This window comes from Tachysurus fulvidraco, chromosome 15 (assembly GCF_022655615.1).
Source record: "Tachysurus fulvidraco isolate hzauxx_2018 chromosome 15, HZAU_PFXX_2.0, whole genome shotgun sequence".
NCBI lineage: Eukaryota > Metazoa > Chordata > Actinopteri > Siluriformes > Bagridae > Tachysurus > Tachysurus fulvidraco.
In genome coordinates, this window is record NC_062532.1 from 14,528,233 (window position 1) to 14,670,587 (window position 142,355).

Here is a 142,355-nt window from a genome sequence, read left to right on the forward strand (position 1 = left end):
GACAATGTCCATTGTTAAAAGCACTATACAAATAAATTTTAATTGAATAGAATTCATCAAAGCCCGACCCAGTCTGCAGGAAACCGGAGAAATCGCTGAGTGTTTTGAGAGCAAGTTCTGTATTCCTCAGGTTAACATCCCGGTGTTCTGGCACCCTGTTCTGGCTTTTTATTGATGGCTACAAGAATTTTCACAACCGTAAAGACTGAACATCTTATGTGCTGCAAGCCATTGTTAATGACGATTATTGGTAATATTTCATTTGCTGATGAACACTTCATTGCACATGAATGTTTATATATGCATATTAGTTAAGACCGGTCACTTTTATTTATATAGCATATTTAAGGAAAGGTGTCAGCCAATGTGCTGTACAACAAAATCAATCACCACAGAAATAGGGGGCTGAAAATCTAGAGGAAATCTCTAAAGCAAGGGAAGAACACAGAAACTCCATACATACACCTGGAGGCGTGAGGTGAAGGTGTTAAACACTTAGCCACTGTGCCACCCCAATGTAATTTCCACTATACCTTTTCACCGTATGTTGCAATAACTTGCTGTGCACTACATAATTTCTGAGAGAGGGAAGAGGGACCATTTGGTCAAGCGTGGATGGAAGAGGCTGCTGTTTTGGGGAGAGACGTGCCACAGCCGCCGACAGAGTCATATACAGAATCTAATTACACTGGTGAAGCTATAAGGCAGGCCCTCACAGAATACGTGACCAGCAATTTTCCTCTTCACATACAAGAACATTGAACAGTATTGTTTTTAAAGGACATTGTGAATATTTATTAAGGAAAACATTTCTGCTGCTTCTAACTGCTGCTTTTTAATAAAGCATTTCTAACTGAGCATGATGTTGTGTCGTTCATATTTTGTATAGCGGATAAAAAGTCTGCTTAAGGAAAATTCCTACTAAAAATACATCTTTCTTTTTAAAACTTTCTAATGCATAAATGATCAAAAAATACAAATATACACATTATATTGATGATAAATATTGATGATAAATTGAAGTAATATGATATTTGTTTAATTTATTGTCAGCTCAGATTTTTGTGTCATTCTATGGATGAACTGTTGTAAATAGTACTAAATAGTAAAATAGTAATTTCTAATTAAGCATCAATTAACTTGTTTTTTCCATTATCATATCCATTAGTCTAGAGGGTAATGTTGCTGCCTCACATCTTAAGGATCTCTGGTTTAATCTTATGCTCAAGTTACTGTCTGTGTAGAGCTTCATTGCTTGTTCTCTATTTATATCTATGTGGTTTCTTCTAGGATGTACAGTTTCTTTACAACTATTATTTTAAATAATATTTTTTAATCACCTTGGTTTCTGGTGCAGTCTGTACTAAACTTTCAAAACAAGGTAAACCTATGTAAATCACTGCAAAGCACTATCCACACAGTTGTATATCAATATTCAAGGGTTTTTAAATTCAGTCTTGATTACTGAATGGTGGACACCCATAGAAGTATGGATTTAATGCATCATTCTTCTGAGATACCATAGAAACCCTACTTTCTGTGGCCTGTGTATTGATGCTACATAAAGCTTGTCATTGGCACAGAACTTCATGCCATCGAGTCTTTTCACTTCAGAAGATGTCCGCCCAGAGCACACAATATCATGAAGGACTCCTTCCACTCTAGTCACAAACTGTTCAACCTCCTTCCATTCAGGAAGAGATACAGGAACATCCGCACCAGAACCAGCAGTTTCAGGGTCAGATCTTTCTCCAAAACCATAAACTTACTGAACTCTATACCACTAGGACTTTGATGTCTCACTAATACTTCACTATCTGCACAACCCTGTACATATCATTACAGCTTTTTCTACCAGGTATAATTCTATATAACTGCATTCAGTGCTCACCCTAGTTTACATCTGTTTATGTATATTGTCTGTACACACACTATATTTCTTGTTTACTCTTGTGCATGCATAATGCACACATTTACACAAAATATATTATATATTATATAATTCTCCAGGAACCCATAATTATCCCATTTTTGTTCATAGTTTATAGGCCAGGAGCCAAAGAGTCTAGCTGGAAGGTCAGTGCATAACTCCAATAATAAACAGTGGCTAGCATGTAATTTGCTCTTTATTCAGACATGTGCACCATTTGTAAATGTGGTCAAAATTGCTAAACTTTGATAGCCTGCTGTGACACTATGGAATGAATTCCAAAGGTTTCTATAATTCTGAACATTCATTTATTCATTCATTCATTCATTCATTCATTCTTTAGTCATTCAATCTTTAGTAACATCTTTATCCTGGTGGGAATGTACCCTGCATGGGATGCCACTGCACACAGATTCACATATTCATTCACACCAAGAGAACATTTTAAGAACTAAAGAGCCCGTGTGGACATTTTAAAAACTAAAGAGCCCATGTGGACTTGGGGTGAAACTCCACACAGACAGTAACCTGAGCTCAGTATCAAACTGTGCACCGTGGACCTGTGAAGTGACACCACAACCTGCCACACATATATGAGTACATCAAAGATATAAAAGAAAATTTAGACGTCATTTCACATTAATTTTATCCAAAAAAAAAAAAAATAACAATGTCACTTTTGTACTCCTGATCCCATTTACCCCATCACTGAGGTCATGGAAGACTCACTGCTTTGTGTTGGACTGATTGACTGTTTCCTGACATTTCTTACCAGTTCAAACAATAGCCTTTCAGGGTAAGGACACACATCACTGGATGTGACCTTTTCTCAGTTACTGGCAAATATGTCTCAGATATAAGTGGTAACAATATATTCCATTTATATCTTAACACTAGGGCAGGTTTTTCCTCAGACTGGGATACAGAGGCACTGATTCTGTTCTGCAACAACGATTAGTTTTTTAATTAGGTTTTTTTTTCTTCAGAATTTGTTTTTGAACGATTCATTTTAACACAATGTCTCCAGCAACCACTTATAGCACCCTCTTCTTACAAAACAAAATTTATTTAAGAATAAATCCATTATCCATAGAAATAGAGGATGTTAATGATTCCTTGACATAATACTTACACATAATTAGCTATGGATATTCAGCTAACATTAAAGGTCACAGACTATTTTATGGTTGGAGATTGTTGGTAATTCACAGTAAAGGTTTTGTCTCAGTAAATTGTAAAATCACATCCGTTTGTCAAATATTGCTATAAATATTTACTTTAATAGATTTAATGGATTTAAGTATATCAGCATTCAGAGTATTTCTCACTATTGTTAATGCTCTAATACTGTACATAGTAATATTGCAAAATTATGAACAATATTATACACGTTATACTGAAATTATAATATGATTGTAATACCTGCTTTATTGTGATATACAGTATGGTAAGAGTTGTTTAACTGTGAAAATTGCTTATGATTATTGGTGTGTGTGTGTGTGTGTGTGTGTGTGTGTGTGTGTGTGTGTGTGTGTGTGTGCTCTGTATGTGTATGTTTAATATAAATTACTTATTCTGTTTCATTCATGCTACATCTAGTATGTCTAAAGTATACTAGACATACTTTACAGTAAAAAAAATGTGGAAGGATTTTTTTTTTTTTAACCAGAGACAAAAGTCTAATGATTGTTTGTTCATGGTCTTTGGCATGTAGGTGCACAAATTCCTTACTTCTCTGATGTAAATAAGATAATCAGCAAATGACAATGACATTACTATGTGAAATTTCCATGGGTACAGAGAAACAGATACATCTGCATGCACTTTACCTTTACAGGAAGTGTTTCAGTGGTTGGGGGATTTCTCGGGGCTAAAAAGTCCATACACTCTGGTTTGCTGCACCTGACACTTGCAACGTTGGATATAATAATGTCTGGATATTTCTGAGAGTTTGCAAAGATACAGAATTTTTGTGGTATGAAAAACAATACACAACACACTGTGCTTACCAGTCACTGCTTTTTTCAAAGACAGCATACTCTAAATCTAATAGTTATAATTTCATTGGTATGCTTGCAAATACGATCTTATTTTTCTTAATGTATAATAGTACCTAACTAAGATGTATATGAGATGTGATTTGGGGTGCAACTTCTACCTAGTTTCCTTACTAGTTCTTCACATACACATGCATGTTTCGTTTGTGATCAGTTGCTTTGTGGTCTGTTAACTTTTTGACTTGAAATGTCTTAAAATAACTTAAAATAAGAAATTATTCAGAAATAAAAAAATAGAATGTCCAAGTGGACCATATTTATCAAAAGGCAAACAACAACAACAACAACAACAACAATTACAAAAGAAAACTGGCCAAGGAGAACTGTTTTAAACAACACTTAAATTATAATTCATTGTCAAGCTGAACTACACTATTTGTGTGTGTGTGTGTGTGTGTGTGTGTGTGTGTGTGTGTGTGTGTGTGTGTGTGTGTGTGTGTGTGTGTGTGTGTGTGTGTGTGATTTTTCGATTATTCCTTTTTTCTTTTGGATTTTTATTAGATACATTCACTTGATCCATTGGAACTACAGACAAATCTCCATATTTGTGCTAGGGAAAATTATCTAAAAAATATATGGATCACCATGTATTTACTTGAAATGAGGCATTTCTATATTTCTATATTTATATTGTTTATATTCATATAAACGTATGTATAAAAAAATAATAAAAAAAACAGACTTAAATGGTTTGAAATGAAACCTAATAATTAAAGATGCACAGTCGATAAGATTTGTAGAAAACAAGCTACATACAGGAATGAATGTTATTTTGTTCATTCATTATTGTTACATGGGATAAAAAAATTGACAAAAGTGTTATATTTTCTGTCCCTCTGTATCTGTTAATTAAATTGAAATATGCGGTAAAATTAAAATGAATCATAATTAATAAGTGAAAATGTACTGTCTTACTACATAAACACAACATTTAGGGAATATTTCTGTGCCCTGTGAAGAGGCTCACGGTCAGTGTGCATTATTCTCCATCCTAATCCCCCTTCACTTTCCCTGAGCCCCTCACACTCTTTCCCTCTGTATCGCGAGAAATTGACTGGGACAGGAGGCAGAGAAATAATCATATGCTTATAACATATTGAGAGAGCAAAATACACGTTATAGATGCCATATGATTCATTTTTTTAGAACGTTGACTATTTATTGATGCATAACGTAAGATACGGTGGCTAGTCAAAGTGGAATGAGAACTATTACTGAAGGCAACAACACTGGCTTCTTGTCTAAACAACCAGCTAGCTATGTAGCCGCCGAGCTAGTTAGCTAGCTAGCTAAATCTGCAACATAGCCAGCTACGTAGTTTAGTTAGCTTTAGCTAGCTAGCTAAAGCTACTTCAGAAAGCATTGGTTAACATTTTCGACTCCGCTTTATTTTTTTTTGTCCCCCGAACTACAAGGTAGGACGTTTTTTTTTAAAGCTGTAACTAAAGTAAACATGGCTAGCTATCTGTCTAGCTAGACAAGTGGCTTTTATTAGCAAAAGTTCCAGGCTAGCTTGTTCAGCATATTGACAGCATTAGCCTGTTATTACGCTAGCCTAATAGCTTTAGATGCTTTTAAAATGCTTTAAATTATCTAATATGTCTTTGTAATCCCAACGTTAGCTATAGGTTCACACATGACATCTGTATATTGTTATAGCAGCGAGGCCTGTGTCTGAGGTTAATTGTTGTTTTCCTCCATATCTAGCTCACATAAGCACAGCGCAGGTCTCCAGTTACACCCTGACCCGAAAATGGTGAGTCCACGCAGGGTTTTTATTTTATTTTATTATGTTTTAGAATCAACTAGTGGCGTGAAATGCTATCATTGTTTGGGTAAAAGCAAGCTTGTTTTTCATCTAGCTAGTAGAGAAAGAAAGAAATTGTAAGCAGTGTAAGAATCAGTTAGAAGTCCGAGCTGTGCACCTTTCATAACAACCAGCTTGTGATTACACAAATTGAAGCAATCGAGTTACATCACACAGGACTATTCCGCTAACGCTAGAAAAGCCATTGCTACACAGATGAACAAGTTTCTGATTTATTGTTGTTGCCAAACATCCTTTCTTAGATCAAAACAGACTGGATTGTCAGAATAAATCAGTGAAGACCCATTACATGACTAATCTTTATAGGTTGTAGGATGGCTGGCTTTATATAAATATTAGTTTCAAATTAAGGACCATGACTTTTTTCAAAGCTATTATTGGCATTTATGTCAAGTGAACTACACTGGGTACAGGAGTCAACAGGTTCTGACCCCATACACGTACATTTTTGATGCACCGCCTCTCATCCATGTATCTCAATACACAACATGTTCTACACTGTATTCTTTATACCGTAATACACTATAAATCTTAACTGTTGCCACAGAGTAGTAAGTGCACAGTTGTCTAGAATATCTTTGTGTGCTGTAGATTTTCCCTTTAGTGCAACTAACCTGATCCAGCATGCCATATAAGATATGGTTGGTCAAAGCAACAAGTTGAACTACCTGTTCAGCCCTTATAAACACCTTTGAGATGAACTGGAGCACAGACACCGGTGCCCGTCCTCGCTAATACCATTGTCTTAATGCATCCAAATCCTTATAGCCACTCTCAAAAATCTTGTGGAAAGCCTTCCCAGAAGAGTGGAGGTTATTATAACAGCAAAGGTGGACAGATCTGCAATGGGTATTTATCGTATACAGTATGCATATATAATTTTTATGTTCAGTTGTCCACAGAGTTATATATTTTTATATATCACAGTGTATATAATTTACATTATTCATATAAAATTCAATATCAACTCACCTTTCCCCATATATGTGTAACTGTAAATTTCTTCTATGTGGTCACTGTACCTTGATGTCTTGTACACACTTTGTTAGCTGTAGGAGCAATAAAGCTTTCATTTATTTGAACAAATTCAAAAATATGTTGCAAGAAATTAGTCACCCTTAACAATTGCAATGGCGACCCCAGTAAAACAATGTTTCATTTGCTTAGCTTTTGTGCATTTACCATTGACTACAGCATTTTATATTTTGTATTTTTTTTATTGCAGGCCATGGATCCACATGTCTGATTTCTTGGAGAGGTCTGCTCAGCTCTGATCCTCACTGAACTCTAGCTCGCCATAATACTTTTGATGTATTCTAAAGTCACTCAGTATGCAGATTCTTACATATGGATTTGAGTTAGCACTCACTTTTTTTATGCAGAGTGCACAACCCTTTCTAAAGCTGCACAGTTGTTTCTTAAATGGGGACAGACTGTCATCACTCTTTTTTCGGTCCATTACTTTTCCACGGCCTGTGTAAAGCTTTACCCCATGAACAGAGCGTGCCTTCTTGACCCCATTAGCTTGTGACAATCGCTTGATCTTCGATCAGAAGGCTTTAGTGATTAGTCTGTAAATCACAGAAAATCAGTCACTTCTATAGTTATGAACGGCTCCTTATTACCCCCGCCCAGCCCACGGGCTGCAACGAACCCATCCACTCTTCCTCCATCCCCTTCTCCCTCGCCTTCTCCTCCATCTCCCTCATTGCTTCCCCTTTCTGTGCGTCCACCACCTTTACCCCCTCCAGCTTCTGGCCAGCCACTGTCTTCTCTGTCTGACACACCAACCCCCTCACCTTCTCCTTGCCTCAGCTGGACAGAGTTCTGTGAGTTTCATGCCCGGGTAGCTGCTGGCGATTTTGCCCGTCACTTCAGGGCCTTTCTCCTGGAGAATCCACATTATTCCCCTGATTCTGCTGCTGCTTTCTGCCGCCGTTTCACTGACCGATTTGTTCAGCATTTTGAGAGCGAACTTGAGGGAAGCGGTGCAGTGAGGGAGGGTACAGGGATTTGGGTCACGCAGTCTGATGGTACATCACTGGAGGAAGATGCGACCTCTCCACCACTTCTGCCACCTGATGCTGTTGCAACCTGCCAGCCCACACACGTCAGGGCTCCGCCCAAGCCACTTTCATCTCGGCAGGAATCAGACACTCGATGTGCAGACAGATTTCAGATTCCCAATGTTTTCCAGGACTCATATGCTCATGCACAAATTTTGCCACCTTCTTCTTCTTCGTCTTGTTCATCTTCAATGGGAGGGAACAACGGTCGAAGGGAAGATAGGGTGTTGACGGTTAAAAAGTATCCTGGCCACTTGCCTGATAACGGAGACCTGGAAGAAGAGGAGGACAGTTGGGTCGGGCCAGTGACAGGAGAGGAGGCAGAGTCAGATGAGCTAGTGGGGAAGGATTGTGAGGCAGAGGGTAACACTCTCACAGACAGACCTGACAGCAGCCTGACGACACCACTAAGCCCTGCTGCTGGTGGACCACTAAACTCTGGGTCAAAGGGCATCATCCCAGGTGCAGGTGGTCACTCCAAAAACAAGCTAAAGAAACGCTTCTCCCTGCGCAATGTTGGCCGCAGTGTGCGGGGTAGTGTGAGAGGTATCCTGCACTGGCGGAGCTCCTCTAGTGAATCCCCTCAAAGTTGTGGCTCGGCTAATGCCACGCCACTGCCCTCCAGTTACAGTTACACTATGGGCCTGCAGGATGCGAAGAGGAATGCCCAAGGTGCTCCATCCTCGCTTCCTGTCTCACTTTCCCTGCCCCTTTCACTCCCTCACTCATCGTCCTCATCCCTGCCGCCGTCATCCTCCAGCAGTGCCACCTCTCTCTCCCTCTCTGAAGCTCGTGATCGGAGGAGGAGTAATGGAGAAGGTGAGAAAGAGAAGTGGACTCACAGGCTGGAGAAGCTGCGACTGTCCCGCTCTCCACCACCAACCCTACAAGCACCTGTGGGACCCACGTCATCCTTGTTGCCCTCTGTCCTACCATCTAGGAAGACAGGTAGACTTGTGCGAGAGGGAGGAGTGAACGTCTGCTCCTCTGCAGATGAATTTGCTGGCTCTCTCGGCTTTCCGGGCTTCTCTTTTGGTTTGTTCCACCATGGCATGGACAGTAACAGTGCAGTCTCTGGCTCCAGTGCAGAGCAAACAGGTGGAATGCCTCCTCCAGTCACAGTGGGGGCGATAACTGGACGGGGCACGCGCTGGCACAAGTGTCGACTGGTTCTGAAAGAGCGAGACAAGGAAGGAGGCGAGAGAGGAGAGGAGTACTTCTTAGAGTTATACATCCCTCCAAAGGTAAATGGAAAATCAGATTCCAGTAAGCTGTGTATGATTTTGTTGTACTTATTATGTTGATTAAAATCATCTTGGTATCACCCTATTGTTGTAAATGTGTCTGCGTGCGTTGCAGTGTATTATACATGATGTCGGAAAAACATTTTTCTGTGATTTCCTCTTCAGGCTTCCAAGCCCAGACTAACTATCCCATGCTGCTGCATCTTAGAGGTCAGGAGCACCACAGCTCTTGAAGTGCCAGACAAAGAAAACACTTTTCTTATGCAGGTTTGTCTTCACAGGTCTCTCAGTTACTGCTACTGTCTTGCTCTAACTTTAAGTGCCTCTTGACAGAGGTTACTCTCTCAAGATTTTAATATGATGATTCTATAACAAATGTTTGTTGCTTTTTTTGTTGTTGTTGTTTTTTCCAAATAATATCTGCCTTCTCGTCCATCTCTTGCTTTCTGTCTCATTATGATTGTCTTTGTTGTTCTGTCAGTTGGAAGGACAGGTCCAGTATGTCATTGAGACCAGAGATGCTGTTCAGATGAGAGCTTGGCTGAGTGACATTAGAAACAGCATCTGTCTCAGGTAAGATACATTTAGTTATGCTGTCGATATTGCGATATAATGATCAAAGGAATTGATCATTAGAGAAGTGAGTGTGGTTGTGCCAAATACTTTGTTTAACTGCAAAATAAAATCACTATTTGTCAATAATTTGACAAATAATAATATATCGAATCTGTATAATATTATATATATTATTATAAATAATAATACAATCTGACAAAATCTGGCTTTACACCCCAGTTATTAATTAATGTTTGTTCAGGTAGCATTGTTGAGGATGTTTTAGTGGTAAGTTCATTTAATGCTTTCCTATTCCATGTTTTCTCTGTTCGGAGAGGGAGCCAAGCTTTTCTTCTTCTTATGTAACCTTTGAGCATAAATGGATGTTGGAAAAAAAATGGCATTTTAATTGTATTAATTGTAATAAGCTGTTTTTATATTGGTTTATATTGGTTTAATTGTACTGTAGTAATACAGTATAAGAGGTAGTATGCTGATACATGACATACTTGAGTAATCTAATGACTGTTATCTGATGCTTGGTGTGCTTGTAGAAGCACTTACTCTTTGCCTTTTGACCTCAGTGAGCAAGAGGATATCGAGGGAGTGTGTGGTGGAACACAGACGGACCTCAGTAGCACACCAGAATTCAGCGACCGTCTGTCTCAAGGTCAGTGTAGTGAGAAGAAGTGAGCTAAAACTATATTAGCCACAGTTCAGTTTTAGGGTTGGCACTATCTATGTTGTAGTAATTTAATAGAGGATTTAATTGAGTTTTTATTTTTTAATATCCTTCATATTTTATGCATGTTTAAGTACATACGCAAAGACAAATTCTGACTCTGAAATTATGTGAATTTACACTGAGCGTATTCCTGAAGTACAGTACAGCTTTTCATTACATAAGGACAAAGAAATATTGTGTGTGTTTTTAATGTACAGTTTGTTATGGTGGGGTGGGTGGTTCTCCACTGCTGGAGCAACTTCCTCCTGAATTGCCACCCCGTGCCCCTCTAGATGAACCTGATGGTCGACTGCTTAGCGGAGGTGGAGCTAGTCTTGGCATGCCATTCCCAGAGACGCCTGATGCCACAGGTATCCCTTAAAGACGCTACAATTAAAAAGCTAACAATTAGTCGGTCAAAGAGTTGTCCACTGTAACGGGTGTTATCACACATCCATACAGTCTCTACCATATGCTTTTTTCATACCACAGATGTCCTTACTGTTCTTTTGCCTTTTCTCAGGGTCCTTCCTGTTCTCAGAGGGCTCAGCGTCAGAGACAGTGGAACACCCATTAAGTGAGTGTCAATGGTTCCACGGTACCTTGTCACGGCTCAAGGCAGCCCAACTGGTGCTGGCAGGTGGCATGGCAAGTCATGGTGTCTTCCTCGTACGCCAGAGTGAGACACGGCGTGGGGAGTACGTACTCACCTTCAACTTCCAGGGCAAAGCGAAAGTGAGTTTGCAGTCCATTCTCTTCCACGTTTTTTGGGGTAATAGTTTAAACGAGAAGCACCCTTAAGATACTATTCTTATTATTTTCCCACTTCTCAATTTATCATCACTTTATTTATCATTCTTTTTCCATTGTGATGTTAATATCTCTCTTTCCTGCTTGTCTCCACAGCACCTGCGCCTTTCTTTAAACGAAGATGGTCAGTGTCGTGTGCAGCATCTCTGGTTTCAGTCTATCTTTGACATGCTGGAGCACTTCCGGGTGCACCCTATTCCCCTGGAGTCTGGGGGAGCTTCAGACGTCACCCTCATCAGCTTTGTTGGTGCCACGGCTGCCCGGCAATCAGGTATTGTTACCCAGGGCCAGGGCTAAAAACTGGAGGAATGGAGGAACGTTTGACTGTGATGGCAGACTGGAGTAGCATTTGGGTTTTGTTAATAGGTTTTGGAAAACGTTCAGTGTATCCACAAATTCCAGAATGCTTTTATCATTGTATGCAAAGGCCTGTTTGATAATGTGAATACACTTCCGCAGGCCACTGCATGAGCTTTGTGACATTGTAGTAGTGCTAAAATAGAATTTTATCCACATATCTAGCCGTCTCCTGTTGCCAGCATGGTATGCGTGAGTGAAGGTTGCCATTTGCTGGCTGTGCATGACTTTGCTTTTGACATTTTTCTAATTTTGTATTTGTATTTGCTTAGTGTGCATGGCCTGATGTATACTTGTCTCTTTCCTGCAGTACCCTTACCATTCTATACTCACATCTACACTTTCATCCTCAAACTATCTATCTTATGATTGTATTTATTCTCTTTCCTCTAACTTTTCAATCTTTTTTGCTTACTTCAATTTCGCTTCTGTCTCTTTCCCAAACTCTTTTTTGGTGCTACATCTGTGTGAGAATTCTCAAACTTCTGTCATAATTAGGCCTAGCTGATTTCAAGAACATAAAACCTTAGATAATAAAAAAATAAATGAAAAAATACATGGCATGGGATAATGACATTGCTGGTAGTGGAGCTGCCTCACAGCTCCAGGGTCCATGGATCAGTTCTGTGCTCAGGATAATGTCCATGTTACATGTGTCCTCCATGTGTCCAAGTTTTCACAGGGTACTCTGTAGTGTCTCCTGTCCAATACTAGTTGTATTCCAACCTAGCTTCCAGTGTTTCTGGGATAGGATCCAGAGCTCTGTGATATTGACCAGGATAAAAGCAGTTGCTGCAGACATGTGAAAATGAATGAAAAAGTGAGGTTTTGGTAACAGGTACTAACAAATGACAGGTTTTTCAAATAAACTTAAGATGCTATAATATACTTACAAGTTACTTCGAATATATTATTATTATTATATTTTCTTATACTACTCATAATGTAATATTCAAACAATAAAATAACATCTTAAGTCTCAAGTGCCAATTAAACAAACAAATAAAGAGTAACTACCTGTCTAAGGTGGCAAATTTGAGGATTCTGGCTGTAACAAAGCTGCCTGCAAGAGTTTAATTGCAGAAAAGTATCACACACAAAAAAAGTCTATTTCCATGAGTGACTTTTAGCTCTCTGCATTATGTTTGGTGGGCAAAGTAGTTTCACTCATAAAAGAGAGTGCTTTTCTGATGCATTTCCACATGCCGAATCTAGCTTTCACCTTCTCTTTATTTTCTCCCATTCATCTGTCCTTTGATTTATACTCCCGGTCATCCATCTTTCATTGTATGTGCACATCGACCTTTTGCCCAAACCCCTGTTCCTCAGGCCTCTCTCCTGCTAGTGCGTACCAAAGCTCTGATTGGCTGTCTTTGTTGTTGTTTGTCGTTGGGTCATCTTCGCAGGCCGGGACAGGGCAGGCAGCCGGCCCACAGTCTGTGATGTCATCACCACGCGCCACCCTGACTCTCCATCAACCCCCATCTCTGACTGTGTGTAAGTGAGACCAGATTTAATAGAGAGCGAGCAAGACAGAGAGAATGTAACAAAAGTATGACATGAGAAAGACAGCATCTGACATTAAAGGGATAGACACCAAAAGGTTACAGGACACAGAAAAGGGAAGATTTATCTTACGCCATTTGAAGCCTGGAAATCTTTAAATATGTGGACAATAGACATAGTAATTTAATCAAGTACTCAATTAAAATAGTATACAGCTAGAAGACTAAACATGACACATCAAAACCTATAGCGTATGAAAGGTGAAGGTGATAGAGATGGATGGGATTGGAGCAGCAGGTCATCCGTTCACCTCAGATGCACATTTTGTCTGCCTAACTTTCCATTCACATTTGAATTTTAGTTGCATTGATCCATTGTAGATTTCTCGTCACATGGAACATTGCTCACTTTAGCTTGTGATTTATCATATCAGCAGTTCAGCTTTCCATTTAGTAATTGATCTCATATCACACATTTGACAGACAACACGCTCTTTCTCCACACCTTCTTTAAATACTGTTGTTTCTATTGTGTATTTTGAGTTATGACTTGAAACAGCTCTATAATGTAGGTTGCATTTATCCCTATTTACTGACACACTGTGGAGACAGGGTATAAGAAGTCTGTGTTCTGTGTGTTGACTGATTCCATTACTGGGACACATGCATGTGTTTGCTTCCTGGATCTCTCATGTAGTTTGCCATTTATTTCTCTCCTTCTCTCTCTGTCTCTCACCTTCTTTTCCCCCCTTTCACCCTTTCCTTCTTCTTTGACTTTCTCACTCTGTGGAACCTACCGCTTTTTATATTTACCTGATTTCCCTTTTGACTTTCTTTCCTGTTTTGCCTACTTTCTTTCTATCTTTCTGTCTTTTTCTCTTGGCTTTTCTGTCCTTGTTCCAGACTTGACCAACAGACCCCGTAGTCCCCCTCAGCCCCCGCCTCCCCCCCTCCCGCCAGGGCGCCCTCCACCACCCACACCACCGCAGGAGCGTGTAACCGATGCGGAGGCCATAGGAGGAGGAGCAGCCAGCGGGCCTGAGGAATGTGAGGAACGTGAAAGGGACACACCTCTAAGACAGCTAGAAGGGGCAGAGGCCGAAGAGAGAGAGGGAGGCCGGGCCAGAGCCATCGACAACCAGTACTCCTTCTTCTGAAAAGCAGAGGAGGAGCGCCAGTCACAATCAGTATTTTTCACTTCATAGGAAGAACTTAAGGGGTTGGGGGAAGCATTACTAACACTATTAAAAAAAGCTTTTAAAGAATGAGAGAGATATGGAGGGAGACACACACACACACACTTCATTGAAAAGTAAACATAAACACTAAGTAACAGTACACTAAGTGGAGACTGGCTGAGGAAACATTTGTTAATGTTACACTACATTTATTTTATTGTATTTCAGTATTAAATTTGTCTCTTGTTCTTTTGCATAGGATGGTACAGTCCTTCCGCTTTGTGCAATCACACTGGATGGTACTCGATCACCACGTGGTGCTATCATTTATACACAGATGTTTCAGATTACATACGCTCAATCATATTTTCCCGGTACATTTATTTCATTTTGTGTTTGTTGTTTTATCGTTGGATCAGCTGCCACTGAAGAACCATGATTGTTGCAGTTTGTTTCAGTGCTAGACTTCACACAAGACTGCTGCTTGCCAAAATAACTCATCTGTGAGTCAGACAAGATATAAAACATCTCAATGGACATTGTTACCTCAGTGCCCTCGGGCTGTATGGGTACAACTGCTGATCTGAGACCTTAGAATAATTAATGAAATATACATTTAAATTGGCTGCTCCCAGATCAGCAGTCTTGCAGTGAGATGCTTGAGGTGTTTGAGCCCTGATGTCTCATCCAATGCTTTGCTGAAATGTACACAGGGTTGGAAGATTATTATGCAACCAAACCACAGTTTCACATCTGCAACATGCTGATGTTCTTACCAGACTCTCACATTGATAGCTGTGTGTGAGTCGTTTAATTTGGTTTGATAGGTTTGGGTAAAAGGCTAAAGACAAATTAATTCAGACACCATCAGACTCGACTGGGAATTAAAGATGTGTGCGCATGTCAGTTTCAATTGACTGCTGGTTAATGTAAAAGGACACGTGTGAAAAGTGATTTGGTTCAAAAATCCTGCACCTGTCTCTTATGTCAGGAGACTTTCTCTCTGTATATTTCTCATTCTTTGTCTATATACAGTAGTTGCATTTTATTCATCTTCGCTATCTGTCTTTATGACGTCCCTTCAGACTATCATCTCTCCTCTCAGTTTCAGCATTCTTATACACACACACACACCTGCACACTGTTTTACTTTTGTTTCTTTCAAAAGTCCAGAGGAGGGAGAACGTTGCTAATTTACACAAGAATTAGTTTCTTATTGAATATGATATGGAAGACCGTGATAATTGATAGTAATAATTGTCTAAATAATAGTATTAATTTTATTTTTTATGTTGTTTTAAAAATGCCTTTGTTGTATGTCGTATATTCTGTGTATGCATAATATTGTTCTCCAGACTGAGTTTCACATTTTTGTGCCTTTTTTTTTTGTATAGATTGTGATCTCCCTCAGCCTGTCCCACACTACTTTCCTCTTTTGCCTTGTTACAGTTTCCTCAAATTTCAAGAGGTTTTAGTTTATGGTTTTGTCTCTTAGCCCTTTCCATTTTACTCCTTCACCCATAGCTCCCACAATCCCAGATTTATCAGATCCTTGTCTTTATGTAGTCAACTTTAAAAAAAAAAGAGTATATTGGCCCCTTTCCTTGACTATTGAACTTCTATTTGTGCCTTCTCGCTTTCTCCTCTCTCTCTCGCTCTTTCTCTTACTCCTCTCTCTCTCTCCTCTTTCTGTGCTGGGACCGTGTGTTGAAGTGGACTGTGTTGTCCACTCTGTGTAATTAGTTTCAGGTACTACATTGAATTTAATAATAATGATAATACATGACAATGGTGATATAAATATACTGAAACATGTTTTGGAGTCCTGTGTCTGTGTGTAACTGCAGTGAAAATCCATATGAAAAAGGCAAATGCAGCTTCTAGAAGAATATTATGTTTGTAATGTCTCTAGTCCTATGATAAACCAGTGGGATTTATACATAAAAAGCCTTTAGGATATCATAAGTATTTGACAAATTGGTTATTTATTTACAAGAAGAGTATTTGACAGTGTGGCTTTATAAAATGGCACAATTCAAGTCATCAGCTATTTCATCAGCTTTTCCATAAACCTGACATAAGCTGACTAAGGTTGTAACTTCGCCCAACATTTGTAGCCCAGAGAAGATGAGTGAGACTGTCAAAACGCTATAATATTAACAGTAAAGCTACAATTTCTGTCTCTTAAATGGTAATTAAATTGATTTTTACTGAGGTCCCTGGTTACAAAAAGGCTTCAAATTTTGATTTTTGAGACCCCTGATGTAACCGATGTGATACTGTTTTACTTCATTTAAGATCCCATGGCTTTTGAGAAAAAACAAAATTGGCAAGTGATGAATATGTGAAATATTAATACAGTTCTAATACCCTAATGTAAGGATAGTGCTTAAAGTATCATCTTAACCTATATTTTCATTTCAGTACAGCTTTGGACTGAAATAACAGCAAAGTGTTTGTGAGGTTGTTTTAATCCTACTCACTCGCTTTCAAATAAATTTTGACCAACCTCACGCAGGCCTGCAGAAGGTTTAATTAATCTCAACCACTAAGATCCAAAAGTGACAATGTCTATTGTAAAAAGGGCTATACAAATAAACTTGAATTAAATTGAATTGAATCTGAAATTGCAGTCGTGCCCTGTGATGAGTGGCAACCCATCCAGGGTGTGTCCTGGGAGAGGCTCCATGTCCCCTATGACTCTGTTCAGGTACAGAAAATTGATGGATTTTTTTTTTTTTTTTTTTTTACAAGAAGAAGAAAACTGAGTGGCCATAGTAAGGGAGTCATGCAAAAACTTCAGTCCAATCGGGATAGGTTGTAATGTTCTGATACTGTGACAAAAATCTGAAGCTATTGTTGGTTTCTGGTGGATGGGCTGTGGGGGTGTTGACTGTGTTTGACATGTCCAGCGTAAAGGGGATATTTAGCTCCTATGAATAAACTCATTTCAAGATGACGGGTCTTCATTTAGGAAGAGATGCTAGAAAAGATATAGTATAGTAACTTCTACGAGTGGGTATTGAGAGAGCAATTTGTGTCAACAGTGTATTGATCTTCTTACAGAACCCAGTGGTGTTAGTATACAAATAAACCCAAAGTAGTACAAGATCTGACTGATAAGGAGCTGCACTGAAAAGATGTATCTATACTAAATGCTATGTGGTAAGATCCTGTTACATGGAGTGGAAATGATATGGAAGATTAAACATTTTAGACATTATAAAGATGACAATTTATGTTTTCGCTTTTCCTGATTGTCATGGCTTATCTTTAGAATTGCATATTAATAATAACCCATTCAAAACATTTTCCCATATTTCTGATAGTGCAGATTGGGGTCACATTAGGATACTGAATTGAATGAATGTGTTAAAAAAAAAACTGCAATGTAAACAAAATGTGTTTAAAAGAACATTGAAGCGATAAGACCAGTAAGGCCCATGTCCTATTTTAACATCTAAATCAATATAACCAGGACTCTCAAGATGGCGCCTCAGATGGCTCCCTCAGTGTGTTGCTGCAGCTCTGTTTTGTTTTGTTCTGTTCTGTCTTTTAAAAAAGTTTTTTTGTGTTGACACTGGGAGCTCATTCACCAGAGAAGAGCTTGTGAATATAAGGGAAACAGTTATTTCACACTTTTATTGGCACATTCGTAAATTTATTGGACATTCTAGTCAAAGGTGCTCTAGTCTGTGTGCACACAGTAAAATATATATTTCTCTCCAACGTGCGTTCAGTGTGCAACAAATTGGACGAATTTCAGCTAATGGTGGGGAAAAATAAATACTTTTCTTCATTGTACATCTTGTGCTTCACGGAAACATGGCAGTGTGGACTAATTCCTGACTCTGTGCTGCAGCTAGCAGGATTCCAGCTCTTCTGTTTACATTCCACCGCAAGCCAACGTGCAGGAGGCACAGCGGGTTCTCGCAGATACTGTGTATGGAGCGCACAATCCCTGACTCATTTGTTAATGTCCTGTTGAGGAAGGCAGTGGAGGATCTTCAGGCATGCTTTGATTGTACTGACTGGGATAGATTCAGGACTACCACCAACAGTCCTGATGAGTACACAGAGACAGTAACATCATATATAAGTTTCTGCGAGGATAGCTGTGTTCCATCATGCACCAGAGTAAGTTACAACAATGACAAACCCTGGTTCACAGCCAGACTCAGACAGCTAAGGCAGGAGAAGGAAGCTGCATTCAAGAGTGAGGACAGAACTAGGTCTAAAGAGTTTAAGTAAAGCAAGGCAGTGAAAGAAGCAAAACATCTGTACTCTGAGAAACTACAACAACTTGCGTCTAGCCAAGGAGATGGTGCATCTAGTAGATGGTGGTAGACTTTAGTTAGAACCCAGCACCTCCCACCCCTGTCACTGTCTCTGCATGACTCACCCGCCACAACTGTGGACTGTGGAATTGTGGCTGACCCTTCTCCTCCTGGACAAAATCTCTTTGAGGCACTTCTCTCTTGCTGAAGGCTGCGGTCTATAAACACTAAAACTCCATGCCACAAAAACAGTTTCTTTACCCAGCATGGTCTGTTATTCGCCACCTTGTACATAATGTTGTGAGACACTGGCATGTACGGGATGCAGTTACTGGAATCTAGAGTCACCAACAAGATATGTTTGGGAGACTAGAAATGGTTGGGGGACGAGATGTCGGCCGTCGAGAAGGCTCAAAGGGGATCAAAACCGACAGCCAAATCCAACTGGCAACAGTAATGATTGATGAAACAGAATGTATAAAAGCCTGCCTTGAATCACATTGTGTGTACATTATAGTGTAGACAGCATCAGTGCATGTTATACACTGGGTGCATCATAGAACAAACGCAAGTTTACACTTGGAGAGTGTTTCTTGTTTTGTTATAATCTTTGCATCTTCATTCATTCATTCATTTTCTACTGCTTATCCGAACTTCTCGGATCTTATTCTAATACTGTTTGATTATTTGAGTTTTTATTTGTAATTTTATTTTTATTTTACATATATTACACGTCGGATAAGCGGTAGAAAATGAGAGGGAGAGAGAGGGAGAGAGTGATATATTACACACATCTATCTGTATTACACTACTTTTAATAAAAACAAGGCCTCCCATTGTGACGATCCTGAAAAGACAAAAAGATCTAAGTCTGCCTCCTTCATTTAAAGATTCGAAAAATAGATTAAGTAGAAGAACTTGAAGAGGATCCTTTGTTAGAAGACTGAGGGGACTTCGAAGGACACCTGAGTTCAAGTAAGACCAACTTTGATAGTTGATCTTGTGTTTTCAACACTAACCCCTGCAAACTAGGACACATAGTGGGAAAGCGGAAGGGTTTCCTACGCAACCCAAAAACGTGTCACTAAGGGACACGTACGTCAGTATAATTACATCAGTTAATAAACTACCCCACCACGGCTCAGACACATTACATTAAACGTTCACAAATCTGACTCTTATAATGCACCTTCTTTTAATACACTGGTCCGCTGTTGTATATCATGCACTAATGTACAGTTCATTTTTTCTTTCAGTTGTAATATATGTAACATTTCTAATTGTATATTTGCACATCCTGCATTAGTGTTCTAATGCACTAATGTACTAATTATAATCATTTATTTGTACAACCTTTGTTAAATGTATGTTTCTTCTCTAAAATTACTACAATGTACCAAAACACCAAGACAAATTCCTGTACATGTTGGCAATAAACCGCATTCTGATTCTGATTCTGATTGGGTTTTTGCTACACTGGGGGCATTTCTTTATGCCAAGACAGTAGTATTTTAGCTATCAGTGGAGTTTATCAGTTTAATGAAATCATACCTATTATTATTATTATTATTATTATTATTATTAAAGAACCTTGTGGAAAGTTACATATAGATTTCGAGGAGGATCAGATGCACCACGCAAACATGGCTCACCTCCACAAGCTCCCTGTACTCAGTACGTAAAGCGTCTTTGCGTCATTAACCCGGTTTGGACCAATCAAAAGAGATTTGCTGAAAAGCGGGTTGCCATTATGTTTAAGGCAAATCTTAAGACGTGGTACCGGCGTTTTTAAACAAAATTAAGAAATACTGTTTGACACTTTTCTTAAGAGTGCTCATGACATGTTTTCAGAATAAATACAGAAGAAGACTCTGGGCACTTGGAAAGGAAGCTATCGACGGGTGCAGGATATTTCTGACGCGTATTCCGAGATTTAGCTAGCTAGCTATCAAGGTTGCTAGCATACGCCAGAGAATACTGAGACGCGCCACAACGTTAGCTGACCAGCCTAGTTAGCGGCTAGCGATGTCTTTCCGTCGCCAGAATGTAAGTATTCACAATTCTCCACTTGATTGTAACTGCATTTTATATTCCTATCATTTAAAAAGGTCGATTCAGGTACATTTATATCCGTTTGCATGCGAGCTAGTTTAGCTAATCGGGCAGTTAGCATGTTGTAGCTAGTTTCCAGTCGCCGGTCAGCCAGCATGGACTTTACGCAAAAGCGAAATTTCACGTGTAAATCGTTGTGGGGGAAAATATCTTTAAAATAATATCTTTTCAGCAACAGTCTGGACCAAGTGGCCGCAAGACGTCTAACGGACCTTCTGGATCGTCAGGCATGTCACCGACAGTTCCTGGGAGTAACACTACCAGGCCAACCCCAGGAAGGTAATCTGAATCCGGCTTACTCTTCAGAGAAAAGCCGAGGATTGGTATTTCATCATGAGGCCTACCGGTTAAAGGGGGCGTGTACTTGATGACTACATGATGTACGGTTCAGAAAAGACCAATTGGACAATATCTTATTGGATTAGCAGATCTGATAGCCAATTACAGATGAGAAGACCTGATTGACGTTCAGTTCGACCAATTAATTGATCCCTGTTGTGATCATGAACGCCCGCCTTTTATTGCACATTTGGACCTATAGAATGGGGAAACTCGCCGATTGACGCTATCACTGACCAATAACTGTTTTGGGGCGGACACAAACGAGAGCTCAGTAGTGTATTGTTGTTGTTTTTGTAATTTATCTGATACCGAACAGTGTTTTTGCTTCTCCGTTCCAGCAATTTTAGACGGACCGATTTACCGGAAACCTGGAATGCACGTGACAAAAACGTATTAATAGATATGATTTTTTTAGATGTCATAGGTGTTGAAAATATGAGGTTTTAGACTATGTCTGATCGCTACGGCATTTTGTTTATCCTTTATTGTTACGATGTTATTTTCTCATCCTGGCTAAAGCTAGCCATGTTATAGCTGACGCATTCGTTTGGCTTTTGTTAAGCGGTTAAACTCGTTAGCGCTAGTTATCGTCGTCGTTTGTGGTTTCAAAGCATAAATTTCAGAATAAAACACGATTGTAAAGGTGTAGCTGATGGTTTGCTAATGTCACTTCCATTACACAGTACCGCTGTTTTGGAGCTGAAGTTCCGAATTAGAGCAGAATAAATGTAAACACTCGGGGTCCCAGTCCGAAAACGAAGAAGAATTAAGAGCAATAAAATGATAAACATTTGTTAAATCATATTATAACGCTTTAGACCCGGATATAATCACCCAGGTCTTTGTTTATAGCTGCACAAAAATCCTTAGAATCCGAATCCGGTTTATTACCAGTTACTTTAGGTCCTACATGTACAGAGGAATTCGTCTTGGTGTGGTGGTGCATTGTAGTAATAATAGAGAAGAACTTACTAACCAATCGTGTTGTGCTTATTTTGTTACCTTACATAAGTTTAAACACATTTATTTGAACTTAATCCTTGTGTTTTATTTTCCCTGCCCCACTGTGGTGTAGTGCAATTTGAAAAGACCATATTTTCACAGTTGTTCTGACCGTTTGATTATCCTTTTATTTTCAGGAACAGAAACTCTGTAAAGCCTCCCTCACAGTCTCCTCCTGTATGTAACCTCAACTCAAATATTCTCTCATTCTTAATATAACTTTGTCTACTTGTCCATTGTTTTGTTTGTCCGCCGAACCAACAAATAATATTGGCGCACTTTTACAGATAATGTCCTGACTTTTACAGATAATGTTCTGTTTTTTAATGATATTATGCCAAGATGCACACATTTAACATTCGGTTTCTGTCCTAATCAGTTGACTTTTAATCTTGTTTTCACTCTTACCTACATCCTGCTTAATTGTATTTAAGTTTGGGTATACAAGAGGCATGCTGCAGTGTCAGTATTTTTATTAAATTTTGTTAGTCAAGTTCTTTTTAATTTAAAAAACAAAGTTTCATGTTTCTTTTTCTTTCACTTCTAGGTGTTTGAGGGAGTTTACAATAACTCCCGAATGCTCCATTTTCTCACAGCTGTAGTGGTGAGTTTCTTCATTTGAATGTTGCCTTTGCTATCAACATGCAACACAGAGCAAGTTTTGAGTATCCAAGCTTCAACTGAGTGAATATAATCAATATTGGTGTTTTGATCTATATAATCTGTTAAAATACACCAGTTTGTTTTTTTTTCTTCTTTTTTTTAAATGATAGTTTATTGTCATTATTTACAGTTTTCTCTTTGTCTAATTTTTTTTTTAAATTCATTTTCTCTGATTCTTCTCTTTCTAGGGTTCTAGGTGTGATGTGCGGGTGAAGAATGGCAGTGTTTACGAGGGGATCTTCAAGACACTAAGTTCAAGAGTAAGCAAAATGCTTCTGTGCATTAAACACGCTTACCAGTGGACATTTATGTAATTTAAAATAGTAAAAAAACAAATACATTTTATTCATTGTAAGCAGAGTATGCCACATCCAGGTCCACTCTCTTCATATGAATTTTTTAATAGTATTGATTCATACCTAATTGAATTGATTTTGCCCAGTGTGAGCTGGCAGTGGATGCTGTGCACAAACTAAGACCCGAGGACGGGGATGGCTGTGGAGGTGGTACGTCCGCACACCCCAGGAGAGAGGAGATCACAGACACCATGATCTTTAGCCCCAGTGACTTGATCACCATGACCTGCAGAGATGTGGATCTCAACTATGCTACACGAGGTGCGTGCGTGTGCATGCGGGCACACTTTTAGACGTCTGTAGTGTTGGTCTCTTCTGATATTGATCTAGCCTGGTCTGGTGTGTTTGTAGACACCTTTACAGACTCTGCAATCAGCTCGTCTAGAGTAAATGGTGATCACAGAGAGAAGGTGCTACAGAGGTGGGATGGTGGAGACAGCAATGGAGAGAACTATGATCTAGATACGGACGCAGTAAGTTGAAACATAATTTACACTGAAATATCACCCTTAAAAGAAAAGCATAGCGATATAATAAGACAGGTTAGGCTTTTGTCAATGAAGGAATTTGTATAGCTTAGATTGACATCTCGGAGCATGTGCTAATTTCTGTTTTACGTTATCACAGATTTAATACTTTCATGTTTCATTAAAAGTTACAACAGCCCATCAGGTCTACATTTGTCTGTTGTACTCGATGTAAATTATAGGTTGCATTATGCTTTCTAACAAAAATATTAGGTTATTCATTGAGAAAAAGGTCATGTTTTTTTTTTATAAAAACTCACTAGACATGTTTTTTCCTGATCTGGGTTGAAAGTGCTCACTCAATTGTTCTCATGTATTAGAAGGTTTTTTACTCTTTGTATCCTGTCTCTTTTTCCATAGTCTAATGGTTGGGATGCCAGTGAGATGTTCCGCTTCAATGAAGAAACATATGGCGTGAAGTCCACCTATGACTCGAGCCTCTCAATGTACACGTGAGTTTCCCTAACATGCACAGATTAACCCTAATAGACAGATGATGGTTTTGACTGAAGGATTGGATTTTGTATTGTTGATCGAATAGGAATATAGAATGTGACTGCTGACATTGTATTTTAAGCGAAAGAGAATCAAAGAGGCAAGCAGTGTCTAAAGTCATGTTTACACAAAGAATCTTTGTACCTGGAAGATCAATCACTCTTTTTTTGATCGCTCTCTTTTTAAGGGTTCCCTTAGAGCGTGGTAGCTCTGAGGGTTTTCGGCAGCGAGAGGCACGAGCTGCCAGACTGGCCAGTGAGATTGAGTCCAGCGCTCAATATCGCCACAGAGTGGCACTGGAAAATGATGAAGGGAGGAGTGAAGAGGACAAATTCAGTGCCGTGGTGCGGGATGGAGGAGAGCGAGAGAGGGGGAGAGACAGTCCCGGCTTCTCCAGCTCTGGGAGCCGGTCAGTATGCCATATTTCTCACTTTCCTTATGGATGTGTGTCATGTTCTGTGTGTCCGTATATATTTTATTAATTTTTTTCTCCATTGTTGATTTTTCTTAGTGAGGGCAAATACATTCCCTTACCTCAAAGAGCAAGAGAACGAGAAATTGGTGCATCCAGAGGTGACAGAGAACGAGGAGGACCCTCCTCCTCTCTTCCTAATCGAACAAACAGACCTGCCCCCTCAAGCTCATCCCCCAGGCCACCTCTTCCCTCTGGAAGCGGTCAACCCACACCACCTTCTGATAGGAACAGTCCTTTGTCGATCAGAGGTGGATATTCCCCTCACCAAGCACAGTGCAGCCCACCTGCTCAGTCTCGGTCTTTAGAGGGAGGCCATGCCAATCCTACTGCCCCACACACGCTACCCCATTCTCTTTCACACCCTCAGTCTCTATCTGAGTCTGCAAGACCTGTTAATGGAGGTAAGTTGTCTGTGATTTATATTGTGACTGTTATAATGCCTGTGATTTATTGTTCTTACAATATACCATTTTAAATTTTTTTGGAATATAGTGTCCTCTAGAACATCTCCCAAATCTCAAAGGCCTGCACAACCCAGAACGTTGCGCACGTCCAACTCTCACTCTTCACCTACAGGTGAATTCTCCTGTTATGCTTTGTGTAAACTAAATGTTTAGTGATTTACAATGTGTGCTAATAAAGCAATTGTCATCATCAACCTCTCCTTTTACCTTCTTTCTCTTTTATTCTCCATTTCAGTCTCGCATTCCCCCAAACCTGATGCACCCAACCAGGATCCCCCTTTGACTGCTTCTACCTACCCAGATACCTCTTCAGTTACCATGGTGACCCCAAAGCCCTCTGGCCTCACCCCACTCTTCCCTGTAGATGGTGAGCAACATTAATCCTCCTTAATTTTGTGTCATTATAATAATTCCTAGCAAAAAGTAATGTTTCCTGATTGTATGTCAAGTTGTCTCTCCCTTTCTGTGTTCTGTTCATTTATTTTCATTTTTTCTTTTCGTTCAACTTTTTGTGTCAGTGAATGAGATTTTATCCAAGGAGAGGACAGAGAGCCCTGTCAGTCCTCAGGAAGGCAAGGGCAGTAAAGGTATTATTTTTTTAATTAGTTATGTAGCAGCATGCAAATTAGATGTTTTTTTTTTTTGCCTAAGTGAATGCCCTCCTGTGTTTTCCAGCTGCCTCTCTTCAGCAAAGGTCACAGATAGAGGAACTTCGCAAGTTTGGGAAGGAATTCCGAGTGAGTGTAATATAATAAATGGTTTACTTTGTCATTGTAAATATTTTTGTGGATTTCTTGAGCACTGAAGTGCAAACACTTGTCTTTCTTTCTCAGCTTCACTCTAGCTCCTCACCTTCCAGCCCTAGCACTTCAGCCACACCTGGAGATCCTGCTCAGCCAAGCCCTACCCAAAGCACGCAAACCGATTCAAACCCCTCCACAGAGCCCAAAACGCTATTGCCTACAACCCCAACACAGGAGCTTCTGTCTGCTGAAGCAGGCAAAGAAACGAGTGCTGAGTGTCCAACTGCAGCCACCCCACCATCTCTCACACCTACCGTCACACCCTCTGCCACACCTGGTGGAGTTTCTCAGTCCTCTGGTACAGATGGACAAACGGTAGTGCAGCCTCAACTGGCGAGGACACCAGGCAGGGAGGACAGCAGACCAGATGCTGTGGACAGAGTGGAGGGTGTAGCTGAGTAAGTTAGGGAAAAGTATGGAGAAGTTGTGAAAGAACATGTTTTATATTTCTATGCTCATTTGTCTGTTGTCAAACTCAAATCCTGTTTCCCTGTCATCTTCAAAGCATGTTTCCAAAACATGACATCAACTGCTTTCTCGGTTGTTTTGGTTGCACTGGGCGGATGGGTGGATGAAGCCTTGTGAAGCTTCTTTCTTAAAATTGTTTTATCTTCAGCAATGTTCTGTAGGGTAGTGAAAACAAGTTTTAATGCCACTGTGTCAGACATTTAATTGTTACAAATAAGTGTAACTACTCCCTCATCTGTTTACTTGGTTTTTGTATACAAATTACATTTTACTTTTAAAGGCTATTGCATCCTTTATTTCCTCAATGTAGCCATAATTTTTTAACATCTTGTTTTTCTTTATTTTTTTTTCCTTTTACCTAAAGTCAAGTGAAGAAGTCTACACTAAATCCCAATGCCAAAGAGTTCAATCCTGCCAAGGCACCTCTCACTATGGTGAGTGTTCTGGTCTTCAGCTTCCTTTCAGATTTTTTCTCATGCTCATACACACACATGCACTCAGGCAGCGTTTTATGCTGTACAACATGTGTTTTATGAGTCTATGTAACATACATGTTTGGTGTTCAGGTGAAGCCTTCTGCAGCCCCGACAAACCCACGGCCCACACCTCCAAGCCCTTCAGTGGTGCTCCAGCCTCCTGCAGGGCAAGGAGCCATCTACAGCCCTCAGTACCTGAGCTATGTCTCAACAATACCCTTACAGGGCCATGCTGTGCAGGTACATAGACACACAATGTTCTTTTCTTTGTTTTCTGTATTTGTAGGTAGTTTTAATCTATTTGTGCAAATTGTTCTTATCAGGCACATTTTTGAGGAGGTTTTGATGTGTGAGTGACTTAGAAGTAATGTTTTTATTTTGATCTGCCTTTGACAGGCCCCTCAGATGTACCAGTATGCCGTGTCTACCGTGAGCCAAGGAAAGTACCCCAGAGCTGCCAAAGGTATGTTTTTGTGATAATTTACCAACCATGAATTAACATCCTTTCCGTGTTAATGGCAAGTATTCCTGGATTAAATACAATTTATTACTTATACACACTGATGTCTGTTAGATTAGTGCCCAGTACTATGTATACAGACCAATGTTTCAGGTCCATCTGACATCTACTTGCATATGCACGCAAAAAGCCCATATTATTGATTGTTCTTTTTCTCAACCAGGCTCTGTGGTTGCCTCTCGTCCAGACCACAACAACTCTGCACCTCCTATGCTGCAGGCAGCAGCATCAGCCGCAGGTCCTCCTCTTGTAGCTTCTCCTTATCCTCAGTCTTACCTGCAGTATGGCCAGGTCATCCCTGCCATGCCACACTATCCTGGACAGGTATACCAACAGTCATCACACACACACAGCATGACAAATACATTGTTGATGTTCCTCAGAATACTGTTTCATGGAATAAAATGACCTAACGGTATAATTTCCTGAAACTGAAAAAACATCTCTCTTGTCTTTGTTAGCCGGTGTATTCCATGCTACAAGGTGGACGCATGCTGAGTTCAGGGGGTCACCCTCAGACTCTTGGACCTCCTGGTCCTCAATACCCTGGCCAGAATGAGGGACCCCCAGGAGCCCAGCAGGGCATGTACGGTACGTCCCACACAAATTCTATGCACCTAGCATGACAGAGTGTAGCAATCTCAGGAACCATTTCTCAAAATATTAATTTCCATTCATTTAATTTTATGCATATCAAATTAACTTTATAAGAAAACGCCCATGACTGATACAACCTGATTTGTCTACATCAACCTTGAAAGCTTTACATTCTGTGGAATTACCGCTAAAATGTGCTATCTTGCTTGTTACTACGAATGCACTGATTTGTGGATTATCTTTTAACTGGATATGTAAAATTGTTGACAAAATATTTTGATGTATTGTTTCCAGCCCCCCAGTCATTCTCTCATCACTCAGGCTCCATGCATCCTCCACAGCCCTCCACCACTCCCACCGGCAGCCAGCCACCCCCTCAACACCCTGCTCCCAGCCCAGGACAGGTATTAACGCACCACTTAGCACAGCATCTCAGAGAAATGGGGTTGCTTTTACTTAAGAATGAATTAGGTTGTTAAATTGGTGTCTCTCTCTCTCTCTCTCTCTCTCTCTCTCTCTCTCTCTCTCTCTCTCTCTCTCTCTAGTCCGGTCAATCAGGTCCACAGCCGCAGACTTTGTATCATTCAGCTCCCCTCTCTGCTCCCACTCCCCCCAACCTGCCTCCAGGCCACAGCTCTCCCCAGGCCTCATACCCTATCCAGGGCTACAGTCTGCCAGGACACCAGCCTTTACCCCACCACTACCAGTCCATTGGCCAGCTCACACAGGTACTGTGTCTCAAGCACTTGGGAACTAAAAAAAATACTAACAGTCTGTCCGAGTCATTTTGCATCATTTCACTGTAAACGAGGAAGTTCACTGGCAGCAAAAAAACAAATTCCAGGAACAATGTGCACTTTTATATGCACAGTATTCTAAGTAAAGGTGACGTCAGCAGCTTTAGGACCGCATCACTGACGGTTAATGCTAAAAATTGGGGAAATATATGTTGCACGATTTTAGCATCAGTTTAACCAGCAAAAATTGTAAGTAAAACTAACATTTTTATTACAGCATCTGCACAGAGATTGTTTATAGTATAGTGTAAATGTTTGTTTATTATTGTTTTTCTATTGAACAACAATTGCATTTGTGCTCTAAATAAATCAAACAATTGGGTCATATTTATGTATATTTTGAAGCAATATATTTATTGCTAGGGACAGACAGTTTAAGCTTTAGAACTTTAAAACAAGTGCAAACCGACTCATGCTAGAATCCAGGAAGCCTAGTCAAAAACAGAAATTGTGAAGTAGATGGGATCAAAATGTTAAAGGACATCAACAGAAACAACCAGCATTTAGCTGCTGGGTTGTCGCCCTTTTACGACCCGGTCCAGCACCCCTCGTGTAACAGCCTGTCTCCCAGTATCACTTTCATTCTCTTGAAACTGAGCTGGGAGACACCCCATCTCCGATGACCTGAACTACCTGTCTACTCGGAGCATGAGGCAGTACCTGCAACCCAATCAAAGTAGTGTCAAGGACCCTTAAAAACACAAATCAGTCAAAGGAGGATAAGTGGCTATCATATGTAAAACCATTCCCTTTTTAGGGTGTTTATTTTACTGTTTCCTCTCCAATGCACCTTTTGTCACTCTTATTTGCATTAAGCAGGGGAATCTGTTTCACAATTACAAATCCAATTTCTAATTGGACAGATTGATATCCGTAAATTTAAATAGCCTTGGTGTTATACTGTGATGATTGTCTTCCCTTATTTTTTGAGTACTGTATTTATCTTTATATTTGCATTTCATACTGGGAAATCTGTCATGAAATAGGTTTGTTCCTGTTCTCATGTACATCAGCATACATGAACATTCTCTCGGTTGAGGTTAATATTATACAAAATACATCTTGTGTTATAAAGGAAGACTTGAAGACAGATGGCATTGCACTCTGTCTTAAGCACTATTCGGACGGGACGAGTTTTACGTGGGGGTAAAGTAATTATTACCAGAGCAAGCAAGCATGGAGGCGCTTGAAACAGGAAGCGAGGTTACTGTGGTGCGTAAAGCAAGTTACCCCTCCCACTTCTGCTAGTTTTACTGAGATGTCTTGTCCCGTGCGAATTGGCCAATTAATATTACAGACGTCCTGAGGTAAAATTGCATTACTCAACGTCCCCACGTAAAACTAGTCCCGTCCGAATAGTGCTTTAGAAACCTCACTGGAATATTCACTTCACATGTATAGGTTTTTAAATTCATGATTGTGGAACATCCTCTATGTACATTCATGTGAAGCAATGAAACTCATTGTATCATATCAGTTTTGTTATGACCCACCCAGAGAAAACCTGTTGTTACTGTGACTGACTGACTGTGTGTGCTGCTTTTTCTCAGGCTCATGTCTCAGGAGCACTCTCGGGTCCTCATCACTCTGGCGGTCATGGGCCTCCTCCGATGATGCTGCTTCATGCTGCTCCTCCTCCTCAGCAGGGCCCCGGTTCTGGGCCTGGCCCCCAGCACCCCACACATGCACCACCACCCCAACAAGGGACTCATCAGCACTACACCTACCTTGGGCACCCATCAGGTGAGGCTTCAGCTTTTGGGCATGATGACTGTTCAGTAGTTGCAATGCAGAGACATGCAGTGTACAGACAGAATAATACAGCAAGATCTTTCACTTCTCTATTGCAGTTTATAGGAAAAGGGGTCTAGTACACATTTGTTATACATAAAGTTTTTGTTTGTTTTCCAGCTGTGCAGGTGCAGCCCCACCCTTCCCAACAGCTGCCCTTCCACCCTCCTGGAAACTGAGTCGAATCAGGCATCAGGCTTCATCTGCCCCTGATACTTGGAGTGAGAGTTCCTCTTACTGATCCTGGACCACACTAACACAAGCGCTCATGCTTATAGACACACACACACACATACACACACACACACCCACACACCATAAACTTCTTTCCCTCTGCTCCAGAAAAAGACTTTTTGTTTTTATTCTTAATCATTGGAAGGACTTTCCTTTTTTGTTTAAGCAGTAAGGACGGGCAACACAACGCGTGTCTAAAATGGAGGGAATGAGTGAACGAGTGAGAATGACCAAGTGAGCATGATGGAATGAGATGTTTTATAAAAAAAAAAAATATTTCTCCCTTCCTCCTCAACCCCTAATTAAATAAATAATAAAATTACTATAAAAAAAAAGGAAAAAAAATAAAATGTACAAAAATAAACAAAATTTCAAACTCTAAACAGTGGTGTTGTCTTGTTGGCTTTATTAGTACAATTATTCTTTTAGTAATCATTATTATGTGAGAATGTTTCATTTATATTGTGGAAAAACAAATAAACTAAAAAATCAGGCACCAAATAAGATGAAAGTCAGTTATGTGCAAAGGGCATTGGGTGTGTTGAGCTGTGGTGGTATTTAAACCATGGTTTGCTATGTGGTGACACAGCTGCATGTATGTGTTACTCCTGTAACTGTAAACAGGGTCAGGCGTACAGAATTGATTTATTTGCCTTTGTTTACAAGCACTTTCTTTAAGGCATATAAATACCACATTTCGTTTAAGAAGCAATTCTATTTATCTTTAAAATTTCTAAGAACAATAGAGAAAAGTTGAAAAACATTTTTATCTTCAGTAATATGATATATTCTCTTGTAAAGTGCCAATAATGCTTTAGCACACTGCTTTTTTTTTTGGTATTAATTTAAATTCTAAAGAGGTATGTGAGATGTCAATGTATTTGCTGAGATAAAAAAAAAATATTTAAAATCATTAGTGTTTCTCCCAACACACCTGATGCTGGAGGTACTCTATGACTAGGGTTGGAAACATCTGCTGTAAACATTTTGGACTTTTTCTTTCCATAAGCATGTAAACGGGTTTGATGGTGCATAATTTATTTCAGTTATCAGACGACAAAGTTACAGAGCATTACATTACTTTACATACAACAGCCAAAAAACAACCAATTTCAGCACAATTCTAATAAGAAAAATAACAAATGGTCATGTATTAAGTCAGAAAATAGAAATGAGTAAAAGATAATATTCTCAGGAACTGTCAGGAAATCCTGTCAACAGGATATAGAAAAAAAGTACAGTGAAATCTAATTTTAATTTCTTACAGAATAATTATTCTGTCCATCTCTTCAACATTTTGTCCACATTTAAATATTTGTCTAGACAAAATGTGATGTTTTCTATGCAATATGATTTTTTTTTAAAGAACTGCAGTAAATTGTCGGTGCTGGAGCTTAAACCCCTGACCTTCTAATCAGTAACCCAGAGCCCAGAACCATAAATCCACCACTGCCCCAATTTATGAATCCAGTGAATCCAGTCTTGGTGTGTTTAATCAGCCCAAGTGGAAGTTAACTAAAGAGAAAAAAGAGGGGGAAAAAATGAAAGAGAGAGAGAGAGAGAGAGATGGAGTTAATAACTTTTAGGTGCTCGGTGTCTATACTTAACAGCATGTGCTATGGAAGTGAATAGTACAGCTTCATAACGGACTAACACCGAATACAGGAAATGTCATTATTAGCAGCAAAGAATCTGAAGCTTACTGTGTTTAGGAGCGTTGACGTAGTCAGAGCTGCCCTGACCATCACTGCTGCAGCTCCCAAGTGATCCAACTGGAAGAAAACACATAATTTCAGAATTGTTCAATTACCTTCTTTTAAATAATCAGTGCACTCCTGATATGATGATTAATTTATTATAAATAGTGAGACAAAACAGAGAAGATTTTGTTGTTGATGATTTAACAATTTCGAATAACAAAGAATTATCCAGTTAAGATACGGACCATACACGTCTGCATATTTTCTGTGGAAGACTCCAGCAAATATCTAACTAATGAAAAAGTTCTGTGCTCTAAAGACAGTGCCAGTTTAGCCAGAGGATTTATTTATATAGACTCAACAATATATCCCTGCCTAACAAGAATGTGTCCTGAACAAGCTGAGACAAGCAGAGAAATTGTGCAGGGCATTCTCAGGATCAAAATTAAATACATGCTTAAGAGCTTGGCAAGAATTTTGAGTATGTGACAAACATGTCAAACATATAAAATGTTAAAAGGGGTTAGGTAAATCATGTGCAGTAATTTCTAGTGGATTGTCTGATGGTTTGTTGTTTTGATGATAATGCAAGGAGATCTACCATTAATGTCCTTCGTCCAGATAGTTACCATGGAGATTGATTTATACGAGTCTTCGAGGACAAAATGAATAAATAAATGAAGCAGAGAAAGTAGAATTTTAAAATGAGAGGATTAGACAATAGTTCAACATATTCATTTATATGATCACAGATGCCTGTTATTGGATTTTGTTGCTGTTATTAGCTAGAGAGAAGGATTTCATCATCCATCCCACCCAAACAAGCACAAATTTTGTTCCCTTCACTCGCTGGTATTTAAACTGCAATCTCCTGAAGATACTGTAAACATTATGCAAATGTTAACTGTCTCAGTGGCTCAGACAATTATTCTCTTTTATTTGTAAAGTGAAAAATTTGTCAAAGACACTTACAGTAGGACAGAAATACAAGCCAAACATACAGCCACTGAGGATGATATGAGCAAATAACCTTCCAGTTATTAAACTTTTAATCATTGCTTTCGAGGCATCCAGACACTGTACCAGCTCCCAACGTCCTCTGTGGGACGAAGCCTTTGGACGTCCACTGAGCCGAGGCCGACTCTAAGAATCCTGAGACATCTCCAGTTAGACTCTGTGGTACTCAGGAGATCAGAAGTCCTTGAACCTCACACCAATACAACATTTAACTGACTGTATATTACAATCACACCCCCAGTGTCACCCATATGAGGATGGGTTCCCCCTTGAGTCCGGTTCCTCTCAAGGTTTCTTCCTTTACCAATTTAAGGGAGTTTTTCCTTGCCACTGCTGCCTGAGTCATCTCAGACTTGCTCATAGGGGAATAAATACATACACACTGTGAACTATATACAACTAATAATAATCTAGAATTTTTATTCTGTTCATTCTTATTTCTTTTATTATTCGTTAATTCCTTTATCATTAATTATGATTACCTTCTGCTCTGTGTTTATGTTCTGTAAAGCTGCTTTGAGACAATGTCTATTGTAAAAAGCGCTATACAAATAAACTTGAATTGAAAACTTGAATTGAATTAACCTTACAATCAGCAGTGAGACTCAAGTGGATCTGAACATCCTGGAAAGCCTGCAGCTAATACTACAAACTCTCTGGAGCACTGATCCAGGACCTCGACCACATAAATAAACAGTGTCAAGTGACATCCTGAAACTTACCAGGAGTTTCAGTTGCAGGTCCTCTGTCCTCATTGACATTTATGTAATGCTGACTGTCTGCGAACACAACCATTAAACCAGATTAGATGAAGTTTGTGTTGTATTGAGTAGAGTGTGATGAGTCAGAAGGACAGGCCTTTTTTTCAGTTCCAGCAGATATCCTACCTGAATCATCATCGTTGTCATCATTTACAATGTTCTGGTAACTCTGCCCTAAAAATCAGCAAAGAAACCACAAAGACCTTTAGAGTTCACCACAGTATGGAGAGCTGTTTTCATTTCTTCAGAAAAGCTCATGCGTTATATTTCCTTGGGTGCTTAAATCGTGACTCGTATCTTTTTTTCTTCACGCTCATCTTCACACATTTTACTGTGTGATCAAAAAACATGAACACGAGCAAAAGGTATGTTGTTATTTCTTTTTTTTTAATTATTTTTAAGAAGTACAAGAGTTTGCATGACTTCTAGATGGAAATGTTTACCTCAAATGGATATAAAACATCCAAAAATCTACGAAAAAAAATTAAATGTTGGTGCCTGCTATAGCATGACCGCAATTCCAAACAACAAGAACACTCTTGTCTCTCTTAACACACACTCTTGTCTCTCTTAACACACTCTTGTCTCTCTTAACACACTCTCTTGTCTCTCTTAACACACACTCTTGTCTCTCTTAACACACAATCTTGTCTCTCTAAACACACTCTCTTGTCTCTCTTAACACACACTCTTGTCTCTCTTAACACACTCTCTTGTCTCTCTTAACACACACTCTTGTCTCTCTTAACACACACTCTTGTCTCTCTAAACACACTCTCTTTTCTCTCTTAACAAACACTCTCTTTTCTCTCTTAACACACACTCTCTTTTCTCTCTTAATACACACTCTTGTCTCTCTTAACACACACTCTCTTTTCTCTCTTAATACACACACTATTTTCTCTCTTAACACACACTCTATTTTCTCTCTTAACACACTCTTGTCTCTCTTCAAATACACTCTCTTTTCTCTCTTAACACACACTCTCTTTTCTCTCTTAACACACACTCTCTTTTCTCTCTTAATACACACTCTTTTCTCTCTTAACACACACTCTCTTGTCTCTCTTAACACACACTCTCTTGTCTCTCTTAACACACACTCTCTTTTCTCTCTTAATACACACACTATTTTCTCTCTTAACACACACTCTATTTTCTCTCTTAACACACTCTTGTCTCTCTTCAAATACACTCTCTTTTCTCTCTTAACACACTCTCTTTTCTCTTAACACACTCTCTTCTCTCTCTTAATAACCCACACACTTTTTCTCTCTTAACACTCTCTTTTCTCTCTTAATAACCCACACTCTTGTCTCTCTTAACACACACACATTCCCTTTTCTCTCTTAACACACTCTCTTTTCTCTCTTAATAACCCACTCTCTTTTCTCTCTTAACACACTCTCTTCTCTCTTAACACACTCTCTTTTCTCTCTTAATAACCCACTCTCTTTTCTCTCTTAACACACTCTCTTTTCTCTCTTAATAACCCACACTCTTGTCTCTCTTAACAAACACACTCTCTTTTCTCTCTTAATAACCCACACTCTTTTCTCTCTTAATAACCCACACTCTTTTCTGTCTTAACACACTCTCTTTTCTCTCTTAATAACCCACACTCTTTTCTGTCTTAACACACTCTCTTTTCTGTCTTAACACACTCTCTTCTCTCCTAACACACTCTTTTTTCTAAACCAAATCTTGAGCAATAGGTACATTTCCTTTTCACCATTTTTTTTGAATTCCTTAATCAAGAAATTGAGGAAAAGGTATATATGTTTTATCAAAGAATGGTGGCTTCTGGTGTAGAAAATGAATCATAACTTTCTGTCTGGATTTGAAAACTCAATATTGATGTGGTATAAAAATATTTAGATATCACATATAGAAAGGATGCACAACTTTTATTGCTCAACTGGTATTGCTTTAATCACTGAAATGTTAACACTATTAAAACAAATCATTTATCCAATACTTCTTATTAAACATACTTTCTTTCTTTCTTTAAAAGGAAAAATACACATTTATCAGCATCCGTAGTTATGATACAAATATGTCAGATTTAGCTATTTTCATTTGCTGTAGGTTTTTAAAACAAAAAGAACAGATAGGAACATTAGAAACAAGTTTGTGCACAACACAAAATGAAAAAAAGAAAAAAAAGAAAAAAGGAAACAACAACTTATACACTCTGGTATTATTCTCTGATATAAAACCATCTGGGTACAAAGAAATTATTCTCTAATACAAAAAAATATATTTTTTTCCATAACTAACCTGAATTCACTGAAGAGGTGAGATTCAGCTGGGACACGTTTTGGTCATCTGGTAACACGTCCCTAAAACGAGTAAAGTGGAGGAGTGTGGAACAAATCCAGTTATGTTTACTTGAGCATTTAAAGAATTCTGATACTGTTAGACAATCGTGATTAAGATATGCTTGTATTTATTTATCTATTCAATCAGAATTTGATGTACAGCATGAATTTGCTTCCAAGTTCCATGATTCTAATTTGGGTTTCGAACTTAAAAAATGTTTGAGCCATTTCAGGACTAAACTGTCAAGTCATGGATGCAATAAATAAACATGTTCTTACAGATAGTCCGGAAAGTCTAGGGCCTTTTCAGGAGGCTGCTCATAGCTTACGGCATCGTTGTCCACTAGAGACACAACATATAATTAGCATACTCAACCCACACACACACACACACACACACACACACACACACACACACACACACACACACACACACACACACACACACACACACACACACACACACACACACACACACACACACACACACACAATCTCTTGCAAATTGATTATTGTCCCCCTCACCATTCTGGTTGATGTAGTCACTCTGGCTTCCACCTTATTAAAACAGAAATAGTTGACTGAGACTTGAACACTCTAACTGACAACAGCTTCATTCACATTGCTGTGTAACTTGTAGATCTATAGATCAAACAGCTTTTCCAAAGAAAATTATGTCTTTTGCAATCTCACCATCAGAGGATTGACAAGCAGAGATCCGTCTCGCATCAGGCATCGATGGTGAACTGAAAAGCAGAGACAACATGAGGCTCATGTTCATGATTTACACGTGTGAATGTGTGTTCACAGATGATGAACAGACTCACGTGATGAGCTGGTGCTGAGAATGCTGAACTGGTGCAACGAAAGAAGGAGGCTCTACATCTAAGATATGAAATGCAGGAAATCACTGGCTCTTATCAATCAAAAACTTGTTAAAAGTTAGACATACAGCGATACATTTACATTTAAAGTATCATCATAGCTAGAAAGCAACGAGCAAATACATGTGCTAATGTTTCCAGCTTAGCTAATTTTGCTTCTTATGTATAACCATGTAAATAAAACTAAGCACTAACAAGCTACGGTTAAGCTAAACTTAACACTGTGCATAAACCTGTATCTAAGGTTGCTATTAAGCTACCTAAGAAAAAAATTCACACATTCATTGTGAAAAACAGAAGTCAAGATATCGGGAATTAGCAATGCCTTAACTTGTGCAAAAGGTAAATATAAATAAATGAACAAATAAATAAATAAAACATTTCTCTCTCTCTCTTTTTTTTTTACCTAAGATTCAAAAAGCTTCTGACTAAATAAATCATATTAATTATGTTAAATAGCTCAGTGATATGCACTTACAGGCTAAGATTGGATAGATAAAACACACTCTACACACCCCTGCTAAAATGACAGGATTTTGTAAGCTAAAAAGATAAATCATATCAGAACTTTTTCCCCATCAATGCGAAATTCTTCTTTACTGTCTTATCATTATCATAAGTTCTTTGTTCATGATGAGGCTGTTCCTCATATTATGCTCATTTCCAAAATGTATTTTCAACATAATCCCTTTTTCCTTGTATAACATGAGTGAGATAATGTGTGAGGTAATAACTAAATTTAATTCATTACAGCTTAATAAAATAAATCTTAATAAACCCTCACTATCTGATATTCAGAAAAGCTTCCCTTATCTATCTATCTATCTATCTATCTATCTATCTATCTATCTATCTATCTATCTATCTATCTATCTATCTATCTATCTATCTATTTATTTATTTATTTATTTAAACTTGTTCCTCTAAAAGTTTCATTCAGGGAGTTTTTCCTTGCCACACTCGTCTCTGTCTCAGTCATTGGAATCGAGATCTAGACCCGGTCTGTCGTTATCAGTGTCACTTTTCAGTTTCTAATTTAAATGTGCCTTGTTTTTATGTGAATACCTATTTTTTTTCTTACTTACAGGAGCGGACAACTGTAAATCCTGGGTTCCTGTTAGAAGGGAGAGTGTTATGAGACCTAGTACACACAAAGAGAATACATTCATTTATTTATTCATTCATTCAAAATGGAATAAGATACATAAAATTTGTAATGGGGGATCTCTGTAGAAGAATGCGTACATATGATTATATATAACTATAAATAGTAGCAATGTTAAAGAAGGGGGTTTGGTTGGTTTAAGGGTTTTAGTTGTCTTTTACTGGAAAAGGAAAACAGCCCTCTATTGTAGGCTCCTGCATAAAACTATTAAATGCTTCTAAAAAAAAGAAAAGAAAAAGAAAAAAGGGAAAAGCAAGTATGAGCAAAGCAGAGTGGAAAAGGTAAAGCTGAACAACGGTGAATAAATGATCTCTTACGATGCACTAGGGCGTGGATTCTGTTCTCGTATGTATACTACGAGAAAACAAAGGGGGGAAAGTATTATTACACAATGCTTTGTTTGAGTTCAAATTTACTATATATATCATGTTTCAAGCTATAGATATGGTTTGTGCACATCCTTTATTTCTTATCTTACTTGGTTGGCTGTTTCCTTTGCAGTTCACACAAAGACCAATCAGGGTGATGAGCAGCACAACAACTGCCACACCTACTACAATTAAAAGAGCAGGGGATTCCATACCTGGGAAAATTAATCAGCATTTTACTATACAATACTAATCAGTCTTACATTCTCAGGAACACTTTGAAACTCGTCCTCAGAGGTACATGATTATTCTTGCCGATGCATGGGGACTGCAGATTGAACCACATTTTACATTGAGCTCGCTCTAAATCTGCTCTCGTGTGTGTTACTGTTTGTATTTAGCTTTAGAGAGCAGGTTTTTGCTGGTAAAAGCAGCATGTCCGACCACTGGTGGCTTTCTGCAGCTTCAGGCGGAGAGATTCTCTCACAACCTCTTCCACATTTCTCACAGTTTATTCAAGCTAAGCGTTAATTTACGGATGTAACACATATGCACGTGGGACAAAAAGTCTCAGAAACATTCTCATTTTCACTGAAGTTATTGAATAAATGCTTTAATATAAATAACTGAATAATAAATAAGTAGAAAGTTCAGAGGTTTAAAAGGAGTATTTAAGCTGCTTGAATCATGTTCACTGTTCATACTGTATAAGTGAAAATCAGGCCTCGTTTCTGCTCAAGTGCAAAACTGATAATACTGTAACTTTGCAAAAAGTTCTTCATTCTGCATGACAAAGTTTCTGTATTTTTCTTTTTATCTATTCATACATTTATTCTTTTTTTTGGAAAAGTGATTTTATTTCCATTTCTTGACGCACTATAAAAATAGTCTCTCACCATTTATATGGTGTTAGCAAAAATATTTGTGGTTTGTGATAATATTAAAGAAGCTTTTTTTTCCTCATTAGATTCCCACAAAGTCTTTTGTAATAAGCTAGATGGCTAGTATTACCAAAAACATTATTCTATTTCAAAAACTAGCATGCTTGTTCATTTTTGAGTATTGATATTAAACTACAAAAATGGCCAGAGAACTTGGCTTATATAAACTATGTGTTTATAAAAATGGGATTATTAACATAAACATTTTTTGCTAGCTAGCTGACTAGTTTGTGTTAATTGTGAGCATTATTGATAACTAGCATGGTTGTTTAATTTAGCAAACTAAATATTGAGATTGTTATACAAATCCTTTGATTGAAATGTAATTACGGTCCTTTTTTTGGTATCTAGATGGTTATTAATGTAAGCCTGCTTTTCAGATCTTTTATCCTGCATTTTAATAATCAAAACATTTTTTCCCCTTTTTTTTCTGACAGCTTGTTGCCACTCGACTTTCTTCTCTCTCCGAGGTAGCGCATCTTCAGAAATCTATTAATTATTCAGAAATATATTGATAATTTGGCATGACTTTCCATTTTTTAAAGTTACATTTTAATGACCTTCTCTTTTTTTAATTATTACTCGTATTTCTTTTAGTGTACTTTTTTTTTTTAGAAAGATTGGGTAACTTCATGTATGTAACACTTGTACTTAAAACAAGTAATCAAGAATCATCAATATCAGGATAATATGATCGCAATTAAACTTTAACACTTTCACAATCTAATTAATCTTGTGGCATCAGTGCTATTGCAGTTCTGTGTACTCGAAGCCTATGTTGGCGTGTCTGTATGTATGCATGTGAGTGCTTTCATTGCCAGGAAACGGATTTCCTGTATTTTGCAGTTAGATGAGAAAAAAAAGCATATCACAAGAAATTGACTCGGTCTAGGCCTTTCTGTTACACCTACATCTGCAGGGCCTCTTTCGCCCAAACCCCAAAAACCGGGGCCACAGCATATCCACCTCCATTTTGTGCCAACCTGAGCTTTTCTAAATGCCAAGGTGAATCTGAATCAATGCCTACTGAACACCCACGCTGTGAACTGTCACTGTAGACATTTTTGTAACATAAATGTGATGAAATAAAAAAAAAATAAAAAAGTAAACACATCATTGCTTGTTAGGAAATCACATGTAGTATTATATTATGTCCTTTAATCAAAGAAATTATGTACAGAACAGTGTAATGCTTTTTTTTTATCCTAGGAGTAACAAAAATGGAGAAGGAAGAGCTGTAAAATGAGGTTTCCTTAGCAGACAATATTGTGGTCTACCATTGCTAGACCATTTGCCCACCAAAGGACCTTTGGTCCCGAAACTGCTAAAGATGTTACAGCTGATTGTGATGTAAAAACAAAAGCAGTCATTTTAATGGTCTATGAGTCTAAAACGTTTTAGAGTTTTAAACTTTTAAAGTTGCTTCTCTGACCCCAAACAGTGCCAGAAGCAAAAGTTGTTAATTTAACAAGGATTACGATATGACCAAAAGTTAAAAAGACTTACCGGCACTGTCGCAGCAGGTGAACAGATCTGCCTGTCAGGGTGCTTCACCGAGCCGGAGGCCAGATCTCACACGTCACACACCAGAACAAATTCACCACCAGTTTAAACTCTGAGTTTCACCATTTTGGTTCTCCTACTTTTTGTCTACGCCTAAGCCTCTTTTACCTTTTGCCTGACTCTCAACTCTCCTCTCATCAGTCCAAACAGCTCATAATCTATTTAAACAAGCACATCAATGGCATTTGAGTGTTGTAGAGAAATAGGCCATCCCTAACCCTTTTCTTTCTTTATCTTTCCTCTGCCCGCTCTCTCACACTCAGTCTCTCCCTCCTCATAGGCTCTTTCTGAATGTCGTCGTAGCCTCCACCTCCAGTTTCTAAGCTAATCTCTCGGAGTCGTTTCTTGCTCATTCATCTGCCTGGCTTCAGTTCTGCCCTTCTAAGAACTGTTTTTTTTTGTTTTGTTTTTTTTGTAAAATTTTTTTCTTGTGCTTTATTTTATTACTTTCCAATTTTTGTACATTCATATCCTTCTTCTAGAGGTGTAGACACTTCAGTTTATAGCAAACAATACACACGACAAAATGAACAATTCAAATATATTCTGTGATCGGGTTTTAAATTGAATAACTTTAGTGACTGAAGCACCACAGTGCTTTTTCCTTTTATCACATAAGCATGGCAGAATCGCACAGAGATCATAACCTCTATAGTACTTTTCTGAAGAAATGTGAGAAATCTTTACATTTATTTATTAGATCAATGAGAGGGAATGTGTTTTTTTCTTAAACAATTCATTACCAACCACCTGTTCCAGAGTGAGATGATTTAAGAAAAAAAAAAAGAACATAAATATCAAAATATGATTCTTTTCATAGTTTCCCTTTTTTTTGGCTCAGCTGAACTCATGACATTTAGCTTCCCTGAAAACACACACCTTAAAGCAGTTGCATAAATCATCGCTATACCACTACAGCTCAGAGCAGTTGAGAACTGTTTTCATGTTGCATTTGCTCGGCTAATTTGCAATGTAGTGAGAAATTTACCGAACCTGTCTTTCCCACCTACAAACAGGAAACCACAGCAACTGAAGACAACATCATGCTCCCCATCAGAGAGAGAAAGAGAGAGAGAGAGAGAGAAAGGGGGGCAGGATGAGTAACACTGCTGGAAAGGTGATTGCTTTGGACAGAGCAGAAAATAACTTGTAATGAGCTAATGGTAAAGACTAAGACGTTATAGACTAGTATAATACACATGCTGTTTTAAGAATATACAGCATTCAGAATATGTGAGTAAAAAAGACCACAAACACATGAGCTGAAGTATAATTTAATGGTTTAAAAAAACAAACATGCTTTGCCAAACTTCGTCATTCCAAAATTACAGCTCCTCCAAAACAATAAAACACTTCTTACATACCCCATAGTGTTCTTAAAAAAATAAATAAATAAAAAAAGAAAAAGGAATGACTTTTTTTGGAGTTCAACCTAACCAAAAACAAAGAAAATGATCTAGATCTGGATTAGTATGTGTGACGTATTGAAATATTACAGTGTGTATAAAGGTAATTGAGGTAACGTAACATTACAGGTCAATGCATAGTCATGTCATTAAGATTATATAGTGTGATTACAGAAAGCACAGGAAAATAATATCTGTCAAGTTACATTAGTCTGTACATCAGATTAATTAAAACAAACGAAAATAAAGTTGGTTAAAAAAAAAAAAAAAAACAACAACAAAAGGTTAAAATCCCCTCCTTTTGGCTTGAGGTTTAAAACACAGTTTGTGCTTTTTAACTTCTTCCTAGATCATGTGTTGTTCCAGACTATTTCCCATAATTCCACAGCATTCAGGTTTCCTCAGTAAGAGACACAGCTCTTCTCTAAATGCTGGGATGCTAAATGCTCCAACAAAACAAGTCCTCCAGAAGTGCCATGTCACAATTTCTGACTGTTAGCCATGTTCCCCAAAACAATAAAGGTGTTAATAATATAACCATAACACATAATATATTATCCTAAAAATCCCTGAAGGGGTGAAATTTCAATCAGTGACTCTATTCAACCCATACTACTCCAGTAGTGGTGCTAAGATCAGGCACATCCATCTACTTCCTTCAGTATGATGAACATCCCTAGATTCTTCCATGTCCTTATTTCGCTCAAATTAAAACACTCGACACTGGCACCTTGGTGGATCTTCCTCTCTTAGGGACAATGATCGGTGAATCATCTAAAGAAAACAGATATGACGTTTCAAACTTAGCTGTAATACTGAGCACATTAGAGGAATAATCTTTATCTTGAACATCTTTGAATTGACACATTTCTCTGAATTAACAACCTATGTGCTTAAAACTCAGTTAGAATACATGTTTAAGGGAGGTTTTTGTAGAACTCCCTTCATTTTTCACTTGCAAATTTCTTCAAAATTATTGGGAGACTTTGCTCAATCATCTTATATTTATCCTTTGACCTCAAACCAAAATTTCTTTATGTGTATATATATATATATATATTATATATATATATAAAAATAATTTTTATCTAAAGATTTTTAAACTGCTGCTTGTGCTGCATCACTGGGCACTGTAACACAGAATAGCACTACATCTGTCCTTAATGCATGCATAAGCCCAGACTAGTGCTGCTTTGACTGACAAGGGAGAGACAGAGAGAGTGCTATCACTTCTCCCCTGAAAACATTGGCAGTTTTGCTCTTTTGGACTCCCAGGCAGGAATGGACAGGCTGTGATGTCATCATTTGTACATGATTTACAAGTGATGGCAGCTGGATAAATACAGATAACAAATGTAGCACAGATCATTTTAGTGATCCTAGCAAGTAATCCACTCACCTGAGGGAACATAGTTCTCTGCAAGGTGTCGGTCTTTTTCAATAAAAATGGCTGTAGTGAGGAAAAAACCTCCGCCCACGACGGCAACAAAAGAACAGAGCAGGAGGGAGATCTGCAAGGAGCGGAACTGCCACATGTAAGAGTCCGCCTGTTTCAGTGAGTCGGACACCTAACACATGGAAATGAAATCAGTGAATTATTAATAGAGCAAAACAACAGATTAAACTGATTATTTCACTGTTTGGGTAACACAGTGACACACACCACTCCTATGAGGTAGGGACTCCCAGCATCTCCCAGCAGGTGAGAGAGGACGATCTGGAATGCCTCTGCGGTAGAGCGCCGCGTGGGGACGACAACATACTTGGGGGGGGACAGAAAAAGATCCATGATAAATCTTTAATGCCACACTTCATTTTATAATAAATATAAGCAAGCAGAGAAGGAAGCTCACCAGAAGGATGTCAGCCACAATGGCCCAGTTCATAGACAGGAACATCTCACCAAAAAAGATGAAGACCTGAGTCAAACAAGAAATATACAAAAAGGTCATCCGAAGACACAGTCAATCTACAAATCAGATACACACATACACACTCAGGATGGATATGACTTTATAATGCTAATTATAAACAAACAAACAAAAAAACCCCACAGCATTTTTTACTTTAGGTTTTGGGTTCTACTTTTCTTCATCACTTCATGAAAAAGTGTTTGTTCTTGGCACCAGACAGGTTGGTTTCCGATTCTGATGGGGATTTTCACACTTAGTGAGTGGCAGTGTTGTGGGCAAAAGCTACACAATGTACTTCTGCATGATTATATGCGGTGCATTCTGCCATATGATTGGCTGATTAGGTAACTGCATGAATGTTCTGGTGTACAGATGTTCCTAATAAACTTGTCCGTGAGTGTCATTTGTCATGTAACTGCCACCAATGCCTGTCAAAAACAAACTAAGTAGATTCAAAATACGGACTACATTCTACAATGAAATGACTGTATAATTTTTATACATTTGCATAATAAAATGCAAATTAATACCTAAGGCACATTTATATCAACCACTTCAGAGACATTTTAGCACAAAACCAGTGCTAGAGACATGGAATAAAAGAAGAGACATAAATACAAAAAAAAAAAAAAAGAGTGATGAAAGATGTGTGAAAAAAAACTGTGAGAAACAACAGTAAGGGTGAGAATGAGGGGAGGAAAAATTGATGTATTGCTAGCAGTGTAAGACAGACTCACATAGGTAGCTATGGTGCTGCTCTGGGCAAAGACGATTGACAGATAAAGGAAGGGAGCAGCGAGGAGGAGGCCAGCAGCACACACGAGTGGATCTGCACGTGGTGTGCTTTTCCTCAGATGCTGACTGACTGCGGCACCCATCCCTACACCCAACACTCCCGTCACACACGTGATGATGCCAAAATACAGACTAGAGACAATAGAGGCAGAGTATTAGAACATTCAGACACTGGGCCACAATTAATAGAAGAGGCATAATTGTGTGTGTGTGTGTGTGTGTGTGTGTTTCTCTGTATATTCAAAATACAAGAACTGGACCGAAGACAAACAAAAGAAAGTTGTTTTCACCAAACTGGAACTGTGCCCATGACAACAGTAAGAGCAGTGTGTCAAGAGTTATGCTGAAGATGAGGTTGAACACACACTGTTACCAGTAAAGTGACAACAATGCACTAACCAATTCTGTAACATCAGTGTACCATATGATATAAGAAATGTCCAGTGTAATGCAACAGGAGCTGCATTAAGGTGTCACTATGTTCCCTGTGTGCGCACGGTGTGTGTGTGTGTGTGTGTGTGTGTACACATATAACCTGTCAGAGGTGTCACAGGGCTCCTGGATGCATGGCTGCTTCTCCCCAGTGAAGACTGCTGCTCTGAAGAGGAAGGCAGGAGCCCAAAGAGCAAGCGATCCTGTGACAAATGCCACTGCCGTGAAACCAAACGTCGACAGAACAAAACTTTTACTGCAAAAAATAAAAAATAAAAAACAACAGACGGGTCACAGTTAAGAGATGTATATAAGGGGCTCCTGAACAGAGCAAAAGAAAAGCATTCATCCTAGTTAGAATCCTGTTAATGACAGAACCACCCATGACCTATAGACTTTGTGTGTGGTAGGAGTGGCATACTCTCCATCCCCTGTCAATCACTTGCAGGCATCTGAGAGTTCATGTATGTGGAAAAGGGCAGATAGATATGTGGTGCAACTTGAGTGGCAGATCAAAAAGATGAGGAGTTAAGTATCACGTGTCCCAGAGGAAGAAGGTGTTTGCTCTACTCTTGCCAGTCATGTCAATTTTCTTGACTGGCAAGTTATAAAAGGTTGTCTATGATATAAAAATTTAAGTGATGAATCAAGGATTACAGAATAACAACAAAAGGCAAGTGTTCTTAAAGAGTTATAAAATGTATAAAATGTCCAAGCTGCAAAATCAGAACACTACTGACTTCTTGAAGAGAGCTTTCATGTCAGCAAGCCAGCTGGTCCTGTGCAGGGTGCGTTCGGGTCGAGATTCTATAGCACCACGCTTGGGCTCCTTCACCACACAAATCAACAACAGCACAGCTAAAAGTCCCAGTGCAGGTGTAACCTAACAGAGAGTGAGAGACAGGCATGGAGGTGTTAGTACAAGTCATTACAAGTGTGAATGTCACATCAGAGTGAAACTGTAAGTTTGCAGATGGAACATGATGTGCTAATAGACTTACCCTCAGAGCCCAGTGCCAGTCTCTCGCCCTTTTATCCACTGCTGATCCCACTATATAGCCCAAGCCACTGGAAAAGAGAGGGAGAGACAATAAACGAACAGCATCATTTGGTAAATTTTGAAAAACAGAAAAATAAATATTTTTTTGCAGACAACCTGAACATTATAGAACAGTAAAAGCAGTAAAAGCATTTTCAAAACTAACAAGCACTAAAAAGTAGCATCGCATGTTTCTGCCAAAACCTTTCACCCTTTCAAGAAATTAAACAGGATGAAAACCATAAGCATTCTGTATGAGGTCCTTTCTATAACTGTGTCATAGAAAGTGAAAACAAGAAATGTGATGCACAATGAGGATGCTGCAGGAGTGCACAAAGTAAATGGAAAACAGGTTTAGAACTTTAAAGTCATAAGAATGTGTTAATTTTACATCATGGATATCTTTTCCTCCAAAATATGTTTAGAAATTCCTTAGGATCAAATGACACTTTTACAGACTTTACGGACAAGCACAAGAACTGTGTATAAAGAACAACAAATCTCAACAATTTCAACCTCGGTCGTGTTACTTCATGCTTGCCACATCACGTTTTTCATTTGATTTTACATTATGGTTACGGTGTCTGATTTACCACGGAAATGAAAAACAGGAAGTCATCCATGAACTGTGAAGTCATCCACCAACTCTTATAGCTGAGGAAACCTTCAGTTCCTCAAAAGATTTCTGACTGACTGTGTATGTATGATTTTTAAGGCTTTATTTAGTGTTTTGAAGGAGATATTCCCACAGGGTTCCAAGAGAGTAGATCTTTTTTTTTTTAAGACAATGATCAATAACTGCTGTACTATTCTCTAACACTCTATGAACACTATACCCCTAAGCATTTATATACAAATTCAAACAATCACAGAAATTCATTAGGCTTGTGCACAGATTTTCATCGGTCATCTGTTGCAGTGTTTAAAAAAAAAAACAATTAGAAATCCTGCAGCTTTATAGTTCCGGGAGGAAACACTTCTCTCACCTGCCCACAGGAATGGCAAAGTAGAAGACAGAGAGCATGGCGGTTCTCTTCTCCTTGATGAAGAGATCTGCAATGATGGTGGGAGCGATGGTGGAGTAACTGGCCTCGCCGACCCCCACAAGCCCCCGCGTCAGCAACAATGCCCAAAAACGCTGCCACACAAAGAGACAGACGACAATTATTCAGGTCACTTTATCATACCCTAAAATTATAAAGACATACTTTGTGGCTGATTTTGTTTAGTATGCAAATGTAAGTAAAACTCATGAGTCACTATAAGGGAAAAAGTTTAGTTATGCTACTAACATCTCTGCCGACATAGGAACTGGCTAATGTCACTAAGGACCAGAAGCTGATGCCCACACACATGATCAACTTCCTGTTGTACCGGTCACCCAGATAACCAAAGACTGGTGCAAGAATCATGTAGCTGCAGATAAAGACTGAGACAATAGGGATACAGTAAGTTTTGGTACTCATGGCAGATACATTCATGACCATCACAATCATCACCACCACCACCACCACCAAGATCATACCAGTCTGGAGCAGCCCAGATTTGCCATCACTGATGTTGAAGAACTTCTCAATATCCGGAAGCACACCTACATGAAAGGAAACCAGATTTACAAATTTGTCAAATTAGAAAGTATTTACTGTTCAGCTTCTTTCATATTTGCACAAACAAACAAATATACAGGGACATCTGAATTTGGGAAGAAAGCTTTTAGTTTGTCCAGAGATCATTTATAGATTAAGATTGAGTTCAATTCATTCATTATATTTGTACAGTGCTTTTATCGGTGGACATATTACATTTACATCTATTTAGATATAAATATATTTAAGATTAAGGTTAAGGCTTTGTTTAATTGTGATTTCTTGATTAAATAAAATGTTAAAGACTGTGGGTCCTAATGTTAGCTCTGTACAGTATATAGAGATCCATGTACCACATTACAGCTCTAGCTGCCTGGGACCCAGCCATTCAGTGATTCAGTGATATTGATCGGCATTACAACACGAGTGGGAGATCATGCGAGCCTCACACATCGCTCAGAGTAATTATGAATGCTGTTAAGAAAAAAAAACACTGCCTAAAATTTCATTTCATGTGAATCTAGTGCTGCCAATTTCTTCTCTATTCCTTCTCACTTTATTCAGAAACTTCTACGGTATTTAAGAACGATAGGAAATAATCTTGAAATGGTATTTCAGAAAGGTGATTTAGAGCAGAAGATTTGGATAACTGCATCATTTAATTTGTATTTTTAGAGCCTAGACTGTTATAATGCCATTATGCCATGTATAATGTGTGTGAACGCTGTTGTATATATTTTAATACCTGCTACAGTGAATCTGTCCATATAGTTCAGCAAGTTGATGTAGCAGAGAACCACCACGGTCATCACTGCTCTCTTATTGGACACTCCACTCGGACACTCTGCCTCCGGCTGATTTGAATGCCCCTCTCCCTTTATATCTGTCCCCTCCTCCTCCTCATCATCAGAGAAGAAGGGTGTGGTGTCTGTGGTCGGCTCGGCAAATGACATCGCTGCTGTACACCCACACAGAGGTGAGAGTGAGAGTGTGTGTGTGAGAGAGAGATAATATACATTAAAAAGAGATTTACTAATGGAACATCAAAAAGAGCCTAAAGCATTTAAAAAAAATTAAATAAAAAAGCTAAACTTCTATGCTCTGATCCTTAGAAATTGAGTCATAAAGCAGAAGTGTACAGGTAAGGTGGTCTGTGACTTCCGATAATCAAACCAAGTACATGTGAAACATAATGCCACAAAGTGTGCATCAGGAATACGTCTGCACCCACTGTTTAAATGAAACCTGAGAAACTTTAGCTTCAAAAGTTTAAACCGAGATTTTAATAGAACAAACCATTGCTGAACTACTTGCACCTTCACAAACTATTTAATCTAGATAAAAATGTGTGCATGAATCTTCAGACCCAGTCACCCAAATGTACAGGAAAAACTCATTTATTTGAAAAACTAAATTGAGAGTTTGTAGAAAGTGCCTCTACATGGTCCTGTACCTTTTCTTTACAAAAATCACCAAATGACTGATTAATGAAACAGTCAACTGCTACAACTGAATGTCGACTTATTTTGTATTTGTTAAGCAACCTATGTGGCCAGGTCTCATGAAATGGTAATAATAAACAAAAACAAATACGTAAATAAAACGAAATCAAGACCAGTTTTAGAATATAGTGTGAAAGACTGTAAACCCTTTGGATCGACTGCAAACAAACATTTTAACAAGCAGGTCATTTAGTGTGTCAGATTTGACAAAAGGAGCCTTTGATTTTTAAGTAAAGACAAACATCTTATTAATGAAGAACTAAATAGCGGATCAGATTATTTCACATCTCCCATTAATTGCACACACACAGTTTTCCTTTACGGTGACAATTACAGTCACGCATCTAGTGGAGACTCGTTGTCGACCCCTGTTTCTTTTTGACATCTGAAATGATGCCGTATATCAAGCATCAGCTTCTTATCATGAGAAAGCCTCATAACAAGTCTATTTATCCTCATGATTTCGCCTGATTTCACACTACAGCCAACTGTTGTTGTTTGTTTTGTTTTTTTTGGTAACTTTGTCACCTATGGAAGAAAATGCAATCTTTTGTGCTGTGTAATCACTGATTTCTCAGACTGCTTATATGGTAAAAAGCTGCATTTATTTCTGCTGACTAGACGTCTCCATATCCTGAATATTGACCAACATCTAGTGAGAAGAAATTAGGTTGTTCCAGCAGCGCGTGCACAGCAGCTGACTCCTTTAAGATAAAAGACGTTATGTCATATTTCACAAGTCTTAATATTATAATTTTACCCACATTTCACACACTTTACTGACAAGGAACAACATTTCGGGGTCATTTTCTACACCTTTAAGACGCGTTTACCTCGTATTACACTATGAAGCAACGTCACTGTCTTAAATAAACAAACAAACAACATTTAGTATATAAAAAATAAAATATGACAAAACGATTCGCAGGACATTACGTGTTAATTAGACGCAAAAGTTAATAAAAAAGGACAGTTGTTGGTGGTATGTTTGTGTCTATCAGAAGCATCAGGAGTCCAGTTGTTTACCTGTAATATAGTGGTGAAGTCAGTCCGTCTACAGCACTTACACACTGTTTCTTCAACGCCTAGCTGAAGCAGAGCTACTGGTTTATTCGTATAAATGTTACATTGACCGACAGAAACCCAAAACAATCCGATAATATAACCGTCTCTTATTTTGTTTATCCCGGTTGTTGCTCTGAAACGGCACTATGGCGCCGCCATATTGAATCAGCTCAGAATTTTCGTTACGTCCTCTTTTGTTTTACATCATTCACTGTGATTGGCCAGAAACGTCGACATCTGTGTAAGCCCCGCCCCTTAACACAACATGCCTCTATTATAATTAGAACCAGAATCAGGTTTATTGCCAGGAACTGTAGTGTGTATATATATATATATATATATATATATATATATATATATATATATATATATATATATATATATATATATAATATAAAAATGTATGTACAATAAACTATAATAAAAATAATGTATGTAAACAAAGATTTGCAAAAAAAAAAAAAAAAAACCCAAACAAACAAGCAATTGGAAATAAACAAGAATAGAGACATGTATATTTGCATGATGTGCAAATATACAATTAGAAATGTTAACTATATTACAACTGAAACAAAAAAATTAACTGTACATTAGTGCAGGATATACAACAGTGGACCAGTGTAATAAAGGAAGGTGCATTATAACAGTCAGATTTGTGAATGTTTAATGTGATGTGTCTGAGAAGTGGTAGGGTAGTTTATTAAGGTACAAAAGGTGAATAACAGACCATGCTGGGTCCTGGATGTTGTTGATTAGGCCAGTTGCAGATGTAAAGAAACAGAAGCAAAAGTTGTTTATAGACCGCAGCCTTCCGCAAAATAGAAGTGCATCAAAGAGATTTTGCCCAGGATGAGAAGGGTCAGCCACAATCTTAACTGCCCTATTCGGGGTCCTGGAAGTGTACAGATCCTGAAGAGGTGGTAGATTGCAGCCGGTTATCTGCTGAGAAGGTAATCGGCTGCAACATACCAAATGGTATAGCAGAGTACCAAATGGTGATGGAAGAGCCGAGTATAGACTCAACAATTGAGGTGTAGACGCAAATACAAATCACATGATTAATTGACGATGACACACAGAAGCATGACAATAACAATTTTTGACAATAACAAGGGGCCTAATTTGTAAAACTAGGTCTCTAATAAATAGTTTAATATTTATATATTCAGATATATGCATAAAATGAATCTAGGCTGTAGATGGCAAAAGATTTGGGATGGCCTGGTGAATATATATATTTGTTTTTAAAGATTTAATCCTAATTTGTAATGTTTTCTCTGATTGAGTTAGAGTAACTTCTAAAACAAAACATTTAATCGGACAAATTAGCATATCAAATCATTCATCAAATAGATAATCAACCCAGTCAGTGATCATTTTAAACTGCACACCTTTTTTGCCCTTCCAAAAGTACTTATACTTTTGCTTAATTTCAGTTAACACAGACCGATTCAACAAGACAATGTATTACAGCAAGTCTTTTATTAGTCACTAAAAAAAACTAAAAAAACTAACTATACACACGATTATAAAATGAATAAATATGTAGATTTTAAATTAGACAGCATTATCTACACAAACATACTCAAATCTAAACCTCAATAATTATATAAAGGCAAATGAGGCAACTGATATGAAACAACACTGTTGTAAAAATTAGGCCCAGACATCAATTACATCACCATCCTCCATATCCAGCTGTGAAGGTGTCTGATGGAGTTTCACCTTTAACCCATCGAAGAGAAATTTGACCCTGTGCTTAGAAACAGCAGACAGACCTTTAGTGTACTGAGACAGGACGGAACCCAGAGGAGCATTCTGAGTGGTAGAGAGAGTACAAAATCAATAAAAACGACATTAAGTCCTCCAAAATAAAACACCAATAAATAAATATATAAATAGAGCTGGAATTTCACTCACCTTATGTAAGGAATATTCCTTTGCAGATCCCTTTTCTTTGCCCTGCAGTCGCACGGTGATGACATCACAGCTGCTTTCATCTTCTTTGTTGTCAGTTATCAAAAGACAGTCTGATAGCACAGGCACAAAAGGCAAGATGTAGAGAAAAGTGTCAGCCATGATAATTAATGACTATTGACTAGTAAATGATCAATCACTCACCTATGATGTCTGCAGTGCCCAGATCTAACTGTGTGATTGTGGAGTGCACAGGAAGCTTAGCAGCATTCCTCAATAGCAGTATTTTAGAGGGTGGGACTTTAAGTTTGACAGATAACTGAGCTACAGCCTTGCTCAGAGGATCTGTCTGCAAATTTAAAACAAATGTAAAATTATAATATTGATATTAAGTAATACTATTAAGGTTAAAGATTACTGTCATTCTGCTGAGGGAAGTAACCTCAAATATAGTTTTGCTTGCTCTTATCAACAATCACATTACACAGTACACTGTCTTATCACTGTAAGAAAACTCTCCATCTTACTGAAAGCACTGAAACTTTGTGCATTTCCTGTTGCCAGCGAAATTTCAGTAAGATTTCTTGGGTGCGTTTTCTGCACTTAGGTTTGGCTGGGTGTCTTTTTTGTTTATCCTCAGAGGAAACGATTATAATGTCATCCTTGCCATCATTGCAGTTGTTTTTTCCAGAGGAACAGACACTGAAGTCTAGAATATCTTCAGGTCTTTTGGGTGATAAACACAGGAGTGAGCTCAGTGCATCCAGTTTCTGGTTGAGATATCTAAAACAATGAAATATTCTACAAATGAATTCTTCAGCTTAAAAAATGTATTTGTATTAAAACCCTAAGTACAGAAAGGCAAACAGTAATTCTAAGTAAAAAACATCAAATGCTTAATATGCTAATTAATGCAATGAATCACTCACTGAGGTTGATCTGGTCTTGGTTCCTCATCAGAGTCACTCAGGTTTATGCTGAATGGCTTGTTTTTACTCCTGGACAGAGATGAAGGCCACTGCCTGACTTCTTCAATGACATCTATCCATCCACAAACATAGCAGCATTGGCTTCTATGGCTTCTATGACATGTTTAGTACTGGGTTTATGTGATCATAAATTGGGATGTGGTAGCCTAGTGGTTAAGATGTTGGACTACTGATCAGAAGGTCATGAGTTCAAGTCCCAAGCCCATTAAGCTACCACTGTTGGGCCCCTGAGCAGGGCCCTTAACCCTCAATTGCTCAGGTGTATAAAATATAAGTCACTCTGGATAAAGGTGTCTGATAAATGCCAGAAATATAAATGTAAATAGCCTAAAATTAGACTGTATCCTGCTACCTGTGCACTTTTTTTTTGCGAAGAAGGTTGGTTTATTTTGACGGCTCCTGGTGACCTGAAATCAAATCAAATGACTGTCACGTTTTCAACAACCTTTATGTCTGATCAAGTTAATGTCTAACGTCTGAGAATGTGACATTTCAGAGGCAAGCAAGTAGTCTGCTTAGTCAAAGCATTCTCAAAGAAAAGTGACAAAAAAAATACATTATGTTGAAATTTATTGTTTCATACCCTGTAGTGAAAAAAAAAGAGAATAAAAACCCTTGCTGAGAAAATATGGCTAGCAAACACATTAAGGCAGTGAATACATGACCATTTATTGGTGTTAGTACTGTACCTTATTGAAGTAAATGGGCGCAGGCGTGATGGCTGAAGGTTCGAGGATACGCCTTCGTTTGGAAGGTGGGATTGTTCGATTCAGTGCAATAATCTCAACATCACTATCACGTCCCTAAATCAGACCAAGGGAAAATAAAGGAACAAAATCATGAGTGTATGGACTCCATTCAGTCGTTATAATCTTATCAAGGATGCTGAGAGTAGACACACTATAAGGTGTTTGTATAAAAATAATATAGTGTTATTATGGTGCTAGCAAGCTAAATACAGATGTATGTAAGAGAGGAATCACAGAAAGACTTCCGCACAACATGGAAAGATTAACAATAAACCGTAACCGTTGCATCATTATAGAGTAGCCCCAGTAAACATTAGCAATCCTACCGCTTCAGCCATGTTTAAATTCCCCGCATCGCCGCCATGGGAAGGTACAAATGAAGTCTCAGCCAATAGCAGGTCAGAACGGACCCGGAAGTGTCGGTTGAAAGTGAAGTTTTAACTCAAATACACTCCTATTACACATAAACAGTAAGCAGAAACTACACAACAATCTTGAAAAACGTTTCTTTATTTTGTTACACTGCATATCTGCAGTCGCTTTCTTTGGCCCCACACTGGCAGGAACGTTGTACAAAAACACTTGATCTATAAACATCCCAAATTATGCTAATTCACCATTTATACCAATGATAATCCAAGAGTCATGAACAAATATAAACACACATTTATCCCATCCCAGGTACATTTTAATCAGCGCTGGTTTTCAAATGTTCTGTCCTGGTATCTCCATTTGGTGAAGTAGTGACTACTGTATATGCAGCAGATGTCTGATTCTACACCAGTCCTCCTAAATCAAGACCACTCAATCAGGTCCAGGTCCAGGTCAAGTGTCTTCTTCCTCACTTTTTCTTGTTCTCCTTACAGGCTACAACATATCTTTGGGCTACGTTGAGAGGCGGTGAGTAGCCATCTGCGTAGGACGTATCTTCAAACAGCACATAGTAATCATCCTGTGGCTGCAATTTAAATGATAAGGTTAAAATAGTAAGATCAACTTACTTATTAGATTCATTTACAGACACCTTTTTGGTCTTTGTTCTTGTCACAAGTTATAGAAACGTATGATATTCTATATATATTCAGCCTTAAACTTTTTTTCCTGGGTTAAAGCATAACTAAAAAATTTAATGACATTATAAGTAGAGGAATTCCTTCTTTCATTTGAAGATACATAGCTATTAAATTGTCCTATACAAAGATAACAGACATTTAGCACTTTGGGCAGGGTGCTAGTTCTAGTGCTGGTGTCTAATTTTGAACTTTTCTATGCTTCTATCACCAAAATCAGGTTCAACAACAAAATGCTGCTGGTGTAGGACCAGTATCTGGTGATGTTACAGGCTTGGGGCAGGCAATATTTTATCATCATTCATTTCCATGACTGGCATTACAATGAGATCTGAGGAGTACGTTTAAAGTTTAAAACATTAAGGTTGACAAATATTTTAACTAATATCAAATCAAAAACCTAATTATATTGTAATATTATTATATAGTGTTACATTATCTCTGTCATGAATACTGATCCTTTTTTTTTTTTGTGAACTGTTCCCCAATTTGCCACAACTCTAACATTTTCACAATTTAAAGCTTGGGTATCACATTTGTTCCCTGACCCCTGTACTGGACAGTGATCCTGTAAATCCTTTCTAAAATCTATTATTCTGAACCCAAACCATTTAAGAGTAATCAGAATAATGGAGCTAAGGTTATATTCCATGAGATTTCTGAAACTTAATGTTGGGAACCTGAGTGATTTAATTTTGTTGATTTAATTTAAATATACCGTATGTTCTAAGAAATACACAATTTTCTACAACTGTCTTTATTTGTATGCTGCGATTCTCCACTTTTCCCAGACGTTCACCCCAGTGCTCACCCGGTGTGGGGGATTATGAATCAAGGCTCTGTAGAAGCAGGTGGTTTGTGGGTAAAGAGCCAGCACCAGCTGATCTTTGCTGAAAAGTGCCTCGGGGTCTGTCTCTGGGTTGGCTTTCCACTGTGGCAGAGGGATGATTCTTCTTCGACTTAGAGTGTGTCTCCTAGTGCAACAGAAGAGTCACGGGAGAGAACACACAGCCATGAAACATAAAAAACTCTTCAAACTATACAATGTTAGTTTTAGATGAATGTAAATTACAGCCAGTACTGTTGTATAAATGTAAATATTAGAGATGCCACTTACTCCTTTCCTTCTTCATCAATGTCATCTACTTCATACCTAGGAAAAGAATGAAGTTACTTTCAGAACCTAAATATAACGAACAGATATGTTTCTTCTTAGCTTTAACCTACAGCTCCAACCTACTATAAATCCCAGTTCGACTTTCACGTGGTAGAATAGTTATTATCACTATTATTATTGTAAATAGTTACTTGTTGGTAGAGTGGTTGTAGCTAACGACTTCTGCCAGGATCCACTGTTCATCGCCATCCACAGCCTTCACCCGAGCTGCCACCTTATCACCCTGCTTTGCCACGTAGTCACTGCTCGCGGGTATCGCTCCACACAGAGGGGGTGGACTAAAGCAGAGAAACAACAGGAACAGAAGAGTTACGCTTCACTTCTCCTCTGTTAGGATAATCAAAGGATGGGAAAGTGGAGAATACGAGCCGTTACCTTTCACCTGGTTTGCCGATCCATAGTGGAAGCGTCATTGCAGATTGCTGTAACAGGGTCATTAGTACACCTCTGCGCATGGTCTTCCTGGGTGGGTCACTGTCGTTGTACACCCCTGCCATCTTTGCAGCTAAGATATGAGAAAGAGGTCGAGGCCATGCATGTCAGTCAGAAACATACTTATTTAAACTACCAAAGGTTCTAATAACAATGACATTTCTAAGGACTTCATATGGTTCCTGCTTTGCTTAAGTCATAATACATATAAAGAACATAAACACCTAAATATTGAGAGCTAAACTCTTACACTGAAACACACTTTGAATAACTCACCGATACGTCTCTCTTCCAGGAGTGATTTAATTTCTGCAATCTTGTCAAGAGCGTGCCGCAATATACTGCAGAATATATGATATATATACACACTTAAAAACGTATTATATATATAACTGTTATATATAAGAAGGTCACCAAAAAAGTAGAACCGTGTTCTATACCACAAGATGGAGCTCTCTGTTTACAATCCCTCAAAATGCAAATAAAATAAAAAAGATTTGTGCTGTAGTGTTTAGTTACTGCGTTCAACTGATTTGTGCATCTAAATATTTGGCTGGTGAATGGTGCATGTGTACTATGTTGTATTTACCTGCATTCAGCCTCTGCATCTGCTTTTGCTGTGGTGTATAGTCCGCGCAGCTTTGTTCGATAGTATGGAGATGCTGGAGAAAGAAAAAGTTCTGATGTTCTTGTGTATTGCTAGTTAATACAGAATAGTGTTTAATTAAGTAAATAAAATGAAAAATGCTGATAATGTATGATTAATGTTGACTCACTTTTGTTTTCAGTCTGCATCCTTTCATGTGTCTTCTGGATATTGAGTAGGTTGTGTTCACTGCGTGAGCGCTCCTCCTGAAAATCAGTGAATAAATGAGAGGGGGGAAAAAAAACACTGAACAACAGGAATTCCATATGTTTGTCTATTTTTATTTTTTATTTGAACACAATAAACAGCCAGAAGAAAAGTGCTGGAAGGGGAAAAGATTTTTTTTTTTTTTTTAGTGTACAAAGTGTAGGAACAGTGTGTAAAAGGTCACATAATCTCATGCAAATATTGACATGAAAGCTGGGTTAAGGTTCATACATATTGTAATAATTAATCACTAATTGTAAATTACAATGTAAAAAACGAATACATAATTAAAATAATAGGAAATGAATCTGTGTAGATCCTGATGATTGCAGTCAACCTACCAAATAAACTGATATTAAATAATTATTGATAACAGTCTGTGGAATTCATTTAAAAAGCATAAATAAAAACAAATCCATTCACTCAGCGCAATTCATTCCAATGCTGATGTGTTTCCTTTACTGATTAATATACAGTCACCCCTGCTTATGTTTCCTGTGTGCTTTTTATTTCATCTGGTGTTCTACCTATCCGTCATTATATTTACATTTATTTGTCCTATTCCGATCATATCTATTCATTCTGATTCAAGAATAACTCATTTCATGTCATCTTTATTTTGTTTTATTTATTTTGCCCTTCTTTTGTCAGAACTTTATTCTTTTGAAAGAACTGTCATTTTTTTCTTGAGTTTCATGATTCATCAGCTAACCATGTAGCACCAGCACAAAGCATAAAAGCAAAAGATGCAACAGATCAGCAGTTTCTGAAATTTTCATATTAGGTAATCTTTGACAGAGATCCTATTTTTCTTCATTAGGATGTTTGATGTGAACATTAACTGAAGCTCTTGATCAGCATCTGCATAATTGTAGTCATGTAATCTGATTGGCTGATTGTGTAACTGCCCAAATGAGCAGGTGTACAGGCGCATTCGATGAATGGTGGATGTTATAACTGGTAGAGATTAAACATTCACCTGAGTTTGTTTGATTAGTTGATGGAGCTCAGTCAGCAGCTCAGCAATTTTGGTATCTTTAGACACTAAAGCCATTGAGTCTGCAAAAAAACAGATCACAAGTTTCATTTATACTATAAGAACTGTGATGAAGTAAATAAATTAAAACAACTTGAGTGTGAATGCGAGACAACAGGCTCTGAATTGAATATTCCCTTTATTCTCATTGCATTACTGTACATTGCAGAAATAAGTGCTTTGCTCTACACCAATGCACATTTAATTTCTTAGGTTTGCATTAACTGAGTGAATGCAATATATGTAGTATATTGAGATATGAATATACAACGCATGTTACAGCACCTGCACTGTGCCTTAGTCAAACACATCAATGACTCTTTCTCAGTCGCTAAATGAGAATAAACGTTAACGCGCAGCCTCACTAAGGCACACAACACTGCTAGCATTAGCATTAGCATTATTCGTACGGGTGCAGTTTAATAAATATTTATAACTCTTCTCATTTTAATGCCTGGTTTAATAACGCAATGTCCAGATTTCTATGCGACTGGCAATGCGCCAGAACTTTAATTAAATATAAACGTCCGTACCTCTGTTTAGAAGGTTTATTTTCGATTTTGATTCGGGTTGGTTAGCTAATGGAGCAGGCCTTTTACGGGAGCCTGGAAGGGACAAGCTGTGCAGGGCTTGTTTTGAAAACGCGTCCCCAAAGCTACAATTAAAATACACACGAGGACAGAAACTATTAACTCTTCCCCTGACTGATTAAAATTGTTTTTTTTTTTTTATAGATGCATCACGTGCCTCCTCCATTACGTCTGTGGCAGGTGGGTTTCATTAAAGGATATTTTTCTATTTCTTTTCAAATTCTTTTTTTTTTTTTTACATTCAAAGATGACATTTTCCTGGAATTCCAGACAGTAGTTTATTTAGTGAAATCAAGTAATTTAATGAATGATCCCCAGAAGAACTTAAAATTTTGACTTGTTTTAAGATATTTGACCCTAACACCAAAACATAATCTTTTATCTATTAAAGATAGTTTTATAGAAATAAAATGAAGTATGCAGTTTTTTGTATGTGTTAGTTTCCTATATATGTTTATGTTTCCTTCCTATATATGTATTCCTTTCCTCCTCATCACCACCACCTTCCTCATTATAATGACTTATAAAGGATGTGATAGGTAAATTTACTCTACAAGATCTCTACTGTACAAGATGAGTGACATAGTAATGTTTACTTTCTGAAATGTTTCAGATCCTTTAACTACATTACTACATACATGGCAGTATATATATATACAGGTCCTTCTCAAAAAATTAGCATATTGTGATAAAAGTTCATTATTTTCCATAATGTAATGATAAAAATTTAACTTTCATATATTTTAGATTCATTGCACACCAACTGAAATATTTCAGGTCTTTTATTGTTTTAATACTGATGATTTTGGCATACAGCTCATGAAAACCCAAAATTCCTATCTCAAAAAATTAGCATATCATGAAAAGGTTCTCTAAATAAGCTATTAACCTAATCATCTTAATCAACTAATTAACTCTATACACCTGTAAAAGATTCCTGAGGCTTTTAAAAACTCCCAGCCTGGTTCATTACTCAAAACCGCAATCATGGGTAAGACTGCCGACCTGACTGCTGTCCAGAAGGCCATCATTGACACACTCAAGCGAGAGGGTAAGACACAAAGAAATTTCTGAATGAACAGGCTGTTCCCAGAGTGCTGTATCAAGGCACCTCAGTGGGAAGTCTGTGGGAAGGAAAAAGTGTGGCAAAAAACGCTGCACAACGAGAAGAGGTGACCGGACCCTGAGGAAGATTCTGGAGAAGGACCGATTCCAGACCTTGGGGGACCTGCGGAAGCAGTGGACTGAGTCTGGAGTAGAAACATCCAGAGCCACCGTGCACAGGCATGTGCAGGAAATGGGCTACAGGTGCCGCATTCCCCAGGTCAAGCCACTTTTGAACCAGAAACAGCGGCAGAAGCGCCTGACCTGGGGAATGCGGCACCTGTAGTCCAATTTTGCATGTCATTCAGAAATCAAGGTGCCCAGAGTCTGGAGGAAGACTGGGGAGAAGAAAATGCCAAAATGCCTGAAGTCCAGTGTCAAGTACCCACAGTCAGTGATGGTCTGGGGTGCCATGTCAGCTGCTGGTGTTGGTCCACTGTGTTTTATCAAGGGCAGGGTCAATGCAGCTAGCTATCAGGAGATTTTGGAGCACTTCAAGCTTCCATCTGCTGAAAAGCTTTATGGAGATGAAGATTTCGTTTTTCAGCACAACCTGGCACCTGCTCACAGTGCCAAAACCACTGGTAAATGGTTTACTGACCATGTTTTTTTTTTCTGTGCTCAATTGGCCTGCCAACTCTCCTGACCTGAACCCCATAGAGAATCTGTGGGATATTGTGAAGAGAAAGTTGAGAGACGCAAAACCCAACACTCTGGATGAGCTTAAGGCCGCTATCGAAGCATCCTGGGCCTCCATAACACCTGAGGAGTGCCACAGGCTAATTGCCTCCATGCCACGCCGCATTGAAGCAGTCATTTCTGCAAAAGGATTCCCGACCAAGTATTGAGTGCATAACTGAACATAATTATTTGAAGGTTGACTTTTTTTTGTATTAAAAACTCTTTTCTTTTATTGGTCGGATGAAATATGCTATTTTTTTTATTTTTTTTTGAGAAATTTGAGAAATTTGGGTTTTCATGAGCTGTATGCCAAAATCATCAGTATTAAAACAATAAAAGACCTGAAATATTTCAGCTGGTGTGCAATGAATCTAAAATATATGAAAGTTTAATTTAATAATGAACTTTTATCACAATATGCTAATTTTTTGAGAAGGACCTGTGTATGTGTGTGTATATATATATATAATCTACATAAATATATGGCATTGTGAGAGTCCAAAGTTTTATGGCATGATAATGAAAAGTTAATTTTAAACAGGGTTGTAATAAAAACAGGGTGGTCCTGACCTCATTCTTACTCAGAAAGAGTGAGAGAGGGATGTATTTAGTGCAAAAAGCTGTTAGCTGAGGACTGCTTAGCTCAGTTAATAATGTAAATATTTACTGTACCAAGTCCTTCACTCTGACATGACATCAGTTAGACTTACATCCAAGAACCTGATCATGAGACCAGGAATGGTAGGAAAGGAAACCAAATGGAAATGAAAAAGATAAAACAAGAGCTCAGAACAATAAGTCAGAGAAAGAAATTTGAGAATAATTTACACAATGATATGGCGGTTTTAGATAAGACTGAGTTTAACTGTACCTAGAAGATCATGCCTAGATGTTTTTCAGAACATCTAGAAATAAAAACAAAAACAAAACAAGACAGAAATAATCTAATAAAATTGATAAGAGTCAGCACTAAATGGTGGTGTGTATGAGAGACGGAGAGCCCGAGGCATGCATGCAGCAGAAGGAGTTGTACAGTTTGTTCTTCTGTTGTTGAGCTGTGCTTTGAACATGAAAAAGGAAATATGCAGAGGAGTGTCTGCTGTGTATATACTCTCTGACTACTCATAAACACATGTTGCAGCTTGGGCTGTGGAATAATCCAGACTTCAGTACAAAACTCACTCAATAGCTATTTTTCAACATCACTGTGGTCAAACCCAAAACACGAGGCATTTACAGGAAGCCACATTCCTCTAAAAATAGACAATAATGAACTGTGCAGTTGAACACAACTCACTGACTGTGAATCAGAAAGCCTTTTGAAACACCACAGAAAGCATGTGTAATATAAATGTGTCACGTTTTCCACACTCTGCACGCATGCAGTGTAAACACACAGGACTGGATGTAGGGCAGACTGACTTGCAGGGTTGTAGAGATAACTTTGAAAACACAGTGTTTTTCCCTCAAGGTTACACAATGAAAATAGAACATGTTTAGTTTAGTTAGTTAAATAAAAAAAAAAAAACCCTGACAATTATATTTAACAAAAACGTATAAAATGTAGTTCCACAATTCATTTACTGGTCAGTTTATCACATGATTATACCGATTGATAAATTAAGGAAAACAATAAAGTGGCCAAAATATTTAATCAGAACAGCTTCTGAAGTTTCTCAGCTCTACTTTTGTAATGTACATAATTATTCTAAAAGATATTTTTTCACTTTGTGTTTTAATGATAATGGAGAGTTCTTTCTAGAAATCCTCTAAAGATATTCAACTGAGTTGACTGGCTATAGTATATGAGTTCCATCATGTTCGTCCTCATCAAAACATTCAGTGACCCCCAGTTGTTCCCTGTGGATAAAGGATCCTAGAAGAGAACACTCCCATCAGGAAATGACATAGGATAAACACTGTAAACCTTTAAGTAAGATTATCATGCAAAGTGCAGGTGAAAGAAAGACACAGTTATGTGTTTATTTTGCCTTGTTAATGGCAAAATTATGACTTGCAGAAGGCAATGCAAGGCAATGAGATAGTCATAGACCAAACATACAAACGTATGGAACATATACAGAAAAAAATAGAATTGCTGCTGTGTTCAGTAAACAGAACTAAAATCTTAACTGTGTACATGCAGTTTCAAATCTCACCTATACTTTCTCAAGTTTTGGTGCAACATTAGTCTCATTTCTTAAGCTATAAAACAGGAAGAAACTAAGAAACTACAATCAGACAAGGTAATAAGTTAGAATATCTTTGAAATGATATGCAGTGATGCACACATTCATGCACATCTATGGAAAAAATCACCAAATATACAATGGGTTTAAGAGATGGTAGGAAATCAAAGAACCCAAAGAAAACCCACAAGACTCTCTATATGCTGCTGTGCACAATTAATCACATCCCCTTTACCTGTGAACCAGCTGAATGGGACCACGGTTACAAATTTTGCATGATAAAAAGTGAGCTGTTATTCATAATTTTACAAATATAAATTTTACTTTATATATCATGATAGTTTGTTGCATTGTTTCTGCAACTGTCACACAATGGTAATGTTGAAGTGTGTCTCTACCCGTGCAATTATTATTATGTGGATAATGAAGGTTTGTGTCTAGTATTTCATCGCTGTTGTGAGATAACACACACAACAAGAATTTGACCAGACATGCATATGACAACAAACACTTGATAAAGTAATAAAAAAATTTATTTGAAATGATCTTTAGAATGTATATACTGGGTAAGCTCGGTAAAGCAAAACAAAACGAAAAAACACCACTGTGTCAACAGAAAGATCATGTGGGAAATGGCTGAACACACACAGGTGTGGTCAAGAGAGACAAACATAACTGTAATCATAACTGCCATGAATAAGGGACAAGGAGGAATTACTATAAGCAGAATAAAACAGAAGGGAACACCCTTTAAATACCTGAATAGAACAGAAACAGTTTTTTTTTTGTTTGTTTTTTTAATACTTTTCATTTTCAAGTTGGCCGCACTTTTCATAAAGTCACTATGAAAACAATAAAGTCCATTAAAATAAAAATAACAAGGCCATCTGATAATGGTATCTTTCTGAATGCGGCTAAGGGCTCTTTAATGAAACATTAACTCGGACCTGATGCAACATTGTGACTCAGGCAGTAAGGGAGAAGAGGCGGAGCAGCTTCTCCTTATATAAAGCCTGGTATACAAAGCCCAATATAAACAACACAGCGTGGAACAAACAGCGCCTGAGGAGTCACATCCCTGCACAGCATCGTCTGTATAAAAATATTTTGGCTAACATTCTGCTTTTTTCTAAATACTTAGGTTTCTTATAAGTGTAACTCAGCAAAATGAGTCACGTCGACGTTAAGAACCTGAAGCCTACGAGCTTTGAGGATTGCTACTACGACGAATATGATTATTACAATCTGACAGACAGATACACGGGTAAGTTAATAAACAAGACTTAAGAAAACTTTTACAAACTACTTTTAATTATTTGTATTCCAGTATGATATTGATTCTCCAACTTTTTTTTAGACTCCTCTTGTGCTCACGCATATAAACACACGTTTACATCTAGACACAAACATTGAATATAAGCAGAGTTTATGCTGTGTACGAATGATGGTAAATAAGAGTTCCCTGAATAATTATCTGAACGTAATTACAAGTAAACATGGGAAATTGTTTTGATCGCAAGATATATATCCTTTACTTTTTAATAACGACACAGTTAATACTTTACTGTTATAACTTTCTAGTTACTGCTATTCCTAGTCTAACTTACAGTTAACTAATAATATACCAAACCATAGACGCTAGCTTGTTTACCTTCTGCTCTATGTTTGTTCTGTAAGCTGCTTTGAGACAATGTCTATTGTAAAAAGCCCTATACAAATGAAGTTGAATTGAATTGAAAGCTTACACCCTATTTTTATTTCAGAATGCTTAAAAAATAGACCGGAATAGAGTAAATGAAACTGACTAAAAGTAACAGTGGACTGAAACACAAACGCTTCCTAACTGCGATTTCGCAACTGATAAACAAAACAGTCCAAGTAGCACTTGAAGGCAGCATATATCTAGAGTTTTTAAACGTTCCTTCGAGGCCACGTAACACAAATCGCACACATTTTCAGCAGTATGCAAGAAATATACTCTACGCAACCGTAGCTTATAAACAGTAAACTATATAAAGATAATTTTGGGTATAGATACATGTGTTTAGGAGGTAGCTTCAGCAGGCTTTTAATCGTATTCTTGTGTGACCGCTAGAGTGCGCGAGCCGCAAAGGCAGGACGAAGAAGGAGGCTAGCTGCAACACCAACCGTCACAACCCCGCCGGGCACGAGCGCAAAATCGTCGAGAAGCTTCAGAACTCCGAGAAGAAGGCCAAACAGTGAAGCAACATGTAAATAAACATGTTGAACATCATTTATTTGGTAAATTAGCAGTAGTCAAATATTTTAAAACAGTTTTAACTCTGTTTTCAGGTTTGATCGGACGGCTTGATCTGGAAACCGACCTTCGGCGCCTTGGCGTCGGATTTCTAAAGGCAGAAGTTGATAGAGGTATCCCTCCGGCTCATGGTGAAGGGTGGCTGTTCTGAAACGAGCCTTGGTGGACGGTTTAACGTTATACGGGATATGGAGGTGCGCGTGCGCCACACCTCCGAGCAGGTGGACGCAGATCGCATTGACGTGCGTGTGCTTGATGAAAAGTGATGCTTTTTGTCTTGGTGTTTTTGAAAAAAAAATAAAAAGATTTTGTATTACTAAAATGACTAACATCTATGAGAAATAAAGACATTTTCCAACATTTTTTTGTGCTTCCCTTTTTCTTGGCATGGATATGAATGGAAAGATCTTGCACTCTTATTTGACAGACTTACTGCATTTTTTTAGATGCACTACATGTATTACACATATTGCGTATAACTATAGTAGTATACAGTAACTATTGTTCTAGTCACAAACACAATCCTGTTATTACACCTGCCTTACATCTTAATCTCTGTGGAATAACTGCTAGTGCCACATTGCCTCTGTAAACTTAAAGGCAGGGTCTCTGATTTTTGAGAAATGCTTCAGAAAACTGAGTTGGGCCGAATAATAAACAAAAATCAAAACAAACGTGTAGCCAATGAGCAGAAAGGGGCGGGGCTTGTCAATATGCGGCGGAGAAAGTGTTCAGTGCGCATGTGTTGTTCTGTCGTTTAATAGGTACAACATAAACCTTTTATAATGAACCACGCGACAGCCGACCATAACTTCTTAAACGAACTTTTATTCTCCTCCCCCAGTCCCGTAGCACCCCAATATAGGTTCCCAAGCATACTGCATGCCTCATAACATTACCGTAAGTAACATAATACTACATGTGTGACATTAGCAGAAAGCGGTTTTAACACTGACATGGAGGATAAAAACAAAGAAAGAAAGCGAAGAAAAGCTTACGATAAGGCAAGAAGTAGGACGTGTTAATATAGGATCAGCTTTCCAGCGGAGGGAAGCATATTCACAGATTGGAGTTTCCCGAGTCAATAACTCCTGAGCTAAACGCTGTTAATCCACAAATAACACCTATTTTCTATCGTAGTAATGTAGAGAGGCAGCTACAACCGCGTTTTGTGTAGTAACAGCGTTTAGCTCAGGAGTTATTGATTCGGGAAACTCCAATCTGTGAATATGCTTCCCTCCGCTGGAAAGCTGATCCTATATTAATACGTCCTACTTCTTGCCTTCTTGCCTTGCCTACGTCCTACTTTTTTCCTTTTCGATAGGTGAGTAACGTTGGTTTTGCTTTGTTTCACAGAACTAATATATGCCGTCCTTTGCATGATTATGCTTGTGTGTCATTTTTCCTTGTTTGTTTATCTGCAATCGTATTGTTCTTCCCTTCAGCTATGATAAAGACACATTTCTTTCCATGTGTAGGCAGAGCTATAAATACATGGGTGGGACCTATTTGGGTTAGGGGCGTGTTTGTTTTGGTGATTTCAAAGTCGACATTGGCTTTCAAAAATCGTAGACCCTGCCTTTAACTGTCATGATACTACCTAACACTGTTGAGCTTCAGTGGGAGCTCTACAGGTAGGTGTTCGGAAACGCTCAAGCAGTATGATGCAGACCGAGACCACTTTGTTTTTACAATGCACAAATCAAATGAACCACAAACAAACCATATTCAGACCAACACTCAATACATTCTGATTGTGGTTCACTTGTGGGTCACTTTAGTGGGTGTGAATTCATTTGTTGTGCTCACACATGCATCATAATTCATCTAACTGAGATACCATTTGTAGCCCTGAAATGAACCAAGTGTCAAAACACCTTTAAAAACCTTCAATAAAACTGGTGTGTGCTTCCTCTAAAAGCTCCTCACAGTTGTAGTCTATGTTCTCCAGTTGGCAGTGACCAATAGATGGCAGTAGGCTAATTTGAGTGAAGTAGTACAAACATGTCAAAGAGGTAAGCTGCGATATGGAAATGAGAGTCTCAAAGGATTATCTAAAGTGCTACTGCATTTCATTTGGAATATTTGGGGAAAAAAAGAGTACATAGCAGGTTGATACAAAATGGGGTCCTGTAGTTTATTTTTTTCTCCAAAGCAATACAAATGTGATTCATATGGATGAGCCATTTAAATTGAACAGTGTAGCCTGGGAAAAATCTGTTTAACCCTAAGCCAGGAAATGTATTCCAACAATCAAACATGAATACAACAAATACAGAAAGAGAATAACAAAATTCACTTTGATAGCTGACAAGTCAACTTTAATAAGAGTCCAAAACTTTGTTTAATTCCTGACATGGCTAATAAGTGGACACATACAATGAAAGTGGGGACAATACCAGAGAAAACTCATCATGTCTGTAGCATAACTATGAGCCATCAGACCAAATCCAGGGCCTTTTTGATTTGTTTATATTCTAGTGCATTCTCTCACTGGGATCTTTCATTGCCCAAGGTGATTACAGTGAGTATAGCATAGATCTAAAGCCACCATCACCTCCTCAGAAAAGATAGGTCATTGTTAGGTTTGATTGTTTTTGATAAACATGTGCTGAACATTATTTCAAAAAATAGCTCAAGTTGAGGAGAATATAAATCAATGATATATCCCTCGTTGACTAAATCTATAGTAATTTATTCCATATTTAAGAATAAAACCCAGCATTGCTGTGCATGTCATAGTTATGTCGAAACGCAACGTTAAAAACCTGGCAAGTTGGCTACAACCATCTGAAGTCTCAAGCCTAACCTAAAAATAATCAAACCTAAATAACATATAAGCCAAAAGATTTTTTGTCCAGCCCTTTCTTATCATTCAGCAGTCACAACTCAGGAGGTTCTTCTAATATGACATGCAAAACCAATCATCTGTTGCTTCAAAATGCTGTTCATGCTGCATTATAGCAAAGCTCAATTTGCCTTCTTTCACATACATGAGCTTGCGGATGCCTGTGATTATCTGACGTCAAGAGAGTTGCATCCCTTTCACACAGATAGCATGTCAAGTTTTACTGCTTTGGCTTCCAGCCGTTGGTGTGTGATCATGTGAACCCTTTTCAATTACACCACTTAGGAACCCCCTAAGGGTTTCAGATTGGATCTGTTTATAATAACCAGTGTTATCCAATGAAAGATGTTTGGAGTAATTAAAATTATTATTAGTGTTGTGTCACATAGTTAGATTATTACATCCTTGAGCTTTGTTTTACTCAAGGGCTTGTATTTAAAACTCTTGTTTTAGCAAATTAGATTATGGAAAAATACAAAAGCAGAAGCATTCCCAGGCATAAGCTACTGGGAAGTCTGAGAATCTGCTGTAGCTGGATTATTTCACTTATTATATAAGACAAATTCTGTAAAATGAAAATGGCTTCAAAAAATTCGAAGATAATGTTTTTAAAGATGTTTTCTATGTATTCATTTACATTCATGGCATTTGGCAGATGTCCTTATCCAGAGCGACTTACATTTTATTTAATTGGTATACAACTGAGAAATTGAGGGTAAGGGACCATGATCAGGGGCCCAGCGGTGGCAGCTACATGGACCTGGGATTCAAGCATGCAACCTTCATATTGGTAGTCCAACACCTTGACAACTAGGCCACCACATCCCCCATATTTGTATTCAAATAATCAAAATATTGAACAACAATACAACTTATAAAAATATCACAATTTGCCCTTGCACTTTAAAGCACAGACATCCTCTGTGTTCATGTATTCTATTGGGTACAATGGTGTGCAGTTTTCTAAGGAAATCGGTTGCCAGCTTGTACAAGGCTTCATGGAGAAATTGCTACAGTTCTTTTATGACTGCAAAAGTAAAATCCCAAACATCCTTGATGATGTTTTTCTTTTAATGATATATGCTCTGTTTCATAATAATGCAATACTGAATGTAAAATAAGGAAATATGATTACTTCTTAGAGCTAAAATGCAACTGAGGCCAACTTGAAATATAACACAAAAGAGCACATTATAATAAAAAATTCCATTTATATGTATTTTTACATGATCTTGTTTTTGTCTTTCATTGTCTTAAATGATCAGCTATGGTTTTGAGTACTTTGGTAATGAGGAAGTGGTAACATAAATGTAAAATTAATTGAAGTTATAAAAGCCTCTTTATATTTACACTTCTAATGAATGATAAATATTTGTAATTACATTTATTATACAATATTTTTAAATTCATGATTGTTCTGCTGTTGATTTCAGGTTCAAAACAAATTTTGAATTGATGGTTTTCATCCAGTATTGGGAAACATACATTACAGACCAAAAGTTTGGACACACCTTCTCATTCAAAGAGTTTTCTTTATTTTCATGACTATGAAAATTGTAGATTCACACTGAAGGCATCAAAACTATGAATTAACACGTGGAATTATATACGTACATAACAAAAAAGTGTGAAACAACTGAAAATATGTCATATTCTAGGTTCTCCAAAGTTTGCTTTGCTTTGATTACTGCTTTGCACACTCTTGGCATTCTCTTGATGAGCTTCAAGAGGTAGTCACCTGAAATGGTCTTCCAACAGTCTTGAAGGAGTTCCCAGAGATGCTTAGCACTTGTAGGCCCTTTTGCCTTCACTCTGCGGTCCTGCTCACCCCAAACCATCTCGATTGGGTTCAGGTCCGGTGACTGTGGAGGCCAGGTCATCTGGTGCAGCACCCCATCACTCTCCTTCATGGTCAAATAGCCCTTACACAGCCTGGAGGTGTGTTTGGGGTCATTGTCCTGTTGAAAAGGTGGTGTGTCCAAACTTTTGGAAGGTGTGTCCCAACTTTTGGTCTGTACTGTAGGTAGATATCTACTAAAATAGAAAAGTCTAATTCATCAGTTGAAATATTAGTTCAATATTAGTTTAATATTATATCATATTAAAACTGAAATACTGAAATGAGCTGAGTCTGGAACATGTATGTGTAAAACTCTAGCATTTTCACCTTTATGTTTTCTAGTCAAAATGTTTTGGATCTGTCCAGTTCTGAATGAAAGTTCTAGTTACAAAAAACAGATGTGTTTATGATACTATGCTAATATCAAAACAAAAACACATTAATCAGTACATTATCAACATGAGTGAGCAGAAAGACTTTCATTTAATTTAATTTTGACAATAATAATGAAACAAAGTAAACAAAAAGTGACTAAAGTTTGATTTATGTCAACTAAATGACACAGAAGCATTTGATGGAAATAGCTAGAATAATACAACCAATTAATTATAGACTGTTAAAAGGATGAGGGTTTAGTTAACAATTTACATGTATGGCATTAAGGGTATTTAGCAGATACGTCTTTTCCAGAGGTTTGACTTTTTTTTTTTGCAGAGGTAAATTGGCCATGCTGGGATCTGAACTCACTACCTTCTGAGGTCTAACTTTGCCACATCTTAAACCATTTTTTAAAAGGAAGGGTGTTGAAAATGTTCTTCACATTATTCGTGTTGAGAAACAACCTCAGTGTCTTAGCAACAGATGGAGTATCTTTAACACAGAGAAATAAGTGTTTAAACATCTAACAGCCTGGAGCTTTTGAGTATAAACTGAAAATGTGAGAGTTTGAAACCCATCCATCTCTATCTTTCATTCTGACCTTGGATTCTCTTTAAACACATGCTGTGAATGTTTCCGGAGTATCTTACATAAAACACCAGAGGAAAAAATTCCATAGAGTACAGAAGACATAAATTTTGACAAGCACTAGTGGATTTGTTTGATTGTAAACCACTGATCAGTGAAAGACAACTGTGAAAATAACTAGCAGCATTTTATTAGCATGTGCAAGCATTCAATCAGCCGCATCTTATTAGCATGTACAGTTTTGCACTCCATAATTTACAAAATGTGAAGACAACATCAAGTTCACAGCAAGTGTTTCTCTGAAAACAATTATGACAGAAAATCATGTGTCAAAATAGGCAAATTTCATTTCCTAAAAGTAACAAATGAATTGAGGAATTAACCAACATGTAAATTTAAACAATAAGTCAGATATTTTATTCTGATATAACTTCTTTAAAAAAATGTGAAACTCACATAATGATTTGCTGATATTAATAATTAAAAAAAAAAAAAAAAAAAAAAAAAAAAAAAAAATATATATATATATATATATATATATATATATATATATATATATATATATATATATATATATATATATATATAACACAATCTTAATGTTTACCACAATACTTCATTCATAACGTTGAACGTTGATATATCATTCATGCTTTAAGCTGTAAAACTTGTTTATTCATGACATAAAAATATTCTTTTATATAAGGTATTTTAATCTGGCTAACTCCTAATACAAAACCATACACATTTAAGCATAAGTACAAGTAGGAATCAAATATATATAAGAACACTGTTGTGTTCTTGTCTGTTGATGAAAGCATGACTATATGCTTCGGATAATGTCTGTGATCCACTTGAAACCTAATTCCATTCAAATTTCATTTTGAGGAATAATGAACAGCTTGGTATTGTATTGTATTTCATTATTACTGAACTATCCAAAGTGCCCCTGTTCCAATTTCACAATAGATCACAGTATGCGAACCTGACTGTGTGAAGGGCTTTTATATGTTAAATTTAGGATTAAAGTTAATGCACTGGCTGAATGGATAACTACATGCACTTAAGTTCAGTCATTAGAGAGCTACAGTAGACAGCATGCAGGAGGAAACCAAAAGCAAGTCCAAAAACAAATGTACCCCAGTACTGTTTGGTTCCCCATTTTCTTGCCCCCTCCCCCTTTTGCCCATCTCTCTTTCTCCTCTTCTCTCCACTGGTAGTTGGAAAAACACCGCCTGTTGCCTAGCAACTGGCCTTTGGAAATTCCAAAAGAGCCCATGGAGAGCACAGACTATTCTTTGTGGTATGCTTGTGGCCAAGGTGAGTCTAAAAATCCACGAGCCTGCTTCCTATGACCAGGTTGTGCAGGTGAGCAGGTGGCTATGTGGAAAAAAACAAAAAAACAAAAAACATTATGTTCATGTGAAATGAAAATGTTAATTATTTTATTTGTTAGAAACATCTGCTAGAGATGCAGCATAATAATAAGTAAACAAAGCTATTAACATCTGGTGTGTGCGTGTGTGTGCCAGAGAGAGAGAGAGAGAGAGAGAGAGAGAGAGAGAGAGAGAGAGAGAGAGAGAGAGAGAGAGAATAACTGACATCATAATAAAAAAAAATGTGGTCCTACAGACTCAGTTCCCAAACCTTTAACGAGTAACTGCTTTCAGTTTAAAAACGAAACCCAAAGAGAATGTTATAATTAATGCTAGAAGCACAATCCTATTTAAATATTTCAAATATTCCAAACAGCACATAAGTATGTAAAATCAAGTTTGTTTGAGATGTGCAGTTTTTTGTTCCGCATTTTTCGCTCAAATAAAGAACCCAAATAATTCCCACTGTAAAAAAACTGTATTAGGCCAACCTTAAAAATATTTTGGTTTGCAGTAACAGTAAAAAAAAAAAAAAAAAGGTCGGTAGGTCTATATTTTTTTTTCAAGTTTCAATGTTACAATTTTGGTGATGGTGATCACGTAGGTATGACTATACACAAATTAGCATATCGTGACGTCACTGACTGGGTCGTCAACCCGTGCCTTCAGGCGTATCATTGCAAACCTTATTTTGATGCTGGGCACAGTTTTTCCAGAACTTCGTGCCAAGCTAAAGCGGTGTCGAGCTGTTATAATTAAATTTTTTATATGTATTATGGTGCCCGAACACGTATGCCTTTGAACGGTGACCTCGAACATTTTGTCAGTCGGGTTACGGCAAACAAGAATATTTTTAAGGATGGCCTTATATTAACAGTTATACTTAAAGATTCATTAACAGTCATTATTTATTTGTGTGTTTAACTTATTAAAGTTTAACTTGGGAAATGTAGAATTTCATACCAGCACCCACTGTCATGCCACCACCACCACCACCAACAACAACAACCGGGGTCATGGCTTTGTGTAGGACACTCAGTTTGTTCTGCACCATACTTGCTAAACCATGTCTTCTTGGCTGTTGGGTTGTGTACAGAGGCACTATCATGCTGCCCTGTTAGCTCCGGTGAAAAGAATACAAAGACATTCAGCTATACAGCTGTGTGCTAACAAATCTTTGCCAACAGTTTGGTTCATAAACTTTTTATCATATAGTGTATTGTATGTCACAGGGGCTCCAGAAGTCTCACCCCATGACCATTATGGACTTAGCTAGCCAACGGGGAAAATGCTGAAGCTCGTCAACCACCCATCAGTGGATTAACAACCATACACAAGCATAGTGTGTCACCTTATGTGCCCTCTGGGGCACAGTGGATTAAGTCGAGTCGTATATCACAGACCTGTAAGAAATCCCTATGTTAATCACTGTGGCTGTGGCTGCCTTCAGAGAAATAAATTGGAATTACAAATAGTCCAAACACTCAAGATTATTACATCATTCCGGCTGCAAGTTCTGACTGATTACTTCAAAAATGTTATCCTGCTTGTACATCAGATGGAGGATTTCAAGGCTCTAACAAAAGGATGGTTTCATATCAGAGTCTTTGAGAAATCGTTTTCCAGTAGGCTTTGACTGAGATAATTGAAAATGAGTAAACTAGGTCTTAGATCTCAATGTTTATGAGATTAAACCTCATAAATCCTGATATTCATTCTGTAGCTGCTAATAAAGTATATAAAAAGTAAGTATGTGCAGTCAGTGTGCTTCTCTGATTAGAGAACTTAATTAGAGCAAATAGAACACACACTCACCATAGGCGGACTGCAGGACTGTAGGATGTTCCTCTTGATGTAGCACTGCCTTCAGTGCTAATGTTTGTCTTCTCATTTTTGTATCTCTCCACCTCCTTTTTCTGGTTCATTATCCTCACCATATAATCCCATTTACTTCCAAATGCTCTTTCACCTGCTCACCTGCTGTTTCTATCCTTCTCCATTTATCTCTTTATTTCCTAAACTCTACCTCCTGCCTATCACTGTTTTCATCCACACACAGTAAATCTCTTTCTTATTGACAGTAATCAGGCTTTCCTCAGCTTGCCAGTGTTGTAATGAGGAGAATCACCCTTATTGGACCTAATGAGGCTTAATTAATTGAGATGATAACAATCCTGGTCAAATTTAATTTAGATTACAATGTTCACTCCTTTAGTTCCCACAGTGTACATTCATGTTTGCACCTTTCTCCTTTTTTCCTCTCTGACAAACAAAGTCACGTTTGGATTTTTCTCTGGGAATGTGTCAGAATGTGCCTGCTCACCTCAACCTGATGAAAGTCATGTTGGAGTCTAGGGGAGTGTAAACTCCTTCTGATATTTCTCTATCCAACTTTCCTTGAACCTTCTCTACATTTCATTTTACTGTTGCAATCCATTCTATATATATATATATATATATATATATATATATATATATATATATATATATATATATATATATATATATATATATATATGAATCAGAATAATATCAAGAATGTTTCAATAGTTATATTTTGGTTTGTATTGTTTTTCTGTTAGATTGAACCCAAATTAAGTGGGGTTGGGTCTATTTGGATGGTTCTTGGCAAAGTAGACTCATCTGAATTTGAATAGATGAGTCACAATACAACTTTATTTTATTCAGCACTACGATTCTGGATTATTTCTGATGCTTGAAACCATTAAGACATAATAGCAAATGATCAAAACAGGTGTGCTTGGCTGAATCCCAGTGCCTCTGGCAGCAATGTGGAAGTCTGGCAAATGGAAATTGCACAATACTGGCTTCAATAATACATAGCATTGCTGGCTTTAATAATAAAACACCGTCTGCTGCAGAGGGCTTCACACATGTAATAGATGCAGCATTAATTCCTGCTTTTGTTTGGCTCCTTTAACCATTCAGACTCATCGGTAATGATCTGAACAGGTGTGCTGAGCTGAAAGTTTGTACGCCTTAAAAAAGTTTGGAAACTGTGTGTACAAAGCTGGCTTTAATAACAGACATAACACATTTAGATAGATCGAAAACTTAAGACCACCTTAGAGCTTACAATCAACCAGATTCAAGGCCAGTTGTAAAATATTTATTGCCTCCGTGGCTTTTGAAATACTTCGAATTTCAAGTGATTTGCTTTTTATTTACTTCTTTTAATTTGCTCAAAGAATGCCTGTGATATTTATCTTTGCAATATCCACAGTGCGCTATGAAGTATTTAAGGTCCAATACAAGCTCAATTCAGCCTGCTCAATAGCAAAGAAGATTGATATACGGAGTAGAGAAATACCCACTCGCATCTCCTCTTCAATCAAATGTCTCTGCATCTCAAGGGTCTGGAGACACGCATGACCTTTTTGACATGCACCCAGAGTGTGCTAAATGAACAAATGCTAATTAATGTGATGCAGTTAACACCCCAGCTGATTGGTAGCACAGCTCTGATCCGTATCATGCTGCTGCTTGATTTGCCAAGCAGTTCAGAGGACACTGGATATGACACCCCGAGCTGGGGTTTATTTAGCCTTCAGGACAGAGGCATATCATTGTACTTTCATTACATCTGTTCAGTGAGCTGATTTGACATGATAAGGTGGTGCATGACTTTTAATAAATAGCCAGTATATTCCACTGGGAGGCCACATGAGATGCAAGAAGACAAGAAGACAAGGAGATGAAAGAGAGAAGGAAATGTTGGACAGGAGCATGTGTGTCTACACAGCGAGTCAAGCATGACTGAGAAATAAGAGATAATCCTTCAGTAGGAAAACTGGCTGAACAGAGAAGTGACATTGCAAAGTGGAGACAAGAGGACAGGGACAGATAAATGAGACGTGTTGCAAACTCCATCCGAGAGAGCGCTTACTGTGGGGGGAGTCAATTACCAACATGTCACTGACCACAGAAAGAGAGAAAGAAAAAGACAGATAGAAAACGAGGAGGAACCATAGAAAGCCAAAACTGAGGAGGGCTTTAGAAACAGATTATCCTGAATCCGTGTCTTCACGCGTGTATCATTAGGCATCATTAGAGCAAATTATATAGAGAGAAAGACAGATGCTGCTGCTGGCATGTGTTTATGTGGCACAGTATAAAGTCTTATATGCTATGCTGCTGCACATTTTCTGGACCAGGGATAAATCTCACAAACACTCACACTCACTCACACGTGCAGTTATAACGCGATCATAAGCAGAGGCAGCGGGAAACTGTAAGGAATCTTAATTTGCACAAAGATATTCACTGAGGTTGACACAACAGATGAATGCACGCACTCCAAAAGAATATTGAAAGATTGCCATTGAATTAAAGTGCCCAGGAAAAGAGCAAGGGAACGTGTGGATGTAGCAGAGGGGAAAATGTAAGGGAGGAAAGCAGAAGGTAAGTGTACAGAGGACTAGGAATTAGTAGCAAAAGCGCAGAAATGAAATTCTCCCTTTCATGAAATACAGACTTGTGCATGTTCTCACTCAGTATTTTGCCACAACTGAACTTCTCAGTCCTTACAGTCGCTCTTTGTTCTTCTCTCATCATCATCCATCATCCTCTTCCACTAATACACATCGTCTCCTTACCTGCTGTTCTACCTCTTCTGACAGTTATATAGATCATTTATTGTCTGATTAAAACTCACGCATCTCCATCTCTGCCTCTTCTGCACTCTCTCCATCGCTCTGTCTCTCCTCTCCTCTCCTCTTCTCTCCCCTCCCCTCCTCTCCACTCCTCCTTCTCGTTTCTCTCTCTCGATGTCCCACAGGCTCTCTTTCTCATTCTCTCACACCACCTGTTAGTGCAGACCTGTAAGATTTGGAATCGACCTGTTTATGAGGGACTCTTTCATACTCACGCAATCAGAGGTAAGAGAAGGAATTCCTCTAATTAGTCCTTTCTCTAAAAACTTCCTGCACTTGTCTTTTCATAAAGTGTACAGTATGTTTTCACTCGCTCCATCATTCTTCCACCATCTCCTCTCTTTGTTTTTCTTTTGTCATGTTCCTCTGTGCATTTACCTCTAATTAGAGATGTCATGAATATTGTTACTCCTTGTCCTTATTTTAATTGACTTTTCCTGTAGACGCTCTCTTTATATGCATAGCTGCCTCCTCCTTGTAGCGTACACATGTTAAGTATTAATGTACAAATGTGTGCATGGTGTTAACCTTCTCCCTCTTCCTGACTCCCTGTTTACCCTTCATGTTACAACCGTATTTCTTTTAAGCCTTTAAACTGAGTATCATTTTCAGTTATTCACACATTGTTTTTCAGTATGCTTCTTGTGAGCTCTTCATATTGAGTAGTTAATGTGTATTTATGATTCTGGTATTCTGCTAATCCAAGCCTGTGCTGCAATCTGTAGCTTCCACTGAAATGAGTTTCTGCTACACTTTAGTGCATCTCACTCCCTCTTGCTCTTTTTTCTCTCCCTGTTGCTGGCTCTCTGCTTTTCATCAGAGCCAAGTGAGCCGTTTGCAATAGATAAAGAGAAGTAAGGCTGACAGGAAGAAAAATGACAATCATAGGGGAATTGTACAGAAATGAGAGTGTTAGAATGAATGAAAAAGAAAAGTGATATTTTAAAGCAGTATGGCATGACATCAAGAAGACACATCAAGAAGAAATGGGGAGGCTGTAAAGATCTGAGCACATATGATCACATATGATCTGGACAATCAATATTATAGGCAAATCATAGAGAAAAGATGACATGAATGGTCTCAGGATAGATAACTTGATCCTGGGTCTCCATTCCTCAGGAATGAATCTTGATCCTGGATCTCACAGGATCACTAATCCATCAGAAATGAACTGGTATATCGATAGAGATGATTACTCCAGAAGTGTCTGAAAAGCTCACACCATGTAATTACCATTAACCATTTCTGCACTACTTATTAACCACTTTGAATGGCACAAATTCCAACAAGTGCTTTATCCAGATTTGAATGTGTTGGACAGCAGGACTGACTTAAAAAGATGTAATCAGTCTTTATCTGAATCACTGGATGAAATGAAAATTATAGATTGAGCCATTAGATCTTCTCTGGATTCCATTGCAGTGTCAGTGCATTTCAGGCTGGTGTATTTGCTAGTGATCAAGGCTAGGATGGATGTGATTCTTAACCTTTTTTTTTTGCAAGTTTTGGCAAGCTTAGGCATGCTTCTCAAACCACACAGGCATTTGGAGAGCTTCCTAATACAGCTAGATTCCCCTGCACTGCCAACCACCATAATGAACACTGCTGACCACCTACTGTCTCTCTCTCTCTCTCTCTCTCTCTCTCTCTCTCTCTCTCTCTCTCTCTCTTACACACACACACACACACACACACACACACACACACACACACACACACACACACACACACACACACACACACACACTTTTTTCTTCCTCCATTTCTCTCACTCTCATGCTCAACAGTAACCCTCCAACGTCCTATTTCACCACTTGCTGTGATCCACTCGCAGCTACACTGACACTCATTCAATTAGCAACCCCCCCCCCCACACACACACACAGACACACACATAGAACACACACAGATGCACACACACTGATGTAGTGGTGCTGTCAGTTCCAAGCTCAAATGGCAGAAGGGTTACTGCAGTCAGTTCACACACTGTAGCACACTTGGCCGCAACGTGTGCGTGTGTGTGTATGCGTAAGTGAGTGTGTGTGTTTGTGAGTGCGTGTGTACAGTATGTGTGCTGTCAGTGATAATAGGTCAGTTGCTGATTATTAAAGTGAAACTATACACTAACATCGCAGCTGCAATGCACCCTTTCTACTGTGTGCTCGCTTAGAAATAGAAGTCCTTCTAAGCTTTTCAGGAGGTTCAAACTGTTGTATTGAGAGAATTTTCTGAAATGTACATCCAATGATATATATGACCTTCTTTTCTAATATTGTCATGTGTATCATGTATTTAGGTAACATCTTTGATTTTGGTACATAAGCAAAGAACACAACAAACAGGGCTTTGAAGGAAAATAATCTAAGGCAGGATTATTTTTCCTAATTAAATATTTTATAAGATGCTCATTTGTGCTCGCAAGACCAAAAAAAACAGCAACAAAAAACACATCTTGTCAAGTATAGTGAACAACTGGAAAGTCCGCTTCCGTCAACAAATACCATGAAGGAAAAGTGTAACATAATGCTAACACGGGAGACTCCTTAAATAAATATTTGATAAACTTGGATATCTCCTAAAACTTGGATTATGTGAACTAGATTATGTGACTCGGATTATGTGAACTATCCACAGTATTGCCCTGCGTAAACGAATGACCAAAAATCCATCAGCATTTTCAGATTTGAGAATGCAGCAGTTCTATACAGTAAAGTTTTGTAATTGAGAGATGCAGTTTGCAATCTTCAGAGTTTTCCATCTAGATCATGACATTATTTAAAGCTACCTCAGAGAAAATGTGAATCACATTATTCCCAATCAATGGATTGTTTTTTCCCCCTCTTCTTCTTTTTTGTTAAATCAGGCTTCTCTTTATATTTTTATGGCCCAGAAATAAAAGAATCTTTACCCCCATGCCCCCAAGAGTTTTGCACTTATTCTATAAAATGTTATACTTGATGTGAACCTAGTTTTTATGAAGGATAGAGGATGAAAAAACAGAGTGTGGTTAATATGAAATGGTTTAATTTTTAACTCGTAAATATGCCAGTTTTAAAAACCCCATATTCATAATAATTGAGTTTATTTTGTTCTCTTGAGAAATCATCATACTGTCAATCAAGATCAACACAGCAGCACAGAAAAACATTACAATAATATGACAGCTACGGTTCCAAAAATGCACTCAGAATTTGTAACAAATGTCTAACTAATAGAATTGACAAGGATTTGCATTTTTGCTCCATTCCATTACAGTCCATTGTCGTAACCCCCCCCCCCCCAAAAAAAAACCAAACAAAAAAACAAAAGAGAAAAAAAACAGCGAAAGTGAAAAAGCTATAGTGTGAAAGATTACATTTAAAAAAATTCACTGCATAGTGATATAGTGCTGAGGAAACCGTTTGAGACCTGACATGTAACAACATAACAATACTGTGCTAATTGTTAATTTTGTTAGCATACATGTGTCATGATCTCATTAGCTGTGTTGGAGCAGATCCGCTACTAACTCTTTTTTCTGTAATGATGAGCTGTGTCACAGCCACCAGATGTGACACCTGTCAAATTGACGGACAAGACAGATTGACAGCGTATGTGTGTGTGTTTGTGTGTGTGTGTGTGTGTGTACCTAGGGCTAGTTGGGTTTAATCTGGCTCACATTGGCTCAACTGTATGTGAGGAAGTGTGCAGTGTTAAACAAGCTTCATTCATTTCTTTTTTCATTCCTTTTCACCTCCCAACTGTTTACAGTTTTCTATTTGCTTGTTAGAAAGCAGTATTTGCTATGCCAGTCATCCTGGTAAGCTGTTATTTTTCCCCACTTTCCCACTTCTCTGTTATCTTGCCTGTAAATCAAACCTTTTATGGATACTGTGACAGAAACAGCTAATAAAATAAAGTCTTCGGTTCTTTTCCCTCCTCCCTAAAGGAAGATTTTAATGGCTGGATAAATCCTCCAGTGAGCCTCACTTTTTTCCCTGTACTTGCCTTGCAAGGAATAATAAGATATATTTGTGGCAATATAAAGTCTGATCCTTCCCTTCTCTTTCTCTCACTTTCTATGTCTATGAATACTTTTCCACTCGATATCCATGCCTTATTCTTCCCATTTCTGGCTTGCTAACTGCCATAAGCAATAACTCAAAATACGTTCAGCGCTGATCCATTTTCTCTGGTTGCACTGAAGGTACAAAACAAAAAAGATTAGCCTGAGCAAATCTTAATTACTGAGCCATTGGCCGTCTGCTTTGGTGTGCAGCTCACGTCCAGGTTTGTAGAACAGGTTGAAGATTTTCAAATGAAATGCGAGTTATGGCAATAAGGTACTGACACATGGTGGCATTTTGGACAAGGCAAGCCATACAACTAATTATTTAGTGATTTCTCATGTTTTGAAGGTGGTACATAATAAATACACAACTTGCCTCCATAATAGCATGGTAAAGGTTCTGTATTTTAAGAAAAATAAAGATTTTTAGACAAGAAAATGGCTTCAGTATGAGGAAGCTGCTACATCGTTATTATTATTTTTATTCTTATAAGCAGCAGCAGTAGTAGTAACAGCAGCAGTAGTAGAAGTATTACTAATAGTAATAGAGTTAGAGGTATTACATTTACATTTCTGGCATTTAGCAGACACCCTTATCCAGAGTGACTTATATTTCTATTTCAATTTATACAACCAAGCAATTGAGGGTTAAGGGGCATCTTGGTGGACCTGCGATGCCACTGCTAATAACAGCTACAGTAGTAGCAGTAGTATTAGTAGGAGAGATACTATTAGTATTAGTATTAAATTAATTGTAGGAGAATATGAGAATATGGGAAGTAAATCTTTTCTCATTTTTCTGTCTGTCTTAACCAATCAGCTCTATGACGGTGCGTAAAGGAAAGAAACTCACCATCTCCATCCAGGAACACATGGCCATTGACGTCTGCCCGGGCCCGATCCGACCAATCAGACAGATCTCTGCCTACTTTCCTCGACTGTCCCCGACTGGAGAGCCGATCTCCCCACATCCTACTGCCTCTCCGGTCAACCTAAGTCCTGGGCTTGGGGCTTCTGGAGCTGGGAGCAGCAGCACATTCCTCTCCCCTCTGCAGGCCGGGGCCAGGGGTGGTGGTGGAACACTGTCATTGTCCAGTAGTGTGGACACATCAGTGGACATCAACACCTCTGACAGTGATGACTGCAGTAAGCTCACATCCTATCAATCCACTCCTAGCTCTAGTTATCTCAGACACTTAACCTCATATATTGCAACGATGAAAAAAGGAATATGTACAAAAATCCAGCATTACTCAGTCAATGTAAGAGTGTTGCTTTTGCTAGAAAGTGTGAAGTGTTGTAATGCAATGAGGTCAAGGAATGACCACATTGGACTGGTTTAGTAGAAAATATCCTCTAAGTGCAGTAAGCTGAGATGTTTAGAGTAAAAGCATACAGGACAACATCAATGTTTTTCACCCACATTGGTTTGACTTTTTATATCCTTTTTTAACGGATATGAGACCTGATACAGTGTGTGTTGCAGTGTGCATTACTGCATTCTGTTATGTCTGTTATGTTTCATGGCTGGTTGCACACTATGAGTCATAATCATAGAAACCAGATCCATACATAACAGGACTGTATGTAGGTGCGTGTGATGCTGTTTGGGTTGCATTGAGTATTTCACACACATTCATCAAAATCCAGCAAAATCATCTTACATAAATACAGTGTGTAACATTGCATTTTAATTAACAATAGATTAATTGCATAAATATTACACACATACTATTTCCACTGTATGTATATAAATATGATAGGTAAAAAAAATGCATTTTAAAATCCCAAATGGGATTCTTATGAAATGTTTCTTATTATATCAGAAATATACTCCCATGTCTAGGAAACATATAAATTGTTTTATTTTTGAAAACAGAATGTTAGCTTTGCCTCTTATGGCCTTGGTATTTATTAGAATAAAAGTGGATGACTGATGAGCATGTTAATTCAGAGGTACATAAAGCTCATTGTTGTAGCTTGGCAAATTGCACTGTGAATAGTTTAATCCATCTGTGTGCATGATAATATGATCATTTTTCCATTACGGTATAGCGGCTCTTGGGACATTAGAGTTTGAACTGTGGTATGAGAGAGCAACCAGCTCCCTTCACTGCACCATCCTCAGAGCCAAGGTCTGTACTTTTCCTATTATTATTATTATTATTATTATTATTATTATTATTATTATTATTATTATTATTATTATTATTATTATTATTATTATTATTTTCATCTTTTTTAAAGATTAAGCTACATCTTAAGAAATGTCCTAATAATCTTGCAGAACTAGTTCAAATCCAATATGTCAGTCTGCATTTAAGATTTTTATGGCTCATCTATGTTTGACACAAGCTTAGATATACTTATTATTAAAAACATTCATAACCATTTTAGTCACTTTTGCTAGAACATGCCAGTGAGAAGCTATAAATCTCATCCTCTCTTCGTCTAGGGTTTGAAGCCTATGGATTTCAATGGTCTAGCAGATCCATATGTTAAAATTCATCTCCTGCCTGGAGCGAGTAAGGTGGGTCAATGGAAAGCACAGAACAGGCACTGAATCGGTCATTCAATCATAGATTCATTATTCATAAGTTTTTATGTAGTTTTTCTCCATACATGCCAGAGTACAAAACATTGTGTGCCCTTTACAGAACACTAAGAAGGAAAAATTCACAGATATTCTTTTTAATAGTGAATATTGTTATTAATATTTTTTTTAATTGGTTTTTCATTTAAACTTTTGCTTAAACTTGTATAGCCACCATTTTGTCTGAACGTTAAGTTTATTATTATTATTATTATTATTATTATTATTATTATTATTATTATTATTATTATTAGTAGTAGTAGTAGTAGTAGTAGTAGTAGTAGTAGTAGTAGTAGTAGTAGTATTTTGGGATTATTGGCCTGAATACATTTAATATTTATTATTTTTTAGTTCTTTGTTCATGTAGAAAACATCCAATTAAGTTTCGTTCTCTTTTTATCCATTCAAATGTATTTTTAGTCATTGTATTTGTATGACTAAATTTGACTTTTCACTGTCTCTCATCAGGCGAATAAGTTGAAAACCAAAACTGTACGGAATTCTCTAAATCCTGTCTGGAATGAGACTCTAACTTACATTGGAATCACTGAAGAAGACATGCACAGAAAGACCCTGAGGTAGTGTTTCTTTGTGTGTGTGTGTGCGTGTGTGTGCGTGTGTGTATGTGTTAGTGCTGCACGATTAATCATATCGCAATCGCAATCGCGATATCAAGCCTGTGCGATTATATGACACAAAATGCTGCGATTTTATGAAATAAGTAATAAATACATGCATGTGTGGACATGACAACCCATTCTCTCTAAAAGCTGTTTGCCTATTGCATACACTACACCGCTATCCGCTAATTAAAAAAAAAGACCAGTGAGTTTCAGTTTAGGCAGTGGCACGTGTGGCGCGTATGGTCATGTCGTGACTTTTTCCGGTGTGCAGCGCGGAACGGGTGAAGATGGATGCCAAGCAGACGGACACTGAACTGGTGGCCAGAAAAAATGCTACCTCTGTTATATGTAGTGTTAATTTCGTCAGCCGAGACGATATATGTTCGTCAACAACCTTTTTTTTTTCATGACTAAGACGAGACGATGACAAGACTGCACCACTGTCCAAAAACGCTGACTAAGACTAAATTAACATGCATTATTGTTGACGAAAAAAGATGAGACGAAAATGTTCATGTTCGTCTACAATTGTCTCTGCTTTTTCATCAGCTGTTACGCCTTTAAAGTATTCACAACGAGTTCGCGGCTTCGCGCTGTTGCTTAAGTTACAGGTCTCATACACCTGTTTGTATACACCTAATTATATTGCTTCCGAACATAGTGCGCTCCGTCTCTACGGTTAGAATCCTGTGTGTCCATGGCAACGCACTGTTTTACATTTCAATGGTGTGTTATAGTTAGCAGCGGTCTGTTATCAAGAAATAAAAAAAGAAAAAAAAGAAAAAAAAAGAAAAAGTCCTGAGCGCAAGTCCACCGTCTAGGCGGCTTTTTGCGTTATAGGATATTTCTTGTCGCTGCGCAGGCGCTTTTATTGTACATGACAGCTTATGTCCCGATGACCGGTCTTACGATTAAAAGCAGTATCAGTAAAGTAAAACATGTGATGTGCAGTCAAGTTCTAGTGTATGTACTGTTTAAATGAGTGTTCTCAACTTCTCACTGATACTTTTGTGATTCGCGGAGTTTTGACAAGTTTTATAGCTTTGATATTGTTTCGATTTCAAAAGTGGTGACAGAAAAAATCTCTTTACCCCCAACCTGAAACCTCTTCCCTGTCACAATCACATCATAATCAAAATGAATAATTAGGCTTAAAAGCAAATGTATATTTAAGGGATTCAATTTAATTAATTGCAATCAATTTAATAATTACATGTAATATTGCTCCAAATATTATCAATAATGGTGTGTGCAATATCATGTACAGTATAACTTGCATTTAAGTTGGAAATTTACTTTGTGTGTGTGTGTGTGTGTGTGTGTGTGTGTGTGTGTGTGTGTGTGTGTGTGTGTGTGTGTGTGTGTGTGTGTGTGTGTGTGTGTGTGTGTGTGTGTGTGTGTGTGTGTGTGTGTGTGTGTGTGTGTGTGTGTGTGTGTGTGCATATGTGGAATGTAGGTGTGTGTGGGTTTATGAATTGAGCAGCTAATAGAAGTCAAAAATCCCAAGTCTAAAAATCCTTCAGGGTCTGTCTTTTCTGCCATGAATACTTGTATGCCAGTCGCCCACACAACTTTCCCTGGGCACATCTCTGTCGCAGCAATATTTTAGTCTTTGTGCACTTCTCAGTGTTTAGGGTAGGTGTCTGTGTTTGTGCATGTGTCTGCCGCTTAAATCTCAGAAGAAACTGTTTTTCTGTAGTCTGCTTGTGACAGTGTAGACATAATTCACTATATATAACAGTACTATTTCATGTGCTTTTAAAGCATCAGAGCACAAGGCAAACAAATTCTCAATCTTATTTTACATATCAGTGTAAACCTGTATGAAGACGGAACTGTGAATGGTTAGAACCAATAACGCAAATAAACCAATATTTGTCATAAATGTCTTGATATGAAAAACAGAAGACTAAAATAAATCTATAATAGCCAAAAATTACACAGCACAGGTGATATATGGAGCACAGGGTATTTTTAAGGAATTTCAATATTTAAGAAGCATTTCAATGTCTGATTCCCTAGGAGTCCTGCACAGTTAGAGAGTAAGGCAGTAAGTGTGCTCTATTACTGACCTGCAGTATGCCTGCTGTGCTCAAGCTTCAATAAAGAAATAGTCTATTGCTTGGCAAGGCCACAGAGTAAACACAGATACTACCTTAAAATACAGGCTTAAATTCTCTGCACCTTGCTCTTGCAGAACTGCACACTGTAATAAGTGATAAGCGTTAGAAGTGATAAGTAATAAATGAGTAATAAATACATTTTGTTGTAATTGTGAAAAGTAACAGGCTCAGGCTCCTGAGTGCTATAACAGTAATACACTGACCCGTGTCTGGGAGATCACAAGTTCAAATAGGGCCAAGAGAGCAAAGTTGGCCATCTTGTATGGGTTGCATTGATGTTAATACTCTCTCTTTCTCTTCTCACAATCTGTCAATCGCAATGACACTATTCGACACAATTCATGAGAACCTGTGAGCTCATGTATGTGTAAGAACCAGATAGTTATTTTTGACACACTGTTACGCTTGGAAGAAAAGGGGGCAGTGGTGAAAACGGGGTAGTGGTGGCTCAAGTGGTTAAGTGGCTCTGGGTTGTTGGTTCAGAAGGTTGGGTTTCAAGTCCCAGTACTGCTAAACTGTTGGTTCCATGATCAAGGCCTTTAACCCTCTCTACTCTAGGGCTGTTGTATCACAGCTGCCTCTGTGCTCTGACCCAGCAAAAAAAAGCTCCTGTGCTCTGACCTCCAAAAAAGCTGGGTTGTGCAAAGAAACAAATTCTGCTGTGCTGTAATGTATGTGTGGCAAAAATTGAAGGCTTGTCCTGTCCTGTTTGCTGCTAATGTAAAATGCTGGCTCTGACAAGTGATAGCGTCACCTAATACTCTTCAGTTTTGAGCTGTGAGTAGCTATGGCAGATAAGAGCTGACCAGAATATCTTGTGACCAAATTGTTAAAGGAACAAAGATATTACACACATTTAGGTCTATTTAGGTTTAGCAGGATTCAATAACCTTAACTGGACAAATATGACTTATTTCTAGAAAATGTAATAGCAGGTAGGTTTAAGTCCTTAAATACAATTGAAATAGCAAATATAAATAAAATATGATTTATACAAAGCAAAGCAGAATGTGATTGCATATATGTTGTTGCTTTCTAACAGCAACTCATTCTCTATTATCAGTAGCACAATTTTCTTACATACACGTTGCCAAAGTTTCTGTTATAGCTGCTATATATAATATTAAAAAATATTCCCCCTTTATTTAACATACACACTCGCCCCTCATTGCTCATCGTAGTTCTCCTCAGCTGAAGGGAAAGCAGCAGGCTCATCATTGTTTCATATGCTGTCTGGCAAAGTGCACTCTGAGTTACATTAGAGTTTGATCTATAAATGACAATGATCTAAAAAATTATCCGTTATAAAAAAACAACATTTCATTAATAGTTCTCACTAGCTCTTTTGTATTTATTGTGTGTAATTTTATCTTAACATCAATTTGCATCTCACACATTTCTTGCCATAATTTTAGCTGATGCATAGTCAGTGTGCCCGCCCTTTTTGTGCACATTTCAGACAGCCCTGCCTTTCAGGTATAACACAATTATTTATGAACTAATAAATGAGATTGCTCAGGATTGTAAATCTTTTGTCATTGCAATATTATTTCCTTAAAAACAGACTTTCAAAATATAGTATAGTAATATACTTCCCAATGGGGATTATAGATACAGTATTTACTGGATTATCCTGTATAATTAAATTGGTTATTTGAATTACCATAGATTTCTTGTCACCTTTCACCAGTCTGGATATTCTCATCTGCCTTCTCTCAATAAACAAGGTGTTTCAACAAGTTTAAAAACAACCACAGGTCACCTGTTAAACCCCTCAATTGGTGAGCTGGAATTGGATTTAAATGTTTATTTGGCTGTTTATAGCTGGGATCTTTGCCAGATCAATTAAAAAAAAACATAGGTGTGTTTTCGATGATTTTTTTCAGGTTCATGTTGCACCTTACTGAAAGTGAGTCAATAAGATGGTCCGTAACCTCTCCCAATTTTAATAAACTTTACTTTACAATAGACCCAGGTTTACTCTCACATCTGTGTCTGGAATCATGGGAAAGTTTTCTATTTTGGCCTTTTTCATGTGCCTGTTTCCTTTTTTAAAAAGGATGGTGTCAAAGCTAGAAAAGAGCAAAAGCAAAGACGTTTATTGCTGTTTATCTCTGAGACTGAAGAGCTGAGCCTGAGCTCCACTCAAAAAAAGCTGCCAATGCTGCAAATCTCATTCTAATCCCAGTCATAAATATACATTTCTGTCAGGAGCAATTCCCCCAGGCCTCATTTTTGACTCTCTCTGTTCTGCTAATCTTTCACTTCTCTACCGTTTGCCAACTTCGTTTACATAAAAATAAGCTCTGCCTACGGCTTCTTTCGTTAAGAGTCATACATGTTCTATCTTTCTTCTCCTGACTTCCTCTGGTATTTTGTCTCTCCCATAATCTTTCTCAGGTTATCAGTATGTGATGAAGACAAGCTGACTCATAACGAATTTATTGGTGAGTCGCGGGTGGCTCTGAGGCGTGTGAAACCAGACCAGACAAAACGCTTCTACACCTGCTTAGAGCATCCACCCCCTGTAAGCACAGCACACACACACACACACAAACACACACACAAACACACACACACACGATCACATACACAGTTCAGGCACTTTGAAACAACTCCTGGAAAAAGTGTGATAAGCATTTCAAGGAGTGTTTCAAAACTCTAACCTCCTTCTACCTTTCTTTCAGCTTCCCTCTCCAACAGCAATGGGAGCAGCATTGCGAGGGATCTCCTGTTATCTCAGAGAGGTACTCAAGCTCTCTCCCTTTTTTCCCATTCTCTCTCTCTCTCTCTCTCTCTCTCTCTCTCTCTCTCTCTCTCTCTCTCTCTCTCTCTCTCTCTCTCTCTCTCTCTCTCTCTCTCTCTCTCTCTCACTATCATTAAATCCATCTGTTTCCAGCATTGACATTTCAGAGCTTGAATACATATCAGGCTTAAATAAACCAATTACTGCCTGCACATTTAATGCATTCATCATCGCTCCACAGTTTGTTCACATTCGGTTCAAAATGAATTAGCACTTAGAATAAGAACTCTGTGTATACTTTAATATGTGATCAGAAGAATAAAATCCATTTCTCATCACCCTATTTCCTAAACTACTTTTTGAATTCAAACGCGTTGCGTCAAATGCGAAATAGCAATTTCAAGACAATTCAGTGAACTGGGTGATTAAAAGCCTCAATATACATAATTCTGTTAAGAGAAATATTAGGAGATGTGAATCTTCCTGTTTCAGACAAAACAACTCGCTAGTACAATAATCTCAAGATGTAATATATGATGTGCTATACAAACTGCACAGACAAACAAGTTATGCAATATACTTCATATATATTATCGATCCAATTCGATTATATTCAGCACCAAAATGATTCGATCCAAAATGATTCAGAACAATTAACTTAAATTACTAACATGGGAAAATCTTCATGACAGAGGAGTTTGTATTTTCTGGTTTCTCAGTAACGTGAAAAACTGTACTGTTTGTCTTATTAACCCTTTTCACTGGCACACTGACATTCATATAGACTTACTATTTTCAATCAGTATAAACAAATGAATTATTTTATCACCACAAGTTTGATATACTGTAAAAATGAGTTAGGAAGATAACTCCTTCAGATTTTCGATTTTTATGAACAAGCACATGGGAATTCCAGAGAGCAAAAATATTGAAGATATCACCATTTGAAGATAGAAACATTTGTGTGAAAACAAAATCATTTTTGATTATTTGGAACTTTTCTATGAATATATGAACCATTTACCAACACTGTGGAGTGTGACATCCTGAACATAGGGCACCCCAAAACAAAACATTCCATTTTTGACCTTCTTTGGCTCTGCACTAGAGATAAATATAGAGGTTGGTGAGGGAAAGACTACTAATAGCTGCTGTAAGGTAAATGAATGCTTACCTTGCAGGACAATGTGTCATTCTTTCATCCCACTGTCTTGTCTCCATAGGAAACATGAACACTTATGAAACAATTTTCTTGGTTGGTCTATTACCTTCCAGCTCTGAAGGAAATTTGAGCTCTCTCTCCCCCACGAGCTTTAATGTGAACCGAGAGAATGCAGTTAAAAAGAATTTTTATCTGCTTCCGTTTTCTTTATTTTAACTACACAGCTTGTAAAACAATGATGTAGGCTGCTTGATGAAAGCAACATAGCATCCACTGCCAGACTAGGATAATGATGATGATGATGATGATGATGATGATGATGATGATGATGATGATGATGATGATGATGATGATAAGGGGATGGCACAAAAATCCAAAAATAAAGGGCAAGTCCCAGTATTGTTCCTTAGAGTACATCAGGATTAGGAACAGAGACACAGCAGAATGAGAGTAAAAGAAGAGGTGATATCTAACATAATTTCCTTGTTTCTGTGTCCCTCATGTAATGAAAAACACTGCTGATAAGAAAAACCCCTCATGCCCTTGCTCATAGATTTGAAATTACAGCAGATGGAAAGAATGACAACAACATCAAAGACCACAGAAGGGATCAGAGGACACAATGAGATAAAAAACCAGGAATGTCTGTCTTCTCAGACTGAGAGTCAGACAGTGGACAGTTTTTATCACAATATTATCACAGTATTTAAGTTCATTTTCTTAAAAGTGGTCAAAAAAACATATAGATTTCCCATCAATTTATGAAAATAATTCCAGTTTTGAAAAGTAAAATATTTTCACTTCCCGCTATTACTCTCTTACCTGAGAGTAAATGTTTTTATAACATTACTGTTTGTGTCATCTTATCTACTGCTGCACAACCCCAGAACAGGAGAGAGAGAGAGAGAGAGAGAGAGAGAGAGAGAGAGAGAGAGAGAGAGAGAGAGAGAGAGAGAGAGAGAGGGGATGAGAGAGAGAGAGAGAGAGAGAGAGAGGTGTGGAGAGAGAGAGAGAGAGGAGTGGTGGGGGGGGGGGGTGATGTGAGAGAGAGAGATGAGAGAGGGAGTGGGTGGGGGAGGGAGAGAGAGAGAGGAGAGGAGAGAGAGAGAGAGATGAGAGAGAGGGAGAGAGAGAGAGAGAGAGAGAGAGAGAGAGAGAGAGAGAGAGAGAGAGAGAGAGAGAGAGAATGGGTGTTGGATGGCAGGCAGAAACAACTCCGATGATAAAGAAAGTGTGAGAGAGTGAGAGTGACACCGAGTGAGAGGTGAAATGAGTTTGTAAAAGAGGAGACAGAGAATGTCAGAGAAAATTGGCAGAGTTAAGTAATTAGAGACAGCAAACTTGTCAGTAAATACAGAAAACGAAGAGGAGAGCAGACTTGGAGGCGAGGCAGCAGTAGGAGGATGTTTCACATGCCCACAGGAGAAGATTATAACTGAGCTGTGTTGGTATTTGTTTAAAAATCTTGATTTGGCTTCTGATACATGCTCTGATAGGGACTGATGACTGATCCTGTGCCATCTGTGTACTAATCACATACATCTGAATATGAAAGATATGTCTCTCTCTCTCTCTCTCTCTCTCTCTCTCTCTCTCTCTCTCTCTCTCTCTCTCTCTCACACACACACACACACACACACACACACACACACACTGCATGTGTGTGTGTGTGTGTGTGTGTGTGTGTTTCCTCACACCTGTTTACCAGCTCGTTACACCTCCTCATTATCATTAGCGAATTGAGGGTCATTAGTCTTGTGCAAAAAGTCAAAATATATCCGGATACATCTAATGAGACACTTTTTGAAACAATTAGTCATAAGCCATAGTAATGACATGAAACAAAAAATGTCAGATTCAAAAAAGAATATGATTCAGTAAAAGTTTAAAGGTTGACTATGTGGCCATATGCAGTTCTTCTTGTTATTCATACTTTATGAACCGTGCTGTGAAATAATGAAAAAATTAGTGTTTGGGATAAAAGATTTCTTGACTTCTCAGATGGTCTCAGATGGTCGCCTCTTTAGTTTTGAATACTATATATAAGGATAATGAAATTATCTTAAAACATTCTCTGTAATTATTTCCTCAAACCACATTCAGTTTTTCAATAATGGCACAAAGATCTGCTGATGTGGATTAAGATTTAACATAATTCAATCTATAAATGTAAAGAAACCATCACCGTGTAGCTCAAAACTTTAGCATTGTGGAGGCAGCCCATCTTGAATACGAGACGAGTGGTAGTTCAGTGGAAAAAGTGCTAAACTATTGAACAGAAGGTGGTGAGTTGGAATCCCAGCACCACCAAGCTGCCACTGCTGGGCATTTGAACAAGGCCATTAACCTTCAGTTGCTCCATTGTGTAAAGTGAGATAACTCTAAGTTGCTCTGTATAAGGGCATCTGCCAAATGTTGTAAATGTAAATTGGATTGAATATTTGGAAACTCAAAGAGCAGGCTAACAAAGGTAGCTTTCCCAACTATTAATCAGTGTGATAAGCCGAAATTTATAAAAGTCCAGAAAAGCAATGTTTTTTTTATACTTAGGATCTCAAGATAACGTAACTTGTTTTATTGAGATCATAAATAATTTTTCTCATGATGACAAAACACACGATTAGGTTTAGATGAGTACATTCGTTCTTACTTCAGTAAAAGATTAACGCTATATTCCCACATACAGTGATTTTATTTGTGTAAGCCATCAATAGTCACCAGTAGGTGTACTTACTACGGGTTGCCACGGTAATAACGTTTATCAGTGGGTGGTGTTCCAAATCAGATTTCTTGCTGCTAAAAAAAGGGAGATTTGAGTTTGTGTATAAAATGTAGTGTATATCTGCATCATATCATAAGAGATGAAGGAGAAGCAGTGTGTGCTGTCTGTCATAGATCATATGCGCACTACTGTTACACTCCCAATGGTAGTTGCTGAAGCAAAGTAACTTTGTTGTGTCACTGGATGCACATTTTGTCACCAACTGTCGTTCATGTTGCTGATGGCTGCCAGCTTTCATTGATAATAAAATGGTCTCCAGTTGCTAGGTCACTGTGTGTGTGATTGTAGCACAAACCTAAATACTCAGTGGTAATATTACCAACTCACAGCTTCTGGGTTCACTCATGATTTGGGTGACTGTGTGGAGATGAATTCATTTTGAGCTTGAGTTCAGGTCACTGTCTGTTGCCATGTTTTCACAGGTTGCCTTTCACCTCTGGAAAACATGCCAGTAGGTTGATGTGTACATGAGTGTGTCAGTGTGTGTGTGTGTGCATTGTGCCTTGTGTGCAATGGAATCCTGCTCCTAGACCAGGTGACATGTGCAGGATAAAGATGATACTGAAGAAGAATGAATGAATTTGATTATGTAGCTTATTAATAATGCTCTGTTAGCTGTATTAATTGAGCAGCTTCATTGCTGAGCCAATTGTCAGAAATCAAACATAACCAACAATCCTTTAATTGTGTGTAGAGGTCTGTAAAAAATTTACTTAATTTGCCCCAATGTTACGTCAACTATAAATGCCAAAATTTTATATTATACATTAAAAATCATTTTATTCTACCATTCATCATCAGAATATTTTGAACTGTCTCTCTGCTGTGTGTATGTGTGATATTTGTTTTTTATTTATATAAAAGGTGTGCATGATATGGTGTCTCTGTCTCTCATTATTTGCTTGGCTATTTGTGTCTGTCCCCAGTCTGTAACATTAACGAAGCTTCTAGACAGGTCTGGCAGAGACCATTTCCCACACACACACACACACACACACACACACACACACACACACACACACACACACACACACACACACACACACACACACACACACACACACACACACACACACACACTGAAAGGTCTATCAGGGATGTTAGACTGCAGTGGATGTTATGAGTGACTGATCGGTGAAGCCAACATCAACTATGTCGTCTGTGAAGACCTGCTGTCTATAATTAAACAAATCATTGTGTGACAAAATGACTAAAATCTTGAAATAATGAGATTCAACAAGTCAGAGAGAACCAGTGAGTGTTGTGGGGGATGTTAGAATTATTCATTCTCCAGCTCTCTCTCTCTCTCTCTCTCTCTCTCTCTCTCTCTCTCTCTCTCTCTCCCTCCCTCCCTCCCTCCCTCCCTCCCTCTCCCCCTCTCCCGCTCTGTCTCTGTGTCTTTCCCTCTCTCTCTGTCTCACTCTCTTTCTGTCTCTCTGCCTGCCTGATGCTCTCTACCTGCATGTCTGTCTACCACTCTCTCTGTTTATATCTGTTTGTCCCTCTCCATGGACCTTGTGTGCACAGAGCCGATGACAGATTTTTAAAGCAATGCCAAAAAAACTAGACAGGAACAGGGTGAAAAAGACAGCCTCAAGATAAACCTTGCCAAGCCGTGTCTTTTACTCCCAGTTTTCTCTATCGACAGCTGTGCCACTGACTTCCTTCAAAAGAAAGCTCTATTGTTAAAATCAGTGCAAAAAGAAATGGCAGGGCTGGAAATGTGTGTTAGAAATCCCCTTACTATGCTATGCTAATCTACTTCCTCCCCTCCCCTCCCCCTTTCATTTGTTGGATCAGTCCCTCTCAAACGCAGGGCTAATTAAGGAGAACACAAAGGTTTTAAACTCTATGTACAGATGGGCTTCTGAATAGAGCTTGGTCAAGGTTTAGTAACTGTGTGTGTGTGTGTGTGTGTGTGTGTGTGTGTGTGTGTGTGTGTGTGCTATTTGTATAAAAGCATTAGAGTGTTCTAAATTACAGGAACCAATGGTCACATCCATGTTCAAATCAACAAACTATTAAATTCAATTTAACTGATGTGACAGTGTTAAATGGTGAATTTAGATGTAGCCTCAATGAAATTGTTAACAGCGAAGAGGAAAACATTTAAGGCTGGTATTTAATTTCAGGGAAAGTGCCAATATTCCAGACACCCTTCAGATCTTGTAAAGCATGTAAACGGAATCATATGTAGAATTACGCAGCTGCTATCCGATATAATTATACATAATGCGGCATACATAAAACCCCCCATTAATAGGAGATGCCAACTCCATGTGGTCTTTGATTAGAACAACCTCCTCATCAACATTTGTCGGATCGTATATTTATAATCACACCCTCCAGTGTCACCCAAATGAGGATGAGGTTCCCTTTAGATTATACTCTTTATTATTAGGGATAAATGCAAACTCATTTAAATATATCTAACATTAATCTTGGATTTTTGTATTATATTAATCTTTACATTAACTTCTTGTTTTATTTTTATGTTCTGTAAAGCTGCTTTGATACAATGAATAGTTTAATAGGTTAAAAGCGCTACACAAATAAATTTGAATTTGAATTTAATATCAGAGCACATGGAGAAGAACTAATGCACTATTCATAATCTTATAACCATAATTTAATGTGAGCAACTCATCTTCATCTTAAACCGGCGGAAATCTCTATATTTATAGCTATAATATGTGTATATATCCAGCTTGGGAGGTTGGGGTCAGAATGATACAGTGTCCCTGGAACAGAGAGGGTTTAAGGCCTTGCTCAGGGGCCCAGCAGTGGAAGCTTAAACCCCAGACCTTCTGATCAACAAGCCAGAACCTTAGGCACTTGAGCAACCACTGCACATTGTCATATTGAATAGTCACATTATAGTTCACTAGAAAAAGCACACTGTTGTTCGATTTAACATTTTATTTTTTATTTGTTGTTTATATTCTGAAAATGACAGATTTTCCTGAAGTGAAATAGGTGTCATTTTTAATATATCTCAACCAGAAGTAAAGTTGCAGCACAGTATATTTAAAGTCCATTTTGCAATAGTGTGTAGCGATCCAACTCTGTACTGTAGCTATCAAGAAATTAGTTCTTATTTTATATACAGTAAGCATTAAGTACTGCATTTATTAACCAGGCTCTTTACCCTACAGTACATGGTCTTTGCAGCTAGGCAGACAAGGCACTGCAATTTAGCGACATAATACAGATCGTTTAAAAAAAATTGTCTTGATTTTTCACAAAATATATTTTCCAAAGTGTAATATAGATTGAAAGCATTCTGAATAAATAGCCCAGATTAAAGCCACAGTAACATCTACGGGCTTTTCATTAATTTCTCTTCCCTCGAATCCTGACTTTAGGGTATCTCAGACTGGTGATCTGTAGATTTTGTTATGTTAAGAATATTAATGTTCTGAAGCTTGTTTTAGTGCTGTGCTGAATGTAGGAGTCGTATCCAATAAATCTGTGGCTGCTGGTCAGCTTATTGAAGATAATACCTTCAATTTCCTATTTCTCACACAGTCTTGGTTTGATGCTTTTAGTAAAATAGATTATTTAGATATATGACAGGGCTGGTGTGTGTGGAAAGAGTTGTGTAAAATCAGTGTGTATTAGGCATTAATGCTGCTTAATTCCTTTTAACTTCAGCCCTTCATATATGAGATTTAGTCATGGGAACCTAACATCTTATGTAACATCTTATAACATTTGACAGCTTTTGTACCCTTCTTTGCTATCATCTCTTCTTACCAAGCCTGTAAGAAGGACAAGCATCTGCCGCTATCTCAAGGCTGACTGCTGTGTTCTTTATGAATACTGTTTACGCACATTCTCTTCTGATAATGCCAATGAATTTATCAGACTGCATCGCACTGATGCAGAACTGAAAACTAAAACTGTATCACAAATGCAAGGTTGACTGGAGAAACACTACTGTCATTGTATCTAATCAGAAAAGATTTAGAGACATACAGAACTAACTGTGGCCTAAAAGAGTGACAATTAAATTAAGATTAAAAAAAGAAATCATATTTCTCAAGGATCCTAATCAAGGACCACAGTATCAACTGCCATCTTTATCAGACAGAGTAAATATACCTTCAGTCTGAAAAATGATTGAACAGTATTACACGGTATTGAATATCTCTCACCGCACCAGTGTAATAGGGTTGCAACATCTTAAATCTATCTGCATTTATAATAAAGACTGAGATCTCTTTTCTGAAATGAGGTGCAGCTTCCACAACAGGTTCTAATGATTAAGTCTAACTTTGCAGTAGTTTAACATGAAGTATGCAAACTTTAACTTGAATAAGGCATTTATTCCCACTACATTTATTAGGCTCTTCTAGAGAAAATGAATCCGAACTCCACTGTACCTGTATCCAGTTTGTGTGGAAAACAAAAACATTGTGATGGAAATAATCAGAATTAAATATTGCTGTTAACTTTCTGGGCTCTTTACAGCTCTTGTTAGTGTACTTTGCTACTATAACTGTTATTTCTGGGGTATTTATACTTTACTGGACCATTATTGAAATGCAGTGCTTGAAATCTTACTTAATTTAATTTCAAACCTTAAGTAATTTAATTGCTTTTTTTATTTAGATCTTGAAAGAGCTCGATCCAAATCCCAAATCTCTTCTTCTCGCATTCAGCCACTGACTGTACACTATACAGTATGTCCATATAAGAAAAAAACTAATAAGAATTACACCAATTCATCACCTGCTGACTTCTCATATTACACGTGGTAGACAGATAGGTGGATAAGGTTACAGCTATCAGTGTGTGTCTGAAGATGGATAAGCCATTCGACTGCTGTGTTGAACAGGAAGATGAGCAATAGTTCGGTCAAATACTTCAATATCCTGCAATACTTGTACAAAGACTTGTATAAAATGAGATGCCATCTTTATTTCTCTAGATGATGTTTATGGCATCTCATTCGCAACAGCATATTGTCATTTAAAATTAGAATCAGTCTGCTTTCTGTACTAAAAAACATGGTAAACCGTTTTATTAATTTATAGTTGAACTCTTTGCTTGTTTATAATTTATATTATTCTCTTTCTTCTTCCGGTTTCTGATTTTTATTACATTTGACATTTTTGTGATCCTTTTTACATCGTATTAGCTGGTTTATTCATCTTCTTCTTCCTCATCTTCTTCATCATCCTCTTTTTATTATTATCAGATCATATTGGTCCTAATGGTGTAATATACAAATGACACTATATATGAACAGATCTGATATGGAGATATCTCACGATTGAGCTGTAATTCAATAAATGCACTTAGGACTGCAGGTCTATTGCATCAATCCATCCATACTGCTTATTTTACTATACTGCTTATCCTACACAGTGTCAAAGGGAACCTGGATCCTATCCCTTGGGACATGGGGCAGAAGACGAGGGTCACACTGTATGGGTTGCCAACAGGCACAATATCGCACACACACTTGCACAATTTATATATGTCTAAAACAAATGTCTTACTGGAGGAAGCCCATGAAGCACAGGAAGACTCATGTAGACAAGGCAAAGGGGATTGTTCTCCCAACCCTGGAGGTGTGAGGCAAAAGTGCTAACCAATTAGCTACCATGGGTCTATTACACCAAATTATGTAATTGCTTATAGAGCTCATTATCAGTCACCTCTGGTTTTCGAAGGCTATATAGCAAGAAAAGTTGCATGAATTTTGAAAATAATATTAATGCATGATTAATTTCATATATTAATTTGCTCCATGGGAGGGTGTCCTTGCTGGGTCAGGATTCTATTTCATAGCTAATTATTCTAAGGTACCTGCTGCGTCGCTATTGGCACCGGTGATTAACCGGTGCCCTTTTGTTTTTTTCACTGTCTTTCAACACTCATCTTTCCTACCTCTGAAATGGATCCTTTCTACTTTCCTTCTCCTTTGACTTTTTCTGCAGTGGGAGCACGAGCAGCTGCACAGTCTGGAGGAAAGAGGCCGTCTGCTACTGTCGCTCCAGTTCCTGCCTCCGTCTGTAGAGGGAGATGGAGAGGCCCGAAGAGGAGGTCTGTATGTCGGTGTACAGCGCTGTGCTCACCTCGCCGCCATGGATGTCAATGGCTTCTCCGATCCCTACGTCAAAACGTGAGAGGACAGTGTGTTGGTGCAAGACATGTCCGGTGTGGGTAGATGATTCAATATTATCTGTAATCCATTTTACTGAGCAGAAAGAAAACATCTCTGCTCAGGTACTTTCAATCAGGTCAAAAGATTATAAAGCACAATTAAAAGCAGTCTTTAGAGAAAATAGAATCTTAATTGCTTGTGTTGCTCATCTAGGCATGTTTTCTTTATATATTTTTAATCGTTCTATTGCTCTCCCACATCATGTTTTAAAATAAATATACCATCCTCGGGCAAAATAGCAAGAGAATCAACAAACCTCCCACCCACACATGTCCATGTCATTTTATCTCTGTCTTTCTTCCAACACACATGTACACACACACACAACAACACACACACACATACACAAGAAACTTGCCTTTGATCGTAACAGGGATGGTAAGAATGTGTGTATGTGCCTGTGTTGTTTGGGGGGAAGGGAGTGAGAGTTAACAGCAGTGAATAAAGCAAATCAAATTTTTATGGAAGCCAGTGGGACACAGCCGGAAAAGCAGAAAAACAAATAGCTATGTGTGCTTCAATCGATATTTGTGTGCCTATGTGTGTGTGTTAGTGATGTGTGTGTTAGTGATGTCCTTCTATTTCTCTCTGACTTGGTTTGTACCTGTGTTTATCTTTGTCATCCTCTTTTTTACTGCTACAGATACCTGAAGCCTGATGTTCAAAAGAAATCAAAACATAAAACAGCGGTGATTAAAAAGACCCTTAACCCAGAATTTAATGAGGTACCGACCTTATGCTATCCGTTGTAGATTGTTTATGTGTACGCGTGTGCATGTGGGCATGTATCTCCTTTACAAGAATAAAAGTTTTAATGTGTTAATGACAATCTAGACTCGTCTGCCATTTCTCTGCCTGGTGTGTGTGTGTATGTATGTGTGTGGGTGGGTGCTGAGGATCATCAGGCAGACTGAGTGGCACTTTTCTATTCTTGCAGTAGACCCAACCACTAGACTTCTTCATTGTGTAATGTGGAGCTAGTACTCTCAGCTTCCATTTGTGATCTTGTCAAGTGAGCAAAGGCTGCAGGCCTATACGAGGGAGCTCAGTGATACCAAAGGCTACTGGAAAACACAGACTCCACAGCATGCTGCCACCAACCTCTAACCGTATTGTTTACGCTAGTATTTCATCTTTTTTCCTTTTTTCCTTTTTCCCTGCAGGAGTTCTTTTATGAGATCTCTCTCACAGAACTGGTCAGTAAGACGTTGGAGGTCACTGTATGGGACTATGACCTGGGTCGGTCCAATGATTTTATAGGTGAGAACAAAGACAGTCTGGTGAATATGGTATTGATCGGCTAATACACTCTGGTGTGCTGGTTATTCAGATGTTAATCCTGAATCCATGCCGTTTCCTGCTGTGTTTTTCCTCCCCATGTGATTATAACACAGCAAGCTTTCATTACTGCAAATAAGAACATCCATTTCAAATGAGGAATTGCCTTGATATCTGTCGTGACTAAAGGCACATGGCGACAAACCGTGCGCATACAACACTAATAAAAATCACTCTATGCGCTGGCAGGTGGAGTGTGTCTGAGCTGTCACTCGCAGGGAGATGCTCTACGCCATTGGATGGACTGTCTGAGGAATAAAGGACAGAGGGTGGAGCGATGGCACGTCCTGACCAATGAACTTCCTCAGAGCTCTTGCCATGAGTGAGGATCTCACAGGAAACGTCAGTGATAACCTAATGCTGCATGATGAAGATGAACACAGAGTGCATTCGAGCACTTCAGACTTTGTGCACTATATGCTGTATGTGTTCATCATATACATAGTCAATGCATGATTGATATTCATGACCGGCACAAATACTGTATTACTTGAACACACCTTGCTAGTTATCAGGAGAGTTTGAGGGATGGACTGTCAAGTCAGTTGCCTTTTGATTCCATGTTACTTGCTGGACCTTACCTATCAGTCTCTCCTTATCCTTGCTGCATGTTTTATACACATTTTTATAGCAACAAAAAAGCAAATATCTAACCCTCTCTGAATCCCATGTAGCATATCCTTCTAATTGGTTATAGGAAAAAAATATTTTACAGTCAACACTTAGATAACATGTGCCCAGGACAGACATGCACTACATTAACAGCATGTAGGGATACAAACAAGGTGCCTGTAGTAAAATTAATATCTTCTCAATTTACACTGAGAAGGATAACATTTCTCACTAACAATGAATGTATCAAATTGACATCAGGACTGTTACTCACAGACCATCTCACAAAAAAAAAATCCCCAAAAACCTGGAGTGGTATCTAGTCCTAAATTAGCCTTCCTTCTTTCAGATCCCTTGTAAATATTGGCACCCTCATATAAACACAACCAACCATCTGTTTTGTAGCATGAGGAAATGTTTACAGCATTATAAAGCATGCCCCAATGATGTTTTTCCAGGGCTGTAATTCTTGTAATATTGAAGTCCCATTTGCTAATGTAATTTATATGGATTTTTTTCCAGACATGCTCTGATATTCACATCGAATCATTTCTAAAGATTTGGATTGATTTGTTTATGTGTGGTGTGCATTGTTCTGGTTTGCATGCCCAAAGGTGTGAGTGTGAGTTTATATTACTGTGCAATTTGGGTATTTATTGAATGTTGTACTTTTGAGGATTTGTGATTACTACATTTGTATGAAGTGTTTATGTACAATTTGAAAATACAAATGAATGCATTGCTAAAAGGCTGTGCTTCATTTCTCTGCATCTCTAAAGAATATCAAGTTGTACTGATTCAGTAACAAAAATTCAGTGGAATTCAAGTGAAGTTTATTGTGCGTATTTCCGTCAGTGTTTCTATTTAGCTATTTTAAGCTAAGCTGTTCTTTCAAAACGCTTCAAAACTTCATACAGTATTTTTATTAAACATTGCAGAAATCAACGAGATTATGATAGATGATTAAAAATCATTCATGCTTCTTCTGCACATCAGATGCTTCTTTTTAAAATGAAGAGGTTGTTGCCACAACATTAGTCCACTATCGTACTGTGTATAATGGGTCATAAAATCCAGCACAGGAGAAACTGAGTCATTGCACAGTTTGGAAATTTCCTGCATCAACCACCTTCCAAACCTGATAATGAACTTGTTAATTGAATCAATGCAGGGAATCATAAAACCATGCTGGACTCCATGTGGGTACCTGCAGTACAGCAGCATGCCATAAACTGGATCTGGCTTAATCTAACCAAGTAAGGAAAAAGGCAACGCAAATAATATGGTCTGATTTAACTTCTGTTCTGATTGAACTAAAAAAAAAAAAAAAAAAAAGCCTGCACAACTCATTGTCTACGTGATTTTAATATACCTGCGATGTGCTAGGTTGAGGTTACCTTTCTCTTTTATCTCTGAATATATTCTACAGCACTGCCACCTAGTGCTTATAACGTTCAAATTCATACAAGCAATCTAAAAATGCTTGTCAGAATGCAAGTAAAAATAAATGCATGTTATGGGTTGTTCCTAAAATAGTTCTAGGACCTTTCCAATGGAGAAACATTCAGGTTTTACATATACATTTTAAAAGGGACCTGCAAAACACCCTTAAGAGTTCTAGCCTGTTGTCCATCTGGCATTTCACTTGACCCACCCTTCATCTTGCAGGTATTTTGAGTTACTTGAGTGACCTGGTTACCAGCTGTTTGAATGTGGACGGCTCCCAAGCTTGAATAAAGCATGGAACACATAGGGGCTTTCACACCGGTAGTGTAGTCTGAAACACAGCACGGTTTGCATAAAAGATTTGTATTGCAAAAGCTGTCATCTGGACCCAGAAATGCACCATGCTAACAAAACCTCAGTCTTTCTAAAGGAGGTTGTTTGAATTTCGTTACACTGGAACTGTGCCACAACTGCCGGGAATGTGATGATAATTATTCGACTGGGTTTTCTGAGATCTGTTCATCAACTCAAGGATGGATCTACTGGGAAATGGATCTACAGGTGGTGATATAGCCTAGAGGTTCACTGAAGTACACAAAGGCCTGATTATGTTTGTTTTCTACCTTGCTAAAAGGTATATCTGGATATATATATGTTTAAAAAATGTTTAATGAAATGTTCTTTAACACTAGATAATATGACCTGATCTAAAGAGGAAATAAACTTGAGAATACATGTTTATTAGCCACACCACATCTTTACCAATTATCAGTGATGCTTTGCCAGATAGTGAAGGAGTCCTAACCAAACCAGAGAGACCTGTTACTGCTGCCAACATGTCTGACACTAAATCACTGTATTGAAGCAGTGGGTTCCAGATGGTGCCACAACAGTAGCTCTGTATTTAAGTATTTTCAGTGGGCTCAATTAGATATTAGTTATCATTCACATCATATCAATAGGTCAATGCTTACCATCTGTGCTGGTGTACTGGTGAAGCAGGAGGCAGCAGAAGGTCCAAACACACTTTCCAACTAAACATGAAGAATGAAAAAGTTAGCAGAGTTTATGTTAGCAAACCTAAATTAGTAACTAAGCATTAACTATGTAATGTGGTGTTGGAATTAATTCTGTTCAACTTAGTTCAGTGTTTAAAGGTGGATTTTTATCTCATATAATACAATAATATAAAGCACTTCCTGAACTCTTAGCCAAACGTATAATGGATAAGGATCTCAAGTAGGCAGAGAAACTCCATGGGAACATAAACAACACATGCTGATATAATTTTTGCTTTGTTACTGTGCTAATCCATCTTGCGTAGAGCTTCGCTAGTGCGAGGAACACAGACGTGATTATTGATTATATTACTTCTATTTTGTGCTTGCTTTGATTTTCTCCATTATATTCTCCATTATACAGCTTTTCCTGTTTCTGGATTTGAGCATTATGAGAAGAATTCTGATCAGGAAAAGAAATCAGCATTTTACTCAATGTCTGAATGAAGAGAGCAGGCCTAGACAGTTTAAGATTAAAATATATTAAAAAAGATTTAAAAAATAATACAGCTGATGTTTTTTCTCACTTTTAGCTGTGCCACTATAGCCTCGGATTCCCTCAGAGGAAACCTGCTTTTTTCTACTCACTACGGTGGTAGAGAGTGCTTATTTTTGTATGTTACCTTAGCTGTCCTGTCAGTTTAAATCAATCTGGACTCTCTTATCAACACTGGAAGTTTTTCACACCATTTTGTGTAAACTCTAGAGTTATGTGTAAAAATCCCAAATCAGCATTTTTTTTTGGGGTATGCAAACCGGCTTATATGCCATTAACAACCATGCCACAGTCAACAATGAGATTATTATTTTGATCTTTTTATTTAACTGTTAACAACAAAACAATTTTGTTCTCAAATGACTCAAGTTGAGTTCAAATCAACTGCATTTATTCATTTACTTATTAGCTTGTTTTTCAATTAACCTGCAAATTGTTTTTAAAAATAATTTTTTATTTTTATTTCAATTATTCTGAATCATTGTTAGTTTAATGGCAGTATTATTTAATTTTTTTTAATTTTTAAAATTCAGATAAAAAATGCTCAGGATTTTCATTATTATTATTATTATTATTATTATTATTATTATTATTATAATTATTATTATTAGTATTTAAAAATGATTCTGAATCAGTGTAAGTGATATTTATTAGTGTTCAGTGATAATCATTATACAAGTCATGTTTTATACAATGTCCCTATTTTTTATTTGCTTTGAGCTGTATAATAAATCATAATGCAGTAATATAAATTATGAGAAAATAATTCGAGTAATAAAAAAATACTAAAATAAAAATTAAGAAAAAAATTACAACAAAATGTAAATCAACAAAGGATAATAGTAATACAATACTAATTCTTTATATATTACTATATACTACAGTATGTGTTTAATTTAATTTGTTATTATTATGTGTATGTTTGGTGTAGAATATTTGCATGTACCATTCCACTTCCCTGCCTATACACTTATGTGGAAACTTATGTGTATGGTCTCAGTTTCTTCTTCAGAGAATTTAAGTGAATTTTAGTGTTTTTCTTTCCTGTCACATTGGCTTGTTTAAACTGCATGTCAGATTGGTGGCAATTTTGTCTTCTTTCTTTGCTTTTGCCTGTATTGTCAAAGTAATGACTGATGCCAGGTTGCTGCAAATGATCCTCTCTGCTGACCGGATGGTGGCTGTAGATTCATCTTCTCTTTTGTTGTGTGTGAATAAAACCAGACAGCTAATGAGGCCACCGGGACGGATGTCAACACTTGTACTAAAGTTCAAAAATGTTTAGCTGTTGCAGTAAGTCACCCTTTACTGAACTCGTTATAGGTACCATAATGTAGTGTAATAATGATCTGTTTAAGAACATTTCTTTTCTGAAGTCAACTTGTTACCACTGCAGCAGACTTATTGACTTGCAGTCTTGTTCCTGTATTAATATAGTGCAAACAGCAGAGACCATACATCCATAATGAGCTCCACAGCTGTGACATAAGTGAAATGATATATCTACATTACACATCTTCCTACTATCATTCAGCAGAGGACCTCATGTACAGGTAGAACAGGATGGAGAAGCAACCACCTCTAATGTTTTCATAACTACCAACACCAGACATGTAGGGATTCCTGCCTATTGGAGCTAGTATAATATTGCCTTTTGAAGCAAACAAGAAGAAAGTAAAGGGTCGGAGCAGACATTTTTGAAAATGGCTGCTCTGGGACCTTCCAAGAAACTACTGAAAAAAGACATGTGGTGAGGTTCTAGTGCTGGGATTACCAGCCTATCTTGTTACAATGGCACCTGTTCAGGTGTATAGTATATTAAGCAGCAAGTAAACAGTTCTTAAAGATGATGTACTGGAAGAAGAAACAACTGGCACAAGACACAAAGCACAGATATTGACATGTCACAGACGCTGACAAGGGTCAAACTGTGATGGCTACTTGTCTGGGTCAGGTATCTTTAAAATAGCAGATCTTGTATGGTGCTTCCAATTTGCAGTGGTTAGTACCTCCAAAGACAGGACAAGGAGGGACAACCTGTGAACTGCTGATAGGTTTATATTATATTAATGTTATAGGGGGATACCAAAAAAACTCAGAGGAAGCCCATGTGAAGATAGAAGATGATGTGACCCGAGCTTGGGATCAAACCTGGAAACCCTAAAGCTGTAAGATGACACCATTACTTTTTCTTAAAATAATGGATTTGTACAGATAGATGTTAGACATGTTGTGTAAAAGTTTGCTTCCCTCCTTTGCAAGTACAAAGCATGTTCAAATTATACCATGAAAACAAAACACATTTCAGATCCACCAGAGGTCAAGGTTCAATCATTATCACTTTCTGAGCTTTATAATCATCTGCTCTTAAACAAACAAAATACAGTAAAGTTGTTATCTTAACATTTTTATGAATATGTTTGGATATGAATAAGTTGTATCAGTAACAATGCTGACCCAGAATAATCGCTCTGATCCAAGTAATAATATGGACTAAGGTAGGTGACAAAGCCAACTGATTATAGATAGCTGTGTAATACTTTATAACCATCACCTCAGAAACCCAAGGTGAATCTATAACTGTTCCCAGAAGGCACTTTGGCACAGATTCTGCATGTCATTAAAACATTACTGGCGGGGTGGATAAACACTACTCCATCAAAAATAACCCCATAACAGTCAAGGCTGACTCTTTTTTCCTTTGTCACCCCTCTGTGTATCACCAATGATGCAAGAAACTCAAAACTTGTGCATATTTACACTGCTCTTGTCTGTTTTACCATAAAAGTAAAAATGCAAATATTCATCAGTATTAAGTAAATTATGGAGAATCCCCACTCACATGGCACAATCAGATCATATCGCATATATCCCTGAAAGCCTGTCTCGTACATATCTTTATGTCCCACGTATCATTTTCTTTATAACCCAGGCTACATACAGCGGTAACACAGTAAATCTTGTTTACTTTAAATCAGTCTTTTATGTTTAGATCCAGAAGCATTCATGGCATTTTTACATGTTCATGTCTATAACTAATCGAAAGGATATTTTTAAATACACGAGTTGTATCTCAGTAAAACCACATGGAGGTATTGTACCAGCATCAGCTGCGTCATCAATCAGAATCAATGCTAAGTAAATGAACTACATTTGTTTAGTGTAGATTTACTACATTAGAGACATTGGTATTATTCATAACTGTAAATAATGACCTATTTGTTTCTTTGTAATGGTAAATTACTGATTCATGAGTACAAAAGTACAAAAAAAGAATAGAGATTAACATTTGCCATGTTTCATACGGAGGTGTTTTAACAGTGCTGATGTTGTGTACTCTTTAACTCCACGAGATATTACCGCCTTGCACATCAGACACACCGCCTTACTACAATCGCCCTCTTTCAGTGAGAAATACTGCCACACTGGGCTTGATTTAGACGTTGTCCTTTTCTGAAGTTCACAGTATCTGCTGGTACAGTGTAGCCTGTTATTGCATATGGTCCGGTTTGTGTAGCTGAATGCCGCTTGGAACTCCACAGGATGGCTTTGAATTGTGGTTTCTGTGGAACGAGAACCATCGGTGGTGTACGGATGCAGACCGACTCCTTGTTGTACTCTGTTCTGATAACTCCTTTCTGAAAACATATCCCAGTTCTGTGGAGACCAGCTCTGGTTGCTGGCATCCAAATTGTCTGTGGCATCACCCGAGTGTGACTCTATATTCATTGACTCAACTTTGACTTTTATGGGGAACTCAAAGTCTATCACGTCCTGATCTACAGTGTTAGAGTTAAACAGAGGGGTGCATTGGGGAGGTTCCGCTGTGTCGTCTGTGGGTCGGGTTTCAGGCTCGGAGTCAGCATTCGCTGAGTACCGAGGGGTGGGATGCTCTGATTTTATGCTTGTATTTTCTTTCTTTGCTTCTCGTTGTTGGCTCAAACTCTCCAGGGGCTCTGCTTCCTGCTGTAAGTTTGCAGCACTGTCTTGTTTTCCAAACAACACAGAAGGGATGCCACCTGTAAATGACAGAAAAGCCCACATCAGAGGAGCCCACCTGTGCTAATGAAACAGTGCTAGAGATTCACTATGATAGAACTAACATCAAAAACTCACTTTGGTTGTTTGTCTCTTTGGGGGAAAAACTCTGATGAGAAGCAATATTAGCAAATGAATAAATGAATAATTAATTAATAAATAAATATGCTTCTAAATGTAATTGGGCACAAAATAAAAAGCAACAGTAATCAGAGAAATTGGATGATTAATTAAAATGTTCCATGCTGAGCTTCAGACTTGCTTCATTAACGGATTACCAAAGTGTGCAAACTACCTACACTAGTTGTGTACGCTTACAGGAAGCAAAACGCTCTACTTCTTCTGCCAAGCTTTAGAAATAAACATTCAAAATGTACGAGACAAGATTACAATTGTGCATCACACAGTATATGGGAATTAATTGCAGCTTTTGTAAGTCTTGGGAAACAAAAGAAAAGCCAGACTGTAAAAGTCACACGATGAGTCAGTGGAATCAGTCAAGCCAGTGGTTTGGATTTGTCTCTCATCACTGATGTTGTGGACTTGTGTCATGCACATGTACAGGCAGTAAACGAATGCTTGTCTAACACTCTGTTGCTTGCTCAGAAAGAGTAACTTTCAGGTTTTTCCAGCTTCTAACACAAACACCAGCTGCTCAGTTTGTTCGAAAATAAACTTTTAAAAGATGAATCATGTGCACTGGAGACACATACTAACCTATTGTAAAGGTAAAACACCACAGGCATCAATTCTTTTTGGTCGCATCAGATTTTTAGATCAAAAACTTCTACTCTAAAAGCATGAAAATAAAAATGTAGCACAAAGTAAAGATGTATATTTAATATATATATGTTTATAGCGAAGCTCCACCCACATGTCACAATCAGTTAATGCTGTAGATCCCTGAAAAACCTGTTTGGTACTTTGTACCACACTTTCCTTGTTGAACCAGACTGCATATAACACGTCTTATGTTCAGAACCAGAAGCATTCATTACATTGTATATGTTCCTGCCTGTTATTAACTGAGAAAGCCATCACTAGAGTGTTCTGGAGCTCACAGCACCAGAGATAAACCCTGTGACAATAACAAACAGGACATTTACAGTTACTCTTCTCACAGGAGCCACATCTGGTCGTCCTACAGATTCAATTCTATTCTTCTCAAAGCCTTGTGTTAGAATTCTCATCCTACCCGGATTTGTTTCTGTAAAACTGCATCCTGTAACCTTTAACATTTCCTTCAGATAATCGTTCTCTTTCATTATCCGCGCCGTTTCCTCCTCGTACTCCTTCATCATCCTGCTCACTGTGTCGAGAATCTCCTTCACCGCCGCCGACAGTCTCTCACTCAGGAACACGTTTAACTGCTCTAATTTGGTCATTTTACTCTTCTTTTTCTCCCCCCAACACGTTTTATTTAAATATCAGCGACAGTATACGTCCTCCACAGCACTCTGGCTTGCTATGACACCGAAGACGACGATCCACACTAAGGCTGTGTCTCAAAAACAGATCGCTATTAGACTGTAAGGACACTACATCGGCTACAGGGTAATGGTTTGTGAACCCTATGTAGCTCGCCAACATAGGGATAGGAAGTCGTTTGGGATCAACCTAGATAGAGCCGAAATAAAGCAACAAAGAAAACATACTCTACAGCCCCCTACAGGACAGGAGATATAAGGTTAGCTGTTGCTACAGCGGCAACGGACGCTTGGTTATTTTCAACTGTATGCAAATTAGGAACAAAGCGATAACGCGATGTAGCGCAATGCGATTGGTCGAGGAATCACTCAAGCGTTGATTCCTCGACCAATCGCATTGCGCTCGCCTCTCTCACACATATTTAGTTGCTACCTGCAATGGTTCCTAAGTTAGATGTTTCCCAAACGCCCACAAATTATTATTTTAATATATTTGGGCAAAAGGATTACTTTTGTGACCAAGTCTTGACCTATTTCCGCCACATCTGGTTACAATTTTTAGATTTGATTTATTATTTAGTTAAATTATTATGACTTAGTATCCAATAATAATAATAATAATAATAATAATAATAATAATAATAATAATAATAATAATCTAACTAATAGCAATCTAAAGGTTGTGGGTTCTAGTCTCAGGCGGGCCACGACTAAGGTGCCCTTGAGCAAAATCATTTTACAATTCAATTAAAAACAGCAGCTAGAAACAGGAGATATAAAATGAAACCTCTGAATGATTTTAGGGATTTTTGACTTGGTGTTTGTATTGTACATCACAGTTTTTGCTTTCAGATGATTCTTTCAGATGACATAGTGATGGTGAGGACGAGATAGCTGATGCCTCACATTTAGCCTTTGTCTCCATCTTCAGGTCATTTGCCAGATTACACATCTTACATCGTATCTCTGTTTGCTATTGTCAACAACCAACAAACTACACTGTTGAAGAAGGTATATTTGAATTAATTACACCTCTTCACTCATATTTAGCAAAACAAAGCATGATAAATATGTCGATTTGCATCAGACAATAGTAGATGTATTTACTGACTTACTGAATTTGCAATCATTTTGACCCACAGAGTCTTTGTGTGTGACATGGAAACCTTCAGAAAAGTCTGCCGTATTTATACAAAAGAAACACATTCACAATATATGGATACACTTTTATTTTAAAGTGTTTCAAACTTTACATTTTACTTTACAGCAGTCTGTGCGACAGTGACAGTGAAGTAAAGAAATTGACCGACATGACATTTCTGCCATCATCCAAAAATGGCTCCATCAGATTCATGACCACGCTCTCTGCCAGCTTCTCTCCCTTCTTACAACTGGGGTCCTTTCCCAAGTAAGGAGATGCATTGCAGACAAATTTGGTCTCCAAATCTGTGGCCATCCAGAACTTGATTCCAAATTTGTCTGGCTTGGTTGCAATATACTGTGTGAATGGACAACAGACCTTGGTAGGGAACAGCTGTTCATCTATGGTCATGTGTTCTCCTGGAGTGAAACTCTCAGCACAGTTCTTGTTGAAGTGTGTCCAGATGTCGGAGACTGCAGCAAATTTGTCTCTTAGAAGGTGTTGCATAATTGAAATTAATCTATCTCGGGGCATTGTCTCTTTGAAAGCCAGGAGATTGTTTTGAAAACATTTTGAACATTTTTAATGTCAGTAAATAATAAAACCTGATTTTTTCCGGGTCAAATTGACTAGAATGCTTGTAAATCAAAAATTCTACAATGATCACCATTCTTTGTGATCAGCTTACATTTGTGAACATTTTACACTTATGTCTATTTTGCCTACCAGATGCCATCTGATCACCCAAAAATGGGCTCCACACACACGCACGCGCACACACGCGCGCGCGCACACACGCGCGCGCGCACACACCACTTAAAAACATGGCATTTTGGATAACCACTGGCTGGTGTATGTCAAACATCCCCAGGTCAAAGCTGACTGAAGCAACTAAATTTATAAATAAGAGAGAGAAAACAAATGATTTGAATATGAAAACAATAAATAAAACAAACTATTTTGTATAGATACGGCAGAAATTTCTGAAGGTTTCCATGTCACACACAGAGGTTTGGATCTGAGCTACTCTGAATGAACAAATGCAAATGAGCCAGGCCTCACAGGTGATGGGGGTGTTTGCACAGCAAAAGCAGGGCTGAAGAACTGTGAAAATCTCAACAGCAGGGAATCACACCTCGGGACCCGCACCAGAAAATAAAAAAGTCAGTAAATCTAGTGATAATTTGGCCTGTTCCTAATAAATTGGCCTGTTCCTAATAAGCCGTGGACTACGTATGAAATCCATGGGTCGACATAACCGGTTTAAGCAGCAAAAGACAGTCAAATAAAATCAAACCTCTCGATCAGATTTACTGTTAGCCATACAAGCACACGTCAGATTAATTCATTATTACAAGAAAGTTTTCATTATTATGAGATACTAAGTCACAATAACGGCATCACTTATGACTGAAAATCTAAAGATTTTAAGCAAATGTAGCAGAAATAGGCTTCCATAATGACCATCCTAAATGATGAGTTCTAAAATAAGACTATTGTAGCATTTGAACATTGCATAATGTTATTAACATACTGCATGCACATGTTACACATGTGATGCACAGACTTACTGTACTCTTACTTACTTACTGACTTACTCTAGTGGGAAGTGTTGTATTGTTCTAGAAATATGATCTACTCCAGGGTGTTATGATATGGACCAACACAGAGCGGAGAGGTCGACGTGTTTTGTACCCAGGATATTGTTTGTACTTGACACATTTCTTTGCATGCATGTACAATACTGAATCTATTTGACAGAGCTGTGTGATGCCTGGATGAACATTTTTCTTACATTTTTAAGACTGATAATTTAGACTGGCTTTAGGGTGACTAGGGTACAGCCTTTCAGCAAAAATGTGTTTTGTAAACTGACTTTTGAACCATATCCCTTGAGAGTGTCTGCCTGCCAACCTCCAGCATCAACTCAGACATTCAGCTTCCCAAAACAGAAAAAAATGGCAATTTAAAGCATCCGGATCCCCAGCAAGGTAAAGCGATCACTGAAGAAAAGACCATGTTAAATGTATGTCACAACCCACTGTCAACGCATTTTAAGCCCATAAATAAACAAACAGGGATATTATTTAATTGGCCCTGACCAGCTACTGCTGCTTGCATGAAATCCAACTTCAAAATGGGTTACCACTGCAGGTACATAATCCAGCAGGTCAATCTTCACTCCTTAAAAATGAGTAGCATAGAGTAGCACTGGTCACACACACACACACACAAAGACTGCTACACTTGAAATATCAGTACATTTTTATTTTCAACTTGCACAATAATACCCATTCGGATGATATAAAAAAGCAAATGTACTGTTAAAGTTCACTGTTAAAAATATTAGATTAAACACTATATAAAACCCAATAAAAGATAAACATGTAGCTAAAAGGTAATATGTATTAGTACAAGTTCTGAATCAAACACCATTCACTGGGTTCTCCGTCTTCTTTGCAGTCAGTAATTTTTTCATTGTGAAATGTCCTTAAGTGTCCTGTATTTGGGAAAAAAGGCATTATCATCATATATATATATGAGAACTACAGAAAGCCTGATATTAAATACTGATTTGATATATATGTACAACTCCTTACTCTAAAGCAGAGTCAGCCTTTTCTCAGCATGGATAGTTTAAATCAATAAACAATAAAAATGCCTAATACTAATAATAATACTGTATTTTAGTAGTCCACACTATACAAATTTACAGCATTCTATTCCCAGTGCTTTAACATTCAGAGTGACACTTTTATTCATGAACAATTTTACACACTGACAGCAGTTTTTCCCTTCAACATTAAACAGTAAAACATTTTTAATTGCTAACTTCCCCTTAATTTGGTTATCAGTTGTTCATTATATCTTTCCTGAAACCATTATTGTTGGACACAATACATTCCTTGCACTAACAGTCAATTCTGAGGGCACCAGAATCAGCAAGCTAAACTATATTATTTAGAGAACTGTGAATTTACATGAATAAACATACACAACAGATTGATTTTAAAAACAACAAGCTGTGGCTTCTCTGAAATGGGTCTAAAAATGTATTTACAAACATATTTTGAAATACTGAATAAAACTACCACTTAAATAATTTAGGAACAATCTCCAGAGAAGCATGAGGTGTGTCCCAAATCGACTCTGCAAATTCCAATTATAGGAAGTGCACTTCAGAAATTCATACACTAGAGAACATAGTGCATGTACGTAGTGTATAGTATGTCATTTGGGATGCAGCTACTGTTCTAAAAATCCCCAAGTCCTCTCTATAAATGCATGATGGTAGTGCTTCATGTGCAATCAAATCTTAATAGCTACATACATTAATAGCTAATAGACCAGTGCTGTTTCTTTACCTCTGTGCTGTTTGTTGAGTCAAAATCTTTCGTCGGTAAAATGAAGAAAGGCTCGGGTGTACCTGCATTGCTCTCAGCCAACTGCTGCATAGAAAAATAAATAAAATGGTACATTTTCAAAGTTACCTAATCACATCACATTACGATAACTTCAAAAAGAAGCGGCTTCTACGACAACCTGCTGATGAAGCTCGCTCTCTGCTGGCCTCTCTCCACTGCAAGATCGTTTTTTACGCCTTCTTGATTGATCCTTATTACCACTTATATGTTGCTCTTATGAAGAATAATTAAAAAACAACATTGTAAAACACTTTACACCTATTGTCTGAAGGTATTTGGAACATATTACTCTTATACTCACCATGATGGATCATTCTGTGGTTTCTATAGCGGTATTTCTGAATGAAGCCCACATTACACTCACTACACCAGAAAGGCCTTTCACCTAAAAACCAGACACACACACAAAAAAATCTGGAACTCCTTGAAGTAAACATTTATTAAAATTCATGTTTTTTTTTTTTAGGTGTGGTGAAATTTCATTGCTCATATTGACCTGTATGAGTGTACTCATGTCTGCGTAGGTGGTAGGGACTGCAAAAGGTTGCGCTGCAGTGCTGACAGACGTGTAGTTGTGTGTTTAATCCCGCACTCTCTTCCTCGTCTGAAGGGGCGTCCATCACTTTTGACTGTGTATGGAAACAGACACAGATTCTAGGGAAACTGTATGCAATAGGTGAATTTAATCCCTCGCAAATTAGGTTTTAAACATCTTTAATATCAGCTGTTAATAAACCACTGTAATAAAGTAGATTTCACAAGGAAAATTTTCCAGTATAAAGTAAAAAGCAGACATTTTTCAGATGTTGTAGTTTACACCATTGAGGTGTGACTACACATGATTAAATAGTGAAACGTATTTCAGTTTTATTATTGTCACATGAGTTTTGACATTGGTACGTACCATGTCATTGTTATTTATACCCTGATAAGTAAAACTGAAGGAGGGTGTACTTTCTTTTTCTGTGAAATTATATAACCGAAGGTGAAATCCCTCATTGATGAAAAAAGATAATACTCAATATCTTACTTGAGAATGAAAGCTTCTCCTGTTCTCTAGCGTGTGTCCATTCCGGCTGTTTAGATCACTATCGGTTTCCTTGTCCTCGCTCTTGCTAGTTTCATACTGATCATCACCTGGAGAGCTGCAGGTTGTGTTTTTGTTCATATTGTCTTTTCTGGTGTTTGGAGTAAAATCATGCGATTCAAGTTCAGCAAATAGTTGCTCATTGACTAACTCGAAGTCTTCACAGGGAGAAGCTGCAGATTCTGTGTCAGCGTAAAGCTGTGCTACACTGTGTTGAGTGTCTGAATCATGGCTGCTAAGACATTCAGGATTAGGCTTTTCCTGTTTGGCTTTACATGACCCATGTGAGTTAGTTAAACTCTCTTGATTAACTGTTAGTTGTCTGTTACTTAAAGAAGCACCTGGCTGAAAAGCAGTGTTACTGGCTAGGGGACTCACAGTGCCAGCTTCAGCTCTGTATGGATATTCATGCTTGCATCTCTTTACATGATTAATGATGACCTTCCTGCTATATAATCCAAGACAATAGATGCATTGTACACCATCCCTATTAGATCCAGCTTTGGCATGCCGATTAGAGGACATTAAAGTTTTACTCCCCACATCTTTGTGTAAGAGGCTTCCTTTGCTCTGCAGAAGATCCAGCAACTGTTTCCTTTCTTTTGACTTCTTGTCATAACTAAGGGCCTTTGCCACCTCTGGTTCATTAGCATGAGCTGATAGCAGATGCTGTGCCATTCGGATGGAAGGTTTCTTACAATATAAGCAGTAATGTTTTTTCTTCAGCTTTATTTTAGCTTTTCCTTTGCGTTTTTCCGAACTGTTCCAGACATCAGATATTGATGAACCTGTCTCCACAACAGGAAGTGGCTGTAGGGGAAAGTTAAACTAGTTACTGACTATAAGCTTTAAGTTGAAAAAAGATTAAAACTTTCAATAATCAATTTAGACCGAGTCTGTAATATACATGCACATGCAGTGTGAAGTCGCTCTTTAAACTGCCATGGACAAGAGCGTCTGCAAAATGCTTAACATGGAAATGAAGAAAAGGAGGAAATGCAATCTTCAAATACATTCCACAGCATTTAGGTCTCCAATGTATGAAAAAGGTTATGGACTACATGCTAGTTATAAAAAAGCTTGGACTACATACACATCTATGTGTATGCTCTGAGTCTGGATGTGCAGGGAATAGTGGGTCAGGCTGCTCTATTTTAATGCTTGTGCTTTCTTCCTTCATCTCCAGGCTTTGACACCAACCCTCCCTGGTCTCTGCTTCGTGCTGCAGGTTTGACATACCGTCCTGTTTTCCAAAAGACACACCTGTGAGGGAGTGAAAAGCCTAAATCAGGGGAGCTACACTGCAGACCCGAAGGGCACCAGAGTACAGCACAACCGTTTGGTGATTTCCGTGCTGAAACAAAAAAACAAAAATCATCAACTCCAATCATGTTACAGAACATCACTGTTCTGGTCACTTTCTTGTGATTCCTCACTTCCAATGCACCATATCCAGGTGGATCATGTGCACTAGGAAGCCAGAGATCAGAACCCCGGATTGTATGCACCTAATAAACTGGGTGATTTGTTGGATCAGGTTTGTTGGAACAGGGAAATCACCAAAGTGTCCTGGACTCCATATTTACAAGACCAGATATGCACACCTGTATTGAGGAGAAAGTAAACAGGTCAATAATTAGATTACAGTAACAAACGTGACTTCAAATAACATTAACCCTTATTATAACCTTAATCCAAATTCAAGCAGTTTTATATACACCTTTGAGCTGTTGATGTTAGACAACTGATAACATTACAAAGATAGCATAGAGCATAAGAGCATCATTTCTACATCTCCCTGTCAGTGGGACAAAACTGAGTGGGTGTCTGATGCTGTTCCTCACCATCACGTCAAAAACACACGTGTATAAACAACTGTACATTTATGGACCAGCTTAAACGACGTCATTACGTATTAATATGCAAGCTGACAGCTTCTGTAAGCTTCCAAGACCAGTCTATGCTACCATTAGACCTATTAAACACAGGGTCTGTAAAAATATGGGTACACGTTACATTGCAGCCATAAGAAAGAACACCATCTTGGTGTAGGCCCAGTAACATTAAAGTCATGGCTGATAACATTAGGTTGTTTACCTCAGACATTAAACACGTTTTAAAACCGTTTTTTCCCTGCATTTCGGTCGGTTTAACAGCAAACCGCTGTGTTTCAGATGAACAAATAAACCAAGACCTCAAGCGAAGCTAAAGCTAAAATGGCGAATTTTAGCCACTTGCACCATTTTCTCTGGCATTTTTGGACCTTTTGTTAGATTTCGCGTCGTCCTCGGAGGATTTAATAAGGGCGTGTGTGTTTAATGTGTGTTGATTTTATTCTCACCCGTGTTTAATTCTGTAAAACTCCACCCTGTGAGCGTTAACATTTCCTTCAGATAATCGTTCTCTTTCATTATCCGCGCCGTTTCCTCCTCGTACTCCTTCATCATCCTGCTCACTGTGTCGAGAATCTCCTTCACCGCCGCCGACAGTCTCTCACTCAGGAACACGTTTAACTGCTCTAATTTGGTCATTTTACGATAAATATTTGTAACTATGTCTCGCCTAATGCACTGGCTTTGCTGTGACGTTAATCCAGACTCGGGCTAAACCCCAAACCGCTCAGTGTTAGTATTTTAGGCCACTACATAGTGTGCACAATGCAATAAATCATGCCCTTGGTAGTGCGTCTATGTAGGACCTATGAAACGATTTGGTTATTTGATATTCCTCTCTCTACTTCCACCTCCTGGACAGAATCTTCTAATAAATGTAAAAATTAGACCAAATTTAAAGGTTTAGTCTCTGATTATAATGTAGAATGACCAGAAGTGCCTCTAAGGGGTGGCCTGGAGTGGCCCTGACAACAAGACACCCACAGAAATGATATCCAGATCAAGTCATTTGGCTGTTTACATCTAAATCCCAAATACTGGCAAGATTTTTAAACCTCCTCCGTATCATCTCTGAACCGTTTGTCCACATCCAGAGCCACAGCATTGGATTTCATAGATATAACAGTAGCTGAAAAAGGATATAATGGTTGAGGTATGAAACAGAATGCTGTAATTAAGGACATCTATGCTGCTTTATGTGTCTGCTAATGCTTCATGTGTCTGCTAATGCTTCCTGAGTCCTTCCAGGTGCTTCATAGATCACATGGAGGCAAGGTGTATCTTCTCACCTGAGCATGAGAAGGTCCTGTTGGGGACCTACAGTCCGGGACACCGTTTTGCTGCATGTTAACACATTCTATTGGATTAGTGACTCTTCATGTATATCTCTCTGAGAACCCTCAGTATGGTCATTCCAACTCCCTGTTTTTGCCCACTTACCTCCTCTTCTTTCTCTGGTGCCTCGCAGCATTCAATCACTGTGTTGAAACAGTGCACAAGCTACAAAATCAGATGTGGCAAGAAACCCCCCCATGCTTACAGTGGATATAGAGTGCAAACTGTGAGCAGCTTCATTAATACATGAGGTTTTCAAAATCCTGTAAACGGAATATATACATGTTGCTCCATAATTTTGGATTTATAAGCAAAATGTCAGAAAAGTAATGATTCCGGCAATATATAAATTGAGAAGCTAAAATTTCCAGACTGACGAGCAGTAAACACAATGCAAACTAGTCATGCTTGCCCTATAAAAACAATCAAATTTTAAAAAGAAGGAAACCATACATTCATGCTCTCTATTTGCAGCTATTTCTACTCTATTTTGTGCTACACTGCTGTAAAACTCAGGATTGTGGTCCAACCTGTAGATTTAATTGTGTAGAAATGGCTGTTTAATTACTGTGCCGCTCTTCCTGTTTGCCAAACGCATAAGAACAGAAAGGAAAGGAACAAATCTGCTACTACAAAACACTGTCATTTTTTTATTTTTGGGATGCAGTACAGTTATACTGTAATACAGTAAAATGAACATACTTTTACTTAGTGTTTTGGAGTGATTCTCTCATCAGTATATTAGATGAAAACAAAATCCGATGTAAACAAACAAACATTTTTTAAAAAAAATTATAAAAATGACTTTTACAATTTTCATTTATTCATTCATTCATTTTGTACCGCTTATCCGAACTACCTCGGGTCACGGGCATCAAAGCAGGATACACCCTGGACGGCGTGCTAACCCATCGCAGGGCATACACACACTCTTACTTTTATAATATGCTATAAACTAATGATCCTAATTTCATACCATTCTATGATGCAAACACTTCTTGAGGCATCGATTCTGAGATATACTGTAAACCGTCCTTTCTGCAGTCAGGTAATTATCCATCATGGAACATCTTCAAAATACCTGTTTCTGAAATAGAAGAATACATTTTAATGCAAAAATAACAAATATAATCAAAACATTAGCACACCTGGTGAATGACCGAGACAATTTTATATGATATTATCACTTTAACACTATATAACCTGGATAATAATTTCATTCAGTATTGAATGATTATTATTATTATTTATACCACCTATATTTAACTGTTTTATTCAGTGAAATCAGCTTCCAGCTGTCCAGTTGTACTTTTCTTGTTAGTCTTTTTTATATTTTTTAGTGAACACTTCTTAAACTGGTGAATTCTTTCAATTCCTTTATCTTTCAACTCATTAATTTCTGTGAATGCATGTAAATTAAAGAGGGCTTTGGTTGAATATGTGTTGTGATGAAGCTACAAAAAGAAAGGTCTCGAGCCAAATCTTTAGAAAATCTGTGATTATTTTGAAAAATTGCAAGTGCCTCAGAATATTATGGAGCTTGCTTGGTTTTGCGTTAAGTTCTGTGAAAATCCTGGTGGGACTGATTTGGGACCATACATGTGCTTAGAAGTCTATCATTTTATGTTTTGTGGGTCACAAAGGTACATGTTTTTTTGTTTTGTTTTGTTGTTTTACCTCTTTCTGTCAAGTTAAGTCTTTCCTCAGCGCTGCTCCGAGGCTCAGATGTAGCTGCAATGCTGTCGTTCAAATGCTGCAAAAATCAATGAAATTTTCCCAGCACAGTCATGTCAAGATCACATATATATATATATATATATATATATATATATATATATATATATATATATATATATATATATATATATATATGAATATTTATTGGGTGGCATCTACTACACCTGCTGATGGAGCTCATTGTCTACCGGCTTCTGGCCACTGCGAGATCGTTTTTTGCACCCTCTTGATGGATCCATACTGCGTGGCTGTGTGTCTCCTGAAGAACAACACAAACACAGTAAAACCCCATACATCTTTTATCTGACGGCATCAGGAACATAATTCTCATATACTCACCATGGTGGATCATCCTGTGGTTTCGATATCGATATTTCTGAATGAAGCCCATATGACACTCAATACACCAGAAAGGCCTTTCACCTACAAACACAAAAGAAAACTGGTACACATGAAATTAACAAGTGTGTTTAATAGGTTTCAGTATTTCAGTTCTCTTGTGACCTGTGTGAGTGTATTCATGTCTGCGGAGGTTGAAGGGTCTACAGAAGCCGGCGCCGCAGTGCTGACAAACGTGCGCTTTTGAGCTGCTCTCCGCTTCATGTAAAGGGCTGTACTTTAATCTTGTTGGCTTTGTAAGAAGACACAGAAATTACAGCTTAGTTTGTAGCCCTAACTTAAAACAAAACTTTCTTTGGAATAATTGAAAAACCAACCTAAAAAAACAGTAGTCTAATAATCAGCAATATACTCACTTTATCTATTGCCAGGATTAAGCTGTTATATTAAAACTAATTGTTTACATTAAACAAAATACTAATGACACAACACAAACAGAATAAATCAATATTGGTTTGTAGCTCAGTGTAATTTGATTTAAGGAACATTGCATAAAACAAAGCCTAAAACACAGCGAAGCAAAATCTGAGAGAAGGAACATATATCATATATAAACAAATATTTCATTGATTAAAATATTACTAAAAAAATGGATGACATGGATGAATGGGATGAGACGGTCATGTCATGGCTGCTGTGTCTGGCTATTTATTTAACCAGCTGTTCATACCACTGGCTTCCTTTACCTTTGTGCACATACAGTGCCCTTATTTACACACTAATATGATTTTATATTCAATTCAGTTTTATTTGTATAGAAATAATTATAAACAGAAACCTTGATTCTGGGTCTAAATGTTATCTTAATAAATATATCAATATATCAACCAAGCCTGAGGTGATGGTGGTGAGGAGAAACTCCCTGAGATGATATGAGGACAGTAACAGTGGGGAGAGAGATTTAAGCTATTGCAGTAGAAAAACAGATGTGTCATTGATTGCAAACATCCATCTGCAATAGGCAGCATAGTAAGAGTCTAATTACTAGAATATGTTTACCCGAGCTTGAATACGAGAGCTCCTCCTCCTGTTCTCTAGCGTGTGTCCATTCCGGCTGTTTAGATCATTATCGGTTTCCTTGTCCTCGCTCTTGCTAGTTTCATACTGATCATCACCTGGAGAGCTGCAGGTTGTGTTTTTGTTCATATTGTCTTTTCTGGTGTCTGGAGTAAAATCATGCGATTCAAGTTCAGCAAATAGTTGCTCACTGACTAACTCGAAGTCTTCACAGGGAGAAGCTGCAGATTCTGTGTCAGCGTAAAGCTGTGCTACACTGTGTTGAGTGTCTGAATCATGGCTGCTAAGACATTCAGGATTAGGCTTTTCCTGTTTGGCTTTACATGACCCATGTGAGTTAGTTAAACTCTCTTGATTAGCTGTCAGTAGCTCTTCACTTAAAGTTCTGCTCATCCCAGTTTCATCTTTGTGTAAGAGGCTTCCTTTGCTCTGCAGAAGATCCAGCAACTGTTTCCTTTCTTTTGACTTCTTGTCATAACTAAGGGCCTTTGCCACCTCTGGTTCATTAGCATGAGCTGATAGCAGATGCTGTGCCATTCGGATGGAAGGTTTCTTACAATATAAGCAGTAATGTTTTTTCTTCAGCTTTATTTTAGCTTTTCTTCTGGTGTTTTTTAAACTGTTCCAGACATCAGATATTTGTAAACCACACTTCATCTCAGGAGTTTTGGAATTGACTGGTGATGCTTTTCTCTCTTCTGTTGATGTCTGCTATGGGGAAAATATATAGCATAAAGCTGAGATAGTGGGAAGGGATCATTAGAGAGGATCTATGTGCATCCTGTGAGTTTGTGGCATATTCACGTATTTCAGTGTTTTTATTTGTCTTTTCAGCTATACTCAGACTGAATTTAAAGCCTATAAATAAATTTCATTTATTAAATGCAGCATTTATTGTATCAAAAAAATCGATGGACCTTTTCAGTGCTATCAGCTTCAGACAGTTATATTATTACAAACTAGGGGTGTAACATTAAACTCCAGTCATGATTCTATTCGATTTGCTGACTTCATGATTCGATTCAATTCGATACTTAAATCTATGACTGAAAGGTTTGTTGAAACAATGAAAATCAATTAATTTTAGTATAAAATGAATAAATAAACAAAATGCTCCAAACAGAGATGTAAAACTATATACAAAATGTACTAAAGATTTACCATATCAATAATCAATTCGCCAAAAATATTTGATTGTATAAACAAATATCACTGAAACATGATTAGTAACTGAGGAATCATTTTCACTGGATAGGGAGCTCCAAAGTCAGGCATGGTGTGGTTTGAAAGCTACACTGTATAATAAAGTTTTAAGGACAAGCCTTTCCCAGTTATGGCATTCTATAAAAGAATGCGATCATGTGACCATCGTGCTCGCTATGTATTTTAGATTTGTAGGTTGTGCAGATTGGGGCCTTGGGGGTTCAGACAGTGTAATTGCATTATATGCATAATTAATAGATGGCTGATTTCCGGGATTTGAATTGCACAATTATACGATGCAAATAATAACATTTTTTTGCATTGAGATCCATCGTGTCATTAGGCTTAAGGTTCTTTTTGTATCACTATGAACAAATACTAATTGTGCATTAACACTGAACACACAATATCTAACAGCCATTCTCTAGAAAAACTAAAAATAATTCTCATTTATTAGTTTAAATTTTATTTCCATATACTTTGTCATTACACTCTTATGTTATCAAATATCTTTAGTTTATCCTGTAAACCCTGGCACAGTGCAATCCATACCCTGAAACCCTTAAAGTAAAAACAACAGAGTACATGATCCAACCTTATTTATTCAAGATACATAATAAACAATGAACACAGTACGTGTACCTGTAAGGGGTCACTTTGTCGTCTTCTCTTTGTTTCCCTGCTCCCACTGTCCCATCGCCTCTTTACAGTTGCGGTGAAATTTAAGCCAAGCGGTTTTAAATCACTGTCTTGGACTGAACACGCATCACCCTCTTCTGTGCCATCTCTGTTTTGACCTTCTGTTTTGACCTTTTTTGCTGCACTGTACATTTCTGAATTGGCTGCATGTTGTTTTTCTCTAGGAATATGACTCGGAATTAGACAACAGTGTGATTCTACTTCAGAGGATCTATGTTCATCATTTCCAAAAACTTGTATTGAACTGTTCCCTGTTTCTGGATCGGCAATTTCCTGTGCCTCGCTGCTAAAAATGTTTGCAATTAGACAATTTGTTGATTCTGAATGAGGATTACTTTGGTCACTCCTCTCTGATCTAACTTCTAGCATCATTATGGTGGTTCTCTCTGGTTCTGTATTAGAGGCAAGGTTTTGCTCCAAGTCCACATGTACAGTCGATACGGCAGTCCAGTCTGATTTTAGATTAGTGGTTGGGGGTAAGTCATTGCTGCCAGTATGTATGTGGCTAACCGTTTCTTGAGGAGTAGCAGGTTTTCCACTGCAATCTAATGCTAATGTAGAGGAACTCTGGCCATCCTGCTCAGGGTTTTGCTGTAGTTTGCTGTTCCTAGTGTTTAAGAGGTAAGAAACAGGAGTATGTGTTTGTAGAATGTTATTGAGCCTGTTTTCAGGTTCCAAAACGGACTGGCATTCTTCTTCTGAAATGCTATTTGTTCTTGGTGTTAATATTTGATTCTTGACAAGAGCTTCTTGTCCATTGTGGGGGCAAAACTCCTGAACTGGAATATCAGTAAACTCAAGCGCACTGCAAAGTGAGTCTAGAATAAGTGGTCCAGAAGATTTTGCATCAAGATTCATCATTGTTGAGCTGTTACCTGTGTATATAACGGACAGGCTCTCTGATCCGTGATCAGGGATCGGGTTTACGTAAGTCCTGCCACTTTCTGAAACGGAATATAAATAGTGTGTAGTGTGGTGTTCTGCTTTAGCTGAAGAACGCTTCACTGACTCTGGAATAGTCTGTTGTACAGAACTGCAGAAGATATCTTTGATGAGATTCCCAGATTCTGGATGAAAGGTTTTCTGTGCTAAGCTTGATCTTAGGTTAGTGTTGGGAAGATCAGTTCCTCTGCCAGGTTCTGTATGAATGAACAGATCTTTTGATTGTTTCTGCTGACATACTAAACCATGTTTCCAAAAGTGATTTTGTTGATAATACCCCTGACAAATGATACAACGAACAAGGTCTTCATCCTTGTTGTTTGTAGTAGGTTTCAGTTTTTTGTGACTGCAAAGAACACTCAATAACCTCTTCCTTTCTTCTAAGGTGTTGCTACAATGCAAAGCTTCTATCACCTTAGGTTCCTTTGGGTGATCATGCAGGAGATGCAGTTCTATTTTTTCGTAAGCTTTCCCACAATAACAACAGTGCAGAGTTCCTTTCTCTTTCTTTAATTTCCTGTCAACAGTCTTTGAGTCCGCTCTGGAACTTCGACTGGTTGCACCAAAGTCTGGGCAACTTCCAGGTAACTTATTATTAAAATTTATGAGTGTTGAGTCGCTTTTTCCTGAGATTTCAGAGTTGTCTCTTGAATCAGCACTACCTACTTCTGATGTCTTCAGAAGAGGGAAGGTTTAAGAGAATACAGAAAATGTACGGATCAATATTCTTACTGGTTAAATATATACATGGCTCAAGATATAATACTTAAAATGGCTATGAATGACACATTAACCCCAGGTCATTACTACACTTGTCAGTTTATACGACCATATATTGAAAAATGACAGCTACTTTAAAATTTTGCTAGTTTTTGTAGCACTCTTTCCTTTGATGGAGTCGCATACCTGAACTTGGACAACTTCTTGTTTAAGCTTTGTTTCATTGTTCTTGACCCTCTTCTTGAGTGTCTTGAAGGCGTTTGACTTCTGGTAGGATTCCGTCGACACAGAGTGCACCTTCATGTGCTGTGTCAATGAGGCCTCACCAGCAAATGATAAACCACATGCCAAACATGTAAACCACCTCTTTTGCCCTGTGGAACTTGGCTCCTCTGTTTGTTGGACAGAAGTGGCTGCCAGCTCATCTCTGTAAGTAAGCGGACCATTGAGGACATTTTGGTCACCAGTCTTTTCTAACATAAACGTTACAGTAGATTTAGAGTCACTAGTTTTATGAGAGGAGCTAGGGACGGATCCTGCATCAGCTGACCCCTCAGACAGTGGCGTATATATTTTCAAGGTTTTTCTCCCTTCCTCATCATGGTTATTGAACACGTTTGCCCACTCATCGTCATCACTAACATCTGAGAGGATCATGTAGCCTGACTCGGTATGAGACACTTGCTCTAGTGCACTGGAACTTGATTTAACTTCTGGATCGGTTGTCAAATCTATGTCAGTAAACTTTTTATCAGAAAAACAAGCTCCATCAATGGCATATTTTTGATATCCAGAGTGGGGTGTAATATTTTTAGCTTTTACACCACCAAGACACCTTGACGTCCTATGGGTATGCATTTGGCTTCCAGACTGTTGTGATTCTACATCCATTTCCAAATGTTCTGTGTCACAGAACCCCTTGTGCTGCTTCACATCAAGCAAAGAGTACTCTCTGCTTTCTACCTGACCCTTCTTTAGACACATATCAGACTTTCGGTACTCTGAAGACTCTGAGCTCTGTTGGTCCCCTAAACTAAAAAGCAGCTTTTTAGAGAAGGAATTTTCTTCATATGTATGAGGAAAACCTACTTTTACACAAACAACATCTGGATGATCTGTCTCAGCCAGTGTGTTTTGGCAAGTATAAGGGTTTGAGTTTTCAAGTGTAGTTTGAGCATGAGGACTCTTCACCTGCTCACCTGTAGCAGCATAATTGGTTTCTAAGTCAGGCATTTGATGCATATGAATGTCACTCGTTTCCACAATTACAGGTTTAAAGTCACCCCCCTCAGATGATGTCGAGTGGCCGGCTTCAGCTACAACTGGATCTAAAACAATTCTAGGCTGCAAACTGAAACTACTGTCTGCTTTGGTCTCGGTTCTTGTAAGAGCTGTGCTGTGGATGGTAGCAGCAACAGATGACTGCAAAGGAAGGAGGCTGAATTTTCTGCCAGTGCAAACTGATTGAGGTTGAATGGTTTCCACAGGCTCTGTAGTGCTTGCATGGTCTTGCGACACTGCAGAAGTCTGACTCCTAGTCACCTCGTTTCCTCCATCCTTCCCCTTTTCATCATTGCCTTCTACTGTAGGCTGCAGGGAGGAAAGTTGGCAATTAGTAATTCTCAATGAAAGAAGACTCTTAGACACATACCACTTTAGTCATATTCTAACGTGGTATTTAGTTTATTGTGTTGTTTTATAGAAAATGTAGTAAGAAATGAAAAAAAGAAAGAACAAAGTTTCATTTCAAGGTACTCAAGTGGCAGGTAAAAACAGTTTATTGAGAACGTATGTTTGTTATATGACCCACAGTCCAAGAGTGTGATGGCAATTTTGTATTAGCCCGTGTCGACTCTCTTCCTTTAAAACTAAATTCTAGCAGGAGATTTCCTGATATTCTAACCACAATTTAAATTTTTTTTTTTTCATATTCAATGTTGTATTGAATGTTTCTATGTTCTGGAACAAATAAACTTTTCACACAGAGCCAGGACACATGTCCTGAACACAGATAGTAATAAATAATTGTGAAACAACCGAAGGCATTTGTTGTTTTTTTTTTTTTTTTACTTCAATAACAACATATTTTTGCTGCATTTTGTACTGAAAGAAGAAAAAGAATTAAAAAGTGAGCTTTTTAAAAGAGTAGCTTACATCAAAAACTACATGATACAGCATTGCTGCTTGGAGACATTTTTTCTAGAGACACTCTGTCTCTTACGGAGTCCTGTTAGTATTCATTGCTCCCTGAATACTAACTGAATACTAAAAGAACTGTCCTAAAACTCTCATTAAAATATTTCCCCAGTAACACTGCAATAAAATCAACAATCCCCAGCCCATTTGGGCCTGCACACATTTAACAAGAGAACAATTGATTTATTTACAAAGGAGAAAAAGAAGTTAAAAAAAAAACCATAGTAGGAGAAAACATATTTGTGAATCAGGTCAGTCTGACATGCAGTCTTGTGTTGTCATCATGGGTTGCAGCATATATTTTCCTACCTCCTGTTTGTCTGTATCTGGTACTCTGGGTCTTGTTGGCTCACTGTAAAACTGTTCTTTGCGCTGTCGATAGGAGTACGGTTTCTCGCCTGAGTGGATCTGCATGTGCACCATCAGCCGCATTGCCCGGGGAAAGACTTTATCACAAAACGGACAAGGAAACGTTGCTTTATTACCGTCTTTTCCCTTTTGACCTTTAGAATCTTCTGTGGCTGATCCTTCTTCTGTCGTCTGTGATGAGGAAAGACAGTTATGTTTGAACGTTGGAAAATGAAACAAAAATCATAAGATGAAAACACTGAAGAACAAAATACCTGGCTGTCACTTTTCGGGGCCTTGTCATTTGCTTTTTGGGGCAAGGCCATCAGTGCTTTTCTGTGGCCGAGCATGTGCAAGCTCAGCCAGTTTTTTCTAGCGTACACTTTGCCGCAGTCTTTGCAGACGCACTGGCCACGAGTTTCACCACCAGTTTCTTTGCTTTTGTCTGCGGCTGTCTGGACAACTGAAGAGTTATCCATAGTCTCCAGCAGCTTAGAAGTAGAAAAGAAAATATACACATAACTATGAACACAAACTACACAGTTACACTTCAAGGATCAAACTCTTACTAAATCCTTACAAATTTAGAGAGTTGATATGCTAAATGTAATCTAGCATGAAGCTAGTTAAAATCATTTTATTGCTAATACATACATGTCCATGGACAAATATATAGTCCCAACCATCATACCATGGCATTTGTAAGCTGGTTCTTTTTCTTCTTTTTGTCATCAAGACTTTCCTGAAGTCCCAAAGTCTTCTTTTTCTTCTTTTGCTTCTTTTCAACAACATCTGTTTCCACGAGGCTCTGTCCCTCTTCTTTCTTGACATTTTGCCCAAACTCTTTCATCATCAACCGTCTTCTGTTCTCCTCCAGAAGTCTCTCTTTTTTATGCATCTTCTTGTGGGTCTTTAACCAACCGGCTAGCAAATAAACTTTGCCACATTCTCGGCACGGAAATCGTTTTTTAGATTTCTTGACTCCTTCTTTTTGTCCTGAAGTTTCCTCAGGCACTGGCGTCGGTTCCTCAGGGACCGGCGTCGATTCTTCTGCTATTGTGTTTGTGAGTTTTTCGATTTCAGATTTGTTGCTGCCATCTTCCGAGTTATTAGTGATCATTGTTTCAGATTTTGGGTTGGTTATTAAGTCCACAGTGATATGTTTAGACACAGAAGTCTTGTTTTTTGGTTGTTCGTTAACCATTTCCAAATCTTCACTTTCTCCTAATGACTGTTCAGTGATTTTCTTTTGGCCGATGCCACCTTCTTTTGATGCCTAAACAGGTTTAAAGAAAATGGGGAGAGAAATATCATTTTAAAACATACAAAACACTTGTGTAATAGTGGGTGAATAAGTATTCGTACACTATTAGCTGTTATACAGCTGTTTAATATACTCAAATTGCATATAACTATTTCATATTTCATATTATATATTCATACATATGTATGTATGTATATGTATATATATATATACACATATATATATATATATACACACACACACACACACACACACACACACACACACACACACACACACACACACACACATATATATATATATATATATATATATATATATATAAACTGATCAACCATAACATTAAAACCACTAAAATGTGATGTGAAGAACATCTCGATCTCATTACAATGACACCTGTCAAGGAGTGGGATATATTAGGCAAATGAACAGTCAATTCTCAAAGCTGATGTGCTGACTTAGATGGCTAGACAATAGGGTCAGCGCAGCTCCAAAACAGCAGGTCTTGTGGCATGTCCCCGGTCTGCAGTGTTAGTATCTGAGCACATTCTGCCCTGGCTCTGCCCTGACTGTTCGATACCGTTTGTTTATGACCTCATCTCATGACTGTAATATCATTTGATTTGGCCTGGACATTATTTTTTTTTTCTTCTGATAAACATCCACAAAGCGCAGGCACTTCGTACTGAACTGGTCATATCATCTGAATGGAGCTGAATAAACTGCCACATGTGTTTCTGCTGACTCTGAATATTACACCTTTCTTCTATTTAAATATTCCCGGTTAATGTCAGTAAATTTCAGAGTTCTGCTATTCAGTCACTGTCTCTGTATGGTTCTTGGACAATCTTTCCCTGAATTCAGTTCAGAGGTAGCGGCAGCAGCTCGGAAATCTGGGAATCTGAGTCCTGAGCTTCATTTGGATGTTACACTGACATGTACTACCTACCTAAACATTGTTGCAGATCAAGTACAACCCTTCATGTCACCGGTATAATCCTAATATCAGTGTCCTCATTCAGCAGGTTTATGAAGCCTGCTAGACTGTAATAACTGCTCAGGAAAGGTTTAAGGAATATGACAAAAAGTTCAAGGTGTCTCAAAATTCCCCAGATCTCTATGTGATGGAGTATCTGTAACACCACTGCACACCTTCAGAGGTCTTGTAAAGTCCATGCAATGACGGGCTGCTTTAGTGGGAAAAAGGCACCTACGCAATATTAGGCAGATGGTTTTAATGTTATGGCCGATGTCTGATGTTAACGTTATGATTTAACGTTATTGTAAAATCTAAAATGGCGAATACGATTATGATAGTCAGGTGGTCTCAGACATTTGGCCATATAGTGTGTGTGTTTTAGATATTTCTTACAGGTTTTAATGCTGGTCCCTGAATGTATAAAGCAAATAATATAAACACAAACAAAAACCAACCTTGTTAACAACACGTCGAGTCCTTCTCTTAGTAGAATTAGGCATGATGGCATCAGAAATTACGTCATTATTCTGATTCTTAAGTGTATGACTGCGAATGTGTGGTCCAAGCCACCCTTCTCGAGCAAAAACCTTATCACAGTACGGGCAAGCAAAGATTTTCTTTAGTACATGAACTTTGCTGCTGTCAGTAGCTACGTCTTTCTTCAGCTATGGGGAGCAAAAACAGAGAAAAAAATAAAATAAAATCAAGAAACCAGAAAGTTCTCGGTAAAGGAGAAAAGTGCTATAAACAAACTTGACATAAACAATAAAAGATGAACAGCATGTTAACTACATTTATAGAAGGATGCAATATAAGATTTGGATATTTAATATACAGCTGTTTATATCCAACATTTTATTATTCTGTGGGAGAAAGACTGAGTAATTTATGTATGACCTTTTCCGAGACCTGGGGCACGTCCTTCAGCTTGTTATTTTGAAGCTGCTTCTTTTTCTGCCTCTTACGTTCTCGTTCGTGTGACTTCAAGTGGAAGGTGAGCCAACAAGAGCGAGCAAAGATCTTCTTGCACTCGGGGCACTGAAACAGCCTCTGACCTATTGCTTTTGCCTTTTCCACCTCGGTTTCGTTGTTTCTTATTACCTGCAAGAAAAGAACTTAGTCTAAGTTCAAGACGACAACTTTACTGTGAGGTCATACAGAATATTTGTTTACAGTATAACAGCAGAAATACAGAAAGACGTCTGAACAAAATGACGGTCAGTACACATTAACAGTTTAATATATTTAATAGTATAGTAAACTTATTGTTCTTCTTATTATTCTCCCTTGATTATCAGTTTATTTTTATATACAGTAGAACTGTATGCCTGTAACTGGATTCTTTTTTTTAACAAGTTTTCCCTCCTGCACTAATACTGCACTCATTTGTTTGTATTTACGTTTAATACAGATGCTTCCATTCCTGTACCTTTGGTAGGTGTTGTGATCCGCTTTCAGTGTCTCCCTGTAGATTCTGTTCATCTGGACTGGGCAGTGGCTTGCTGTGCGTCTTCATGTGAACCGCCAGCCGTGATACATTAGTAAAGGCTCTGTTACACTGCAGACACTGAGCTGTCTTGGGCTTTTCTCTTCCTTGCTTAGATTTAAGGCCTACAGATCTGGCTGCACTGGTCTCTGAGAGCTTGCTGCTGCTGGTGGTGTGTTCACTGGCTTCATCTGATGCCTCGCTTGGCTCTACTTCTGGAGCAGACGGGCCAGCACTTGCAGAGATACCGACGTTAGCTGATCCATTACTCTGCTCTGTTTGCTCCGAAGTGTCAGACAGGTCCTCTATAAACTCTCTGGATGTCTGGATGGGAAAATTTCGGGAAATTTTTAAGATTTTGTTCATGTATAAAATTGCATGGACATAAACAGGGCATTTTTCTGATATCTAAGCTTGACAAGTTCTGCTGAAATTTATCTAGTTATTTGCCAAGACTTCTTCATCATAGCTATAGATTAACACAAAAAAAGTGCTTTATGTCAATTTGATGATGAAATCTACTACATTTCATCCTACTCCTAACACATAAGCATTAAAGACTGAAAACTTAAACCTTGCATGTACCTTGGAAAGGCCACGTAACTTCTTCTTCCGTTTCTTGTCCCCATAAAAGCAAGTTTTACGCCTCCGGTATGTATATGGCCTCTCGGTAGAGTGGATCCGCATGTGGAACATCAGTCTCTGCTCCCTCCCAAAGACTTTACCACAGTCTGGACAGGCAAAGGACCTCCTCTGGCTCCTGTTCCTTGCCATGGTAGACAGAGTGGGGTCAAAGTCTAACGGAGCCATATAGCTTTGTGCAGAGTCCCATACAATACTGTCAGGAATGCCAGCTTCAGCAGCAGCACTTGTACCAGGATAAACCACTTCTATATTGGCAGTGCATACTGATGCTGTGAGACTTGTGTCAGGTCCATATAACTGGAAATCATGGGAGTCAATGGGCTCCGTTTTGATAATTAGGGACTCTAGGGCTAGTGTGTCTGTCAGGCTGGAATCACCAGGGACAGAAAAAGCGGGATCTGTGGGATGCAAGAAAGCATCTAATTAAATTTTTAATTCAGATACTTCCATTTCTTTTAACACAAAACTCAGAATTCAAGAACCTGCATGTAAAATGAGGATGTACTTAAGGGGGCAGTGTTTCATTATCTAAACCAGAATGTACAAAAACATGCCATAAAGCAGCCTCTGAGCCAGATACAGAGACTAGTGTTTCACTCATGTAATAATAAATAGAAGGCAAGATGGGATTGACTTTGTTTTGAAAAGTGCTGATTGGGAAAAAGAAACCTTATAAACCGAATCCATACCTGTATAAACCACAGTATGATAGATGATGTTTTGCTTTAACATTTAAGCTGCTATGCGACATGCTACATCTTCACTGGCAGAATTTTACAAGGAAAAACAGAAAGTGTGTAATACTGCAAGTTTATCAAATTAATTGTCATATTTACATTCACATATACCACAAATTACCAATCGCCTCTTCTCTTTTTAAAAGCTGCACCTCTTTGATTTCTTTTCTTGCTTCTCAGCAATAGTACAAATTTTATTGGCTGCATCTCTGTGCACAATACAGATATTTATCCTACATATATAGAAAAATAAAACTTATTTATTTCAAATTCCACTTTTTATTCTGAATCCATAATAACATTCATTATGAGCTTTACTGGTGATGTCCTTTACTAAACTCAAAATGGTTGTGATTAACATGGGGATGCATCGATATAAAGACTGAGCATCAATATCGGCAAATAACTCGAGTGTTATTAGATTTTAATATTTAACCTGCCACAATTATGTCTCTCATGTTTCACATCACTTGGCAAGAGAGGCTTGGATAGCTTCACTCACATGGCCTGACAATTCGGAGCTAAAACGTTATTGTCCTACGTATGTCTGGAACAACTCGACAAGATCGAAAAATAAATAAATAAATAAATAATGATAATTATAGAAATAGTTCTAGATGAATTTGATTATTGATCATTAGGGCTGTATTATGAAGCAAACTGCAGAGTCACTAAAACACATTATCAAATGGCAGAGAATGTTTGTACAAGGAAAAGCTCTTCTAAACCATACAACCTCTCTACATCACACACATCACATACGAGTAATATTTCGTTGTGTATTCATTGTCTTGCTTGAATCGTGCTTGTTCATTACAGTGTAATTGTACTATAATGTCCACTCTCCTATTCGAGTTAATTAGCCTGCAAATAGTTAACTTATTCTTGGAAAACTAACTCATCATAGACCACATTCATGTTTAATATATATTATGTGGTAAGTCATCAAGTCGCCATCCTGCTTTACTTTGCTTTGGGGATCCCAAAGAGAGTCGATTCATTGATTCCAGACTCTGAAAAAGAAGAGTCATTTCCAAAGCTCTGGAGTCGATTCCAAACACCAACAAATAAAACAAAGGTGCTTTAAGTTTCAAGCAGCGGATATTTCTTTAGCGTTTATTTTCAATTTCATTGTTTGAAATGCATATGATACAACGTGTAAGGAAACAATAACAATGTGCAGAATAACTCTAACCCTTGTTAGTTAGAGTACATCATCAGACTCATATAAGCACTTGATTGTATTGCTGTGGTGTAAAAGGTTATTATGATAAATATCAGTAATACTGTATTCGACTTGGTCACGTGTTTTTAATTAAGAGCACTACTAATTAAAACTCTTTGTTTAATACGTTTTAAAACTGATCTAATCAACTCATTATCATTTTCCACATATTAACCTATTATCAAAATCCTTAGTTGCTAAACCCTTTTTTATTAAGAGTAAAAATGTATGAATTGATGAATGCATTTGAACGATTAATAAGAACGTGAAAAAAATAATAAATAAATACTCGTGAGCCGAGTCACATGATTCATCGAAAAGAACCGATTCGAACGAACGATTCGAATCGCAGACCGTTATTTCGGAGCTTAAAACGACTGTGACAACGATAGACAACGATAAGCGGCTTTAGATTGCTTCTGTAGCAAGCTGTTAAAACATTTTCTTATCGTATGTTGGAACGGTGTAACAGGTTACAGGTTATGTATAAGATGAAGCCCCGCGTGCACCATGCAAGAGTCGGCACATTGACGCTCGTGCAGAAAACGGGCTAATTATGACAGAGAATAAGCTAGTTTACGGTGTCAGTATGCTAGCTAGTGATATGATATTGTGTGTGTATTTCGTGTCTCAGCATGACTCGGGACTTGCTCAGTACCTGGCCAGTCGGTCGGATTTTCGCCCTCCATCCACCGGAGCCTCCGTCTGAGGATCTCGTTCTCTTTGCGCGCTCTCACCGTCTCCTCTTCATACTCCAGCACTGTGCCGCCCACCATCTCCATGATCTGCTCCACCGCCGCCATCAGCCGCTCGTTTAGAGCTCGGTGCAACAGCTGCAACTTGGTCATCTTCTCAGTTTTTCGCTGTCGAATTCCCAGTGCTTGATTTTGGAGCAGGATTTAAAAAAAAAAAAAAAAAAGCTAATAATAATAAAAAAAAATCCTAGCTAGCTACCGTCGCGTTAGCGCAGCTCTTCTTCCTACGGCGGTGCTGCGCTTCGCTACTGTGTACGGCGTCAGGCTTTTTACTGCCCCCTTGCGCACGGAGCGCAGTAACCTTTCAGTACAATAACACCTCATAACTCCATTTTACATTCACGGCATTTAGCAGACATCCTTATCCAGTGTGACTTACAACTGAGCATTTAGGGCCTTGCTCAGGGGCCCAGCAGTGGCAGCTTGGTGGACCTGGGGTTCGAACCCCTGACCTTCTAATCAGTAGTAGTTAACCACTGAGCTACCACATCCCTAATGTTAACGTCTTAACATTAGCATGGTCTTATCCATGCCAACATTCCATAAACAATCACGCTCTTGTGTCTCAAACAAGTTTAACAATTCACTCAAAGCCAGATACATGACAGAGATGGGAGTAAGTCACACATGTGCAAGTCACAAGTAAGTCTCAAGTCAATAATGTCAAGACAGTCAAGTCTTTTTTTAATATCTGTCAAGCAAGTCTCAAGTCTAAAATTTGTGACTTAAGTCTGACTCTAGTCAGGTTGAGTCCCCCAACTCGGAGTTATTTAACTCAAGTCCGAGTCAAGTCTCAAGTCATGAATGTCAAGTCAAAGTCAAGTCGAGTCTTTTTTAATATTTGTCAAGCAGGTCTCAAGTCTCAAATTTCGACATAAGTCTGACTCGAGTCAAGTCATATGACTCGAGTCCCCTATCTCTGATACATGAAAAACCCATGAATAAGTCCATTTGTTATTTTCTAGCCAAATATCCTGGTTTACATAAAGAAACCACGTTATAGAAGCAGAGTTTATTATCTGAAAGCAGCTTGGTCAGAACCACTGCGTTTTATGTCACATCCTGTTAATGCAGACAGTTAGAGATCACAAGTTAGGCATGCAAATGAAAAGCACTTAAAGGTGCAGTCTGTATTATGTAACAGTTTTTAAAGGCTATTAACAATCATTTAATATCAAAGATGCCTGAAAACAAAGTGATTTCTAAGTATAAAGCTTAGAGTCATCTGCTGCTTATAAAGCAATCTGTACTAAAAAGAAATGGCAAGCACATGACACTATCCCTAATTAATGTTCTAGCAGCACTGTTAAAATATTACACATTGCACCTTTAATTATGTTCCCGAAGATGAAGCAGAACTCCTCAGATCTGTCCATTGTTTTATACTAAACTTTACCTCAAAACATGGCATTTATTGCTTATTTATTGCAAATGTCTGTTGATTGATGCGGTGCAGATCTGAACCCTGTGATACACAGAGCCGACAACCTGCTTTCATGCGAGTGTGTATTACTGCCCCACCACTTTGTTCCTATTAGCTACATATCTACCAGCAAAGCTGAATCCTTGCTGCTGAAAAAGAATGGCAGATCTGTTCTGAATTCTTTGCAGCTTCAGCAGAAAACCCTAAGCAGCATTTCTTGCAACACCTCCACTGATTTGACATGACATGCTAAATAAACAGAGGAGGGGAAACAAGAAAACAAAGCAAACACCACAACACTGCCAAAATCCTTGTGCACAGTGAGGTAAAAAAAACAAAAAAAAACAAGCATACTTCATGAAAGTATAGAGATATTTTATCTTTTGTAAATTCGAGATTCACATAAAGTGAAGAAAAAAAAATCCATGGGGCAGAAACATTTATCATACTTGTAATTAAATCATAGTGCTAAGGATCAGATGGACATATCACAGTATCATACAAAGCACATAGTTTTACACCAGACAGTCTTTCCTATGTACATGACTGCACAGCCAAAACTGTGAGCTTTTGGCAAACGGATAATAATACTGAAAAAATGATCAGACAGTTCAATACTTCAGCACAACAGGTTGCTAAAAAAAGGAGTACAGTCTACGTTTGATCCCGAAAGCTCACTTGCTGTTGGTTTTGACAGTCTTTGTCGATGAAGTGCTGCTTTACCAGGTGAAGCTGCAGCGACCTGGCCACAGTGAATCTCTGGTCGCAAAGAGAGCAATTGTAGCGATCGTCACTATGCTTGCGTTGGTGTTTCTTCAGCGTGTGGCTGTCGTTAAAGCTGCGCTCGCAGTGGGCGCACTGATATGGCCTCTCTCCAGTGTGAATGCGCACGTGTCGCCGCAGGTTGCTCCTCTGACTAAAGCTCTTAGAGCACCAGGTGCATAAGTAGGGCCTCTCTCCAGTGTGTGTGCGCAAGTGGCGCCGAAGGTCGGCAGATTGGTAGAAGCCCTTGCCGCACCAGTTGCACCCGAAGGCCCGTTCGTGGGTTTGCTGGTGCATTTGCAGCTTTTTCAGTTCTGTGAATGCCTTTCGGCAATGTGAACATTTATACAGTATTTTGTTGTGCATTTCTTTACTCAAATTCTCCATGCTTGTTGTCTGATCCGACTGAGCTGTGTTGTGGAGCTCTTGTCTCTCTGGCACCTCTGCAATCAAGGCATTATGGCTGCCTGTGCTGGGACTGAGCACGCTCTGAGAGGATTCAGGGCTGTACGAATGAGAGTCTGAAGGAAGGTCAATGTCTGGTAATGATACTGGAATTTGCTTCTCTTCTTCTTCAAGCTTCACCCTGTGCAGTTTTACGACAGGCAACAACACTTCTTGACAGGTGTTCCTGTTCTCATTCTCAGCGTTTGCAGAAGTTGGATTCTTCTTGCACAAGTCCTCATCTCGGGTTTTTACCTCAGGATCTGGGTCTATTTTGCAAACTAGCTCCACGTCTAGTGTCTTCTTCCCAACTGAACCATTACTTAGCACCTGGTTCTGGGTCACTTCTAGAGATTCTGCTTTTTCTTCCCGGCTCGAGCCCCACTCCTGCTGCCCACATGGAGAGATTTCTTCTGAGCCAGATTTGGAGGACCTGTCGACTGGGTCTGGAGAGTGAGAAAAAAAATTTCTATTTTTTAAATAAGAATAATTTGTGAATATTCATTATAACATGCTAACAAGCCACAGACACTGTGATATTAAGAGGTTACCTTTGACTCATATAAACATCTTTTACACATATAAAAGCACATTTACTGAAAATGACCAAAAGTGAATATAGAAATAGAACAAAACATAAGGGATATATATTTTTACTTGTTTTTTTTTTTTTAATTATGGCACTAGTTGTGACTTAAAGATTTTGAATTTGTTTTACCTTTTATTTATAACCCAGGAAAAGAGCAAAATGCTGAATACAGGAAACTCCTTTACACTCCTGAACACTAAGAGCAAATAAATTCAAAGATGACAGATAATTTTTGTGTGGATTTGGAGAAGGCATTCTTAATGTTAATTCAAAACCACTTAAGGTGGGTGCTGGACTGTGGGTGATGGACAGAATATCAATGTTGGAGAAGAGTCCAGTATGTCAGGTCTGGCCAGAAAGCAATAGCCCTTTTTTTCTTTTCAGAAGGAGACCTTTTGGCTCCATGATTACTGGCTTTTAAACACACATGTGAATGTTTCTATGTTGAATGTGAAGCAGCTGTGATGAAAATCAGCACTTTCAAATCTAAACCTACGGTTCTCTCACAGAAAAGAGTGGGATGCGCCATTCAGGTGAAAGGAGAGACACTTCCCTTAGTAGAGGAGTTAATTTGGGATTCAAAAAAAAAAAAAAAGGATGTGAGATTGATAAACTGAGTGAGTCTGCAGCAGTGCTGTTGGAGTTGTACCAGAATGTGGTGGTGAATCAGGAGCTCAGTTGGTAGACAAAGCTTTGTGTTTAATGGTTAATTTACATCCCTATGCCCATGAGCTGTGGGAAGTGAATAAACTAATCAAGTGAATACAGGTGATGGAAATGAGGTTATTCCCCAGGGGTTGAATGGGCTTTTTCTCAGTGAGTGGCTGATAAACTTGATAACCCAGGAGAGCCTCAGAGAACAGCTGATGTTCCTCCCAAATGAGAGGACGCAGCTGTGATAACACTGAGTCATTCAAAACCCTAGATTCTAAATCCTGGTTAATTTCACAATGCTCATATTTTCGTAATCCGACGTTTCACACAATACATTCCGATAACTTGCGTTAATCTTCTTTGTATGTTTGCAGCATCGACAACCATGACTGAATAAATAAGACGTGTGCCACTTTAAATATCATCTTATCTCATGCTTTTTCATCAATTAGGAAAAAGTGTGGGCATGTAAATCCTCCTTGAGGGTCACAAAGGTGAGTAACCAAAGATCAAAATACAAAAGGAAGAAAACACCTTTTTTTTAGTTTCTTTTAAGCATGGAGAGACTTGTTTTTACTTCTATGGTAGTGACATTTCATCATCTGAGACATTTATGGGTTGCTGACTAAATCATGACTGATGGTGTTTCATTGCTAACGCATATTTACCGACAGTGACTGGATTTGCCAGTTTTGAATGACACAAGCAAATTTCAAGTTCTTAGTAAACGCTTTTGGAGACTGTGTTAAGAGAGTCGACACTCATGCATCAGCTGCTGTTGATGTGGAACAGAGTATAGCAATTTCAGCTTGACTAAAATGTCAACCCTGCTTTGGAGCAGGGCTTGATAAAGCGTTTTTAAATTACAAGTGTAAAACGTTACTCTACAAGGGGTTTAGAACGATATTAACAAAGGGTTAAAAGAGTGTGAAACACCCTCGCCCCTTGGACAGTTCCTTTTACATGCATGAACAACTGGATAAAGACCGAGAACACACCCCCTTCTCATCTCAGCCTGTTATTCTTTTCAAGGTGCCAAAACATCTGGAATGAACTGCATGTGTAACCTATACGAATAAATTCACTAATAGGCTTCTGCTTTTTTACAGCGTTTTGGTCCAAGTGTTTTGGTCACACAGACACTTTATATATTGAGCCTGAAGCTAGGTGTAGGTCTTCGACAATGTCTTCGGTAATTATAAAAAACAAATTTACAGTTATGTCTGTGGAACGATGAAATCAAGGCAGCCATATTCAACATTCTGTATAATCATAATTGGACACGAATAACAGACTGTTCTGAAGAAGAATGCATATAAAATGTATGTTATATGCTACAGGAAACCACCATCCACCAAATAAGCTGTGATCCTATGAATTAGCAGAAATAATTTAGTAGTAGAACAAAGTGGTTAAATGAGTTCTGGTACTTCAGGAAATCATTCAGCACTAAAGCATTAAGGGTTATGAATGTCAAGAGCAAGCTTTCATGTCCTTAAGAAGCCAATGTAAATTGAATAAGGGTGGGGAAATATCCTTTCTTTTTCCTGGTAAGGAGATTTGATGGAGGTGAGCCCAGCCTGAAGACACAGCAGGAACCCTGAGCAAGCACAGTTGCCAGGTCAATCTAACAATCCCTGTTTCCTAATATACAAGATGTTCCAGATGATAGTCATAAAACACACCAGTAAACATATAAAATGAGGTAATCTCATGCATTGTTAGCAAGAGACTTATTCTGATGGCCTTACCAGAAGATTTTCTCTTGCACAACAAAACAAATTTACCAAAATGTTAGAAACCTAAATTCTGGGCAGAAATCCAAAACAAATCCCAGAGTAACACCAGGTCCTGCAAAAAGGTTTATCTTAGGATCATAAACATGATCTTACCTGTAACCTCACCACAAAAGTCAACATGTGACTTACACAAAACAATCAGACGTACACATCTAGATAAACCGGAGGGTTTTTGGAAACCAGTGCTGTGGTGATGAAGTAAATAAACAACATTTATGGAAGGACTCTCCAGTGTCATTTGGTTTGGATTGGCCAGTAAGTTTTCTGCGATGAATGTTTATAGCTGCTATGATGTAAGTGATTTCAGGAACGATGGACATTCAGAAATATCAGATATAAAGTGGTGTTTCAAAACATTAAAGTAACCGGAGACCTTTTGTTTATCATTGAGAGCTGGTGATCTCCAGCCAGAGTTTGGGATTGGAAGTGGGCGTGTCCAAATGACGTCACATCTGTTTAGTAAAGTTTAATGCAAATATGGAGAAACTTGACGCAGCAACTACCAATGAGAATAGGGACAGTATCTGGTCTGTATCAAAGAACACACACTGCATCTCCTTCATTCAAATGCTCGACTGTTTAATTGTTCAATAGTAACTATGTTACTAATGTTTGTTTAGCGCCAATAAAACTGAGCTAGAACCGTTACTACGGAAACCTCACACTTGAACAGTCTCGAGTGTGCTAACAGCATTAGCCGTTAAAGAAAAAGCACAACGTGTCTTTCATTTCACAAATTTAACTGTTGGCATGTTATATAGAGTAGTTCACTGACACGGAGGGTTCCCCGGGAATTGCGAATTGTGCAACTTTACTAATTCCTTCCCAGTTCTGTTCATCGAGGGACTTTTGTTTTAAAAAGTCGTGTTGTTTTGACTGCCGCTGTGAAGTCACGTTACATCA

The 142,355-nt window shown here is 38.1% G+C and overlaps 11 protein-coding genes across 24 annotated transcripts in view; 4 read left to right on the top strand and 7 right to left on the bottom strand.

Moving 5' to 3' along the window:
* The first annotated feature begins 4,981 nt into the window (after nt 1-4,981).
* Nucleotides 4,982-16,069, top strand: sh2b1 (SH2B adaptor protein 1). 4 transcript variants are annotated; one of them, XM_027139100.2, is made up of 11 exons: nt 4,985-5,402; nt 5,695-5,743; nt 7,041-9,125; nt 9,291-9,392; nt 9,607-9,698; nt 10,265-10,350; nt 10,623-10,775; nt 10,928-11,139; nt 11,311-11,485; nt 12,978-13,068; nt 13,980-16,069. In XM_027139100.2, exons 3-11 carry the CDS (start codon nt 7,422-7,424, stop codon nt 13,999-14,001), a joined length of 2,637 nt encoding a protein of 878 aa, XP_026994901.1. In that variant the 5' UTR covers nt 4,985-5,402; nt 5,695-5,743; nt 7,041-7,421; the 3' UTR covers nt 14,002-16,069. The 4 variants fall into 4 exon arrangements, with proteins under 4 accessions (XP_047656719.1, XP_026994898.1, XP_026994901.1 ...); XM_047800763.1 differs by lacking the exon at nt 12,978-13,068 and having other exon boundaries at nt 4,982-5,402; nt 10,698-10,775; XM_027139097.2 differs by lacking the exon at nt 12,978-13,068 and having other exon boundaries at nt 4,983-5,402.
* A 3,993-nt stretch (nt 16,070-20,062) lies between these two features.
* On the top strand, nt 20,063-30,979 carry atxn2l (ataxin 2-like). Of its 5 annotated transcripts, XM_047800565.1 has the most exons (25): nt 20,063-20,205; nt 20,383-20,577; nt 20,816-20,922; nt 22,125-22,164; nt 22,535-22,591; nt 22,839-22,910; nt 23,093-23,267; nt 23,358-23,479; nt 23,894-23,985; nt 24,216-24,437; nt 24,540-24,904; nt 24,996-25,079; nt 25,203-25,334; nt 25,417-25,554; nt 25,643-25,704; nt 25,801-26,168; nt 26,603-26,672; nt 26,805-26,954; nt 27,111-27,177; nt 27,398-27,558; nt 27,696-27,825; nt 28,126-28,235; nt 28,377-28,559; nt 30,179-30,371; nt 30,540-30,979. In XM_047800565.1, exons 2-25 carry the CDS (start codon nt 20,557-20,559, stop codon nt 30,596-30,598), a joined length of 3,180 nt encoding a protein of 1,059 aa, XP_047656521.1. In that variant the 5' UTR covers nt 20,063-20,205; nt 20,383-20,556; the 3' UTR covers nt 30,599-30,979. The 5 variants fall into 5 exon arrangements, with proteins under 5 accessions (XP_047656521.1, XP_047656522.1, XP_026994858.1 ...); XM_047800566.1 differs by lacking the exon at nt 20,063-20,205 and having other exon boundaries at nt 20,248-20,577; nt 20,822-20,922; XM_027139057.2 differs by lacking the exon at nt 20,063-20,205 and having other exon boundaries at nt 20,249-20,577; nt 25,486-25,554.
* A 695-nt stretch (nt 30,980-31,674) lies between these two features.
* lat (linker for activation of T cells) lies at nt 31,675-41,671 on the bottom strand. 2 transcript variants are annotated; one of them, XM_027139064.2, is made up of 13 exons: nt 41,317-41,671; nt 38,980-39,084; nt 38,819-38,855; nt 38,422-38,450; nt 37,280-37,337; nt 37,146-37,198; nt 36,978-37,010; nt 36,732-36,795; nt 36,412-36,473; nt 34,258-34,305; nt 34,093-34,149; nt 32,357-32,425; nt 31,675-32,168 (listed from the first exon to the last, which is right to left on the bottom strand). In XM_027139064.2, the coding sequence occupies exons 2-13, from the start codon at nt 39,080-39,082 to the stop codon at nt 32,149-32,151; spliced, it is 633 nt and encodes a 210-aa protein (XP_026994865.1). In that variant the 5' UTR covers nt 39,083-39,084; nt 41,317-41,671; the 3' UTR covers nt 31,675-32,148. The 2 variants fall into 2 exon arrangements, with proteins under 2 accessions (XP_026994865.1, XP_026994864.1); XM_027139063.2 differs by having other exon boundaries at nt 38,422-38,477; nt 41,317-41,670.
* A 960-nt stretch (nt 41,672-42,631) lies between these two features.
* spns1 (spinster homolog 1 (Drosophila)) lies at nt 42,632-51,296 on the bottom strand. 2 transcript variants are annotated; one of them, XM_027139169.2, is made up of 13 exons: nt 51,073-51,296; nt 49,290-49,499; nt 48,484-48,549; nt 48,251-48,387; nt 47,945-48,096; nt 46,921-46,987; nt 46,660-46,802; nt 46,023-46,175; nt 45,430-45,619; nt 44,633-44,698; nt 44,443-44,541; nt 44,179-44,347; nt 42,632-43,553 (listed from the first exon to the last, which is right to left on the bottom strand). In XM_027139169.2, exons 2-13 carry the CDS (start codon nt 49,495-49,497, stop codon nt 43,483-43,485), a joined length of 1,521 nt encoding a protein of 506 aa, XP_026994970.2. In that variant the 5' UTR covers nt 49,498-49,499; nt 51,073-51,296; the 3' UTR covers nt 42,632-43,482. The 2 variants fall into 2 exon arrangements, with proteins under 2 accessions (XP_026994970.2, XP_047656525.1); XM_047800569.1 differs by having other exon boundaries at nt 49,290-49,502.
* Nucleotides 51,297-51,758: 462 nt separating this feature from the next.
* LOC113638003 (nuclear factor of activated T cells 2 interacting protein) lies at nt 51,759-55,242 on the bottom strand. The gene is made up of 8 exons (XM_027138949.2): nt 55,093-55,242; nt 54,707-54,820; nt 54,370-54,424; nt 53,958-54,069; nt 53,556-53,811; nt 53,233-53,377; nt 53,032-53,141; nt 51,759-52,929 (listed from the first exon to the last, which is right to left on the bottom strand). The coding sequence occupies exons 1-8, from the start codon at nt 55,102-55,104 to the stop codon at nt 52,768-52,770; spliced, it is 966 nt and encodes a 321-aa protein (XP_026994750.2). The 5' UTR covers nt 55,105-55,242; the 3' UTR covers nt 51,759-52,767.
* A 16-nt stretch (nt 55,243-55,258) lies between these two features.
* On the bottom strand, nt 55,259-60,019 carry sgf29 (SAGA complex associated factor 29). Of its 2 annotated transcripts, none has more exons than XM_027138950.2 (10): nt 59,868-60,019; nt 59,278-59,357; nt 58,222-58,297; nt 58,035-58,107; nt 57,722-57,786; nt 57,389-57,518; nt 57,145-57,291; nt 56,954-56,989; nt 56,648-56,810; nt 55,259-55,724 (listed from the first exon to the last, which is right to left on the bottom strand). In XM_027138950.2, exons 2-10 carry the CDS (start codon nt 59,350-59,352, stop codon nt 55,608-55,610), a joined length of 882 nt encoding a protein of 293 aa, XP_026994751.1. In that variant the 5' UTR covers nt 59,353-59,357; nt 59,868-60,019; the 3' UTR covers nt 55,259-55,607. The 2 variants fall into 2 exon arrangements, with proteins under 2 accessions (XP_026994751.1, XP_047657218.1); XM_047801262.1 differs by lacking the exon at nt 59,868-60,019 and adding an exon at nt 59,620-59,760.
* A 4,896-nt stretch (nt 60,020-64,915) lies between these two features.
* On the top strand, nt 64,916-66,536 carry nupr1b (nuclear protein 1b). The gene is made up of 3 exons (XM_027138969.2): nt 64,916-65,162; nt 65,994-66,129; nt 66,212-66,536. Exons 1-2 carry the CDS (start codon nt 65,066-65,068, stop codon nt 66,119-66,121), a joined length of 225 nt encoding a protein of 74 aa, XP_026994770.1. The 5' UTR covers nt 64,916-65,065; the 3' UTR covers nt 66,122-66,129; nt 66,212-66,536.
* An 11,423-nt stretch (nt 66,537-77,959) lies between these two features.
* On the top strand, nt 77,960-102,798 carry doc2a (double C2-like domains, alpha). Its single transcript, XM_027139027.2, has 11 exons — nt 77,960-78,104; nt 82,751-83,076; nt 83,986-84,065; nt 84,386-84,460; nt 84,992-85,101; nt 89,670-89,796; nt 89,957-90,016; nt 99,908-100,092; nt 100,778-100,859; nt 101,298-101,394; nt 101,662-102,798. Exons 2-11 carry the CDS (start codon nt 82,755-82,757, stop codon nt 101,796-101,798), a joined length of 1,275 nt encoding a protein of 424 aa, XP_026994828.1. The 5' UTR covers nt 77,960-78,104; nt 82,751-82,754; the 3' UTR covers nt 101,799-102,798.
* Nucleotides 102,799-105,715: 2,917 nt separating this feature from the next.
* On the bottom strand, nt 105,716-110,837 carry si:dkey-93n13.2. The gene is made up of 2 exons (XM_027139016.2): nt 110,318-110,837; nt 105,716-109,103 (listed from the first exon to the last, which is right to left on the bottom strand). Exons 1-2 carry the CDS (start codon nt 110,505-110,507, stop codon nt 108,367-108,369), a joined length of 927 nt encoding a protein of 308 aa, XP_026994817.1. The 5' UTR covers nt 110,508-110,837; the 3' UTR covers nt 105,716-108,366.
* Nucleotides 110,838-113,937: 3,100 nt separating this feature from the next.
* Nucleotides 113,938-136,037, bottom strand: LOC113638042. Of its 4 annotated transcripts, none has more exons than XM_047800578.1 (17): nt 135,685-136,032; nt 133,005-133,462; nt 132,363-132,743; nt 131,831-132,034; nt 131,389-131,598; nt 129,382-129,966; nt 128,966-129,181; nt 128,652-128,882; nt 126,333-127,736; nt 124,428-126,101; nt 122,987-123,290; nt 116,146-116,747; nt 115,612-115,744; nt 115,417-115,500; nt 115,234-115,328; nt 115,056-115,139; nt 113,938-114,190 (listed from the first exon to the last, which is right to left on the bottom strand). In XM_047800578.1, the coding sequence occupies exons 1-17, from the start codon at nt 135,872-135,874 to the stop codon at nt 114,182-114,184; spliced, it is 6,864 nt and encodes a 2,287-aa protein (XP_047656534.1). In that variant the 5' UTR covers nt 135,875-136,032; the 3' UTR covers nt 113,938-114,181. The 4 variants fall into 4 exon arrangements, with proteins under 4 accessions (XP_047656534.1, XP_047656533.1, XP_047656532.1 ...); XM_047800577.1 differs by having other exon boundaries at nt 115,056-115,136; nt 122,987-123,293; XM_047800576.1 differs by having other exon boundaries at nt 122,987-123,293.
* A 1,525-nt stretch (nt 136,038-137,562) lies between these two features.
* Nucleotides 137,563-142,355, bottom strand: part of zgc:66443 (uncharacterized protein LOC406856 homolog) — a 5,321-nt gene continuing 528 nt past the window's right edge. Inside the window, exon 2 of the mRNA XM_027138951.2 lies at nt 137,563-138,856. Within this exon, the coding sequence (XP_026994752.2) occupies nt 137,859-138,856 (998 nt within the window). The 3' untranslated portion in view covers nt 137,563-137,858. The remainder of the gene's footprint in view (nt 138,857-142,355) is intronic.

What these genes read in the sequence shown, in the direction of transcription:
- sh2b1 (XM_027139097.2), top strand. Translation starts at nt 7,422, where the DNA reads ATGAACGGCTCCTTATTACCCCCGCCCAGCCCACGGGCTGCAACGAAC. An exon ending in AGAAACAGCATCTGTCTCAG is followed by an intron (nt 9,699 to 10,264) that starts GTAAGATACATT and finishes TTTTGACCTCAG; the next exon opens with TGAGCAAGAGGATATCGAGG. An exon ending in ACTTCCAGGGCAAAGCGAAA is followed by an intron (nt 11,140 to 11,310) that starts GTGAGTTTGCAG and finishes TTGTCTCCACAG; the next exon opens with CACCTGCGCCTTTCTTTAAA.
- atxn2l (XM_047800565.1), top strand. Translation starts at nt 20,557, where the DNA reads ATGTCTTTCCGTCGCCAGAAT. An exon ending in TGTCTTTCCGTCGCCAGAAT is followed by an intron (nt 20,578 to 20,815) that starts GTAAGTATTCAC and finishes ATATCTTTTCAG; the next exon opens with CAACAGTCTGGACCAAGTGG. An exon ending in GTACCCCAGAGCTGCCAAAG is followed by an intron (nt 27,178 to 27,397) that starts GTATGTTTTTGT and finishes TTTCTCAACCAG; the next exon opens with GCTCTGTGGTTGCCTCTCGT.
- lat (XM_027139063.2), bottom strand. Translation starts at nt 39,082, where the DNA reads ATGGAATCCCCTGCTCTTTTAATTGTAGTAGGTGTGGCAGTTGTTGTG. An exon ending in TGACTACATCAACCAGAATG is followed by an intron (nt 36,796 to 36,977) that starts GTGAGGGGGACA and finishes TTGTGTCTCTAG; the next exon opens with TGGACAACGATGCCGTAAGC. An exon ending in ACCTGCAACTGAAACTCCTG is followed by an intron (nt 32,426 to 34,092) that starts GTAAGTTTCAGG and finishes GTTTTCTTCCAG; the next exon opens with TTGGATCACTTGGGAGCTGC.
- spns1 (XM_027139169.2), bottom strand. Translation starts at nt 49,497, where the DNA reads ATGTCATTTGCCGAGCCGACCACAGACACCACACCCTTCTTCTCTGAT. An exon ending in ACTGGCACTGGGCTCTGAGG is followed by an intron (nt 46,803 to 46,920) that starts GTAAGTCTATTA and finishes ACTCTCTGTTAG; the next exon opens with GTTACACCTGCACTGGGACT. An exon ending in AGAGAACTATGTTCCCTCAG is followed by an intron (nt 43,554 to 44,178) that starts GTGAGTGGATTA and finishes TGTTTTCTTTAG; the next exon opens with ATGATTCACCGATCATTGTC.
- LOC113638003 (XM_027138949.2), bottom strand. An exon ending in CCAAGACCAGATCAACCTCA is followed by an intron (nt 53,812 to 53,957) that starts GTGAGTGATTCA and finishes TCATTGTTTTAG; the next exon opens with ATATCTCAACCAGAAACTGG. An exon ending in ACAAAGTTTCAGTGCTTTCA is followed by an intron (nt 53,378 to 53,555) that starts GTAAGATGGAGA and finishes TTAAATTTGCAG; the next exon opens with ACAGATCCTCTGAGCAAGGC.
- sgf29 (XM_027138950.2), bottom strand. Translation starts at nt 59,352, where the DNA reads ATGGCTTTAGTGTCTAAAGATACCAAAATTGCTGAGCTGCTGACTGAG. An exon ending in AACTAATCAAACAAACTCAG is followed by an intron (nt 58,298 to 59,277) that starts GTGAATGTTTAA and finishes ACTGATTTTCAG; the next exon opens with GAGGAGCGCTCACGCAGTGA. An exon ending in TTCATAATCCCCCACACCGG is followed by an intron (nt 55,725 to 56,647) that starts GTGAGCACTGGG and finishes TTTAAATTGCAG; the next exon opens with CCACAGGATGATTACTATGT.
- nupr1b (XM_027138969.2), top strand. Translation starts at nt 65,066, where the DNA reads ATGAGTCACGTCGACGTTAAGAACCTGAAGCCTACGAGCTTTGAGGAT. An exon ending in TCTGACAGACAGATACACGG is followed by an intron (nt 65,163 to 65,993) that starts GTAAGTTAATAA and finishes TGTGACCGCTAG; the next exon opens with AGTGCGCGAGCCGCAAAGGC.
- doc2a (XM_027139027.2), top strand. Translation starts at nt 82,755, where the DNA reads ATGACGGTGCGTAAAGGAAAGAAACTCACCATCTCCATCCAGGAACAC. An exon ending in GCTTAGAGCATCCACCCCCT is followed by an intron (nt 89,797 to 89,956) that starts GTAAGCACAGCA and finishes CCTTTCTTTCAG; the next exon opens with CTTCCCTCTCCAACAGCAAT. An exon ending in TCTCCTGTTATCTCAGAGAG is followed by an intron (nt 90,017 to 99,907) that starts GTACTCAAGCTC and finishes CTTTTTCTGCAG; the next exon opens with TGGGAGCACGAGCAGCTGCA.
- si:dkey-93n13.2 (XM_027139016.2), bottom strand. Translation starts at nt 110,507, where the DNA reads ATGACCAAATTAGAGCAGTTAAACGTGTTCCTGAGTGAGAGACTGTCG. An exon ending in TTTTACAGAAACAAATCCGG is followed by an intron (nt 109,104 to 110,317) that starts GTAGGATGAGAA and finishes TGTCATTTACAG; the next exon opens with GTGGCATCCCTTCTGTGTTG.
- LOC113638042 (XM_047800576.1), bottom strand. Translation starts at nt 135,874, where the DNA reads ATGACCAAGTTGCAGCTGTTGCACCGAGCTCTAAACGAGCGGCTGATG. An exon ending in AAATCCGACCGACTGGCCAG is followed by an intron (nt 133,463 to 135,684) that starts GTACTGAGCAAG and finishes TGCATCCCACAG; the next exon opens with ATCCCGCTTTTTCTGTCCCT. An exon ending in ACCAGCTTACAAATGCCATG is followed by an intron (nt 129,182 to 129,381) that starts GTATGATGGTTG and finishes TCTACTTCTAAG; the next exon opens with CTGCTGGAGACTATGGATAA.